General features: G+C 35.1%; 7 protein-coding genes across 23 annotated transcripts in view; 2 read left to right on the top strand and 5 right to left on the bottom strand.

Moving 5' to 3' along the window:
• The window catches only part of Pli (E3 ubiquitin-protein ligase pellino), a 48,483-nt gene extending 5,029 nt beyond the window's left edge, over positions 1-43,454 (bottom strand). Inside the window, exons 1-3 of one of the 2 annotated variants that reach the window (XM_013315540.1) lie at positions 43,166-43,454; positions 30,855-30,959; positions 19,353-19,584 (exon numbers count right to left, since the gene is read on the bottom strand). In XM_013315540.1, the coding sequence (XP_013170994.1) occupies positions 19,353-19,584; positions 30,855-30,959; positions 43,166-43,329 (501 nt within the window). In that variant the 5' untranslated portion in view covers positions 43,330-43,454. Of the gene's footprint in view, positions 1-19,352; positions 19,585-30,854; positions 30,960-42,247; positions 42,653-43,165 lie in introns of those variants that run through there. The other variant, XM_013315541.1, reaches the window with a different exon arrangement.
• A 1,630-nt stretch (positions 43,455-45,084) lies between these two features.
• Positions 45,085-64,298, bottom strand: Brf (Brf RNA polymerase III subunit). 2 transcript variants are annotated; one of them, XM_013315522.1, is made up of 12 exons: positions 64,219-64,298; positions 63,839-64,123; positions 63,412-63,633; positions 62,934-63,038; positions 48,745-48,894; positions 48,393-48,619; positions 47,949-48,078; positions 47,310-47,450; positions 46,782-47,006; positions 46,088-46,388; positions 45,764-45,912; positions 45,085-45,474 (listed from the first exon to the last, which is right to left on the bottom strand). In XM_013315522.1, exons 2-12 carry the CDS (start codon positions 64,050-64,052, stop codon positions 45,350-45,352), a joined length of 1,989 nt encoding a protein of 662 aa, XP_013170976.1. In that variant the 5' UTR covers positions 64,053-64,123; positions 64,219-64,298; the 3' UTR covers positions 45,085-45,349. The 2 variants fall into 2 exon arrangements, with proteins under 2 accessions (XP_013170976.1, XP_013170975.1); XM_013315521.1 differs by having other exon boundaries at positions 63,839-64,297.
• lute (BTB/POZ domain containing protein 3 lute) lies at positions 53,532-62,532 on the top strand. 4 transcript variants are annotated; one of them, XM_013315524.1, is made up of 7 exons: positions 53,532-53,767; positions 58,461-58,618; positions 59,919-60,197; positions 60,274-60,421; positions 60,563-60,779; positions 61,304-61,669; positions 61,747-62,532. In XM_013315524.1, exons 1-7 carry the CDS (start codon positions 53,661-53,663, stop codon positions 62,239-62,241), a joined length of 1,770 nt encoding a protein of 589 aa, XP_013170978.1. In that variant the 5' UTR covers positions 53,532-53,660; the 3' UTR covers positions 62,242-62,532. The 4 variants fall into 4 exon arrangements, with proteins under 4 accessions (XP_013170978.1, XP_013170977.1, XP_013170980.1 ...); XM_013315523.1 differs by having other exon boundaries at positions 59,916-60,197; XM_013315526.1 differs by lacking the exons at positions 53,532-53,767; positions 58,461-58,618 and adding an exon at positions 59,455-59,680.
• Positions 64,299-64,806: 508 nt separating the features above from the next.
• On the top strand, positions 64,807-101,381 carry kay (transcription factor kayak). Of its 3 annotated transcripts, none has more exons than XM_013315368.1 (5): positions 64,807-65,233; positions 98,336-98,510; positions 98,765-99,320; positions 99,465-99,591; positions 99,802-101,381. In XM_013315368.1, exons 1-5 carry the CDS (start codon positions 65,099-65,101, stop codon positions 100,006-100,008), a joined length of 1,200 nt encoding a protein of 399 aa, XP_013170822.1. In that variant the 5' UTR covers positions 64,807-65,098; the 3' UTR covers positions 100,009-101,381. The 3 variants fall into 3 exon arrangements, with proteins under 3 accessions (XP_013170822.1, XP_013170823.1, XP_013170824.1); XM_013315369.1 differs by lacking the exon at positions 64,807-65,233 and adding an exon at positions 70,821-71,089; XM_013315370.1 differs by lacking the exon at positions 64,807-65,233 and adding an exon at positions 96,269-96,680.
• Positions 101,382-102,869: 1,488 nt separating this feature from the next.
• On the bottom strand, positions 102,870-107,486 carry LOC106120058 (sodium channel protein Nach). The gene is made up of 10 exons (XM_013315235.1): positions 107,403-107,486; positions 107,017-107,226; positions 106,632-106,761; positions 106,165-106,331; positions 105,789-105,921; positions 105,361-105,497; positions 104,721-104,911; positions 104,162-104,291; positions 103,543-103,652; positions 102,870-103,146 (listed from the first exon to the last, which is right to left on the bottom strand). Exons 2-10 carry the CDS (start codon positions 107,190-107,192, stop codon positions 103,001-103,003), a joined length of 1,320 nt encoding a protein of 439 aa, XP_013170689.1. The 5' UTR covers positions 107,193-107,226; positions 107,403-107,486; the 3' UTR covers positions 102,870-103,000.
• A 4,596-nt stretch (positions 107,487-112,082) lies between these two features.
• Syt14 (Synaptotagmin 14) lies at positions 112,083-116,878 on the bottom strand. Its single transcript, XM_013315221.1, has 11 exons — positions 116,708-116,878; positions 116,458-116,640; positions 116,033-116,124; positions 115,414-115,605; positions 114,989-115,162; positions 114,640-114,748; positions 114,237-114,403; positions 113,607-113,843; positions 113,252-113,416; positions 112,874-113,038; positions 112,083-112,444 (listed from the first exon to the last, which is right to left on the bottom strand). The coding sequence occupies exons 1-11, from the start codon at positions 116,742-116,744 to the stop codon at positions 112,412-112,414; spliced, it is 1,554 nt and encodes a 517-aa protein (XP_013170675.1). The 5' UTR covers positions 116,745-116,878; the 3' UTR covers positions 112,083-112,411.
• Positions 116,879-120,210: 3,332 nt separating this feature from the next.
• The window catches only part of Atpalpha (sodium/potassium-transporting ATPase subunit alpha), a 45,468-nt gene continuing 21,499 nt past the window's right edge, over positions 120,211-144,179 (bottom strand). The window contains exons 1-17 of one of the 10 annotated variants that reach the window (XM_013315258.1): positions 142,636-142,736; positions 131,748-131,828; positions 131,012-131,143; positions 130,663-130,833; positions 130,248-130,469; positions 129,837-130,055; positions 129,373-129,553; positions 128,892-129,149; positions 128,457-128,806; positions 128,119-128,370; positions 127,764-127,975; positions 127,459-127,642; positions 126,952-127,167; positions 126,318-126,412; positions 121,950-122,124; positions 121,348-121,580; positions 120,211-121,264 (exon numbers count right to left, since the gene is read on the bottom strand). In XM_013315258.1, coding sequence (XP_013170712.1) covers positions 121,144-121,264; positions 121,348-121,580; positions 121,950-122,124; positions 126,318-126,412; positions 126,952-127,167; positions 127,459-127,642; positions 127,764-127,975; positions 128,119-128,370; positions 128,457-128,806; positions 128,892-129,149; positions 129,373-129,553; positions 129,837-130,055; positions 130,248-130,469; positions 130,663-130,833; positions 131,012-131,143; positions 131,748-131,828; positions 142,636-142,665 — 3,132 coding nt within the window. In that variant the 5' untranslated portion in view covers positions 142,666-142,736 and the 3' untranslated portion in view covers positions 120,211-121,143. Of the gene's footprint in view, positions 121,265-121,347; positions 121,581-121,949; positions 122,125-123,895; positions 123,991-125,099; positions 125,195-126,317; positions 126,413-126,951; positions 127,168-127,458; positions 127,643-127,763; positions 127,976-128,118; positions 128,371-128,456; positions 128,807-128,891; positions 129,150-129,372; positions 129,554-129,836; positions 130,056-130,247; positions 130,470-130,662; positions 130,834-131,011; positions 131,144-131,747; positions 131,829-135,290; positions 135,609-142,635; positions 142,737-144,179 lie in introns of those variants that run through there. The other 9 variants (XM_013315257.1, XM_013315255.1, XM_013315261.1 and 6 more) reach the window with 9 other exon arrangements.

Genomic DNA, 144,179 nt, shown 5'->3' with positions numbered 1-144,179 from the left:
CTTCAAATAACCGGGATTATAAACAAAAAAGGAAAATATAGAGTGAACGTCAAAACAAATAAAATACAAAAGCAAAAAGCGTCTCTTGTAAATGTTTTTTTAAACGTTTTTGCAAAATGCATTCAACAAGTGCAGACTCAGACGGGATTTTAAAACGGTATCGCGGAAAGCTGAATGTAAAGAATAATTTGGGACTTTAAAAATACCCCATTCACAATTTTATGATAAGTAGGAGTTTCATGGTAATTATAGGGAACGTATTTACTAAAAAAAAACGCTATTTTTAAATTTACGCTAAAGAAACATTCAAAGTATTTGTCCTCTCTTTCTTATTATGAAAATATGAATGGTCTCTCTCTAATCTACTAAAGTGAGGTCTTTTGGTCAATGTAATTATTCCATTTGCAAATCGCGTCCGCGAATGCGCTTCACCTCGCAAGCAGAACGCAGAACCCTTGAAGGCCGTTCTTATCGCAGACCTGTGCCAGTTGCTAATAGTTACCAAATTCATTAACAACCTTGTCAAACACAATTAATACTCGATACTCACAGTTGAAACAATCCCTTTCACATACTAAATCCATCCTTTAACGATTACACGACTGGCCGTAACGATTTATCCATAGGTCGGAAACATATTAATTATTTCAAATAATCCTAACATGTGTTAATATTATAGAATAATACGAAGATATGATAGATATCCTCTTGAAAACCGACGTCCACATTATTAGGGTTTTGCGACAATAAAAACCAAACGAATATAACTTTAAATACCTTATTTTTTGCATAATTGAAAGCTTAAATTAGTACCGCTTGATTGCGAAGCCTTTGAAAGTCTTGACGTCAATGCTGGAAGTAATCCTAAAATTGCGGAAATTCAACTTACGAAACTTGAAACGGTCTTTACGATTGAAACACAAGTTTTCAACGAACCATTTCACAGAGGGATTTTATTACCGCAATTGTTGTTTTGATATTATGCGCTATTTTGTTCTGCGCTTAGTATGTAATATGTATAAGGAAGTTATGTTAAAGGGCTTTTCTAATACCTTTAAAAACGTAATTATGTTTGTTTAAATATTAGTAGATTATTGAAAATAGCTTAAACATTTGCTATGACTATTGCATATAACATGAAGAACAAATTAAAATTAAAATTTAAATGTTTTGTTCGTGTTAATTTATGTTTACTAAATACTATCTTATATACATTCCGTTTTTCTATATAAATTCAACCAGCGGTGCGTATTTTTGCCGTGACTTCATCGGGATTACCGGAGCAAATACAAGTTCAAAATAAACAGGTCTACAACAACGATGTGCGACTGATTGATTTGTAGGAAGCTGTACCAGCAACTATGTAACCACATTGTGATAACGCAGTTCAAAGAGCAAACATACTACAAGACTTATTGACGATAAAATCGTTTTCTTCTCGATTATCATTTACATTCCCTTGTAATCAAACTAATTCTTAGTTTTTCTGTCTTTGAAAGTATCTACATTTGGACTATATTTGCTGAGTTATATTATACTAGATGTCGCCCGCGACTCCGTCCGCGCGGGATTTAAAAATAGATGTTTACCGATTCTCAGAACTAATCAATATGCTCACAAAATTTCATGAGAATCGGTCAAACCGTTTCGGAGGTGTATGGGAACGAAAATTGTGACACGAGAATTTTATATATAAGATTAGGACAATTGAGAAGTATTATTATAAAAAATGTATTTATACTGTAGTACAAAAGTTCATCAGTCCATCCCAATAGAATAAGATTCTAAATAATCTCGTTTTCTACGATGCAATGGTTTAAGAAATAGAAAAGCATAGAGTAACACAAGAACAATAACCCTGCGTAACAGTAGACAGTATTAGGTACCCATAGCCGCATAATGAACCTTTTGAAACCGACACCCGACCGCAGAGAAGTCTATAGGCCACAATTACGAAAGAAATGAATGAAAAACTATTTGTAATTATAATTATCAAAAACTTCTAAAAGTTTTATATTAATTATTTTATAAAAGCTGTCGCCCGCGACTCCGTCCGCGCGTAATAAGAATAAACCTAATTAGTAGTCAATGTGTTCTTCCAAACTATGTTTTACATCTAGGTATACTAAATTTCTGGAGATACCTTCTACCAAACATGCATTCTAAACTTTCGCATATATAATATTAGTAAGATTTCATAGCTTTTGGCATTTTTAATACTGGACACCAAACAGAGCAGAATGCAGAAAGGGTTAAAACGGAAAAAAATCAAAATACCTTTACGCCTCCATACCGTCTTGATTTAAAAAGATAATTTTTTGGATTTGTAACAATAGAAACGGTAAGTGCTGGCTCTTTCCATTCCTATTCAACTCGGTTCCACTTTTATGAATACGTGATCGGCGGCGCGTCTGGACCGCATTTTCCGACCATGGTAACCATAATTTGTGTGGACAATATTTAAAAAATAAGGAATAATGTTAATGCTTATTTTAAAGTTAACAGTTTACAGTTAGAATAATGCATTAGTTACATTATTGTACCAAATAATTAGTTCTTTTCATTTATAGAATTTCTTCTTAATTTATCCTATTGATAAATTAAAAATGAATGATGTTTCGTTCGCCAAGACAACAGTACATTGTCCGTTTTCCATATTAATTTATGGCAACCCTATCTACCTGCATTGTCCATTTTTGTAATTTAAACTCTTATAAAAAAAACACCATACAAGCCATCTTGGTGTTCGAATGACTGAATCCTCGGAAATTTGTAAGAGCACAGTTAACAGCGCAACTTCCTTGTGCCGAGACCAGTTCTGTCTGAGCTGCCATTGGTCTTACCATTCTTTTGTTGGTGAACATGCGGGCAACGTCCCGTAACGTACAGGAAGATCGACTTACAACTGCTTTGAATATACAAAAAATACAAATAGATTTGTTAAAATATATTACTAATATTATAAATGCGAATATTTAGATGGATGTTTGTTTGAAGGTATCTCAGGAACGGCAGAACGGATTTTGATAAACGTAGAACATAGTCAGGAAGAACACATAGGTTACTAATTAAGTTTTTTTTTTAATTTAGCGTGGACAGAGTCGCGGGCGACAGCTATTTATTAATAAAAATATATAAATCACTATAAAATAACTAACAAATGTGAAGAAGCTTAATTCTTCGTTTGTACAGGGAAACATAGCAATGTTAAATCTATCCAACAGCTTGTATTGTCATTGTCTTATTCTAATTTAAAGAGGAAAAAAACATATTTTTTACAAATTTTGTATTGGAGAAAACTAAATGTTGTTGATTTCGATGTTTTTGCTTTAAAATGCGTCATTATATTATAATTAAATATTTAATGTAAATATGCATACGTCAAGAATTATTAAAGTTGCACAATATGCGTCGTTACTTATTGGTAACGTGGATTTCCACTGCCGATAAAGTAATACAAAAACATATCGTCATCCCTTTCATTCTCTGTGAAGAAACAGTGATAACAATAATATGTTTCTGTACAGGTATTTCACAGTTTGTTGACAGTGGAAACCGACGTTTTAGTTACGTCGACATCCATTCATCAGGTAATGTGATACGCATTCGATGAACAACAGGAAAAACGAGATAGTGTGACAACACTCTAATCGGTCGACTGACAACACTGTCCTTAATTATATTTTTTCTTTAAGGAAACAGTTAACAATTTAAAAGCAAACAAAAAACAAAGATTTATGTATTACTAATTCGGCACTACAGTTCTATTTTTTACACTATTTTTCTACATTTTCTATTCTTTTATTATAATAGAAGCAAAGAAAATGTTTCGAGTTCCTCTAGTGATTATAAATAGTAAATAATTTCAATACATTGCTTCAAAAGCATTATTTGCAAGGACATAAAAAACAAAAAAAAAATACAATAAGCTCTATCACATACACATTTTTGTTGACTAATATTTATAGACCTTAAAATCACAAATTTCAAAAATAATCAAAGAGAAAAAAATAGAAATAATCGCCGGGCTACTATGGATAAATGTAATTTTTGTGTAACAAAAAACTTATGTTATTACTTGGCGTTGAAACGCGAAAATCGCGTGTAACATAGCCTTAATTCTATACACAGGAATAATTTATATCAGCGTTACTTAATTTAAATATGGACATCGTCACAGGGGAGCGCACGCCTCATTTCCACCTTTCCTACAGTTTATTTAATAATACATAATTCTCACCGAGAAGAGCGAACAAAATATTAGGCTATGAAAAAATATTACAAGGGGTGGAGACGGCTAATAAAGGTAGAGCATCATGCCAAGGAATATTGACGTGCCTTATGATATTTACCTATTTTATCTCAAATTCATATAATATTGAAACAAAATCCTTGATAAATTATTAAGTAAAATTAAAAGTTATATAATGAAACTATAAAAAAGGGTCTTGTCAAACAGACGGTCTGACAACAAAGTGATCCTATGGGTTCCGTTTTTTTCCTATGAGGTACGGAACCCTAAAAAAGTCGGAGATGTTGTGTGATATTCAAATATATATGTGGTTTCATATACGCTAATGAGCTCAACGCCCCTGTGTCTTCGGTGTACGTAGCTACGATCTGTGCCAGTATAGTGTGACACGGTCGATAGGCCTCTTTCCAGTATGGTTACCATATAACAAAAAGGATAAAATGTTTTGAACGACATGCAGGAACTAGCAAAAAGATAAATTTCTTGATATTTTTAATATATTGTAAATTTTGTTTTATGCAACTCAAATTTTGTGTTATTTAATATGTTTTTTATCCTATAAAGTGGAAGATCAACGGGTGTTACCCAGTTACACATCACAAGGTTGATAAAATAGTCCGCCAAAGTGTACTTTGCTATAAATTTGCACTTGTGAGAAAATTATTAGATGCTTAACATAATTAAGACTAGAATAAACATATTGGATGATATGAGAAATGAGAAAAATAATACAATATAAAGACTTGTGGTTACCCTATTACCGACAGTTGGCGGAGCGTAGGCGCTATAATAGCGAGGCAGCTGAATCTGTTCCAAATGTTATTTAACTAGTTGGTGTCTGTGATTTCGTTTATTAAAAATTAATTTTTTTTTTTATTAAAAACGACTTGCTAATGTTTAAATATTATCGATGCCAGGCGTGAAAAATTTCAACATAACTAAAATGAAATAGCAGCTACGGCCTGACTTAATTACTTAAAAAACAATAGCTATTTTTAGCTTACCTCTGTGTTGATTAACACGAAGACATCTTATCCAAATGTATTCTATCCTATTTTATAATTGACATCTATTTGTAACTATAATAAAAACATATGCAATTTATTCATATACAAACTAACAAACGAATTTATGTTGTTTTAGTATATCGAATGTAACGACACAAATGACATCGACCTCAGTAGGCGTAATAATGTCGTACAAAAAATCTTATTAAACGAATGATCCAATAACTAAGCAGTTTTTTTTTATTTAAAATTAAATTAAAATAGTCACAAGTGTAAAAGTAGTTTAAAAATGCATAACCATACACTCGGTTAATCTAATTAGTCAATAATCAGTGGTAGTAATCCTCATAAGAATTTAACCTAGATATTTCAAAATACTAAGAAGGTAATACTTGGTATCTTTACCTTGGTTTTTTTTTTAAGAGAAGGGGGCAAACGAGCGGTGGGAACACCGAGGTGATCAACGACATCCATGGACATCTGCAACACCAGAGGAACTGTAGATGCGTTGCCGGCCTTTAAGGAAATGGTATGCTCGCTTCTTGAAGGTCCCTAAGTCGTATTGGTTTGGAAATACCAATGGTTACAACTTCTTTAAAATTTAATAGGAGTTGACAGATGGTACTTAAATAGCCACTTGTTCCCAACTTTTGGTTATGCATTTCATAAATAATTACTATTTTGCATTGAAAAGAGACAAACCGTTTAAGATTTTCAATTAAAAACATAACTTGAATAGAGAGATACGAGTATGTATGCGGGGATATTGTGCCTCTATTTCTGTCACCACGCCAACAATGTCACACGTCTTCCTTTCCGGGGGATGTTTCAAACAGGATTGCGAACACGGAGAAATTGAAAAGGTTAAAATCACATACAGTTGGAGACGTTTATTTCCTATCCATTTTGTTGAATGACATTTGACGTTCACAATCCAATTAGGTCAAAAAATAGTCATAGCAACAAACATATGCAAGTAATAGTTTACTGTAGGATATTCTATTTTATGTGGGAAGCGAATTTAATTCTTTGACTACGTCCGAATGAAATTCTTATTTATGTCCATATTTAAATCGATTTATTATTATCTGTGGTCAATCATAATGGTAATTTAATGTTAATAAATTCAATTTTTTTTATCGTATCCGATTTTGTAAGCAAATTTTATATGCGCATTCTGAAATACTGTTAAAAAAACTATTGTAATATAAAATAAGATCTCTGGAACGTAATAGGCTTCGGATGTAGTAGGTATGATATTATATTTATAAATATTTATTTATTCCAAGTGACATTCAGAAGGCTATAATCGAATCTGATGTGTAAAAGTCACAGATAATATAACAAGGTGTTGATAAGCAAAATGATTAATCGTGGGTTTCCGAGACCAAACACCGAGTTTCCGTGATAAAACTGGCACTGTGATGTTAAAACACGCTGCTTTTACTATCAAAAATGATAGGGGTGTCGAAAGAGTTGTATTACAAATATTTCTATTTATTCCTCAGCAGTAATGTTCAAATGCGAGCAGAGGAAACAATGTACATATTTCGTATACAGTATCACGGTTCGCGTGCAGCCTGCACACAATGCATTTGGCCCACGCAACCGGCCATCTGTAAATGGGACATCCTTTACATTGGGTTTTAGCCACACGATAGCCGTGTGCTGTTTAAATTGCGAAGGCCGTTTTAAATCAGTTGATTATTGGAACAATCAGTTCATCTAAAGACGTAAAAGAGTTACTCTTGAGTTTAAGACAAATAAATCTACGCAATAACATAAGTGGTTAAGAACATAAGGCAAATGCAACTTAATAAAACATTTCTGAACTTATTCTAGAAGAATAGGTACATTACACTAGATAGCTGTCAAAAATAAAAATCAAATGCGCAACCAATCGTTCGATTGTATCCAAAAAAACAGGGATAAACATTTTAATAATGAATTATGTATTTGAAAAGGGGACCAGCGGTTTTGAGGCTATTTAAATGCAACACGTTAAAGTTTTCTCGTATCTTTGTCAGTATAATCGTCTGTCAGAGTACAAAATGGCTTACGTGATACCTTGCAGGTATCGCCAGTTACATTCAGATTTATTCCGATTACCGAGAACTGAACGGTCAAAGAATTGATTTTCATTTGTCAAATAGACTCTCCAGTTTATTTATTTGATTGTTCGCGTAAACTATGGTTTAAGTTGATGTTATATTTTACACTATTTTCAACTAAATTTTGTAACTTTCATATTCCGAAAGTGAAAAGAAAATTGTGAAGTTATGTAAAGTCATATAATTGTTACGATTTCTTAGATTTTGATTTTGAACCCTTTAAATGTGTAAAAAAACTCTTAGCTGTGTATAAAATACATATAAACGAGACCAGCGCGCTAAAGACACAAAGGGTTAATAATCCTTGTTGATTAAGTGTAATTAAAGATTGACTTACACCGACACTTGGCTACTAAATTTAGAATTTGTTTAGCTTATTTCTTAATTTTAAGGATTTTTTTTAAATAGATGATTATGTCAGAGTTGAAGATACATAAGAGATATACAAGAATGTTTTTCCCCAATAACTTATCTGTTCCATTTAATAAAGCGGCGCAATGGAAATACCAAAAAAAACTTTCTATTGAAATGTAACAGGATAAATTAAGTGCGATTTAACATCAAACTTTTAAACTTGGAATGTCAGTTTATTCTGTAAATACCCAGTTTTTATCGATAATGACTCGTCAAGTACAAACATCACTTGCTGTCATATTGAAGATTCTCACGATATATCAGCACAAGTGACTAGGAAAGAGGTCATTCACCTCTTGCAGACTATGTTTATCATCTAAATAACAATGTGGTGACTTTGAAACAAAGAAATTCCCTTACAGTTCGTGTTGTTGTCTTGTTTATAAACTAGTTATTATAGAAAACTATTAACACACAGTACACAGTATTTTTTTCTTTTTTTGTTTGTTTTTAAATACTTAGTAGCTGTATAATATTTAAAACCAGTGTTGTACCGAGTTGTGTTATATTTGAATAATAATGTTCCAAAAAAACAAACAAAAGAAAAAAGGTTTGCCAAATAAACATGGCTAAGATTTCGGTATTAACCTGTTTAACATCCGGACCCCGAAAAGTACATTTGTGTTTACTGAACGAGTTTTTTTTGGCAAGGTTAGCCGAGGTTAGGTGCTAACTCAGATGTGGAACATGAAGCAATGAGATCATTGCTCCAACCACTGACCATGCTTAAACTGGCGCAATCCGCTAAGGTAAAGACATAATTAAGAAACTGACTGACTGACTGTCTGACCATGCTTTAAGTAAAAGTTTACTGTTAATAAATAACAGGACAGTTACACTATACATAAGTCTACTCGTAGTATAAAAAAACTACATGCAAACCGACAACATAAAGATATAAACATAAAGCGATAATATTTTCACGGAATAAGTTTGGATGAGCTTGCATTATGTTGTATTTTACTATTAGAAATAACAATAATCAGCAACATTTCATGTCATTTTTTCAAGTATTGAAGAACAAAAGAGTTAATACAAACTTACAAACTTTGTGGGGAGATCCCGTGAGATTTGAAAAAATCGTTCAACCCTTCCTAGAAACCTTTAGTGGTGATAAATGTTTATTTCTGTTAGCCAACTCAAGACAAAAGACAATTTTACGACTCAAGTAGATGTGTGCTAAGTAATAAACAAATCCATTACACGAACAATGCAAGCAGACATTTAAAGCTTACGTTGGAGACAATTTATTTAAGTGTGTTACACAAAATGTAATTCAATTTATATTCGGAACAACCGAAAAATCCACTGATGTATTCATAACGTGTATAATAGGATAATGGATTTGAGGACCTCAAAAAATGAAGGTTTACTATTCAATCTTACTAAATAAATGCGCATGTTTGGATGAATGAATAGATATTTGTTTGAAGGTTGTATGGATCTCTGAAATTTGGCATTGGTGAAGATCATAGTCCGGAAGAACACATAGGTCGCGGGCGACAGCTAGTATCTGCATAACATTACGACCTACAATTTGAAAGTCATTACCACGCTATTTAATTTTCATTCAAGACAGCATCTTTTTAATATTTAACTGAACTAAACGCTGTTCAATTGTTTTGTCTTGAAATGAAAATGCATTATGTGAAATAACACGTTAATATTCACACGATAATTTTTGAATGAAGTTCATGAACATATGTACTATAATGCATTGTGTAAGGCAAAAGAACTGGTAGTAATAAGGTCACGTCGCTAAAAACTTGAGTCCTTGTCTGCGGACGGTAAATTGTCAATTGTTATCTAACGGATAACTTCTTAGCCTCAAGAATGAAAAACTTAATGGCCTATCCCAATTCCCGTGGCCATCATTGTGTTAACAATGACTGGCCAAGGTAGTGGAGGAGAATAAGTATTGTAGGGTTTCCATATTCATATGTTTAGAAGCGAAACTATGGGTTGAATTTTAAATTAAAAAGTTAAACCCCGCTCGGAAGTCATGTCACACGATTTACATTTTGTTGTATTACTGGACTCTTCTAGCACAGTAATTATTATACTCTAATCTATCAATGTTTTAAATTATATTATAGCTGTACGAAACGAAATATAAAGCTAGGAATTTATATATTTTACAGCCTCTCCATTGATTTTTTCCGCGTATCGAAAGCCAACGCGTGGTTGGTAAAGAGACAATGATATGAATATATTTGTAGTTTTATATAAATAGCTACAAATATGTATGTAACCGTTTTTGTCAACCCTAATGACCATCTACGCGTGACGTCATGAGGCCATCAAGTTTCTGCTCACGAGTAATAAAATAGGAATGTCAAAAATCATTAAATGTTCACCCTCGCCATTAACTGGACTTTCCTATTCGTAGAACAGCAAAAAAAAAGATTCAAAATGACCGCTCGTCGATGTCTGAATGCGACCCAATTTAGGTAGTTTTCTGAGACGCCGAATCGCACCATTACTATGCCCTTTTCTCGTGTCACTGCGATGACTGAGGACGATAATATGCTACAGAACGTTCATTTGGGTACTGAAGTATTTTATGATCACACAAGGGTCAAATAAATATTTATTTTACATGTTAACTACAGTGTTTCGTTCGGTAAGAATCATGGACATATATTTTATATGCTGACACACATTATTCATTGTAATGTTAGTATCCATACATTGATACAAGAGATATTTTTAGCCGTGGGCCTTCAGATTGTAAGACGCCTATCCATTCCAACCTCGTTCCATTCTTACTGATATAAATGCGAATGCGATGTTTATTAGAAGGTATTACGCCTCGACGTATATTGATAAAATTTGGCATATATTTAGAACACAGTCTGGAAGAACACATAGGTTACTTACTAAGTTTTTTTAACACCGCACAGACGACATCAAGTAATTTATAAAAGAAACATAAAATACGTTTAATTATCAACAATCCGATAAGCGTACAATCAGCATGATGTATTCACGCGGTGGGGCCTGTAATAGCCGAACCGTTAGACAGATGCATTTGACCTCCTTATTACTTTACTAAATTTACCACTCCGTAGTCGAGTCGTTCTCCATCACGTTGATAAGAAATACGTTTCCAATACTGATTTCTACTATGAAAACTAATTGTAGTCAATTAATTACAAAGTTAATAAATGGACAACTATTCTTATTTTAACACTTAAATTCAGCTTTTAGTTTTTTATAGTCTACTAGCTGTCGCCCGTGGCTCTGTCCGCGCGGAATAAAAAATAAACAAAATTAGTAGCCTATGTGTTCTTCCTAACTGCGTTCAACACATATTCCAAATTTAAGCAAAATCCGTGCAGCCGTTCCAAAGATACTTTCAAACATCCATCCATATAAACATTCACATTTATAATATTAATAAGAAGTAAGATTTTATACGTTGAATTAGAGAAAAAAAGATATTAATTTAAGCTTCTTGGTTAACACAATCCTACAATTATAATCCAAGTATGATACTATTTTGTGATTAATTACAAATGTTTTAATACTAATACATATAAACGTCAACGTTTATGTAAGGCTGTGATAAAATTCTTGCTGGTCGTGAGGAGAAATTGATTTGTCTTTAGTTCCAGCTGATAACTCTCCATGGGGCAATTATAGACGCCGGCTTTACCCAACAAACTATGTAATGCTACAAATAACTCGCTCATAAATGTTCTTCCTTATTACTGCGTCGTTATTGTTAAACGTTGTTTATTTATGCTTTTAAATCAGCTCTGAGCTTTAAACGTCGATGAAGTTTCTAACGCGGATTTAGGCTAAAAGGCTTCCTAATGGAAATTGTAATTAAATAACCCATCATAAGACGTTATATTAAAGTGAAATATGAAAATGTATAAATTAAATCTTCATCAATTTGCTAAAATTATTTATTACAAAAATTAATCGTAATCTTACTAACATTATAAAAGCGAATGTTTAGATACATGGATGTTTGTTTGATGGTATCTCCGCAACAGCTCAACGTATCTTGTTGAAATTTGGCATAGATGTAGAACATTGCCTGGAAGGACACATAGACTTCTTATTATATTATAATATTTATTTAATTTTATACAGAGAGTCGCGGGCAACAGCTAGAAATTTTATAATACAAACTACTGATACGTAATATTTTAGTGAAACTAACACATCTAGAAAATAGTAAACATTTGCAACAAATACAATCACAACAAAGCAATAACAGTTACTGTGTAAATAAGCAAATATGTGTGCGTGTATTCCGAGACACTATCTGTCTAGACGCCAAATAACAAGCTCGATAAAACATCTCCCTCGGAATTTCAAGGTCCGATGAACCGACACCTCACACCCCTATCTTATTGCCGAGCCATGCTGTAGTCCAAACCAATAAAACACGTTAATAACGAATTATTACTAGAAACATTAATGAAGCTTATATTTTTCACAAAGTAAATAAAAGAGTCAATTTTAGTAATGGCCGATAAGTACAAAGTTTTACGTTCCCCTGTTTACTTAATTTTGTATAAAGTTAACTTAGGAACAAACTGAAATGAAATCCAACTCAGCATAACTTAATACAAATGTAGATGGGGTTCAAGAGGTTCACAGGAAAGTGCAAAATCCTCTAAATGCGCACTAACAACGTTTAGGAACGTGCTAAAAATATGCAAGGGAGAATATAAAATTTCATTTTAACTTCATTTTTATTGAGTTAACTTAGGAATATTATTATATTTTACGAGAATTCTTAGGGAAGATTGGAATTGTGATAGATATTTGATAATAAATATCAAGTTAGCATTAAAAACATTGATATAGGCAGAATTTACTATAAGAACTCATATTAACTTCGAAGTTATGTGGCCTATAGTAACCTCTCATAGTGTCATATATAATAAAAGTGGTTTTTCGTACATTAAATATTAAAATCTATCTATTAAATTGTCTATCGTATATATATTCATTTTTTTATATTATAAGGTGGCAAGCAGCCACCTGAATTTTCTAAAATAGCGAAACGAACACTATCCATAGACATGGGTTATTAAAGACGCGCGTACTTTTAATAAAGGTAACAAAGGGAACACACTTCTCCTTCACTTCCTTTACTTATAAGAAAACGGTGGGAAGTGAAAAAGGGCTGAAATGAGCCATCCGACACGCACGCTCATCAGGCGAAACGCGGAATTGCTTCCACTTAAAGTCCGTCTTCTGACAGGTCATGGTATTGCACGAAGCGAGCCGGCCAATTTGTGCAACAGATGTTATTGCTAGTGTCGTACCATTGTTAAATTCTCCATATTCCTAATTCGTCAAAATTCGATAAAGTTAATGACAAAAGTTTAGTCGTTAGTACGATACTTGTGTTCGTTATAATTAAGTTCTAAACAAGTATTGTGTTACAAAAAGCGGCGACGCTGTATGGCGAGGTTATGGCGCAGAAGCTCGGCTAACTCGTTTAGCGTTCAACCTCGAAAGTACTTTCACCGGTTTCAGACTATTGGGTCAACGCCAATACCGCAGTCCCTACTACGGACATTTATTTATAGAATTCTACCTTTTTCATCAGCTGAAAAGTTTTGGCAAAATCAATAATTCCTACAACACATTATTAGATTACCAGGAGAACATGACATGCGCTGCAATTTGATAGTCAATATTTGAAAAATTCTAAAAAAAAAACAAATTGAACAAAATTAAAATTTTATAACATTTTTTCTAAACACAAGCAAAAACTTTCCTTTAAAACAAAAAAAGCATCTTCTGAATATCCTATGAAAGGTTCATCAAATTCTGTCCGTTGATTATTTAAACACGCGGACAGCGTCGGGAAATACAACACTTGTAAATTTGCTTTAAGATTAGATAATACGTTCTGCTTTTGTATAATAATCGTGAGTTTTCACTGCTTAATAACACGTGGAAAAAGATATTCTTATATCTGTTCTTTTAAATGGAATAAGAGTAATGAGAATATGTTTATTTGAACCAATAAAACCCAGGCTAGTATTTTCTATGGCATAGAATGAAATGAAAAGGACTACGCAATTGCATTTCTCCAATAAGGTTAAGGCCCATAAAATTGATCATGATGATATGTTGTAAACGAAGATTTTGGTCCCAAAAACTTTAGGTTAATGAACAGGATTAAAAGTAGAAGTTAAAACAAATTAAAACTGGTTCTAATCAAAATAATACTTCAAATTACGTGTATACGAATTTTCGATAACTGAAGAGGTATTAATGTTACTTCTACGGCAATAACTTTGAAGCAACACGAGCTTTAAGCGATGTTCGTTCATGTAATAAAGGTTACATAACGAACGGCAATAAAAGATTCGATACAAATTCGTTTTCCATAAAAATGTTTTGGAGAGACGTGATTGGTGTTCGTGCTCGTTGCTCGTTACGCTACGGAAGTCGAAGATGTAATCTATATGGAACAAACGATACGGATTACATCTTTACATTGGTTTCCAAAGTTCGATGGGCATGGTCTGGAGATGTGTAATAAAATTGCCAATATTGGATCCCACCTCTTCGCATCTTTGATAGTGCTATTCAAACATTATGGCGGTATGTAATTTCGAACGGGACGTAGAACGCAAAAAAATTTTAGATGTCGAATGGATGTAAGGGAATCCCCAACCGCAGTAGTTGACATGCGTTCTCAGATATTAAGGAGCCGCAACAAAGTTTGAATATAATAATACTGGAGTTTTTTTCCAATGCAGATGTAATGAAGAGGAAGGTATTGATTGTGGTGGTGTTGAGCGGCGGTCGGCCAGGCGACGGCCTTGGCCCCACCACACCGTCTAGCCATCCCCCACACCAACTATCAAGGTTATCACAGTACAAACAATCTATTGTTCCTAGGATTAGCATTAAAGATAACATAACAACTAGACTGTAATGTATATACTCTATTAGGTTATATAAGCGCAATAACATAGATTATATGTACTATAATATGGATTAAAGGTAATTAAAATGCTATAGTATTATACGAACAGGGATCAGATTACGCGGTATAATATACCGAACAACATATTCTCAAAAGAATATGTTCTTCGTAGTTATGGTAGCTCTCGTCTTTTGACAACCCTAAACATGGTGACGTCATACATCACCCTTGTTGACATGCGGACCGCAGTGTATGACGTCAGGGGCTTCAATAACGGCGCAACATGCACGCTGGCGCATCCGCCTCACTAACGGGCATAGAACGTGACAGGAAATATGTAACTTGAATATTAAAAAAAAACTTCCAAAATACTTGATTCGATTAATTTTGTGTAATCTTATGCCTCAATTACTATTAATTTTATGTAAATAATATTCCATTTGCAATTTGTAATATTTACATATCCACTATAAGTGGGACAGTTTCTATGGCCTTGGATGTTTGCCAAAGATACACCAAGCCATTTTCTTTTGGTGTTTTTTTATCTTTCTTTTTCGCTCACACATAACTTTTACAGTTTTTTTATTACTTTGGAAGCTTTATTACTACACTAGCGGCCGTCCGCCATTCCGTCCGCACGGAATTAAAAAAAAACCATAATTAGTAGCCTAAGTTCGGTATGTATGTCAAATTTAATTGAGATGCGTTCAGCAGTTCTAGAGGTACATTCAAACAAACATCCGTCCATCCATGTTAGTAAGAAGTCAGATTTGTCTAACATTTATTAGACACGTTTATAATACTTATATTCCTATGTGTATATAAGTAACAAAATACATAAGCGTAGCCACAATCTGTCACCTAGAGCACAGTGACTTAAATTTAAGATTACAAATGAAGACTCGTACTCGTAAATTCTGCGACCGAGAAGTGAAAACATTAAATTCTTATCGTGTTTTCAATTGTTTACAGCGTTAGTGCAAATATTTATATTTTATTTATACTATCCATCCGTTCATTTTGAATATGTAATAACTGCACATATCAAATATAAGAAAGTTAATGAAAATATTAGTTTGATACGTTTTGGCAGATAAATATAAAAATCTTTCAGTCAGGAGATTTGATCTTCCCTTTATTTACAGCAAATTTTTACATTCTGATAAATCTGTCAAGTACACACTTCATTTCCATAGATTAAGGATTAAGGTAAACTAGTTAACATTCGCCTCACATAAGAGTTATGTTTGTAACACAATAGCTCTACGTTTGTTATCACTAGGGATGCCACCTCTCCGAGTTCGACTAGGAATATTGCGATTCAGGCTGATTTTAGCTTGGTTTAATGTTGGCAGCCCTTAACGTAGATACGAATGTGAAGTGACCGCGAACGACTGCACAATGTTTGCATATCTATGTTTCTACAGACAATGTAAACACGAATATAAGCAAGTCGCAAACGTGTCTGAACATGTTCCTAGTAACCACGCTAACTACCTGCTTACTACCAAACACACGAAACATTTGCATACAAACATGATGCTTTCTTCCTCACTCTCTTAAAATATACTGAGACCACAATATGTATTTATGTGCACACTCCTTTATAATCCCGTTAATACAAAAGCAGAAACCAACGAAGATAAAATGATAAAAGATAAACAGACATTAATGGTTAAAGATCGTAAAATAGCAAGAGCGATTACATTACGGAAACTATAAATTGCAGTTTCGAACTGTGGAGAAAGTGTACCAACAATTACTCCGCTCTGTGATTTACTAAAATCAATAGAAAGTGAAACTTTTAAACCGTGGCTTATAATATTGAAAAAAAAAACTATTCATCTTTATGCAACATCAAAGACAAATCCTTTTTTTTATTTTTAACCAGTAACAGTATTAACGTTCGTGATACTTCATTTGTTTTCCGGAAACTTATTCACTGGTCTGAATGTTTTCTCTCGCCTGTCTGTAAAATTTTACAAGGCAATGTTGCTTCCGAGTTGCGATGGCGCCATATCACGTAAACTGTTCACTAACGTAAACTTTAAATTACATAATCTGTAGCGGGATTATTTCAAATAGATGCGGAATACACCAGCTGCCGCACTTCAGCGTCCGACGGCCAATAAAAAAAAAACTTATTCTATGTTTTACGGGCGCGTATTTGTACCTTTATAGCTGCGTACATACAAATACTGAAAGACCACCTGCGTAGACCGTCACTAAGGGTGTTCTTTAGTGTAGTTTCATCATATTAAATCTACACTTAGGTACAGATAAGAAACAGTTAATTTTATATTTGATATACAAAGTGAAAGAAGTATTCAAATTGCATACCAGGGCGCCAAGCATATTTTGCGATGCTCGATTAACGTAACGCCCAATCAAATAATTCAATTAGTATGGAATGCGATCTAGAATGTCACGATTCTGAGAATATTCTAACCAATGAAATAACTTGGTTGGTTAATAGAATTTGAAGGCATTGTTCTTGCTACAAAATAGTTGCGATTTTTTGCCTCTGCTTACACAAAAAAATCGATGTTCTGGAAAAATATATTATACTACAGCTGTCTAAAAAAAAAACAAACAAACATATCAGTCGTTTACCAGCAATGTTTACAACAATATCGGATCAGGCTGACAGGATGCGATAGTTCGACGACCCGTGCCAATTGAACGACAGTCCAGCGGCAAACATTTGGGCACTAAATATAATTTAAGTACTTAATTCCAACTGCAATAAACATCTTTCGAGGATGATTATTGAAGATTACTTCATATTTACCCCCTAATCCTAGTGATAACAATAAAACATTTCAGGACAAAATATATGCGACATTAAAAACAATTCAACAAGATATCCACGCGCTTCTGTATTTAATCTTCTATTTCCACTGGCGCGGCAGTAATCGCACTGCTTGTCGTTCAGTGGAAACAGGCACCAAGATGTTATTGATAAGGGTCGTTGTGCGGCGTGCGGCTGGCGGGACCAACGCATTGTCCTCGCCCCGGGGGGCAGTAACCCATGTGCGCCGATTAGATACCGCCGTCGGGTAAACACGCACCAAACGACTTGAAAGTAAATTAACTCGTCGCATCGCTTGTTTGCAATTTGTTGCAAGTATACTTCTAGTTAATATAAAAAAATGTGTACTAAAACTGTATATCTGATGTTCCCAGAGTTTTAAATTACAGAGAGAGAATTACAAACAGAATTAATTCGAAATAAAACACAAGCACGATAATTTAGTTTTACTTGTGGCAAGCCTTCAAATGTTTAATTTGTGTGTGATAGTCGTAATATCATTATCAAATGATACCAACTTATATTAATTTCGATAAAGAAAACATAACAGGTTCAAGTGACCTACTTTAGAAAAAAAATAGTTGTATTGTTAAAGAACAAAGCCTTATCATGGCACTTGGTCTGAAAGCACACACGTGCGCTTGTGAAATGTTTTCTTTATCACAACGATGTTTCTGTGGTTGTTTCGAAAGCGCGTAGTGTTGTCGACGGCGTCTTGGGACTGCTTATCGGGCGAGACTTGTTAACACCAAGTGTTTGCACTGCAAGCGTTGTGTGGACATGTATAAGATGATGAAATTGCTCAAGCATTTGTTTTCACAAAGCTTTACCTTTAATGAGTAGTATTTGCATTAAATTTTTTGTTTGTACGCGTGGCATAAATTAAATTCCAGGCTTATTTTACACTTCTTTAACTATAGCTTTCTACTGTTTTCCTTGTTTTGACACATATTGTCATCCCTTTCATTCTATTTGCAAAAAAAAACAATATGTTTTGTTTCATGTGTTAAGACACATTTTCTTCATATTCTTCAATTTTCACGATAAATTCATTTAATACCGATTGTATTTATCGATATATTTTAACAAATTTATACGCAGTTACATATTTGGTAAAAGAAACTTTCATATTCAAATACAAAGCAAAAACATGCCATCATCGTAGCATTTCAACTATCAGTTTTAAGTCAACACAGACTAATTTTTATCGCAAATAGCACAAAGCATTGAAAGTGTGAATATAGAAGGCGTAATATAGTAAAACAGTTCCGTTTACAATGGCCTTTGTCGCTGCGGGCTTTATTAAAATAAAACAGGAAATGTTAATTACTAAGCTAGGGAAATCCGATATGCATACAGCGTATTGTATTTAATACATTCCATTTGCTTTTCATTAGAATTAAATCTATACATTTGATAGTAAGTAAAGTATAAAACTCTGCAATTCTTTTTGAGTTATTTCTCTTTAGGATTGATTACTGCAGTTATAAAAATTCGTTGAGTACTTGAAGAAAGTATTGCAATTTGACCAACGGATGCCTCTCGAAGGGGTCTGAGCGGATGTGGGTTTCCCCGGAATGGCGCTTCGCGTCAATTTATAACACTAAAATAGTTAGCGGATCAGTTTAACTAAATTTGTAAAGGATAATTCATATGAAGATTAACGCAATTTTTTATTAACAATTAAACTGTAAGGAAATCGCGCATTATATCTTTTATTATGATCTCAACTATAGTAGAAATTGCTTAATATAACATTGGTTATCGGACCACAATCTTAGAACACGACTGCACCTTTTTATTTTTTACTTACTTATTATAGTATTGTAGATGTATGTCTTACCTGAAACATATCAGTGTCGGGGTCTTCTGTATACTCGACGATGACCGCCTGACTGCGGCTGAGTGTGTACGAGATGGAATGCTGGCTGGCATCGAGGATAGCTTTACTGCTGTGCGGCGTCTTCACTACGTAGTGTTTGGAACGGCGCACACCGTTTGCTGCCGGCCGGCGGTACAATACGAACTTGCTGCGCCGCCGGCCGCGCTCGCCCGCTGGCAAGTAACCGTTGTACCTGCAAGTATACATATATGTTAGTAACGAACTCAGAGACATTTAGTGGAGACTTAATCCGTTGCTTAGTTGTCGAAAGCTACTCTGAATGGGAGTATTGCCATACTTATTATAACAACGATTAATTGATAGTGTGGAACACTTTTAGTGTAGATTTAGTATGAGCAATCTACACTAAGAGATAATTAGTTATATCTTAATGTGTTAGTTAAGTTTTAGCTTTAAATCGGAGGGTTTTATAACAATCAATATCATCTAAGTTAGAGCATTTGCAAACTAGGCACACTATAAAATTTTATATTAAAATATTTTATTTTACTTAAACAAAAAACCAAAATGTCTCGATAATCACTTCAAAGTCATCAAATTAAAGGCAGTGGAAAACCGCAAACCATTATTTGAGACTAAATAGCTAAGTTGAGAATTAGGTCAAGATAAATTAGGTAGTATGCAGCTATTTACAATTCTTGTATTTTAAAGAAAAAAAATCATGCATTTCCTAAAAGCAATTCGTATTGCAGTACTTTTGATCGTAAAATGATTTAAATTATAATAACTTCAATTAAATTTAAACTGTATTAGAAAGTTTATTATTTGGAGAAAATTAACAACTGAATTATACGTAGTTTTGGGACACATTTGTCAAAGTTTCAAGAAGTTATTAAAAATAATCTAATAGCATCAGTCGTAAATTTTTAATTAAAACAAAACATATATTTGTGCAATGCTAATATAATAAACAATGCGTAAAACACTTGATATTCAGGTCATCAGAAACCAATAAATACAATCGTACGTGTACAATTTGCATACAATACGTTGATAACGAGACTTTGTCCTTTTTTTTAATTAACACAAAAACCCGACTAGCTGTACAAAAGACTATGAGAAAGGTTAAACTTCCGTGAGAAAAACCATGGAGGATTGTAGCGTTGTGATGTAACGATACGAATACGTACAACGCGTGGAATCCGCGACAGAGATAAACAACTTTTGCCAAAACAAAGCTTTTTATACATTTTCATGGTCCATCAGAACGTTTAGTTTCTGATGCCAAACCATGCGGTGTGCATTTTATTTTAAAAATAAAACAATAGAATTTTTAAAAGGCTGATAGATTAATGTTCTTTTGTCTTTTTGTTCATTAAAAAACATTTGATTTAAAAAAAAACTTTATCGTAACGTGTGATTACTGGCCAGTAAGCGTTGATTCACAGAGATCGCTAGAACGAACGACATATGGTCACTCTTTACTCGTGTTATTCACGCAATGAACGCGCATTACGCGCAATACGGCAACAATGCAAAAGAAATTGGATAATATCAAGTGGATGCATCGTGCATGTGAAGCTTAACAACTGCAACCTTTGTTGTGTAAAGTGACGTAAAGCAATTTACAGAACATAGTGCGTGCGAATAATTTTGCAAGTAAACGTAAGATTCTTCGTCAGTTATGCACGTCCCCATCTAGGTACATCGTAACTAGGTCTTAGTGAACCATGCTGATTGAGGGCGGATTGGGTGACTTCGGACGGAATGAGACGCTATAAGAATTCCACGGTCACATGTCCTTTTGACCCTTTCAAGTGAGGGCGCCATAAAAATCTTGCCCAAAGCGTTAGCAGCGCTATAACTGGCCCTGCGTTCTTATTAATTTAATGCGGGCCATTCAAAGTAAACTCCTTAGTTGCTTGTTTGCTTGATATCTTGCTCCACAAAAGACAGAAAAGCAGAGTATGTTTGTTATAATTTTGCATAACAACTCTTGTTTTTCTCGTAACATTAGCTAATATAGGGGTAATAATAAACAAAATCCAATTTATGATAAAATGGCTTCATATTGTATAAAGTACCAACGTTATGCAATGCTGGACAGTAAACAAGTACAACGACAGATATAAATTAAAGAAAAAATTGACCGAAGGAAAACTTTATTGAATTTCAACACGCTTTTTTTCTATGACATAAAATTATTATTGTAATAAAACATATTTTTGTCTGGCGATTTTCAAACATTATAATTATTTTTTGTTTTTAATAACATCAATAAAATACAAGCAAGCTAATAAGCAGACTAACAAATAAAACACAGAAGGTAAAGAAGCCCATACAGAATTTTATGATAGACCAACTTTTTATGTAATCAAACAGCGGGAGACTGGATAGGCCTGTAGCCGCCATCTAATTTAAGGAAGTATTGTTAATAAGAGAAGTTTATGGAAGGTCATAAAATAAAAGCAGAATCAACAGGGGGCTTTTTATTTGTATTGATTTTATTATATCATTATCATTGATTTTCTATTCATTAAAATAGAAAATGGAGTGCACAACATGGCGACAGCGTCAGGGGACTTTTCTTTGTGATCAAAGGAAACAAACTCTATATTAAACTAGACTATATGTTTCAACAGCGATATTTTTATAATACGTCTAATATTTAATTAAACTTGTCTATATCCAAAATGATTAGGATTAATAGTTCATTCATAAATATTACGTAAAAGGATAATAGTAAATAACATAGCTACGAACGTGCGAAAGGTCGAATACCATCGTCTAGTCAGAAGCAGATGAGTTTGGCGTTCATCCAAAGGTCAGAGTGCACTGCTGAAACCATGCCAATGTTTCAACACCCCTTTTCTAATGAAAGATTTCAATAAAAGTTTCAAAGAAGAGCAGTCTACTAAAAAAAACAACCAGAAATTCAAATGACACTCGATGCCAGAATTTAGAATCCGCAATTTGTGAAGATCGTCTCAAGAGTCGATAATATCCGCATTATCTTTTCAAATTTCGAATAAGATTTTACCATCAAATTTAGTTTAATTCTTTCATAGATCGCTTACGTTTTAAGTAAAATTGAGTCGATGTTTACTGACTCGTAAATTATCTCACTCACTCACTTACTCATTCACTCACTCACTCACTCATGATACTCATAGAAACTCTAAAAGGAATAAAAAATCATTTTAGTACGTAATAGTATAAGATACAGAAATAATAAATCGTCATCAAATTCAGGTATATCCACAGAGCAATAAATTAGAGTACAAAAACATTGAATCGGAATTCAACAGAAGTATGGACATCTAGGAAAAATGGCCTTTAAAATGTCTTTTCAAAGAAAGATAAAATTACAGTCCACGCAAACGTCTGTAAGGCAAGTAATAGGATTACCTGTCTATTACCATGACGCGCCAGGCTTCAAGGAAGCTTAACGTTCTTAAGGGTATTTTACATGACTTATTTCTTCTGCACTTTATGTCATAAACGTACGTGACGTAGATTTAAAAAAAACTAGAAGAGGTAATTTTTATTTTTTATTGTCATCGATACTTGTATTTAGAATCTAAGCCTATTCATCATTTGATAGGTCGTGTAATAGGACCAGTATACTAGCTGTGTGAACGCTCAACGTAATATGAGTGTGCCAACCCTCAAGGGCAACGGATCGATAGTGACAGAGAAACTGCAAAACAAACAATTAAGTGAATGCGGATTATTGAAACAATTAAGGAAATATCTTTAAACATTTACGTATTTTTATCGGATAAAACGGCACTACTGAAAAGACAGAATATTTTAGAAAGTATGAAAAATATTGGTAAAATAAAAAAAAAAGTTGTCACACGCGAGTCCGTCCGCACGGAATTAAATAAAATCTTTATTAGTAGCCTATGTATTCTTTCATACTATGTTTTACTTTCATGCCAGATTTCAAGGAGATCCGTTAAGTGGTTCTGGTGACAATTTCTAACAAACATCCAACCAAACATTCGCATTTACAATATTAGTAAGTAAGTATTTTTCAACACTTGGGGCGATTAATTTGAGTAAGAAATAGTCGAATCGGACTTTTAACGTTTTCCAAAGCAATTTAATATTTTTAAATTTTACATCATAATTCGTTTTACATACTATTTTCGTTTTACTACATTTTATATACTAAAAACTATTTACCTATCTATCTATACTTTAGCTTTTGGATCGTATTCCCGTAATCCTTTCCTTATATGTGCATCAAAAGACCCTGCGACTTGTTACTGTAATACTCAAGACTTTAATACCATCTTACAATAAGCTTCTTACGTCACAAAAGATAATGTTCTATGAATTTCTACGCTCGGTATTCATAACTTTCAGAATTAATATTTCTTACGTCACATCTCGAATATATTGCTAATAGAAACCAAATAAACTTAAAAAGCAATTAATTAAAAACGTGAGGTCTTTTGTAACAAAGAAGTTCGAATAATAGTAGAGGCCTGTGGTCTCTGCCTACTCCTTTGGGTGTCGAACGTGAGTTATGTTGTATTATTTCAAGGCTAAAGTTATTCAGTTAAAGAAGTAAACTAATTCTTAATTATATGACTGATCAATACTAGAAGATTAGTCGAACTGTCAACTCAACACATGAAAGTACCGTGGCTTTCTGAGACGAAAAGCCCTGTTTAAAACATATTCCTTTTTTATATCATAAGGTGGCAATCGAGCGAGCGGTCACCTGAAATCGCTGAAATAGCGTAGTGACCGTTGCCCATAGACATATGCAATTGCATATGCGTTGCCTACCTTAAATCGACGGAGGAGAGGATGCACAGAAAGAAAATATTTTCTCTTTCCATGTATCCTCTCATCCGGGAAGTCCACTTCCACTTCCCAACCCTTCCTCATAAGAAAAAGGATAGGAAGGGAAAGAGGACTAAATTAGGCCTCCGGGACGCGTACTCATCAGACGAAACGCGGAATTGCTTCCACTTCACGCCTGTCTTCTGTGTGGTCGTGGTATTTCACCGGGCGAGGCCAAGGGCCAATTCGTGTGAAGATGTTTAATCGGGCTCTACCACTGTTATAACGATATGTTTTAACGAGATTTTGTTTTAACTAGCGGTTAGCGTGATGTCTTACAGGCCGATGAGCTACGCGTCTAGTATAACAAAGACCGTATTACAAGATCAAGGAAGTCATCGCACTAATAAAAAGAATGTACTTAAGCCTCTTAAGGAACAAGGTTGGCGGTGTCTTTCCTTGATCGCTAAGTATAGCAATAGTAATAAATATAATTATTACTGTTATCTTGCAAAACCTTCTAGACTAACGGTCATAGTAACAATCTGTTTTATTGCATAATACTTTCTATATTGAATAGGCAGCGCAAAAAATAAATGCGGTATTTATAATAATCTGTGGTTTGCTCAATACTGCCATATTTAAGAGTTAATAAACTAAAGTGTAAACTAGATTAAAGGCTTGCAACTATAGTAATATTTTACCATTGGACCAGTACATTAGATTAAGTTCTTAAAATAAAAATAATTGCAACCATTGATTCGATTGATTTTATGGTTTCAATGGGCCGATTGATCGATAAGACGATTGGCCCAACGGGTAACACCCATGTATCTCGATTCACTAAAGGAATAGATATCATTAGAGAATATTAAAAACAATATACTTAAATGAGGACGTTTTCAAAATAATAATTTTCTAATTAAAGAAAGTGACGTAAGCTTAGCCTGGCAACCTTTCTACACATCATTGCCTATGAACTAAGAAGATTGCTATTATAACTAGATATATCTAGATCTTGACCTTTGCGTTGACGTTAGACCGTGATGAGACCGGTTGCGGAATTAATGCACTTTAACGTAAGCAATAAAAAACTGCATTACTTCATTGGTTTGTTACTATTAAATAACACGCAGATGCAAGTTCCGTCTACTATAAAAACGGCCATACACATAATTCTTCATTTGGACAGGTAGATTTTTTTTAATGCAAGGTGTAAAGGAATTTATTAACCGTTGGATTAGAAATTTCTTAAATGCAACCGTTCTACAACCAAGATATCTTTACAAAAACAGCTGTCTCTGTTTTTTTTAAAGAGAATAAGAGTGAAAACCATATATATTTTGGCAATTAAAACTGAGATTTAAGCACAAATGAAGTGAGTATATCGTCGTGTGTAGCACTGTAAAGGTTAAAGCCCATTCATCCACTCTTCGTCCGGCTTTGTCTAAACGAGAATGACGTATCGTTTTTCTTATCGACTTTGTACATTTTTTCTCGCTCAATCGGCGACGTCGAGGCGGTGCCTGGTGGGCGAGGAGTTTAGTAATGCGTGTTAACCACAAGCCACGTTATGAAGCTTAAAACATTATTGAGAAATGTTAAATTGCAGTTTGAACACGAGTATGCTTTAACAATATTGATTTATATTAACAAGTTCTCGTATAAAATACATACATAATTAAAAAACATTATAATTTAACCTATTTTTAGTGCTTATGTGATGTTTCTCTTTACAGGTTTCATTTTATCAGCCCTTATAAAATACAGAAAGGAATACAATCGCAAAAGACAAAAATGAGTAGACCTTAACATTTGGACGTTTATAACTTTAGTATAGAACATTAGTTAAGGTGATACACACAAGGAGCAACGCTTTCAACTTTTCAACATCGCACAACGCAATGTATTTAAAACTTTCATTTTGTTATTAAATACGGTGCAAGTGAAATTTGTTTATAAATGGGAAACAATTCATATTAATAAAACAATGACTTCGTAACATCGACAAACGACATATATACGAGTACCTATATAAATCTTACAAATGCGAAAGTTTGGATGTTTGTTAGAAGGTATCTCCAGAACGGTTCAACGCATCTCTCTGAAATTCATCATCGATGTAGAATATAGTCTGGAAAAAGACATAGGGTACTTAGTTTCTTTTCAATACGGGAGCCTCTCCGATACACAATACATTGAATCCGATATAGTAGAGGATATTAACACGTTCAATGCCACCAAGTTCACTTTCATAAGTTGAAATAGTAACGGCATTGAATGTGTTAATTTATTAAGGAAATATTTCGATCTTTACAATACCGTTTCGAGCAATCGCCAGTAGCCAGTACTTACAAGTCAAATAACGGTCCACGGTCAACAATAATGATTACAAAGATTCACGCTCCGTGATTATCTAGGACAATCGTTTAGACGCGACTAAATATAATTTTGCAGTTATTTCCGTAAACCGTAAAGAATATCTCATTTGATCGCAAGATCAAACCTCGATTTGAACAATAAGATATAACGAAAAATTAATTAAAACCCTGAAAAATATTCCCTTAATTTCTACTTAGTGAAGCCAGAGTCACTAAGAGTGTTATGGCGAGTAATCCCGAAGGTCGTCGAAGTCGAGGGAGACCAAAGCTCCGATGGATAGACGGCGTAAATAAGGACGCAAAAAAGTGGGCATAGCAAATTGGAAGTCCGTGGCCAGAGATAGACCGAGGTGGAAAATGTTGCTGGACCAAGCCAAGGCCCACAAAGGGCTGTAGAGCTAGAAGAAGTAGAAGAAGAAGAAGAAGAAGCATATCACACGTTGCAAAATGGTATACAATTCATTATTATGATATAAAATTAAATAATATGAATAACGAATATACAATATAATATGCTAATTGGTGAAAAAGTTTCCTCAAAATTTTATTATTCACAAACTTTAGCGTAAATTGTCCCGCGTCATATGTGACCTTTTGTTTATAAAATCATATTGTTTATTCAGAACGGCAGGTATAAGAAATTTTACGACTGGTATTATCACCCGAGGCGTACGCGATCATATCAATATTGTAAACTTAGTCTAAACGGCTGAAGAGATTCTGACGAAGGAGATGACATTCGATTCGTAATTTTCCTCAGAGAATAGTAGGTTTTATTCTAACTCTCTCTCTCTAGATGGCTCTCATCTCATCATTTATTGGAGGTTGGCCGTCAACTCTTGTTGTCTATGACATCATGATTAGTTAGAACTTCGTATTTCTCGGTTGTATTGATTATTTTAACATCAAATTGTTAATCTTAGAACAATATTGGCTTAATTTCAAGATCACGCAGCGAATCCCAACCAACAACGTTGTCAGGTGCATCTGCATCTTGATACACGTTCATTGCCAATGCAACACGTAATGGTATTACACGCGCCAACAATCTGTCGATCTATAATGATTTATTCAAAGCATTTATTACAAGGGCCGATAAAATTTTATGTTTTTACGTAACACAACATTGCTACTATTTACAACGCAATTGATTTTCAAACTTATGTATAGAAATAAAACTGACGATGTAAGGAATCATACACTTCACACATTGACTATTTTGTAAATGAGAACAGAAAAATCAATGCTATATCAGCTGCGAGGTTTTGATTAAATTTTTATTCTTTTCCATCACCTTTTTGTACTTTCAAAGTTGCAACATAAGTTTTCAACTGTCTTATCAGACGTACAGTCAGCTTTATGACGCTGTGCCTGCTACTATATTTATATGCACCTTGCATATACTCATATATTTGACACTGTGTATGTACCGATGTATTTGAGCAGTGTGAATGTATCTATTACTTTAAGGACTTTTGTTGTACTTATATAATTGATTACTTTTGGATTACCTATATATTTGCATATCTGGTCTGCTACGGTATTTATGAAGCTAACTGTACATCACATAGAAAGAAGCTGTAATAAAAGTATAATTAATCTAACATCAAGATTTTTAAACTATGTATTAAACTTACGAGTAAATTTTTTCTAAAGTTTAAAAGAAATGTACTTAAAAATGAGTATGTATTAAAATTTTCTTCAAAGAGATCTTACACAAAGACTTCGCTCCGCGAAAACAATAATGCAAGCCACACACGTTAGTTATTGCATTGCGGTATGTCGGAACTGTTACTTTTCATAATTTAGTTTGAATTATAGCCACCGGGTCAGATAACTTTGTCAGCCTATACTATGAAACTCAATTATGCCTGTCAGTTATATCTGTAAGATTCAAAACGTAATGCAAAACCTAACGTGTGTAGCGATAAAGATGCAGATCGTTATGCGAAAATCATAGAAGTGGAAGGAATGCGCAATAACGCTTGCCTTTGTGCGTTAACCCGGTCGCGTTTGTGACCTTGATCGGGTCCAATGACATCGGCCTCTAGAAATATAGATTAATTGGTGTAGGAAAATCATACGTAGCAAATATACAACGATCTAGTAAATCCTAACTAGGTTATTCATGTTTCCAACATTAATTGCCGTACTCATATTCTATAACACCATTAATATAGACCCTTAGTGTAGATTTCTTATTCTAAATTTACACTAAGGCGAACCACTAGAGCGTCTCGCTTTTTTTGAGTCGTATAAATTAACGTATCAGACCTCTTTATACACATGAAATAATATTATTCAGACTTTGGAAGACCAAAAACCGGCTTTCAATCACATTAGAGCAGTAAAAAGTTATTCACCTGATCCCATTCACTTAAACCGGGTAACCTAATTTGGTAACGATTTCTTTGGATAATATAATTTAAATTGTAAATAATCAAATTATTCACACAAAAAAATTAACTACCACTAAATAATTTACCTAACCACGAAAAGTAGATATACATATCATCGGATTTCATAAAATAAATCTCTTACAATAAGTTTTGTAAAATAAGTGTTTAAATCAATAACGGCAAAAGTAAAATAAGTAAAGGTATAGTGTGCTTTACTGGCGGTATTCGAGGTTTAGGCTAAGTGCCATCTGCGCACGGCCACCTCAAGCCCGGTGAAGCTGTAAATGCCTCCTCAAGGCAAACAGTGGCAATTCAGTCACAAAAAAAAACTGGTGGTATAGTTAACCTATTCCTCACTATACAATGATCAGTGCATATATGTTATCAAAACATGTATAACACCCCAATTTAAAAAAAATCCAAGACAATTTTTTCTGTAAGTTGCATACCGCGAAAGAAGTTAACTGTACAAACATAAGAAACACCATGACTAATCATGTCCAAAAGAGTCAGCGTGATGATTCAGACACCCTCCGTACAAGTTTTAACATGCAAGCGCATATGAGGTGGCAATGGTACATGTGTTTTGGGACATACGTCGAAGAACATGAGTAACGGGCTAAAAAAAAATACACGGAATAGTACGTAAGTTACCTGCTTGGAAACTTTATAGTATCAAAATATCTAATTTATTACCCATCTTAAATTCACTGGAATTTTGTTTAATGTCATGTCATTATGCCTCGAAAATAATCATAAAGGAATCCGTCACACGCTATTACAATTCCTCTTAATTTAGTCTGAGGTAAAAAATCTAATATTTATCCGTAAGTAACATAAATTCAGCTTAAAGTTACATACAAATAAAATAATTCATATTTACGTTGATACAAAGTTATATGTCATATATCATTTAATGAAAAGAATCTTTATTAGAATGCAAGTTTGTCGTTAGAATTGACATTTGCGTGTCCGGTTCGTACGGTGCACCAACAAGGGTAGATGCAATCATCGTTGACTCACTGGTCAAGGAAAATCCACACACAGTCATAAAAAAATCTCTGCCATTCAAAAATTAAATAAAAAAAAACAAAAACTACATTAGCAATGGGAAATGGTAAAAATAATTAGTATCAAAATATCTTCAACATTAACAGTGGTAGAGTCCGCTTTAAAATCTTCGCACGAATTAGCCCGGTTCGCCCGATGCAATACCACGACCGCACAAAAGACAGGCGTGAAGTGGATGAAATTCCGCGTTTCGTATGATGATTGTGGTATTGGGGGCATAATTTTAGTCCTCTTTCACTTCCTACCCTTTTTCTTAGAAGGAAATGATGGGAAGTGAAGTGGATGAGGGGATGCATGGGAAGGAAAAATATTTTCACACGGTGCATCCCCTCCTCCGTAGATTATAGATAGGCACCGCATCTGCAATTGTGGATCTCTATCGGGTGGCCGCTCGCTCGTTTGCCTATACTACATTATAATATTTAAAAAAAAATAACTGTACCTACCACAGCCTCGGTTGGGATTTCAGCTTTCCAAGATATAATATTACGAAACGATAATATATTGAAAACGTTTTAAAACCAAAACATCTTTCCTTAATACCAATTTTTTTAGGGTAACACATGTATGGGGAATAACCATACGATGAATCATATTCTAGGAACATTTCTATGATAATTCCAATGTTTTAACGTTCACAGTCTAAACATAAACAACTAGGGCTGCCACTTATCCAGATTTGGACGGTGTAGAAGTTAAACATCTTCGAGTCAGCTTGCAGTATGAATTACATGGATGTCGTTTTTGTCACTAACGAACAAGGATGGTTGAAGTATTTTTTTTAGCTGTCAGTGTGGAAGTTTTAAATCTAAGTTTATTGTTTGTAGCCCTATATACAATAATCCACTTACCCAAGTATAACAAGTTCGCCATATTTGACAAGCGGCTTTGGCTTCTGTTCGGAGCCGCTCTCACCGGCCTCCTCCAGAATAGGTGAGTCCGCACTGTCCGCAGCACTGAAAATAAAGAAAACAACACAATTAAACACAATATTAAAGTACTGTTACTCCAAAACTACAACAAACTCCGGTTATAGAAACCGTCGGAAACAAAAGTACTCATCTGCCCTACGTGCCAAGTCTATCCAGTCGTCGTCATCGACTCAAACTTGATTTGTTTCTTAAAATGAGACATCATTTGATCGATGCTTTAGGTTTCAAAATAAATGCTACTCATCAATGGTACATTTTTCTTAATTTCGATTACGAATAAAGAAAAATACATAGTAATAAAATATTAAAGGCAATCATTTTAGTCAGTGGGAGAAAGGTACTTTTGGGGTTGCACCCTTCAGTTGTCTCCCTGAGGCAGTGGTCATAAATTCACTCCTACATTGTACAGATACCGGGGTTCACATCGCAATAACTTTAATTTATTATAAACGGAATGCCATAGTGGATTATACCTTAATTTGATTAAAATTAATGATTTTTATCACCCTGTATCACATTTTTTACTATACGTGAGTAAATTGAATTAAGAGGAACCGATAATAACCATGAACGTCGTCAAAAAAAACATGCAGTGAAGTCCATTATGCGTAGAAAGTACCAAAAAGTTGTTATTATTGGTCCTACAGCAGAATCAGAAATATAAAATGTTACTAAGGATATATTAAATCCCTAATAAAATTTGTATACAACTACAATTATGTCGTGATGTAATAAAAAAAATTCTATACGTGATTTAATTTCAAAGGGCCCTTAAAAAAAGTACAAGGTAATAGACAATAGTAGAGTAAGATTTCATGATACCGCCCACGAACACCCACCAATTTCCGGAGATAGAATCCAATCTTCACATCTACGGTCAAAACTGAGAAAGGAAAACGTGTATAGTGGCGGACAGCTGTGGGTCAAGATTACCGGAGTAAATTATGAACAGTCGACGAAACCGGTTTGAGGCCGATGCACCGACACTTACGTAAGCCCACTGAAACGATGCGGTCAATTTCTTGCAACCTTAATGTATTACAGTCCTTCAAATTTTCAATATCTCCTTTGCTTTGTAGTTTTGATATTAAAAGTTAATTTCTTCTTGGTCAAACTTGTCTCGCTAATCCTTTCTCGCATTTCAAAATCGCTACACAATAAAAGTAACGATAACAAAGTTTTGCATATCTATTCTATTTAAGAAAATCCCACAAAAAATCTAATCCGGTTCAAAGGTTCGGTTAATGAGAAACATTTCCGTACCAGACGTCAAAAGTATAACAAAAAAAGCAGATCGCGTTTAAATGAAATAATAAATTGAACATTATTTTTGAACATTTATTTATAACTACAATACATCATAATTAACCAATTTACACAATGGAGCAATTAATAATAAAAAAAATTGAACATATGACTATTTGTAGAAGTATTATAATTTGTGTGACCTAATTAGATCTCCAAGTTTTCCCATATTTAAGTTAAAAAAAATGCGCTTACTTTTCTAATACAAACTTAAAGAAACTGATGCAGTCAGAAATGAATTTGATATTTGGCGTAGGAAATAATTTCGTCAGTTTGTTTGGCCCTTTAGACCCACTGTTGGTAAACATTGGATTCGAACAAATATTTTGTAACTTATTAATAAAATTTGAACAATCTACAACAAAACAGGGAAAATAGATAGTACTTTTGTGGCCACAATTGGTACAGTTTGTTTAGCACGATATCGATCACAATGGCGATAGCTTATCATTAGCTATAACTGCACTCCGGCCACAAAGGGGTAAGTAGGTCAGTTAAGTTCTAAACACACAATGCGAGCCTCATATCAGCTCGGCCTTAAGTGCCCAGGGCCTGACACGAATTGCTTCACCTCGATTTGCCCAATCCAAAACAGAATTACTCCACTACAAATCAAGCTGTGCACCTAAAATTAGCGTAAAGCAATACTTCATCATGGTTACCAAAGAACTATGCTTACACTGGACGAGAACAAATGCATAATTTAATTTATTCTGAAAACGATAAATCCCGTGTTCTATATAAAATGATTCACTGTTCGGTTTAAAAAATAATTGCGTTAGATCAATGTAATCCTCGTAGTAACTAATTCTTGGATTATCAAATTTGACATTTGGTGTAGTGTGTATGTGTGTCACTCCTAACTTAGGATAGGCTCCGAGCCCCTCGGTGGGGACGTTTAGTGAGCCGATGATGATGATGATGAGTAGTATGTAAGCTTAATAAAGTCCCAGGCTTAAAACCAAGGAAATAACCATTGTAGATACCTAATTTATCATTAAAATACTTATAATTACCAACTAAGAAAGTGTTTAGCCTATGGCTATCTTTTATTGCTTTGAAAATAACCTTATCTTTTAACGGCAATCACATTTATGTTGGGGCTTATGTTACGAATGATATAGGGGCATCACGGTTAGGGGGAAAGAGACAAATAAACGAATACCTCGAATCTCAAATTATAACTTTTACTGTGTTTGGTAGAGGAAAACATCGTGTGAATCTGAGAACCGAATGAGAAATGATAATATTTCACGACTTGTAAATCCGCCAATCCTCTTATATCTCACACTATGGGAAACCTTGTGCTCACGTGGTAAAATAACACCGTTTAATAAACATGCTTCAAAATATGAAAAGAAAATTCTTTATGAAGAAAAAATGGAGGAATTTTCTAACACTTGTACGCAGAACGCAATTTATGGTATGATGACGTTAGGTTCAACAATCTATGTCCTATTTGTTGACCAGGTTATAATATCAATACTTACAAAACCTTATATAAGTGCCATTGGTCCTGTTAAATTGTTTGTAAAATTTTAAATTGATAAGATCATAAAACTGAATATTGTTTTTAGTTAATACATATTATTTATTAATGTGAGTGTGCGATTATTACATCTAAGCATCTTAAGCTTCGTCATGTAATTATATTTTTTTTCTTTTTATGATCGACTGAACTAATAGTCGCGATCGACCGGTTGACCACCCCGGGTATAGGAGAATCTATAGCTACACCCAACAATGGTGCGTCCACTTGAGGTTTTATCAATGATTAATCTCTATTCTAGTAAATTAAAGAATGCAAAACACTCTTGAATTACATAAGTTCTATTCCGTGTACGTAAAAGTTAGCATGTCTACATGCAATTATTCATTGTTCCCAGTCCAGGCACCGTCTACCGGTAAATTTTAATTTCGCTGAGATTGCTTCACAAGATACCAATATGAATCGACTCGAACTCGTTTTACCCGATCGTCGGTTCCGCGAATTACTACGGATAGGTGAATCAACCATTCGTATCAAGTGCCGGCAAGACGTAAGACATGACGACGATAAAAGGCTACCCCGTGTCCGGTCCACTGACGCCGACGACGGAAGTTTAAGGAATCACACCTACGCGGACAGAATTCTATTGACTCATATCTGCGAGGCGACAGGTATAATATTGCTCAGTGTTTTACAGTTAAAATTGATAAGAGTACATTTTTTTGTACACTAAAGCAGCGATGAGATCGCCATCATATTATATAAAGCCGATATCATACCATACCAAATCTTTTCGAACGTTTTCTGCCTTTTGGGTGTACATCAACAAAAAAGTCAAGGTTGTTTTATTGGGCAACTTATTCCAACATCAGAACATGTACTTCTAATTTTAATATATGGCATGATCAAACCTTTATCAACTGTTGTTAAAATTTTATGCCACAGTCCTTGAATCGATATCATCTTAAAACGTGACCAAATTTAAAACTAAAGTCATTATTTTTCTACATCTATCTACTATTGTTGGGGAAGGCGAACAACGGAAATTTTACATTCATTTCTAAAAGCCTTATACTTCATTCAAACACATACTAAAGTGGATCAACGTAAACCTTAACAAAGTAAGACTAACATATCGTAAGGTTTTCTTTGTTTCAACATAACAGCTAAATAAATAGATAAACAGCTGAGTTTTTGTATTTGTTATTTCTGGTTTTGTATTTCGTAACACACATCACTTGAACAATAGATGAACGTAGCATAATGCTTGAGAGTCATTGTATAATGTTAATGCTCGTTTACTATAACGTGGTTGTACACAAGGGCAGAATTACATGACAGATTAGTAGACAGTACAACACAAAGTTGAGTTGTCAGGAAAGTGCTGTTTTGGTACTGCACTGTCTACTGCTCTCCTTTACCATTCTGTCCTCGTGTGAAAACTTAATATAATTACGAAATGAGTACATAAATAACAATAAAAGATAATACATATAATAGTACAATTTAACCCCCTCCCACACCCTTCTCCTCGTGTTTGTTCACTTTCGCCGGTCGCACGGTCACGATCTTGTTACAAGCAGTATTCAGATCCACGCGGTTACTTTCTATCAGCCCGTATATATTTCTATTTCATGTCGGATACATACAGATCTCACGATTTAACCCAATTGAGGTAGATTTTCACTGACCTTTAAATGCCTTTTGCAATATACCAGGCAATATCTTAAGTTCTCTTTTGTGCATCATTTAACTTCACAAAACAGGTCGAATGTCATAAAATTGAGTTAAAAATATAAATTCAACACTTAGGTAATACGAATTTTTATCTTACTAAAATGTAATTAAAGTGATATTATCTCAAGGTCATGATCGACTATCGAATCTTACCAAGTTACTCTTAGTTACAATTTTAAAAATATTTAATTATGTTTCGTACACAAAAATCTCGACGTACAAAACCAAACCTAACACATAGTTATAATAATATATATATGTAATAATAACTATTATTACATACGCTATGAACATAACATTACCCACGGTGAGACATTAGCCATTGTTTTGCGCGGAACAGCGATTTTAAAAACAAAAACATCAATTTTGAGTTTTACTTTTGAGAATTAAAAAAAGATCAGTAAAAACTATACATTTTAAATAACTACATAATATACGTATCACTTAAATGCATGTCATATGACTGGAAGTGATTCTTATTGTTATGTAAATGTATTAAACAAAAGCAAAGAAGAAAATATAAAGAATTCATATTAAAGCTCGCAACCATCTCTCTCTCCCTCTCTCTCTCTCGATCATTCCATTTATTGAACTTTTCGCCGGCGTTTAGTCAATGGCTGCCGGCTCTGATTTTTTCGTACAACCGGAAATTAAGACGGAATCAACGTCGAGTCTCAAAACGTAGCGATTAACAGAATGGAGCTTTTTTGTACATCTTTTGAAATGAGATTTTAGATCATTGTCAATTATATCATTTTATAAGTTAAATTCTGATAAAATTCACGAGATCTTTTGAACGAAGTAATAAATGCGCTGTAAGAACCTTCTTAAAACCATTGAATCCCAGAGTAATCTAGATGAACATCCTGGGATCCAAAGCAAACCCTGTGGGGGTTAACTATAACGGAATTTAAACTTAAGGGTTCATAAATTGGAAAATAAATACAGCAAGAGCTGTTCATCGAAATAAGTATAATTTTGCTATATTTACACATATTATTAATGAAACTGGTGTATTTTTATGTAATATCTCAAAATATATAATTCTTACACATAATATGTTTGCGTTGATGATAACGTAAAACCAATTTTTAAATTGTTGATCTCTTTGTCGAACCTCCGGAATGACTGGACCAATTTTGATGAAACTTGGACGAGAAGGTAGCTGATGTAGGCGGGCATATTATACTACTACATTTTTTAAATTCCGCTTTAAAATATACAGAAAATAACCCCTTTTTAATATGAATCGTACCTTCGATGTTATAATGGTTAAATAGGGAAGCCGTAGTAGAAGTTAAATCACCTTATGGACGATTTACAATCACGGTAAAGGTGACGGAACTCATACGATTAAGTAGATTATGTATCTATTTACATAAAACTATAGTATATAATGTAATTATTATATCGAAGGATGTCTTTGTTACTTTCACGTCATACAACCCTGACGAGGACAGATTAACATCAACAGTTAATAATTATTTCTGTGTCATAAATAAAAAAAATAAGTCTACATCTTTCTAACGGTAAAGGAACACATCGTAATGCAACCTGCAAATATCTGCGAAGAAATTCAAAGATATGTGTGATAAGTGAAATTAACCTGGACTGGACCAGCGTGGTTGACTATGGCTTAGTAACCCCCTAACTCCATTAGGATAGCATAGGCTCCGAGCTCCTCAGTGAGGACGTATAGTGAGTTCATGATTATTTATAACTTTTACAAATCAAATAGTATAAATTAACATTGATAAACATATGACGAATTAATATTATTACAAGCATATAAATAGCATAAAGTTGATTTGCGCAGTAAAATGAAGTGTCTTGCTTATGCGCAGATTGTTGGCGTAACCTTGCCCCTATGGTATCTCACTAAGGTTAAGTTTAAAAGTAATATTCGTACCTACTTATAAATAATATTATATTAAAATAATGTAAAGGATATATAGTAAAGTAATAAAGGACGTATAATCTGCATTGTTAAGAAAACTAATTATATTTGTCATTGTGGAAACCTAATCGGGTTCATATTATTTCACATTACCACCATGCTTCCCGATTGTTAATTTATAAAATTCTGACATGTAATTAATAGTAGTCCCTCGGTGGATATTTAATAATTCCGACTGAGCAGTTAATTTGTACCAGTGTTTTTTATAGCTAGACTTATAAAAATTGGGTTTTTATCACGTTAAAACCAAATAAAATTTAAAATAATAATATTTATTATTAAAACCCGAAATATTTTTATACAAAATTATTAAGGTTGAGTGGGTTAAGTACCTTTATACGTGTAAAAAACCCAACTGCTGCAAATTACATACTAGCAGGATTTTCCAAATAACCGATTTGATAAGATGAAGATGAATTATTCTTTCAGTTATTATTAAAACTAATAGAATGAAATGACATCAAAAGCGATCGTGCGTTCCCAGTTTTATCTTATATCGATTTTACACATAAAAATAAAAAGTATACACATATAATTAGGTTTTAAATATTTTACAATTTAATAATTTATACACACATCATCATCTGCTCACTATACGTCCCCACCGAGGGGCTCGGAGCCTACTCTAAGTTAAGGGTGATTAGACCATAGTCAACCACGCTGGCCAAGTGCGGGTTGGTTGACTTTACACATATCTTTGAATTTCTTCTCAGATATGTGCAGGTTGCATCACGATGTTTTCCTTCACCGTACGAACGACGGATAAATGTACATATGTAAATCGGAAATCGAAAAACACATTGGTACATGGCAGGATTCGACCCCAGGACCTGCAGATTGCAAGTCAAGTGCTTGACCACTGAGCCACCGACGTTATAATACACAATATACAAAATAAAAATACACACATACATTACAGTAATGTTGAGTCTTTTAAAAAAAAACTTCGGTTCGAATACTAAAGTTAATTTATCTTTGATTATTAAATAATTGAACATTGTGTTTTGGGAATCGAACACGGAACCTGCCTTTCGTAGTCTGACTCTTAAATTACAAAACACACAGTCTAGAGAACAGTGTCAACTGTCACGTAGCCAACTGATCGATAAAATGAGTAAACAACTTTAGTGACGTCAGCTACTTATCACGGAATCTTTATTCGCACATCTAAACACATGATAAAATTTAACAGGTAGACTAGGGATCAAGTGGACGTTATTGGGTGTGATTTACAACCGCGTATCGTCTTCGGAGATTTTGGCCAAGTGCGAAGTACACCGAACAAGGCCGAACTGAACCACGAAGGGTCAACGACCTCGATGCCAACACACGCATAAACAGGGCTGCCAAACTTGCATGTAGGTTCTAAAGGGCGAACGTGAATAAAATATAATCAGCTACCAAGTATTCATGACTTTGTGTATTTATAAGATCAATTGATTGAAAAACAAATGAAAAATACTATTCTGTCAATAAGTATTCCACGAAGGTTTCCAACACGATAAAAAATATATTTGTCTATGAAATTATTTAGACGATGTATAACAATGTGACAATAATCGAGCTGTCGTGAAGTATATTTCGCACACGACTAATGACCTGAGAGGAAGGAACTCCGGACATTCGAACATCAAGCATTTCGGTTCATTGATTCGATAAATACGAAAAATCCTATTTCCTTCGCCTGTACTTTTTGCTAAAGAATTAAATTATTTCCTTACTTATTTTAACAAAGACAATGGATTCTTATAGGATATAGTATATCCGTTGATTGACTTACATGACTATATATACAAAACGATTTTTAGCTTGAATTAATTCTTTAAAAAAATTACGACCGTATGTATCCTACAGTATAATTATGAAAAGGATTAATAATTTATTTAATTTAAAACTAATTATATGGTTCATCAAAACATCGAAAACAAACTCTTAGTCAAAGACGGTGAGTAAAAATAATTCAAAAAAGTTTTTGTTGCTATCAATGGACACAATTCTTGTGGTCAAAAATATTTCACAATGCAATTTTAACTTAATGATATTAAATGGTAAAATAAACACATCCCTACATAAAGCACCCTTTTACTATATAGAGCAATTTAATTCGATTGCTTCCATACGAATCGAGTTAGCCTGAATATTAAGAGTGCGTAGTGGCGCGTGCCTAGAGGTTGATAGGGGAACTTACTAATAGGATTAAAGAATTACAAGCTTTATTTAACAATTTGTTTTACAAGAAAATTTCATTTGTTTACAGTACCCAGCGCTTAAGTTGGCACATCGGGCAAAAGATTACACTCCTTTCCGACGTGCCAAATCCAAAGCGTAAACAGTGGCAGTTGAATTCCTTAAAGGAGTCTCTTGATTCGTCATTTATATTTCATTGAAACCTACTGTCGAACAAAGCTAGCACATTTAATTAAACTCATTGGTCGGGGTCACCGCAGCGCTGGCAACGCTGACAGTTGAAATTAAACTCGTTAAACAAAGAAAAGAGACTGTTTTATGCACCCGCTTCAATTTCTTCTGGTCAACTAAAATATATGTAAACTAATTAATTATATTTACGATATATCACCGAAATACACAAGTTCACCAAGGTTTAGTCTAAGACTAACCGAAGTCGCAACATCGGCAACTTTTTTTTTAAGTAGTAATTAAAAAAATACGAATACGCAATATTGAAAGTACATAGACGTGAAAAATGACACGTGTCCGTTTGAGGTAATAGCCTTAGAAGTTCTAAGATCGGTCCCCTATGAGTTTTTGTATGGGGAGCGAAACATCTGTCAGGCAGGTGCGCGCCCCCCACTTCGGCAGGTGGCCCAATATGTTCGCGGCGGATGTTAACACTCCACGTGCTTCCTACACAATTGTACACGATAAAAACATAATAACCTTTGTAGAAAGTATAATAAAAAGTTGGAATTAAAAAAATCAATTGGAGTCACTTAAAACTACACTTATTATATTGTTTAATCTTTCAGGAGTAATATTAATTAATATACGTCTAACATGTCAGTGCACGATGTGACATGACCACTAAGGAAGCCAACAGAACACTCAACTTGCAATCTTGAATCTCCAATAGGTCCAACCAGAAGATTATACATGAGTGTTAACTATATGTATATTTATTGGTTTATAATATGTAATCGCAAAAGTAATAAAACCTGAATCACATCAAATAATTAAATGATTGATGATATATATAACTTGAAGATATTTTCAAGCAAGTATCAGGATAAAACTCCTTGTATTGAACAGCGGAAACTATTAAAGTATTGATATCTACTTAAAAAACTAAATAAGCCAGACTATTTTCATTCTTATATCAGTGTGGGTAAAAATGCAAATCCAATACTGCTCTTATTATAATTTCAACATTTTTAGCTCATCTTGAGCTGGAATTATATACAAATTAACTGAGTAATTTGCACTTGATATGTGAACAGTGTTACTCTCTTGTCAGTTTCGCTTTCTATAATCTTAAGAAACCTAAGCAATCTTTTATGATTTTCTTTCTAATTTTAATCTATATATAATAAGTATTTAGTGTGAAGTTTTTCTGTTACATTACTCTGTCTGAAGAGCATAAGACCTCAGATGAAATGTGGAGTAACTTCTACTTCACACCTTCTTCTTTATGGTTGTGGTATAACACTGGTAGAGCAGACCCATTTTTTTTTTATAGGAGAAGGGGGCAAATGAGCAACGAATCGCTTTGTGCAAGATTTATTATTGCAGACTCTACCATTGTTGCCACTCTATTACCATGAACACTATGATGCAGGAAGTATAAGGATTCTGTGTTATATGATAACACCTGAATATAAATGTAAAACTCCTATGGCTGAACCCAATAACCAATCATCATCAGCTCAATATACTTTATTACAGAGGGACTCAGAGCCTTGCCTAAGTAAGGGATAACTAGGCCATAGTCAACCATGCTGTATAAGTGCCATTTGGTTGACTTTACACATATCATTAAATTTCTTCGCACATATATGCAGGTTGCATCATGCCATTTTCCTTCATAGTCAGATAGAGACAATAATCAATGGTCAGATCCAAAAAATTCAAGTATTATGTATGGGTGGTAGTATAAAATGATTCTATCAACCTGTAAATGACGGATATGCGATTTTAATATTGGAATTTAAAAAAAATGGATTAAAAACCTTAATAATCAAAACACAAAATATCATTGGAGTGTTTTCTTATATAATATAAAAATGAAAAGACAATCTAACTACATTGTTAATTTAACCTCCTAACTATCATATCTAATTTTGTATTAAAGACCTTTGGTGTACTTGGTTAAAAAAACTATATAATTATCTACTATGCTTAAATAAATAAGTTAAGTATGCTGTATGTTCCTTTTACTTCGAATTTTAGACGTTCACTAATCGAGTAATCATTAGTTTGACGCATAGAAACGTAATTGTTTTCATAAAATTAAACCTTGTCAACCAAAACAATAGACTAGCAACTTGCTATTTAGTAAATCAATGGACACTGCGGTAAACAAAGAAATTTCATTTAGCCTAGAAATGTAATAGTAACGAAAAAATTCAAGTCTGTACGAATGCAAGATGTAGTTTAGCTGAAGTAAACAAACAAGGCTAAACATACAAAGCATTTTGACTAAATTATGAGTGAGTCGCTATGAACAAATATCACGAATTTAAGATATTTCACAGAAAAATTGTGGAAACAATGTATTTTAGAGTTAATTAAGGTTGGATAAACGAGTTTGGCAACGATTTCATGTTAACAATCTTTACATACAAGGACCACGTTGTAAAAAAAACTCACCGTTTTACGACCATGATAGAATCCGTCTGCTCCTTTATGGACCCTATGATTCGAACTATGCTTTGCGAATGACACTAATATTTTCTGTAACACCATGAATTAAATTAAATCACTATCAATTCAAATTACTGAATTCACACATCGCTACAAAGCGATAAATGCACTGCTTTTCATTATTCCACAATCCCCGGAGGATTTACACTTCACTTTCAGATACATGAATTATTACGATGGTCGTAAACTTATTCCAATCACGTATTTAAAAAATAGCACGATTTTTAAACTAGATACTTGAGAATTTGATATACCGCTCAAGGTGTAACAAATCGCATATTCATAAACACAAACTAAAATGTAATCGTGTTTTTAGATTGAGTTATGCTAACTTCGCGTTGGTCTTATTCTATAGACAAGATCAAGATAGACAAGTTCACGCCACACTCTGGCCAACATTGACAATCGAAAAGTTAATTTTCCATAAAGAAATTGTGAACAATAATCAATTCAACGTGAATTAAAAAGAATATTAACACACTTAATTTCAGTAAGTACTGATTTCTATACCTACAAAATAAAAATATAAGAGTAATGAAATCTTTTTTTAGAACAATCCAAACCCAAACATTGCCAACGGCGGCCAAAGGGCTGCAGGCAAATCATTTTTATGGCAACCCTGCATCGAGTACATAGCTGCATAACGCAAGCGGGAAATTCAAAATAATTTATTCAATAATACGGACTTTTTATTATTAGGCAATGAAAACCAAGTGTTGGAATAATTTTGTCGTTGAACAATTGTAAAAATTAAAGACCAGCGTAATTTTTAATGAAAAAAGAAAAAAGTTGGATATTTTCTAAGACATTCAAATGGTATGTATAGTAAGACAATGAATAATAATAGTTTAATTATATACTTACGATTTTATCACAAGTACCGTTGAGTCGTTAAGAAATTGTATAAAATTCATTCGAAATGTAATTTGACCGCTTTTTGTCCTTAAGTAATTTTGAATCTTCGACGTCATAACAAAATTATTACGCACAATTTTAGATCTTTTTCTAGGACGACATAAAAACCCCATAATATTTAATCACTAGATTTGGGTAGTATCTGCTTAAATTTTCACTTTTAATAACTACTACTGATTATGCTGAATATGGTGTACGGGCGCTTGTTTACAATCTTTTTGTACAAGTTCACACGTATCACTGAACCTCGCTGCAGCGGGGTCGCGTAAGCAAATCGCGCGTTCATGTAGCGACAAGTTCCGTCTGAACCGTGTTGCGCTTGCGCATAGTTGTCCATGATATATGTAGTTGTTTATTATTTTAAAGAACACATATTTACATTAACTATTGATATATATGTCTCAAGTCTTGATTTTATATCTATCTTATTCAGTTACAAAAGGCTCAAAGGTTAGTTCATTGTCTGTCTGCCGCAATAATTAGTCATCGTATAATAAGTAACTCATCAGTCGGAGAGTGGTATGATAAATATCTTATTATAAAGAAATATATAAAATCACTACATGTCAAAACATGTACATGTCTATCATCCCTCTTTTTTTGCCTTGCTTGCTTATAGTTTAACTATTAAATTTGTGTGTGGGACACAGCTGAAAGTAATTTGAAACTATACTTAATTATAGGTAAAATTTTAATACTATTGATGGCGGATTAAGTTATAAAAACAAAATTGAAATGTATAGTAAAAAAACAAGAGAAATTTCTTTAATAAAGTATTGCTAATATTACATAGAATGCCTTCTTAATCCACATTAACTTAAAATCTGCTTAAAAACTTAGATAAAATACATAGTAAAGATGCCTAATTGTTACTTTTACAGGTAAAAATCTATTAAGAACATTTGTTCTTAACATAGTATTTACTATGGTAATAAAAGTATGAAAATATATTTAAATTATTAAATTACATTAAAAAAGTAATAGTAAGAGCTAATCGAGATCATTAAATCGTTTTCTAATCGATTTTTTCTATATGACAAAAGACAACCAATTCACAAATCAGTTCCCAATATAGTAATTTTACGCATTTTTTTAATGTAATACTTTCATCAACTGTGAATTAATACATCAAATTAATAATAAAAATAACTTAAGTTAATCTATATCTATTTATACTAATGTAATAAAGCGTAGACATATACTTCTTTGTTATGTGGCTAACAAGCAATCACAGTTTATTTTTTTTTTAATAAAAAGGCCTACACTTACTACACGCTATAATTTTTCACGCTATTAAACTTAGGTGCTAACTAAATTGGAAAAAAATGTTTTGCTAGAATGGGACAAAAACTACAATGCTGCCAACAGCAGCAAACAAGGTTACCATGGTAACGATAATTATTAGCCAATGGCAAATGCCTTAGAACATTTCCAGTTTGACATTTGCTATTAAAAACTTTACGTAATGTCTAAAAATTAAAATAAAGTTTTTCTGTATAGCAAAAATGAGTAAAAACAATCAGATATTAGCTAAATTATTAGAAAGATACTCGGTCTGTAATGGTTGTATCATATTATTGAAAAATGTGTGAATTAATTGAATATGTATTTAACATTTTATCTCCCATCTTACAAAGTTAATAAAAAAAATACTTAAATATTCACATACAGCACAATATAATACATTTAAACTCTATTTTCTTCCATAATTAATATTAAAATACAAGTTTACTTTAAAATTCAAAACGTTTATCATTACAATTCAACTACATATATGAATTAAAAACTACGTACATTTTTTAAAACAAAAATACATCTTAGAGATTAAAATATTGCTTATATCATTTAAGTTATATATAAAATACACTATTTAATTCTAAAAATGTATACCAACAGGAATATTCTTACAATATAGCCCATTTACGGGGTATTGGAGTAAAAAATTATGTCCTGGCGACGAATTTTACACGAAATATTGAAGGTGGGATACCATTACTAGCTTTACCTGTCCCGATGTTTATCTGATGTTTATCTTGCAAATTAAATTTGGTCCTTTTCCCGATTATTTTTTGAGCTGAAGTTTTACATAAGTGTGTAATTACTTTACCAACTTAATGAACGATAGTTGATATTTCAATATTCGTCATAACCATAATAATCATCGTCGTCGCCATTTTGCAACATGGCGGCGAGTGACATCTCATTGTTGACCTCGGGCACCTCCGGCTCTAGATCCTCATCATAGTCATCCGCTATTTCTGAAAAATAACACATTGTAGGTAAGTTTAGGACTGCAGAAGGAAAGCAAGGACGATGTAAATATTTCTATTTCGTTACATGAAAGAGAAGAAAGATATAACAACAATCACTTAGGTACTAGTTTTTGTGTAATCTGTTACGATTTATTACTGCATTTTCAGCATTTGGCTGCCCTTTTAGGTTTTAAGATACAAAACTTAGAAACGCAAACAATTATTGTGAACATTATTTAATCCATACTGTAAAATATATTTAGGTAAGTACTTATAGAATACAATATAATGTTACCAGTTTCAGGCGCGGGTTTGGGTGTGGGCGGGGCGGGCTTGGGGCTGGGCGGGGGCGGGGCGGAGGGCGTGGCTGCTTTATCCTTCTTCTTGCGTTTGCGAGGCACAGGCGACGGGGCAACTGTCTCCTTTGGCGTCGCTAGCTTGGATCTTAAAACAAGTACACCATCAATAAATCAATTGGAATATATTATTAAAAACCACATTTCTGTCTACAAAAATAAAATCAAACGTCCAACGTATTGTTTCTATTAACATGAAATAAAAAAACTATTGAAAAAATTCGTACAAATTTAGCTTCATGGAACTTTAGATTGTTACTTACTCGTCTACATTAACAATCCTCGCGGGTGTAGTGGGCACAGTGGGCGTGGTCGGCACTGTGGGCGTGTCCGGTGCAGAGGGCGTGGTGGGGACCGTGGTGCTGGCAGTAATTAGCGAGCCGGGCTGATCGAGGCTCTTCAGTATATCGTAATTGATCTTGGAACTCATCTTCTTTTCCGCCAACATCTTCTCAATAGCCTCCCCCGCGGTCGCCGCGTTCAATGCTACTTTCTTCTTGTAAGATCCACGGACTTTCTTCTTCTTGCCTTCCTCCTTTTCTTTGGCTCGTATTTCGTCTTTTACTGAGAAATTGAAAATTTTAATATATTTACTGTGATACGGTTGAAGACAGAATTCTTCAAGTAAACTCGTTAAAAGACTACTCGGAAAGATCTTCTCAGGTATCCTAAGTACGACAAGTATGTGCAATCTTACTAATGTTGTAAATACGAAATTTTGGATGTATGGATGTACTAGACAAATCCTAGAACAGTCTGGAAGAATGCATGGGCTACATATTTTTTTCTTAATATCGAGCGGCCCGGGTCGCTGGTAAAAGCTAGTTATTTATAAGATACAAAAAACACATGACGTGTGTAACTGAAACAACAAATAATACTTGCACCGATTTATGATTTGGCACGTCGAGAACAAGAATACTATTTTGGAACATGTGCCAACTTAAGTATACATACTTTTTTGTTCCTTCAAGTATCCAGCATTCAAGTTGTTCCACAGCCTGGTCTTGAGACGCGCCTCCTCCTCGCTCATGATGAGTGAGCTGACGTACTCCTCGTCGCGCTCGCTCAGCTGCAGCTCCTCCGCCTGCAGATCCTTGCTGAACTGGGACTTAGGCTCTGGCTTTACGAATTTGTCTTTCTCCTCAGGTTGACCTAACCCGATCAGCGCTAAATCTGGACCTGTAGTTGATGTATATATTTTAACTGTTGTGCAACGGTGAGAGAGATGACAACGGGAGGGAAAGAGAGAAAAGATTTAACAGACAAAAGTCAAATTTCATACTTGGAAGCCATTACGAGTTATATTCTTGAATACTACGAGGTAAAGAGAAGGGAGTAAAATGAACCTACATAATTAATAGGTACCTAATGTTATATATTTGCATGAGAAACGGTTTTAACGGAAATTATTTGAATATCAACTTTTAGCGTATGTGAGAATTGTCTATTTTATCAATAAGTCTTTTTTGTGTATGAACTTACCGAGTCCTTTTTCAAATCTGATCTTGTTCTGTGTGCGGTCTCCCGTGGCTCCGTCTGTCTCCCGAGCAAGTTCGCCGAGCAAGTCCAGCGTGTCCTCCGCCGCGAACCTGGAGGCTTCTACGTCCTCAGTTGAAACTTCGTCTGAAAATAATGGTCATAACTTTTTGTAATACTTTATGAATCTTAATATGATGCGTTGTAAAAAATCAATAGCAAATAATTTCTCTAAATATATTTAAGTTTGTTTCATGTAAAAGTAAAGACATGAATGTTGAAATATAAATTTATCAATTGTAAAGATGATTTCATTGTAGATTTCCACTGTCAAAACACTTGTATAAAACATATTATCTTCACTCTTTTTATCATAAGATGGCAAACAAGCGAGCGGTCACCTGAAATCGCTGAAATAGCGAAGTGACCGTTTCCCAGAGACATACGCAATTGTCATAGGAGAGGATGCACAGAAAGAAAGTATTTTCCCTTTCCATTCATCCTCTCATCCGGAAAGTCCACTTCCACTCTTGTTTTCTTTAAACATACAAAGATATCAATATGTTTCAATATACATGTTTTGTTAGTGGAATTACACGCTAACTTATCTTTTATACGGGCATTGTTTGTTCAGATATACCGTACCGATGCTTACTGGCGATATAGTGGTGGCGGTGGCAGCCTTCCTTCGCCTAGAATTGTCTCTGTCTAATTGTAATTCTATCTCTTTCTGCAACTCAGTAAGTTCCCTCTCACCGTCCTCTTCTTCCATTAACTGTAAGATAATAGATTTCATTTCTATAGTGTTCCGTATTAAAGTACTAGCTGACGCCCGCAACTCCGTCGTGGCGGTATAAAAAAAACATAATTCGTAGCCTATGTGTTCTTCCCGGCTATGTTCTACATCTTTACCAAATTTTAGCGAGATTCCTACAGCCGTTCTGAAGATACCTTCAAACAAACATCCATCCATTCATACATCCATCCATCTATTCATCCATCCATCAATCCTGCCATCTAAACATTCGCATTTATAATATTAATAAGAAGTAAGATTATCAACGGGAAAACGTTTTTATAGAATCATACCTTTTGTAGTCTTTCCTTATCCTTTTTCCTCGCAGCTCTGAATGCTGGTGGGTCTTGTTCCTCTTCCAAGTCAACGGTCATAAACTCGTCTAGTGTGAGGGCACTAGAGGGCGTCTCACCAAACTCTAGTAACCGCTTCCTAAGCGTCGATTCATGCACTTTGACTATCCGTACCACATCTGCTGGTGTTCTTGAGAAGTCATGTAGACGAGCTGCTATTAGTAGCGCTGAAAATAACGTCATATTTCCATCTTCAAGCCTACCTATGTAGCCTATTACTTCTCCTTATAAATTTCCAACAAGGATTTCACTTGGTAAAGTGAAAGTTGATGGAATTTCGTGAAACTCTTACCTGCACCACAAATCCCCGATGGTCGTCGACCGGAATGTATGGAATCTCTCTTCATCCTCTGCACCAATCGCAATGCTGTCATGCTCACGTCATGCTGCTTTACATCGAACTGCAGCTGCGACGCGAACCGTAATATGTATAGACAGGGATCTGCAAGAAAATACAATCTCTATTTAAAATGTTGAATCTCATACGAAGAGAAATGCCACATGGGCGGTGCGTTGGCGTTGCGGTACCGATGTGTGGTACTACAATAAAATTTACTGCCACACACAAATGTTCGTTTCTAATTAATTCTGAGTTTTCTGTCGACAAAACCTTATGAAAACATATTGACATCTCTATCGTTCTCTTTGAAAAAATTGAGATAACAATTTGTTATGTAGACGTACATATTTCGGCAATAATATGAATTTATTTGATGATGATAATATATTCTCAATATTAGCACAAAACACCTCGGTCGTATATCGAACTTGAGATTGGTAAACAATTTCGAGGTTCAATGGTTGTTGAGGTCAAGTGTGAAATGTTTTTAATCCTATAGACTCAATTGGCGAACCAATACAATCCAATAATTCCAATTACTAATAATTTGCATACTTCTCTTCACACCAAAGCAGTCTAACTTAAGTTTTTTGTGCATTGCATACTATATTCGGTGGAGCGATGTTCTTCGCAGGGCAGCTGGCAAGAGCTGGATGAGAGTGGCCGAGGATCATGCTCAGTGGCGTGCCATGGGAGAGGCCTATGTCCATCAGTGAACTAGTATAGGCTGATGATGATGATGATACTATATTCTCGTATTAAAGTAACTACAATTGTGCAGAGTAATTAACTGACCGTGGGAAAAACAAATCCACAATTCATTGTTTGTAAAATCTAATTTTAGAGATGCATAATAAAATATACTCTAAAAGGAAGACGAGTTTACGATTTTTATTTTTCACTTTAGCGTTCTTTGAAATATACACCTAACCCAGATATAAAACATTTGCATAGCAGCTAATTGTATGCTAATTATTTTCAACATTTTTACACAAACACTTTGGGTTTATATACGCCTACATCTATTGCAAAGGAAAGATATTTATTATTTGGTAAGTTGTGTTTGACTTTACGGCTGTCAAAATGACCACACTACAGATATAAACGGGTAGATACACATCCTGTAATAGAGATAAATTGACTTAAATAGTCCAGGGATAAATATGAATCGAGTGACGTCACATTTTTGAAAATCAGTTAAGCCGATTAAGTTACAGACGGTAACATACCCACAACAATCTTTAGTCTTGTGTTAGGCAAAAATTTAACGAGCAGCAGCAATTCATGCGATCTCAATTCGACCGCAAACATAAAATACACATAAACACAGATAACGTAAAGTTGTTGAGCCTGTGTCGTTTCAATTTCACAAGGATTGCGTTCAGAATATCTCGCCTTGCTTTGCGCATACAAATAACTTGAATAAACAAAATTGCGAGACCGGTATGTGCCATTTAAATGAACACGGCCAAATATTACTGGACACACGACTTACGAAAAGAAATTATTAAAAGTTGACAAACATTATTATGCTACTAATTCGCTAGTTTTAATTAATTGAATTGCTAACTTATTCTAGCCTTTTCATTGATAATAAAATAACAGAAATTTATTTGTAACTTTTGTAATTTGAATAAGATGCCTTGCCAACTTTTCTAGGCAGCCAAGGATGGACAAGTACGCGCACTGATAGTCTACGTTCTAGATTTTTCTGCATCGATTATTAGAAACCCAGATAAAACAGAACCTAATAATATCGTCAGATCACACATTACTCAAAATGTAATGACAGGATACTATTGTCTTTGTTTTTGTCAAAGACAATGAAAGAGATGGCAGTATTCGTCCGATTATTTTCTTCTCCAATACCAGTGGTGTAGACTGAGTGTGTTCGGCTCTGAGCACATTTAAGTTAACCTTCTGTTTTTCAATTTCACTCCGAGTTGAGCTAATCTTTTATAATATAAACGATTCAATTGGACTTATTCGTATTACTTTCAGTTCAAGGTTCAGCATCTTTGAGGACATATTTAAAAGTTGTTTCCTCGAGTGTGTCGCAAATTTCGGTCAGTGATTGTGGGTCGCGCCGTTATTTAAGAATTTAGGTGAATATAAAGCGCCATATTTGTATTGTATTTTTTTTTTGTAAAATGACCTGTTTTTATAATGCAATTTTATAATTTATGTGAATATTTTTTTATGTTACCTATTGTTCTGACAGGGCCGTCAGAAATGGTTCTTGTTATTTTAACACCCCTTTATTTCTCTTAATAGTCACTACACTTCATAGTTTGTAACCTACATTAAAAAAGGGTTAATTCTAACCCTAAGAGCCCAGAGTTATAAGCTATATAGGATTAATAACATAACATATAATATGTTTTAAGGGTTCCGTACCTCATAGGAAAAAAACGGAACCGTTATAGGATCACTTTATTGTCCGTCCGTCTGTCTGTCAAGACCCTTTTTCTCAAAAACGTGTGAAGGTATCAAGCTGGAATTTATATAAAATATTCAGGTCTGCGGTCGCTAGGTGCTGTGAAAAAATAAAACTTCTAAGCCAACCCAATCAAAAGATACAACCCGTTTATGTCGTAAATTTACTCAATTTTTTTTTATTTCTATAATTTAAAGAAGCAAGGACTTTAAAATTATACATTAGTGTATAATGCCATTGTAAAATACAACTAAAATATACATGAATGCGGAAATGTTTTCGTCATTCCAAAGAATTATGTCGATAAATTATTTTTTTATAATAATTTTTGCGGACCTAATTTAATTACAAAACGAAATCGATTGAGTTAGGCACCAACAGCTCAAGACAAAAATATTAGTTTAGTTTTGTCAATTATAAAGGCGAAAGTAACGCTTGTATAATTCAAGCACTTGAGAACCACATTTATTTTAATTAATAATTTAATTTACATTTAGAGATGTAATCATAAGTCATATTATTTTGACTTTCAAATGCAATAAGAGTTAATTAGTAACGCCATAATGTAATTTAAAAATAAAATCAGTTTAATTGCTTCATTAAAATATAATTAACAAACAAGTTAAAAGTCTCTCTCTCTCTCTCTCTGCCTAGCTTGCATCCCACATCGTGGTGGGGTCAGCTTACCCAATCCGTCTCTTCCACTTCGCTCTGTCTATGACATCTTCTTGAGACTTAGCACAAGTTAAAATTCTCTATAGGGTTTAAATAAAATTAATTAACTAAAACCCGGAGGCCTAATTTAGTCCTCTTTCCCTTCCCACCCTTTATCTTATAAGGAAAGGATGGGAAGTGGGAGTGGACTTTCCGGATGAGAGGATGCATGGAAAGGGAAGATATTTTCTTTCTGTGCATCCTCTCCTCCGTCGATTTAAGGTAGGCAACGCATATGAAATTGCGAATGTCTATGGGCAACGGTCACTTCGATATTTCAGCGATTTCAGGTGGCCACTCGCTCGTTTACCACCTTATGATATAAAAAATTTAAAAGTTTCAAAATATACGATATTGGATACTTGTAAGTTTCTAATCAAACGACACCTCACATTTCAATATTAGCGAAGTCCAGACTACTGGACATCACAAACAACTAACATTGATCACAACAGTGAGTCCTAACCTAACTAGTTGCCTATGTGTTCTTCCAGACTATGTTCTACACCTCAGCGAGATCCATACAGCCGTTCTAGAGATATCTTCAAACAAACATCCATCTATCCATCCAAACATTCGCATTTATATTAGTAAGATAGTCATTCTCTTTGAAACAAAGTGATCCTGTAAGGGTTCCGTGTTTTTCCTATGAGGTACGAAACCCTAAAAAAATATGAAAATCACAATATGTGGTGTGACAAATGTTGAAATTCAAAGAAAGAATCATCTGATATATCCTCAACTAATAGGAAGAGACCATAGAGGTCTATTAGAGGAAAATGAATATATGAAACAACCTGTACGCTTTATGTCTGTTTGTATGGTAAGCATATTCTCTGTACGGTACGAGCATGCTAATGTCATCTGAGATCGTGATCTGGCCGGTCGATGGACCGTAAGCAAACGGATGGAATGAAAAAAAAACGTGATTAATATTAAATCGAGGACATACGAGCACCGTCTTTGTTACTCCGAGCTGTTGTTAAGCATTGTTTAGAAAGGAATAGTATTGGTTAACACCGACTAATTTGGATCAATGAATCACCATGCGTAATGATAAAGATACAAAATGTTAAGAAAACTAATAGATTTTTTTTATTTGAACATAAACTTGGCAAAGACTAACTAGAAAAATCTAACAGAAAACTAGCTATATCTAATAAATATAGTAGAGGGAAAGAGATCCTATCTTTTTATCAGAAAAATGAAGCAATGAAAAATAAGTATTACAAAAAAATTTCATCAAAAATTCAAATGCGCCAATCTTAAAAAATCTGTGGAAAAATAATTTAAAATTGATTTTAAAGCTTCAAGTTTCAATTGCATTTTAAACCGAATATGAAATAAAAATTTTATACGAAAACTATAATAAAACTGGGTCACATCAAACAATACGATCTGAAGGGGAGATCTGGCATAATAACTGTTTACACTAAGAAGATAAATATTTCATGGATCAATTGATAAATGATTACAAAGAGTTGTGTTGGTCTTGTTAAGATAGTGACATCATGCACTTTCTCGATCGCGGTCTCATTGGTGACAGGTGTCCCTAGGCGTTTGCGTAACAGATTTGGTTTGCCGGCTTGCGCGTGCGCAGTCTGTCGAGCGCATTCGAGCGCGCACCTTTGCTTTTAAACTTAAAAAAAAAAACTATTGTGTGAGTGAGTGAGTGATACATGAATGTGTCCGTGAATTCTTCCAGCTACAGGATGAAATGAAGGGTAGACCCCCGTTCCGACCAAGAAAATTCCCAGTGATATTGGGCAGATTGTTGCTACGTTGGATATTCACGAAAGCAGACCACGTATTTTTCTTATACCGGTTGGTTATTTACAAATAAGGAAATATAAATATCATATGTCAAAAAAAATACAAAAGATATACAAATAATTTACATGTTATTTGTTTTTTATAAGAAATTTAATGTCAATCGTTATTGTTTAAAAGGCAAAGAATTTTCATACATTTGGTAGAAAGTTTTGCTTATAAAGATACTTGTATATACATTTATCTAGTTCAAGAGCTAATAGTGTTATTCTTAGAAACAATTATAATGTTACTTTGATCTTAGTCTTATTAGTCCAGTTATTATTATTTCGAGACGATTAACAAATGATAACATCTAATTATAACTGTTATTAGTTGAATATAAAAATCAATTGCTGTTCGTTAGTCTCGCTAAAACTGGAGAACTGCTGAACGGATAAATCTTATCTTTATCTTGAAATGTTCGCAGAGGTCTAGACCTCTAGGGAAGTTTTAAACGGTGAGAAAAATTCGAATAATTGCCGGGAACTGATTCATTTATTTCATTCCACACGGACGGAGTCGCGGGCTACAGCTAGTCTATTTATAAATTGAAAACCTAGCCCAAAACAACTTAAAACATAGTGCATACTTCTAATAAAAACTCAATCTTTTTAAAAAAGAAAAAGGCATAATATAATAATGAATTTATTCAGCGGGTCTAGACAAAGTGCATTCGTTATGAAGCGATTTCATAGCGAACTTCAAAAATGTATAGAACTGACAATAAATCGATAAGTCACTTGATCGCGCGTCAGTTCTATACATATTTGAAGTCCGCTATGAAATCGCTTCGTAACGAATGCACTTTGTCTAGACCCGCAGTGACCTATTGTAAGGCAAGACATTAAATTAACATTTACGATATCACAAATATATAAAAGAATATTACATAACACCTGATTTATATTTTAAACAAAATAGTATCTTAAAGCAATCAATCGAGAATTTGTAAATGCATCTATATTACGATAAAATAATATTATCATAATTCTTATCCAGTATTCCAGCCAGTTATAATATTATAAAATACTAGCGGTCGGCCGCGAATCCGCGCGGTATTAAAATGTCTTTTTCCATACTATGTTTTGCATCTAAGCCAAATTTCAACGAGTTGTTTTCGAGATACCTTATAACATACATCCAAACATTCGCATTTATAATAATAGTAAGAAGTAAGATATATAAAAAATAGTTCCATACTACCATAACTGGCAATGTATTTAGTAACATAACCATGGAATTTCACTACGATATAAGGATACGTATGTCCTTCTCACACTCTTCGAGAAAAAAAGAGATAACAATATCTTCGACTGTAGAAACTAATAACACTTTTATATCACATTCACAATTCAAACGTTTGATTATTTTGTAAACATTTCGCAACAGGTCAATTTAATTCTCACAGAAAAGACAATAAGAATTAATTAACTGCTGTGTTAATTAACCTCAATCTGCTTTCAACACTAACGTAGTTGAGGCCTTGGTACTTATATATTTCTATGAGTATTTTCCAAGTCAGTCAGTTCAGTCAAGGAGCAGATTATTCCAAAGGCCTAGGGCGCATAGAGTGATCGCGGAGGAGAGCGAAAGCGAGCCCGTCCCGATGCGTTGGAGGAACAGAGAGGTTTAGTGGGTATGCCTCCGCTATGGAGGAGAGTCCCACATAACTACCGCGTCCCCCCCCCCCCGGGGCGCGGAGTATGCATAAAGCATTCCTCTCTGGAAAAAAAGGGCGCATAGAGTAGGACGCGTAGAGGGGACGCAAAAGTGTCATTCCCGCTCAAAAAAAACTACTCTAAAATGATAAGACGGACTTTCTTTTGTTTTTCCAAATGATTTGCAATCAATCCTTTAGTGATGACTAAGAATTCTTAATTCGTATATAGGTTTAATAGAACATATTTATACGAATAATACGCATAAGTAACTGTTCAATAAGTGAGTATGATTATTATTAGGGTTGTAACGAAACCTCGACTCCGCCTCTAAAAGTGCGGAACTTCGGCATTAAATAATACCCCCGCATCCGCCTCCGTATGTTTTTGCAAAGTTGTAAAAGGAGGTTAATTTACGTTGAATTATAATGCGAAAGATATGGAAAACGTTACTTTTTTGTTATCCAGTTAAATATGTAAATACCTAATTTTTCTAACAAAGTATATTTTTCAACTCCACCCGCGTCCGTCGTCCACCTCCGCAACCGTTTACCCTAGGCACTTCGCTTTAACCACTTCAACTCCGTTACAGCCCTAATAATTATCAAATATTATATGCATTAACTAATAGAACTTTGAGATGATTCTCGAACATCAAAAATTGATTTTTTTTTTTAAATCAAAACGTATGTTTTTTTTCTAGATAAAACTATGTGGTAACATTAAGACTTTACGGAAATATTGTTGATTGATGACCAATTGACAAAAAAAAAATACACGACCGCGCTTATAAATATTACGTTTTAAAATATTACAATGAATGTCGAAATTTATTGTACAAATGATACCAGAAATATGAACTCGCACAAACCTTTTTAATTAAAATTATAAAGGTTAATATTATATTTGTAAAGTACAAGAATAAAGGGAAATAAATAATGTTAAGAAGGTTGACACAAACCCTCCACTCTAATTAAACTTCCGCTTCCCTTAATGTGAAGTAGTAAAAATTATATTAGACCTTGTGGAGGATATTTACATTAAAACTAGTGGTTTCCCGCAGACTTCTTCAGTACAGAAAAATAAGCAGCTTATGCTCACATGCATCGGCTAACTTCCTCTTAAAGTCCCGTTAAAATCGGTCAAGTTAATATTACCTAGAACCCAGCCTTGATATACAGACAGACAGACGAAAATATTAGTTTTCTTTCTCAGTAAACGCAAATACATCATGTTTACGAAATATTTTTCGATAATACATAGAGACCCTACAATTTTATTAACATGTATAGATTACTAGCTGTCGCCCGCGACTCCGTCCTCGTGTTTGTCTAAAAAATAAATATATATTTAGAGGTGGACTACCCTTAACATTTAGGGGGATGAAAAATAGATGTTGGCCGATCCTCAGACCTACTCAATATGCTCACAAAATTTCATGAGAATCGGTCAAGCCTTTTCGGAGAAGTATGGGAACGAAAATTGTGACACGAGAATTTTATATATAAGATAAGATAAAATAGAATTGAGATAAAACGACATCATCTAAACGTTACCGTGCCGTCATCTCAGTTATTTCAAGGTAAATAAAAGGGATGACAATATATTTTATACAAGTACATATTACGATTGTGAAATCCTATCCCCAACCGTAGGGTTACTCGTCGATATTTAGTTAATAAAATCCAATCAATTTTTTTTACTGAATTTCACACAAATTGATTTTACCCATAAAAAATCAATACGGAAAAGTATCAGACTTTTATTTCGAGGTTTAGCTTTAAATATTTTATTCAATAAGAACTGGTTTCACTTAAGGATTACGTAATTTTTTATACACTAAAATATATTTAAATTCTTTTTACGTTTTGTATAACAACGTTTACGAAAATACAATCTTTCATTTTGTTCATTAAGTTAATAATTGTCACTGTAAAAACGTAGCATTTTATTTTCGATCCCATACATTGTTCTTCAATGTTTCGAGCTAAAAATTAGGTTTTATATTATTTTAAGCGAGTTAAGTATAAGACACTATTATTTAAAACTGTAGGGTCGCAAAACACGTAAAGTTGCTATGCTTAAAAAAAGAATAAATATAAATATTTGTTATTTGTTTATTTCATGTAATTATGAGTAATGAAATTTTTCAGGCGTCTAAATAAATAATGTGATTTTAGTAATGTATAAATCTATATATATATATATATATATATATATATATAAAAGAAAGTCGTGTTAGTGACACTATTTATAACTTAAGAACGGCTTTACCGATATGACTGAAAATTGGCGAGCGAGAAATTTATTCATTTTACGTTTAGATGGATGTGATGTGTATGGATGCATGGGTGTTTGAAGATATCTCTAGAACGGCTGAACGGATCTCGATTAAATTTGGCATAAGTATAGGACATAGTCTGAAAGAACACATAGGCTATACTAATTAAGTTTTATTTATATATCCACGGGGACGGAGTCGCGGGCTACAGCTAGTATAACTTAAATCTACACATATTGTATGTATTTGTCTTTGACCCTGTTAATGTCAATAGCCTATTAGTTCAATAGTACTAGTGCTAAAGTTATTTGTTAAACTTAACCACTAAGCACCATACAAATGTGTTTACTTGACTACGAAAAAGGGTACTAAATAAAATTATACAACACTGTCTGTTGCTTGCAACTCCGGAGTTATGAAAAAAAAAATAGTAGCCTATGGCTTATAGGTTATGTTTTACATCTGTTGCAAATTTCATCTTGATCCGTTGAACCGTTCTGGAGATACCTTCTAACAAACATTCATCCATCCATTATTCCAAACTTTCACATTAATAATACTAGTAAAATGTGTGTCATGGCAAATCGTTCAAGTACACATGGTTTACTACTGAAATATATTTATTTCATAAATCTACATACAATAGTATGTTTATAAACCAAACATGAATAGAAATTCACGATAAAGTTGTCTTTATAATATGCATGCAATTTGGGGAGATGTCTGCTATCGGTCACTAATTAATTCCAATATCATTATTTTTCAGGCTTTTTTGGTATGCATTTCAAACCCGGTCATCAATGAATAGCAGCGTGGATTTCTTTGAAAGTCTAATAGACGAGGATGGTCGCTTTGCTGAACTGAATTGTCAGGAACCTAGTCACCGTGAACATCAAAGCACTCGTAGTAGACCGCTGGTTCAAGGTAAAGTAAGTCTTTTTAATATGATAAACAGATTGAGAATTACACACGAAACAAAACGTGCGATAAATTTTAATTAATTACTGCTACATTTTAATAAAAGCAGATCAATCCTTTTGATCAGTTTTTAAGTGGATTATAATGAAATAGAAATTGCTTTCCTCTCACACCAGTATCCTAATTATATTAAAAAATACCTCTCACGTTATCGAAACATCAGAATGCTGTGAAATGTTAATAACTCTGTAAAATTATTAGCCTCGCATTTCATTTGATTTCACGCCTAGCTTGTATTTACTTTATTTTTTTATTAATTTAAAATATATCTTAATAGGTTCCAAGAAACAAAATTCACAAAAAAGTTTGTTTTTCGTTACCATATTTTTTTTAAACCGTTTCATAATAAAAATATTTCCGAACGCAACGTCAAATGACAATCCGCCCGCTTCGCCATCGCCCAGTGTTGCCAATGCTACGGTAATTACCGTGTCCTACGGCTTTCTAGCCAACAACTTTAAAAATCTACGAAATTCGAATAGGCTTTACGTAATTGTTTTTTTAAATAATTCACTTTACGCTTCGGAAAATAACTTTAAAATTTAAAGATAAAGTAATAATTATTAATAAATTGTACCGGAAATGATAAAATTTATAGAATACGATAATGCTTAAAAGTTTTTTAGTTATAAAATTAAGAACAAAACGTTGAACACGTTAAACTAGAGCCATTTTGCGCATGTTAAAAAATGTCTCCTTTTTGTAAGTAGTTCTTCCAATCAAACAGCTTTGTCACACAATAAACACGGCCAGGTAAAAAATTTCATTGGCAACACTACCTTCGCTCGGTTTCGTTTGGCACTCTCCGCGACCACAACCGCGCAAACAAGATGGCTGACTTACGTCATTGAGATACGTCCCGTGTTCAGATGTTTAAATTAAAATATTGAATTATACGTTTATACACTATGTCCAATTTGTGTTCTAGAATTGTTTCAAAACCTCCAAAAAGGTTACAAGACAATAGGGATAGTATGTCTGTCGCACAAACAAATACTTGGATGAACGGTGAGCTTTTTGTCTTTGTAAATATTGATTTATTCAGGTGAACGAATTTGTTTGCGTTGTTTATAGGCAATATTGAATATTACTAACAATTGTTTTTAACACTTCCAGCACCTTGTTGTAACACCATAAATAACACGTAATAATAAAGATGAGAAATGACATTTGAATACATAACATTATCGCGTCCTTAACCTTTGTGATTTATAACATAAAAAAAATATTACTTAATCCACAGCAGAAAACATTAACAATGGTGGTGGAATTTCGTTGTCCCCGCCGCATACAGTATCCCAGCGAGAAACGGGAACACAGGTTTCACAATGCTATAGCGGACCACCTTCCCCTTGCGGCTCTTCGAGCTCTGCGACTTCGCCCACAGTGTCACCAGCGCCGCCCCCCGGCACCGCCACACTAGACCCCAACTGGCAAGCCACCAAACCCACCGTTAGAGAGAGGAATGCTGCCATGTTTAACAACCAACTAATGGCTGATATCACATTTATAGTTGGGAGTCCAGGTAAATACATAACAAATTTCCATGTATCAAAATCAGAGTTATGCAGTATATTTTTCATTTTTATAAATACTTTTAGGTCACACACAGATAATCCCGGCACACAAATATGTATTGGCTACAGGCAGCTCAGTATTTTATGCAATGTTTTATGGAGGATTAGCTGAGTGCAAGCCGGAAATTGAAGTGCCAGATGTTGAACCATCAGCTTTCCTTACATTATTAAAGTGAGTGAATAAATATTCAATGTCATTTTGTTATGGATCCAAAAAATTAAGAATATTTTTTTAAATGCAAGATGTAATTCTTGCACTATAACAGTATAGTGTTTATTTTAGTAACTTGTACTTATCATGTTTCTTTTTCAGATATTTATATTGTGATGAAATCCAATTGGAAGCTGATACAGTACTCTCTACATTGTATGTAGCAAAGAAATATTTTGTCCCCCATTTGGCTCGGGCTTGTGTTAACTATTTGGAAACTAGTCTTACGGCAAAGAATGCATGCCTTCTGTTAAGTCAGTCTCGATTTTTCGAAGAGCCAGAACTTATGCAGAGGTGCTGGGAAGTAATTGATGCTCAGGTATGTGAGTCAACTGAAAATTTAGGAACCATCTGTCTCAATTCATCCTCATCCTATAGTAGTCTAACAATGGAGCTCTCTGAATCATCTAGTCGAAACTTCTCAAGTCCCGAATGTAAAGATATATCTTCAGATAATCTTCATAGTTTTTGTAATTAATTTTTTTTTTTGCTTTAAATGTAAGTTGTTGAAAAATGGAATACTCAAATTTGGTTGTGACTTATAAAATTAATAATTTGTTATTCAAATTGAAAGTCTTGTAACATTCCAATTAATATTAATTATTTATTTTGAGGTGTTCAGCTCCCATGTAATAATATTTACTTAATATATTAACTGCAATACATTTTGTAAGTGGTTGTTGTCTGCATGATAAGTGTCAAGTATGTAATTGATGTTAGTGTCAAATGTGACCTTGTATCATTTGAATCTTTATAAAGATCTTAATAAACTATTGACCAAATTGTATTGCAGTTTTAATGTACCTGTCACCTGAAATAACCTCAGTTATAATTTCATTGTAGGCGGAGATTGCCCTGACATCTGAAGGGTTTGTCGATATTGATGTCTCAACTCTGGAGTCAGTTTTAGCCAGAGAAACACTAAACTCTAAAGAAATTAACCTGTTTGAAGCTGCTTTGGCATGGGCCCAGGCGGAATGTGTTCGCCGAGAAATAGAGGCCACTCCAGCCAATAAGCGAGCTATGCTGGGAAGTGCCATATATTTGATTCGCTTCCCTACTATGTCATTAGAGGAATTTGCAAACAGTGCTGCACAACTCGGTATCTTGACTCCACAAGAAACAATTGATATATTTTTACATTTCACTGCATCAAATAAGCCACAACTCTCATATCCTGTCAAGCAAAGAGCGGGACTTAAAGCTCAGGTAACAAATCACATTCTTAACAGTTATAAATGTCATTGGTTTTTTCCAAAGACTACAATATTTAATTGGTTTTTCAGATCTGCCATAGATTCCAGTCATGTGCATACCGTAGCAATCAATGGAGGTACCGTGGCCGTTGTGATTCAATACAATTTTGTGTGGACAAGAGAATATTTGTTGTTGGATTTGGATTATATGGATCTTCCAATGGTGCAGCAGATTATAATGTCAAAATTGAGTTGAAACGTTTAGGCAGAGTACTCGCTGAAAACAATACGAAATTCTTCTCTGATGGATCAAGTAACACTTTCCATGTTTACTTTGAAAATCCAATACAAATTGAACCAGAATGTTTTTATACAGCATCTGCAATTCTTGATGGCAGTGAATTAAGTTATTTTGGACAAGAAGGTCTAAGTGAAGTTTATATGGGGACAGTGACTTTTCAATTCCATTGTTCATCGGAAAGTACTAATGGGACAGGAGTGCAAGGAGGACAAATACCAGAACTCATCTACTATGGACCTACAATGAACACTTCCCTTCCAAATCCCAATGCAAGTGATGACTGACGATTGAATAGAAGAAGACATCTCATAACTCAATATAGTTAAGTAGATTTACATTTCACCATGATTCAAAGAGAAAATTTGAATATTTATATTATGTATCATTCCCAAATGTTAAATTATTTTGTTGGATATAAAAATCTTGTGTATATTGTTGATCTTGGATAGAAAATAAGTACCTAAAAATGTGATATGGGTGTTGTAATAGCTCTCTATAAATTCATAGGTGTAAGGCAGCTGCATCATTATTCATACAAAATTTTCATTGCAATAAATTAATAGCTTGATTTTGTATTTCGTGTTTTATTCATGAACCTAATAATCTATTACGTTCATACCTATCATATATGTTTAACTATATACTAATATCATTTCTATTTCATAAATCAACCTTTAATTATATACTTCAATGTCACACTATAAAAATTAGATTTAAATCTATGTACCACTTCATTTTGAATTAAAGAACACTAGTAAGTACTGGTATTATTTTAATACTAAATATGAATTTATAAATAAATATTTATAAATAGAACTTCGTGTATTTGTGAATGTATGTCAGGGATAAACTCCGAATCTAGCAATCTGATTGTAAAGCTATTGTATTATATAATGTAACATAAAAGATTTCTTACATCACTTATTGACTTTGTTAAGCTAAGTCAGGATATGAAACTAGTTAAATAAACACTTACCTGTAGGAGGTATGTTGATGCAAAGTTTGCGGGACAACTTGAAGTAGATACGTCCAAGTTGGTAGCAGCATATTTGAAGTGCATCACTTATGTCAATCAAGAGATCTGGGTTAATTTGCTAAAGAAATATTAAATGTGTTGTTATACATTACAACTTTTTCAATATGAAAATTAACTTGCCAGATTACTTTACAATAAACATTGTACTTAAGTAGCTAAAACACGTGTTTAGTTGTGTTAAAAAAAAATCATAGATGTAGAACATAGTCTGAAAGATGACATAGGCTATTAATTATGTTTTTTTTATTCCAATTGGGTTGCAAGTAAAAAGGAGTTACTAAATAAAACTCGGATTTTCCTTTTAAAATAATGGAAGTATCTGTTTTGAGTAAAAAATAGTGTAGTTCAGATTACCAAATATAATGCTAACATCAAAAAATTTAAAATCTTTTTTAATTAGGATGTTAAAAAAGGATACGTGCAGTGCCTTCTGTTCTGCAGGTCATGTACACACAAGCTGCTTGTGTAAGGTTAGCTGGTCTTCCAATTGTTAAGTGACGAGACAATGCCATCTTAAAAAAATTGCAGGCAATATCAATGCATTGCTGATTAAGACGAAGTTGTTGACAAAGAGCTGTGATGCCTTCTCTCGCTTTTCTCAATGTAACCTCTCGGGACTCTTGTCCTATGCCTACACAAGCTGAAAATAAAAAAATATATTTTAACCACAACCACATTTTACATAATTAAAAAGAAATAACCAGGCAATAGTTGGTGATCAGCTCTTTAGGACTAATTGATGATTGCAGGGGATAATAGATCAGGTAAGTAATATTTTTAAAAGAAGATTTGAAGTAGAAGGTAATAAGCAAAACATTATTTTTTTTTAGTCTTGAACTAATTACCTCTTCCGAATCCCGAAGCTCCACCTTTTGACTCAGCGGATACGAATTGACCAATAGCTGAAGAGCCACCATGTGCGTTTTCTTGAAATTCAACTTCTGAAACTATTATGTTATCCTCAAGCACTGAACCACAGTTCGTGCACACAGCATCACCTCGCGCCGGGTCTACTTCTATCTCAGAGGAACCGCAATGCTTGCACTTTTTACCAGACATCGTGTTTTATGGTGAGGCTACCGAAAGATATATTACTATTTGAATCCGCTTTACTTTATGATTTTTATGAGCTAAAAGAAGTGACAAAAGTTATATTTCCAGCATCCCTCGCAGTAATTTATTCAAAAATAAAAGCACTATCTTCTGCAATCAGTATAGTAAGTACCAGTAGCAAATTAGAGTTGTTTGGTTTGATAATTTGATATGCTGAATAAGTTTAGTTTATCAGACTGTCAGTGTCACTCAAAAAGCGTATGAAGCTGTCACTGCCAAAATATTTTCGCGGTTTCATTTTGCAAAATAGATAATTTTACGTTGTTATGATATTTTTCATTTAATAAATAATTTTCGGAATCAAATTAAATTGTGTAAATTAATAGATAATTTAAGTGCTTATAGTTTATCTTATCGATGCTTTTAATTGAATTTTATATGCTGCCGATTTTTATTCTATAAATAATGATTTAAATTGATTTGTGAAAAGCTCCAAAATGTTATACTTTCAATTTATCTTTCGTTTTCTCCCTTTATGAAACTTGTCTTTTATCAACTTTTTTCCTCCTTCCCTTCACCGACAATCCGGCATTCTTCGCATTCATAAAAAATGACGTCACAGATAAGATACGCCATGATTGGCTGAGTATCACGGCATGTAGTTAAAAATAGCCGATGAGATCACCCTTCAAATTGTTGCGACCAAACTAAAAAGTCATATCTGAAAAGTATGTTCTAGTAACGCAAAAGTGGGCGGTTAGGACATTTCGTAACACCAATGTAAGAAATTCTTAGGAGAAGGGCATCCCCAAAGCGAAGACGACGTCACCGTGCAAACTGCACTGATGACTCATCAATGTTGTGTTCTCGTTCGTGTATAATTTCTTTGACGCGTTTTATTTTGTTGTTGTTACTGTCATAATTAGAACTGTCAAATTTGTGAAACGTCGTTGAATGTTCTATAGTTATCACGATTTCATGTTAATGCGATAACGTTAAAAACAATTACGTAAATCATCTTCCGTGTTTTACTTTGAAAAGAACTTGAACTAATGACGATGAAGCTGGAAGTTAGTGATAGTCAATCGAACCACTCAGACTTTTCGTGTGATAGTCAGTCCTCACAGGGCTCCTCTACGAATGATTTCACACCAGCCGTCCCGACCTCCAGGTCCCTCACGCTCACGGTAAGTGACCTTTGGAGTCTGTTGAAATAACGACGTCATTAAACATGTTATTTATAAATAGAAGAAAGATAAAATTCGTAGTATGCCTTAACTACTAAGCTTTTCTTTAATTTATTTGACAATGTCTTCAAATACAATATTAATACTGAAATCATAGAGATATAACCTATAGATACCTAATCAGGACTACTAAAATGTTGTTAAAAGAAGTCCTCCGGAGGCTTTTCATAAGGGTAAATTCTCTCAGTATTGACAAACTTTCATAAAATATTATGTTTTTATGACTGGTATTAATATATTGTATTTAACATTCATTGATCAAGAAAAATGTTAACTTGGAAACAAAACTTGTATAATGAAAGGGAAATGAAAAGAACTTAGTGTGTATCATATTGATAAATGTAACAGTGATAATTTTTCAAGATTTTCAATAATTTATGAAGTAATAGAAAATAATATCAAGAATAGTTTCCTGCCACTATTTACCGTATTTAAAAAAATCTGAAAGTATTAATGTTTGATATCTGATAAAATCTGCACTTTGTTCATGGTCATTATTTTCTAATGGTGTCCAATACATAAATATTTTAAACTTTTAGAAACTAAGACATTCAGTGCTACTGAATCACTTTTCTGCGTTCATTTTCATGTAAAAAAAAGTACCATGGAACATGTTATTGACAGCACCTGTTATCTTTTCTTATGAGGATTGTAGATAGGTTTCTTGTGAATTGTGATAATATTCAGATAAGATTCAGTTTTAATACACTTGTAAATATGTGTATTAGTCATTGTTATTTTTATACTTATATCTTATGTCATGGATGTTGAAGTAATTTGGTTCAATTCTTATGTTGCATTTTCAATGTTACCTGATTTATTTTTAAATCTGTTTAGGTATTTCGAAAAACTATCTAATGTTTTCAGTATTCTTTTTGTTCAGATATGTGAACTACTAAATTCTTTTCTTGCAATGAAGAGTTCTAATTTCAAATGGAAATCGCTATTTTACATTTGGAACCTGTGATTTTGCATGGCATATTGATATAAAAAAATTATAAACTATTATGGTTTATGGGAACTGTTATGGTTTATGGGAACCTTATTGTGTTTTCTCCTGTTAAATAAATAAAAATAACAGTATGTTTGACAATTTACATTGAACTTTTTAAACTGCGGAGGATTAATTTTTTTTAATTTAATTCTAGAGGGTATCCCCGAGGTCCGAGGTATATACTCTCAGATAATTAGATGTTATTTTGACCGGAATTATATGAAAGAATAAAAGTAATATGTTATTAAGTTTATTTAAAGGTAGTTTATTAACATTTTTGACCCCATGCAGTACTGGCTCGTATTCTGGTACATGTATGCAAATTATAAAGACAATAAAACCACACCACAAAGATTTATACGTACATCTGTTTTTTCTGAATATTTTAACCACAACCAAGAATGGTGCCAAAACTATGAAATTTCTACTAAAATTTACTATGTATGTAAACTGTCAATTGAGTTTTTATTAATTGTGCCTTTTGATTGAAAAATAAGGAAAATGTTCTCTTCGAAAGGAAGGCGATGACCGACTCGATGACGTCATTGATTCTCGGAAAAACTCAGACCGCGCGTCTTGCTGCCAACATTGCTAGCCAATTATCTCTTAATGGTATAGCGTTTCAACAAAATTGTTACATAAAAAATTATAGCATAATTGATACATGTAGAAATCTATAATATAAGGAAAGACATGACTTTTACGTTGTAAATAAAAATTAAAAGACGTTATAAAAAAATCTATTTTTACATTAACAAAAAAAAAATGTTTAACAAAATATGTAACTTAAAAAAAGTAAAATATTGTTTTTCCTTTTAAAATATTGCGATTTATTTATCAAGTTGTTTAAAATTTACTGCGAAAAGGACTGCATTACGATGTTTGTTAAAAAAATTGATTGCTTCGGTTATTCCGCGAACGAGTTTCAATTATTTTTCAACGACGACCTTGACAATCACTACAGTGAATTGATGGTGTTAATGTCAACAAATAAATTCGATAAAAGTGAATTTTCTTTGTTGCAAAATATGTATATGATTTTCTTAAATAGTTCTATAAAATTTATATTACTACCCAAGACTGTATACGAATCAAATTCGATATAGCCCTTACAATAGCATAATTTAATAGACTTTGAAGCTTAACCTTGTTTAACCTGTACCAAATCTGTACAAAAATAAATTTTACAACAGTAGGAACACACGTGTAGGAATATAATTGTCAAATATATTTATGTAACTCGAAACTTGTTTAGTCAAAATCCTTAGTAAGTTAAAAACTACGCTGTTCCCTTCCACTGCACTCTCAGACAATCGGTATCTCTAATTATTTGGACTTTGTAACTTGAAATGAATGTTCCCTGTGTACGCATTTTTATACTCGATAACTCGTATTTAAAAAATCAGACACTACGTCGTCGAAATGAGTAAAATATAATGACGTATTATTAGGAATTCCCTGTCAAATATTTCATGTCTTGAAGTTCCTGTTAAATCGATGTATTTGCATTTTCATAATGCCAAGCATTAGAGATATCAAAATTCTCCCGCACTAATATTCCTACAGTCAAAGCATTTTATATAAAAGGTCGATTCTTGTCATTATTAGAACCATAACTGTATTTTAACCATATCGAAATTTTGTGAATCATTTGGTCGTTAGGCAAATGAGTTTTACTTAATGACATCAAAAATCAAGGTTTAAACATTAAAACGGTTGCAGCAAGTAGGTCTTTTATTGCGTCATTAAAATGGGAAAACTGTAAAAAGGTGACTTGCACATTTTATCGGAAAAGTTCAGTATTTTTTTCATTACTGTCCTGTTAGAATCATTATTGTGGTCACGTAAGTTTCTACCCTTAAGGTTACCCTTTTAATATAGGGAAAGAATGAAAAAAATATGGAATAGGTATAGTCTACAATACGTGCATTTATCATTGGTTTCTGAGACCTAAATCTGTATAAATGTGTCCTCATCGTCATTACATTTAACAAAACAGAGGTAACAATATCTTTTAAACGAAGATTTTGGTATTAGAAACCCAAGGTTAATGTTGCTTTTTCGTAAACACTGTAACTATGGTTCGTTTTATTTACGTTCGTGATCACAACGATTCTGCGAACTGGGTGCTTTCTGTTGCTCGCGTGTTTTCACTGTCCACCCTTGAACTAGAGCTATATGATTCATTGTTTCAAGTATAAGGTCATATCAAATTATAATCTGTTTTCTAATACTTTTTAATTTGTTTACATCTTTCTACGTATCATAGACAAATTAAAATTATTAATAGCTGTCATCCCTGACTCCGTTGCGCGAAATTGAAAAACTTTGTAGCCTGTGTGTTCTTTCAGGCTATGCCAAATTTCAGTGGCACCTATGTCGCTGTTGTGGAGATGGAGAGAGAGAGTGGATTTATAATATTAGTAAGATTATTTACGTTTGTTATATTTATTATAATACTTTATTTTTAATTTATTTGTACTCTTGTTTAAATATCGATTACTATAATAATAAAAAATCCATTTTTACACATAACAGTGTAATTTTATAGCGTGATGATAGGTAATTGTATGTGACAATTTTTTTTTTTATGTTTAATAAACCAGTGCTTGACCACAAAACCACCTGATACTAATCGTCGTGAATTTCCAAAAATCGATTAGTTTATCACACACTGGTATAACCAATGTCCTACAATTTTAATAAGGAAAGTACAGTAAGATATTATCAATGATTTCCAAGATTCGATTGATATGGTTACCGGTAAAAATGTACCATCGAATGACGTAATTCATTGTAGTTTACTGGAATAGGCATCACCTGATCGTACTATCAGACAGCTTGGGACCCGAGCGTGAGGAAGTGGCCACTTCTAGTGATATAACATTTCTTTATATCTATGTCATCGATTATGTTACCATATGGAAACACACAATATTTCAAAGAGTACTTTTATTTGTAATAAGAAGTACTTGATATTATTGTTTCTTTGCGTGAAATGTTTTGAATGCCAAAATATTTGTTATCTCTGTTTTTTAAAAAAGACTGAAAGAGATGACAGTATTTTTCTAAACGAGTATATTAGCAGGGGGAAAAACAATTGATACATTTTTTGTTTCTTTAATAGTGTCCAAGGAAATCCGCGTTGAATTTTCTCAGTTTACGCTCCGATAATTTACATGTTAAACCTATTTAGATTTTTGTCTCTTTTTATTTATGAACTAACTTGCTTGACCTTAGCCTTTTACATTATCGTCCTGTCGACCTTTAAAATAGTAGCGCAGTATACCTAGTTTTTTTTGGGACTGTTGGTTTTCTGTTTGACTTAGAAGTGATATTTTTTACTTAATTTAAACACCGAGGAAAAAAACTAATATTCACTAATGGAACAATATTTATCATATCACATATTTTTTTTTCTTAAATATAAAAGAAATCTTTGATGTAATTTAATTATGCGAAGTAAATTATTTTATAAATTATAGCAATTTTATCTATTTCATCAAAACCTACTTCATTAATTATGTTAATACTGTATTGCGTCGCCATTTTATTTGTTTTTTTTTGAGTCAAGGTTTCCGGATTTGATTCTTCGCCTTAATAGTAAGCTCGCCTTAAAATAATACGTTTCGAATTACGCCTTTGTTCTTTAAAACATTAAACATCAGTTTGTGCATAGTTTAATTTTTATGTTCGTCTAACGTTCTTTTGACAACTATTTTCTATATTTTTTTTCGTCATTTGGAACTGTCTATTAATATTTAAAATTAATTATAATCTAATATGACAGTTATGAGAAATACTTGTTAAGCGACCTTCAACGAATTCAAATTTTTGGCATAATTCCGAGTGTACGGAGAAACGGCTTTTGATTCTGCCATTAAGATCGCATTTGCCTACGCCTCTGCTTTGTACACAATAAATGTGTTGTGATTGTGTCAATGAATATTTTCGAACGTTGTTCTTGGTATTGTGTAGACGTTTAATTGAAAAGTTACAGTAACAACTATCAAACTGTCAGTTGGTACACTTGACTTGCAGTTGTTTCAATTAGTGACTGATTAGTATTTTTAACCAATATTTTGTTGCTTACTGTTTGAAATGCTTACTAATTGTGCAATTTTTGGATTCAGTTGTGTAGTGATAAATTAGAGTTTTACCTCTCTTATGAAACTTATATTCTATGGTATGCATTATTGTTACTTTTTTACGTCTATTTTTATGTTTAAATTTTTATAGTATTTTTTTTTTGGTGATTAAGCGAAAAGGAATTTCATATTTATGTCAGTTTACGTCCATTTGTATTGAATGTTATCATATATTTTGCCAAAATACACTTCACGTGTTTGTCACGAGGAAAATATTTATTGAATCATTCTAAGAGATGCTGAAAAATTGTTTTTGGCGCCATAGCTGAATTGTTCGAATAATGGTCACTTGTAACGTTTTGGTAGTGTGTTGAAAATTTGCGCGTGCGCGGAACGTAGCCCGCCGTCGTACAAAACCAACGGCGGCCGCGCGAACTCGCTCAGTTTGATACCAAACATTGTACAAGCGTGTGCGTTTACATTCACAAATAATCGTATGACTCATACGTCTTATCACAAGTGATTTGCCTCAAGTTTTTCGGTCAATTAAATCGTTTTTAAACCTTCAGTGTTACGGTTGTTGGACGTTTGTGGAAGCACTGAACACCGATGTCTCAGTTGGTGCCATATCACCTTCTCAGCAGCGAGCAGGACGACAGTCTTATGTTCGCAACCATGTTCGACTATCAAACAGACGAATACAATAAGCCAGTGGTGAGTTCATTGCCGTTTTAAACTTTGACAACTTATTTAGGTCACCAAATAATCGTGACCCTTGTTTAAAACAACTTTCAAAACTTTTTCTTTTGCACAATTTCATAACGTATATCTGTGCAATATGTTTTCTGTTTTTTTTTTAATTATAAAATTAATTTGTTTTTTTATTTTCTCATAATTCGACGTTAACGTAATGCGGGTAACATATGCTTCCAATAAGCTTTGTGGAACATTGCTTGTCGCAAAATTTTATTATTTCTATTAACTATGACATCACATATCAGGTTTTGAGAAAATCTCAAGGTTATTTGAGTCCCAATTTACTATTACTATTAAAATTTTTATTATGAAATATATTTCAATACTAAACTGGTAGTTTTAAGATATACCATGTTAGCAATTTTAAGAAGTTTTAGCTTTGATACATAGATGGCGTTACTGGTACCATGAAACATTTTTTTAATAAATGCGTAATTTCAAATGACGTACGTACCAATGATTGATTATTTTTATTATCTAAACAACTAAAATATTTGAAACATAACTGATAACGAAAATACGTCTTTTTCAGCTTTATTTTTTGTAGTACTCCATTTGTACTCAGAAGCGTAATCATGACGTCATAAGTCACGTCACTATCCGTACAAATTGACTGTTCCAATTAAATGTTAGGCAGACTACTAGAATACTAGGAAAGATCCATCTTCTAGTTGTGTTTAAGAACTTATATACTATAGTTTTTAAGCTATATGATATTCCAGTATTCTAGAAACTTCGACCGTTACTTGTTTCGCTGCGTTTTCTATATTTTGAATGACCTTGTAAATAATTACGTTCTTGTTTTTGTTTTGAGACTTAGGTCACGTAGTCATTTATACTTTTATTATATTAGATTATATTATTATTGTCTATATAATATTTGTAATTATATTTATATATCTGTTTGCGTGAAGGTCAATTATTTTCATGTATCGAGTATAAGGTAAATATGTTAAATCATTGGTTAAAACGTGATTCTCGGAACAAAGCGAACTGTAGCAATAATCCGTATTAGTAACGTCATCGACCACAAACTTGTTTACTTTCAAAACATGTCTCGTAGGTATTATAGTTTTTAGTACAGCGCATGAATGAAATCCTTGGGTAATCCCAGTGTGGTGCAAACCCTTTTATAAATTTTAAAGTATAATTAAAATGATGTTTGCACCAAGGATTTTAATAGTAATGCGCGTATTAACGTCTTCCATACAACAAAATATGTACGTTTATCACTTTTTTTCTTAATTGTGTGTTTCTGAGACCTATATATCAGTTTAAAACATATTGTGATCTCGGTGTTGTAAAGATAATGGCAGGGGTGACGATATGTTTTACACAGAGAATTTGCTTTCGGAAACTCACGGTAAGACCATTGTTTAAATGGAAAATAATAAAAAAAAATGACTATCGATTTATCAAGGCGATAGAAGCGATGTTAACTTAGAGATTCGCACGTAGATTCTGTCTGATGTAATCTTAGCAAATCTAATATAATCTCTTATGGTCTATAGATTTTTAATGCATTGTTATAACACAACAATTGATATTTTAAGATCTTATAAACGAGTCTATAAATTGCGCAAGTACACAACCGGACTCGGAGCGACGCGGTAACCTTTGCGAGGCGAAAACTTCAAGTCCGGCTGGCTTGACCTACATCGAACTTGTGAAATTTCACCTCAACACACCATTTCCAAGAATGCACGTCCGTGCGGTATTCCCCAAACGTGGTCATGCCATTGTACGATTGTTTTGCAACGCAATTTACCTGCTTTTACGTATTTTGCAGCTTTTTAAGCCCCGATAGCATGATTAAGGTACGATATAGGATCACGTAGTCCTAGATTCGAATCCATTCCGTAATTGTGAGGCCTATCCTAGTATAGATTAAAGCTTGTTGGAATAATTTAATCTGATGTTTTAAATTAAATAAAATGTTTGTCCCCATTTTTATTGGAAAATAAATGATCTAGTAATTGGAAACTTTGTTAATGATAATAGTCATTATGGACGTTGGTTTTTTTTTGTTTATGAAGACGCAAACGAGTTAACGAATTACCGGATGTTGGGTGACCTTTTAAATTATTATGAAATTTGTATTACTTTTCTTGTATATAAAATATTATTAACATTAGTCTTCAATACGATAAAAGACATTTGATTTTAATTTTGACTTGTTTTTTTATTTACAATGATTGTTGGTAATCGATTTCAACGGTTGAATGATCGTTGCTAATTATTGAATCCTACGAATCGAGCAGATGGACGGGTTAGATTGACGGACACCTTTTAAATAGTACCAGCCAATAGAGGCCGGATGTAGGCAATTTGCTTTAATTGTCGTGGAGTGGAGAGGACAGGAGCGCTGGGAAGACACTAAATGCGTTGTGATATTGGCCAAGCAATTGGTACAAACATTGGATAAGTTGGCGCAAACGTTTGGTGCGTTTTATTATTTTAGCTTTAGTAATCTCGTAACAAGCGTATTTTTTCTAGGAATATTATGAGTCATCGACGTCGCGTATCCAATATAGCGGAAAATCGGAAGTAAACATTTTAACTGTGCATAATAGAAACATAATTATGTAAACAATTTTTATTAAAATCAGCGTTAAATGTAGCCAGAAATATCTGAATAAATGATGTGATATCAATTTCTTAAGACATTAAGTAGACGTTTGGGTATATACCGTTCGTTGCTCAATTAGCTACTTCATATGTTTGACCTTTAATGACCTTCATAAAGAAATAATAAAGAAAAGAGACGAACAGTAAACGACATTAGTGCCAGCGACTGTTGTAAAGTTAATCGTTCGTGTAAGTAGCGCAAGCCGCCGCAACAAAGGTCCAAAGTGAGTTCTTTATTGGCCCCGTAACAGATAGCCACGGCACTGTTATCCATTTTCCTCCATTACACAAAGTGATGCTATTGTCCGCGCCTTTACAAATTTTTCAAATTTCAAACGGCCCTTTACAAATTGCTGATCGTAAAAGTTATTGACGTTTAAAGTGCGTTTAAAAGCTTGTGTGTTTTGTTTTTTCTGTTTTTTTTTTGCTTCTGGTTTTTTTTATATATTAGAAAAAATTTAATATCAGTAGTCATCCTTTATAGCGATATTGTTAAATTAAGGTTTCTAATTTCAGTAACAATTTAGGGCACCACTGCAAGAAAAACAGCTATAAGGAAGTGATGATAATAATTCAACCAATATCTCTACTAATATAAAACGGAAGAGTTTGTTTAATTTGTTGGATAGTCCATTTATAGAGGTTTTAGGCTATATAACATTACGCTGCTACCAATCGTTTTTTTTTTTATTCCGGAGGACGGGGTCGTGGGCGACACCTAGTTTTGTATATATAATACTATTAAGATGAAATGTATGAATCTTTGTTTCAATTACTTTACTAGTATAATATTTCTAATTGGATTTTAGTGTAATGTAACTTCAAGAAAAATATTTTTCATATTTTTTTTTGCTAATTTTATATCAATTAACACGTTTAATGCCACGGAACTGCTTCTATTTTATTGTCATAAGAAAAATAATAGTAGCATAAAACATGAGGCAATAACTGGGGTTACCTGCCACCGGAGGCGGTCCGTCATCCCGAGCTCCATAAATCCCACCACCCAAGTAGCTGTCACCGAAACGTTTAGATACGACCGTTTGTCGTGTGACATTTGATGGCATACCAAAACATCCTGATTGAAATGTTGTCTATTTTTTTATAGGTTGTTTAACAAATTCCTGATGAATTGGTTAAAGGTCGTGAAAATTAATTTTTTTTTACTACAAAATTGTATATTTGTTGAATAATAATTAAACATTTAAATCATAAAATTTTAACCTAAATTATTAAATAATTGTGAGTAGTTAATATAGTAGCTGTAAATATTTTAAATTTCCTGTTGTTTTAATAAATCGTGTATTAGTTTACTTAACAAATGTTTTGAATAATTCAAACTAAAGTCTCTGTGATTAATGTGTTTTTGCTCATGTTTTACATAGAGAAGGTCGATTTGTCGTTGATGGATTAGTCCGCCTCGTTCCTTTCGCTACGCTCTTTATCCGATAAACACATTCTTTTAAAAGCACAAAGAATTGCTTCCAACCTCTTCTGTGGCTATTAAAACTCTATGTGTGAGTTATAAAGGACTCATTGACTGGAATGCATTGGCATTGTGTTTTATTCCTTTTATTTTTTTTTAATAATGAGAAGTGATTAAAGCAGCCAGCATGTCGTTTTTTATTCATAAGTAATAGCCATAGTTCTATGATTAACAATTAAAATATTGATTATGGTAAGATCTTTTACTTTTTTATAAAAGTTCCTTTGGGCTTCCATTGCGGAAACAAAATTAAATAGTAATATTAGTGAGAAAATGTTTTTAAAATTAATCATTTCACTTGTAAAATTTTGATGTCATCTCTATGTCGGCATGATGGTCTGTAACCTTATTTTATCTTTAGCATACAAAAACTAGACAATACCAATTGTTTCGTCAACCGGTACATCTCAATATCACCAGCAGCGGCACTTAGTTTATTGATGTTTACACAAAACATTGTCCACTCAAGTCGACATTATCTTTTAAAACTAAAGTTATAACACAACAAAAGAGGTTGTAAACCTCTTTGCTGTCAAAATTCCGCAAGCGGTATTCGAAGACAGATTTTTTTCTCGTAAGCTTTTAAAATCACCGGCCAGTAGTGTGCGGTGCGCGTGTAAGGGTGTAAAGGCACAGTTAAGGTGATAGTTAGGGCCATGTAAAGTGCGGTGAGTCATACGTAAGGCATGTTCGGCATTCCGCCGACAGGACACACGCAAGGCATGTGTATACCTACTGCTATGATCTTTCGATTATTAACCGGCCGACATTCGAATTAACATAAAATCGCAATTTGTTTACAAATATTTAGACGTTGTACAGTCGTAAGGGCTTAGAAGTAAACTATTTGTATTTCAGTTCCATCGTAACCTAAGTCGAGGTAAAACGACTACTCTTAGATTTGCCCCTTACTTATTGCTTTTTATTTTATAGTTGTTAGCACATCTTCGACTTTGACCAAGTTAGAAGAAATCTAGTTAAGTTAGTAGAATTTAGACAACGAATATTAACCCAGTCATATAAACCGCATTGTCATATACCGCGGGTACGGCACTGTGATTATTCTATTCATATAAAATTATAAGTTATCTGTGAAGAGCTGATAGAACATTATTACAAAACAAAGGAGGAGCGATAGTTCGCGCGCATTTTCTTTGTTCAAAACAGCAATAGCAATGACGTCACAATGCTGAATGCTGATATCCAAGCCAGCTGCAAAGTCCTTGTACCGATTATGGTCAAGAATCGTGCTCGCTGTTCTATACATTACCGACATTTTCCACGTTTCCGCCTCTAATGCCATATCTAAAGATGTCATAGTTACGCACGTGCATTACTGTTATTAAAACACTACGCAACCTATATTACGCGATTGAACTAAACCGCTAAGGCACGCATTGGTCCGTGAGAAATAGGATACGTTCATTCAAAAGGCATTCAAACGTTGTAAGTTTATAAACAATATCACGGAAAAAACTTAGTCATCATTTAAATAGGTTAACGCAATATAATTGGAGTTAATACTGCTCATATATTTGGTTCCAAAGAATCGATCAAAATTTAGAAAGATATAATTTATGATGTTACTAGCTGTCGCCCGCGATTCCGAATTTAAAAACAAACTTAATAAGTAGCCTATGTGTCAAATTTCAGCGAGATCCATTGAGCCGTTTCGGGGATACCTTCAAAAAAACATCCATCCATTGATCTGAACATTCGCATTTATAAGATTAGTAAGATTAGTCAGATTGTCTACTAAATCCTTTTTAATAAAATCCTTCTTGGATAACTGCTTAATAGGGTGACTACTGATGAATAAATACTTAAAAGAGAAAAAATAATTTAATACAAAGTTTGATATTTGACGGATGACCGCGTATGAATGACAATAGCATTAAGATCGGAATGGTTTATCTGATGCTATTGAAATGGTCCCCCCAAAGGTTTGGTAGGAGCTCGGTCCGTGCCCCAGCTCGCACGAGAATTGATAGACGGCACAATAACATCACTCCAATACCCATGCCATTATTTAATGAACCCTCGTCACTTGGAAAGGTCAAATTATTTGAAGAGATTAATCTCGTTATTTATGTAAGCTTAATTCTGACCGTCAGATATGTTTGATTCAACTTGTGTTGAATTTTTATTATTGTACATCTTACTTTATGTTTGGATGGATGGATGGATGGATATTTGAAGGTATCTACAGAACGGCTGTGTGGATCTCGCTTAAATTTGGCATAGATGTTGAACATAGTCTGAAAGAACACGTAGGCTACTTATAACGTTTTTATTAATTCCGCGCGGACGGGGTCGCGGGTGACAGCCAGTGTTTTAATATTTTGTTTAATTCATTTCTAAAATTTGAATTGATATTGTGTGTATGGTTACACTCTTAACCGCTAAGCTATTTCATACTGAATGGAATTCTCTAATACAGGACATGGTCTGTCATCCGTTGGTCTACCATTGCGGTTTTTCGAACAATGCAAACTGTCATGCGTATTTCTTTCATCGCAAATGTTACTATGACCACATCGATTGTCTCTTGTGGTTATAGATATTAGTGTTTTGTGGACACTTACTCCTACCAATAAAGAAAATTTATACACTTGGATAATTTGGACTCAGCTGGATTTAAAAGGATCACACTTTTACCTTTCCTCCGGTGTTTTAAGAGGTTATATTTATATCTTTATCATTTGATGTTTGAATTGGTGATAATTATTGTTATCTCTATTTTTACTAACCGTCTGACAGGGATGAATATATGATTTTATGAGCGTTTGGGCAATGGAAACTTAAGTCAACGAGTCGATGTTTAATTTAAAGGGGCGTGCCATATCGAGAGAGTAACGTACTCGTAAACATTTACGAGTTCGGCTGCGTTTTCACCGCCCGGTGCATTTTAAATCATCGTCTTTTAAGGCGACACCATGCAACGATTCCAAGGAGGTTCACAATGTCCGACGATCGTAAATTTTGAGTTATAAATGAACGCATTTATTTTGCATGGCGCGAAATTAACGAGTGATTGTGACGAAACTGGCGCACCTCTGTTATTGCGCGGGAAATTTTCGAGGATATAAAACTTTTTTGTTATTGTATTGTGCAGTTATTAAATAAGTTATGTATATATATAAAAAGGGTAAATAAGTACATAGACTTCTGAAATGATAAGTAAAAATGATGACATTAAAAATTGGCTCTTTTGAAATGATTTATTTACCTGCTTCTTCATGAAGCATTTTTTTAACTGACTTCAAAAAGGATGAGGTTCTCATTTCGTCCGTATGTTTTTTTTTGTCGAATTTAGTTATTCATTTGTTTTATAATTTGTGTAGCGGTTTCCGTACTTGGTATTTGAAGATATATCAACAATCAGCGATCTGATGATAAACACACTTGCGTTAAAAGATCGTAAGATATATATTAACAAAGGTTGCTGCTTGTATTCGGAATTAATGTGTTTCGACCGACTGGTCGTTCGGCGCAATTCGCCGAAACCAATTTTGTATTTAGCTACTCCCACGCACTTTGTAATTTCTGATTCGTTTTAAAAAGGTCATATTTTATTGTACTTTTGTTTGGTCTGTTCAAACTGTTCTTAACCTGCCTTTACCTTTTGTCTTATACAAAGAACATAAATATGAAGAGATATGATTTTTTGAAAAGAACTAAGCTATGTAAATTTCATCTGAATTATTTTTCATCAAGTGATTACTTGAAAAATAATTGAATACAAGATTTTGTAGTTACTAAGAAAGTGTACAAATATTAAAATACGTTAAATCCTTTTACTAAATTTTCACGCAGTTAAATTTGCATAGGCTCTATTTAATTTGGGTTTTGGCGTGTTTGTAATTACTAAGCGTAAGGTCACGTCACTTGCATTAAGGTCGTTGAACTTCGCACGCCAGATATAAGGACGCAAACGTATTCGCAGTTCATATTGTGATTAGTTACATTTATATAACGCCCTACTATGTCCTATCAGTAGATTTGGCGGGCGTTTAATGATCACTTAACCAAACCTTAGCGTAATTTTTATTTATTTGTTTGTTTATTCAACCTTGTTGTGATATTTTGAGTATCGACACTGAACCTATCCTTAGTGTTATAGTTTTCCTCAATGCCTCTCCCTCTTGTTGTTCTTGTTCAGTTTGATTCGATTCTTCACAATGGTAGACTTTTAAAGGACGTGCGTTTATTTAAAAGACAATTTTCTGAATAAATAGAAATTGATAAAACATTTCTTTTTGGATGATTTTAGAAAAGTCTTTCAAAAGATTTGTGTAAGGTGAGTTATATGATAATTGTTCCGTTATTAAAATCTAATTTTCCATGCTATTTATAACTCTAAACAGAGTCAACAAAAGTTAATATAAACACGAATTATTTACATCTTTTCATCTTAATACCCCTCGTGATTAATGACTAAAATCTTTTTAATTATAACAACATACAAGAGTTTATACCAATAATAGAGTTTTGTGGTTAAATATTTGTTTATACGCTAACTAAAGACTAAAAGGGGATAAAGTTATTTCAAGCTTGACGCAATTACAACATTTGATAGACTGTCATGTAGAGTTTAAATTTTATTGTCTATAAAATATTCATTCTATAGTTGTAGCTTAGAACTTTATTATCCATTTACAAACTAACTAGCTATATATTGGCTCAAGTAACTTTAAGTTAAAGTAAAATTAAGTTGGCACTTAATTTAATACAAAGTAAGCAAAGCTCGAAGTTGTGTACTTGACAAATAACAGATTTATGAGGGAATTTCTACTTCAAAGAGCATTTGATGTTTCAGTAGAGTGCTTGTAAAGCGGTAGTGCAATAGGTGTACCTCGGTCGTTATAGGTTTGGTGAGTGCAGCGTCATAGGTGGGCTTGCGGCCGGTCGTGCTCGACGCGCTCGCACTAATTCAATTATTCTGTTTATGCAGCCAGCAGATCGCGTTGCATATTGAGTTTCAGACGTACTTCGCGCGCCCCAATTAGGCGCCCGCTAAAAAGGCCACACTCCGCCCCATTGTGTATCTGTGCCGGTTTCGTTTTGTAATAAAATTTCCTCGTCTTTTAAGGACACTTCGAAAGTCGATTCCGGTGCATTGTGAAATTGCGTAGGTGCGGTGCATAATGCGGGCCGTCTGGCGTCGGGTGCCGGGGTGTCGGGCTGCACCGGCGCCGGGTGGGGGCGTAGGCGTCGCCGGGGGGCGTCGCGCCAGGCTTATCAGCCGGCGGCGGGGCCGCGCGCGAGCCTCACTCCACACTCCGCCGCCGGCCGCGCGCTCGCTCCGCACGCACCGGCTCCACGACCGAAACCTTTGTCCGGCCGCGCCATAATATTTACATACGTCCTCCGCACCGAGAGCTCTAGGGGTTTTCCAGATATCAGGCCGATTGTTTTTGCCGCGCGCACGCGTCCCGTGCGCCGTAACAAGTTTCGACAAGTTCGTTTTTTATTAAAGTTCAAAGAGGATTGTTTGTGTTGTGTGCTAAAAATTGGATTGCCACTTGCTGTGATCGCAGGGAGCAGTCGGTAAGTAAGATACATAACTTATACCAAACAGTTTCTTTGTGATTTAAGCTTTTAAGTTTTGATAAGTCATACAGTAGGGTGATGTTATTTGATGCGATGGTATTGTGATGTGATGAGAGTGGGGTTCGGGCGCCGCGACGGCGACGCTGCGCGCGCGCCGTGTCATCGCTCGCGGTCAGTTGAACGAACCCCGGCGGCCGGCGTCAACCTTGCCATAATCGCGATTATTTGCATCGCCATTGTGCCCGCCGCGGGCCTCAAGCGTGCCTCTAATTGCCGCGCTCAGCCGACGGATGAGCTCTCAGCTCGACACGCACCCACTTCCAATACAGATCGGGACAATCGCCGATCACCGGTCGCTTGTCGAACCTTGTCCGCGCTTTACCTTTTATACCGATTCTCTTAAAGAGCCCTTGCCAATTTATTTCTTTGTTTACACTAGGTAATTTAAACACATTAAAAGTAACATATTAATGTAGTTAAGACACCTGAATAATATTTCATATTCCCAAATACCTACCATACATTACTATTGGTTTCTGGTGTACCATAGTATCCAAAATATTTGTTAATCTATCATTGTCGTTTAAGGTACAGTCACTGATTTACACTAAACAGGTCCAATTATCCTCTAATAAGATGACCTGCATAGTTCTTTCGAAAAATCTCAGTCACTTAATCAGTCATAGATGTAATGTCTACAACCCGCGCTGAGCTGGTCCGTTATCTACGCTCGGCTATTTCTGGCCTACTCTAAAATTCTATATCTAAGAATAGTCTCGCTAAATTTAACCACCGTAACTTGGCCTGTGTATATTAAACTAGCCACTGAGATCTGTAACACCTGGGATGTCTAATAATAATGGCATAGAAGATAAATAGCATGGCCAAAAGACTAAGATCGGTCAGGTCGCGTTAAGTGACCAGTGTAGAAATTAAAAAGAAATAAGTTATAAAAATAAATGTTCGTTTTAAAATGTTTACGCGTAGATAGTCCTTGCCCACTATCGGGTGATAATCACAGCGATAAGATTAAAAGCAAAACGCGGCGCGACCGGACCTGTACAATAAACAATTGCTTTCAAGTGCGCTAATGGTCTGTGTGCACAACGATAACGTCCATTTCGTAAATTCCCGGTAAGGGCACTTCCAGTTATATGCCACCACGCTATCTATGTAAACTGGAATCTTTCTTTAGATAATGTGTCTATTTTTAATGACGTCATTCGAATACTTTACAAGCTTAACACATATTTCGCTGCGGTCAGGGATGAGGTTCTGCCACCATACCCTATAAACTTCGAAACCACTGAACCAATTTTTATCAAATTTTGTAAGCATGTGCAATTCAGTCCAAATTGGGAGATATGGTAGTTTTTATCTCAATTATTATATCAATATTTGTTATTGCAAATAAATTAATTAAATTCCGCGCGGACGGAGGCGCGGGCAACAGCTAGCTTTATAGATTTTTTGAATTGGATAGAATTTCTTTTGGTTTTATGTTAGTTATATTTTGAGTTCAATATTCAATTTTGTTAAAAAAAATCATAGTTTGTCAACCACAAAATCTTTTGACATAAATTTAATGAATATTGAATTGCTGCCAAAAGTCTGGTAGTTGTCGGTAGTACATTTATGTATAACAATTGAATATATTATTAACCTATCGTACGCATAAATCTTTATATTGTTTTCTTTTTTATTTTGATTCAAATGGCTAGACGCTGTGTCCTGTTAACAATTCCATAAAAATGCATATAAATTGTGTATGAAGGTTTTATTATTCAAGGTACGTCTTAAACGCGCTGTGGCTCTTCATGAAACCAGTAAAAAGAAACAAGTTTAAACTTTATGGACGCAATCTCGCCTATCCAATGTAATTTTCGCGAAATTACCCGCACGCGTTGCGGCAATATACGAAAAATATATTTTGTCTTTATAACTCAAGTTTTAAACCCATATTAAAAAAAATCGAACAGCGATCATCTTTTTTACATTCACATGAATGATGAGCTATTGTGGACAATTTTTTATTATTTTTGCAAAAACAATGGCGCTTTGAACTTTACTAATGAATTTGACGTACTACAAATCATGGATTAATTTGAAAGATATGTATAAAACCCACAGATTGATTAGGTTATTTGTACCTTTTTTCATAAATACGTAAAAACAGTTAGTGATATACGCGTCTCGTACGCTCCACGATCCTTGGGCTTCATGCCAAATTGACGCCAATTATTCCGTACTAGGTAGTCTTCGACGCACTACGTCGTTCATGATTTAATGCTGCCACCTGGTAAATAATTGTTCTTATTCTTAAATATATTTTTTATATAATACAATAAACGATTACTGTAATACTAAAATTACTATTGCTAATTAGACCATTTTTAGATAAGCGCTGTGTTTTAACCCTTTGGCCGCCGGTGTAGTAGTAAAATTATGTACATTATTGTTTTATCTTTGTTGTAATTTAATCTTACGAATTATATTATATTCTTATAGATTAATACAATTTAACTAGGAAATAGATAATAGAAAGTAGATAGTAGGTAAATGATTAAAAGGTTGGTTCGGCTCGCCCTGTGAAATACCACGAACACACAGAAGACAGGCGTGAAGTGGAAGCAATATCGCGTTTCGTCTGATGAGTGTTCGTCCCGGAGGCCTAATTTAGTCCTCTATCCCTTCTCCTTTTTCTTATATGGAAAGGATGGGAAGTGGACTTTCCGGATGAGACGATGCATGGAAAGGGAAAATATTTTTTCTTTCTGTGCATCCTCTCCTCCGTCGATTAAAGGTAGGCAACGCATATGCAATTGAGTATGTTTATGGGCAACGGTCACTTCTCTATTTCAGTGATTTCAGATGGTCGCTCGCTCGTTTGCCACCTCATGATATAAAAAAAAGGTAAAAGTTTGTTAACGATACAAGAAGGTTAGTGTAGAGCATAGTTAAGAGCTGTGATTGTGAAACGTTTCGCGATAAGTGCACGTGTTTGTTGAGGAGTTCGTGGAAGGGCGATAGCGCGACATGGTCGGGCAATTCGGATACCTTTATCAGTTCACGATAAGCCGTCGCCCGGTCTCCGCCCTCGCGGAATTTGAAAAGTTTCTTATCAACTCTCGTACGCCTTTTACTACGATTGTATTGATATTTTATTTACATTGGTAATAATAATTATTTTATTAATTATTTACAAATGCCATGGAGCTTAAAGTTTAAGATAATAATTGTCATAAACTAAGGCAGGTCCTTAGGGTGTATTTCAAATAATAAAAATAATCTAAGGGTAACTATAAAACGACTCTTACTCTGTTAATTAAATTATATGATGCGTGATATATAAATAAATGAAGATTACTACTGTTTGTGTAATGTCAAAGGGAAAAACTCGATTTATCCTTGATGTAGTCGCCATGTGACGTCACGCGATGGAATTATCTGGTGGTGCTTGTCGGTGCCAGGGTCGTTGGGGGACGGCCTCTCGCGCGCACGATAAATCGGTACTTTAAGCCGCGCCCGCGCAGCTACGTAGTTAAGGGCATTTCACAATCCACCAAAATAAAAAAAAACTAAGAAAAAGCATATTGAAATTTGAATTATAAACGTCAGAAATAATTAATGCAATAATCCATATTTAATGTAATACTATTAAGAGGAAAGATAAGTTTATTTGTGATGAGTAAACTTGGAAAATACAGACCCGAATTTGATACTTTTGTTGGTCTGTGAAATGTACCTAATTTTTGTTATTGTAATGCAAATAACGTTATCTATCTATCATGTCATCTAATTATTTATTAACTTAAGAAAAAAAAATTAAAATGTGTATCTCTTAATGTTCAAGACATTATGCATTCGCGAGGTAATTGCTCTCGAAGCGAGTCGTAAAACTGACATCGTCATATTACGAAGGCATTCGGCGGTCGACTTGATTGTGTTCGCTCGAAAAAATATTACAAGTAATAAAATAGACGGCCCGCTATGGAAGCCCGTGGCGTACCTCAAAAGAAATTTGCATAAGCACGGCCGAGCACAAAGCCTTTGTCTGTTCGACGCTCGTCTGCGTCGCACTTAGTTTCACACGAGGACAACAGCAGACAGTGCTGCTATTTGAAGTCATACTCAGCGTCATAACAGTACTCATCTGTCTCGGCATCACTGTCGTACTGCACTTTCAATGTTCTGTCCTCGTGTGATATTAGCATAAAACTATACTGTACGAATACTGCGTAATTTACGCACTTGTTTGTGCTGGCACGTAAATGGCAACTATGTTTGGCAGGTCAATGCAAGTGTAGGTAAAGTCCCGTGTTAGTGTTGGAATTGCGATCTAATTATTCCGATATTTACTTAGTAAATCGAATTAAAAACTTAAGAGCTCGATAATTCGTTAGTAATTGCGAGAGATGTACCAAAATTCAATACGACGTAAAGGATGTAAATAGATTCGTTGTATCCTGATAACTTGATAACAATTAATTCAAATTAATGTTTTCCAAAAATTCTAAACGTTTTTGTTTACTCGTTTAATAACGTTACCGTTCTGACCTCGAGATATCAATAGTTCGGCGGAAACGGCATTCATATTTATTTCATCTTTTGCATTATTTATTTATACAGATAACAGGAAAGTGGAAGTATATAGGTATTATGTATTATTAAGTGTATATTAAAATCAACTAGAGCACAGTTCAGTTACCCCTTAGTTTACCTTGACCTTGACCTCGACTTGTCATATACGTTGCCTTGGTGAAAATTGAATAAACTATATTACGTTTAAAAAGAATGTATAGTTCTGTTTTCTACGATTAATAAAGACTAACTGTCGCCCGCGACTTCCTGTGTATATGTGTTCCTCCAGACTGTGTTCTACATCTATGCCAATTTTCAGCGAGATTCATACAGCTGTTCTAGAGATACCTTAAAACAAACATCCATACATCTAATCATTCGCATTTATAATATTAGTAAGATTAGAGAGCTTTAATTGCCTAGGAATTTCTCAATGCAATGGAAACATTGGTGTAATACTAAATGTTTTCGTTTACCCTATGTCATAACTAACGTGACCATTATTTTTGACTCAAAACAGGACATTGCTTTTTTCGAGTAATTAATATGTAATCAATGAAAAATAAAACTTTTGTTAAGTTCTTTCTTCAAATAAAATCAGTAAGCTTAAGTTACAAATTAAGAAATACATATAGCCGAAACATTTAGTTATATGTGTTTATATTTATCAGAGGCTTCGCTTAAAAAAACGGACAATTTGGCGTCGCGGCATTCATGTCGGGGACACCTACTCGTAACTAAAGAGGGACAGTCCCGTTTAAAACGGGACGTCTGGTCACTTTAGTTATAACCCGCTGTTAGGTATCCAAAGCAGGGAACATTGTTTTCCTTGCTTTATTTTAAAAACGGAACAATCGAATGAGCTGATATAAGTAGCGTTCAATTACAGTGTATTGTTAACCTTGTTAATATGATAAAGTATGAAATAATGTTTTGTATTAATATGTAATATTATCGGGTAACGTAATAAAGTTTATTGTTTTTTTTTTCATTAACAACTTATTTGTTTCATAATTATTTTATTACAAAAGAGTTTCTATATGTATGATTAGAATTATGAAGTCGTCTTTGACGTTTTCTAGTTAATTTATTTTATTTTGTTTTTATATCAATTTAACAACTTAAGATAGTAGTTCTATTGACTTAAATAACTCCTCAACACACACATACAAACTCACCGTGGGTTTCCGAAACCAAAATCTCCGTTTAAAACATATTGTTATCTCTGTTTTGTCAATTATAATGACAGGGATGACTATTTGTTTTAAATGGACCTAGGCCTCAGAAACCCACGGTAAGTAAATAAATATTAATTGTACAAAGTAATTTTATGATTATGATAAAAGTTTAAGTGGCCGTAAGAAGGGAGCACGCTTTTGCCTGGTTATGTGGGCGACGCAATTAAAAAATTAAATAAAACAAGACAGCGCGTGGGTACTGTACAGATCACAAGTGTCTTTGCCCCGACCACGATCTGTTTGAAAAACGATAAAAGGCGATAAAATTAAAAACATATTGCATGAAAGTTATTTTTTTTGCAGCATTTACATTTACCGCTATTGATTTAGCACAGAATCGAACTCGACTGATTTGTAGTTTGTTCTTTTCTTACTAAACCCATCACTTTTATTATAAAATTACTGGCTGATTTGATTAAAATAAGTCTTAGTTACTTTTGTCTGTAAACAAAGAAAAGTAAATAGTCATATATGTATATCTTTGTGCTGTTTTTGCTATAAAGTTGACAAAGCGTTTTGTGTATTTTCATAAGAACGTGCTATTATCGTTTAGGTATATGGCGATTTTTCAATTGCAACACCGACTTCCATTTAATTATATCGAGATAATGCGCATACGCAAGCTATAACCGTGTCGCGTTAGAGAGCATGCTATTTATTGGCACTCTAATGTAATTCGCGTAACATTATAATGTGTTAGGATTATACGGTCTTTGTTCACGATCGCGCAGCTGTCGCTTATCGTCGTGGAACAATAATATGCCGATTTAAAACACTTCTCGGAAACAGATAACCTGTTATGTCCTTAATTTATACATTAAATCTTTATATAAAGTAGTTTTAGTAATTAATGCCAAACATTTTCTCAATTAGATTTTACTTATCTACTAAAATTAATGCTAATATTATCTCTGCGATAAATTTCAATATTTAAATTAAAAATTAACCTGAATATAAACATTATTGTTGACTAGGTCGTTGCTAAAACATTTTTTGTTTACAAGTTATGTTCCTTATAATATCTTTTACGAGACAAGCGTGTAATGTGTTATTTATGCGAGTCAATATAAAAATGTATAGAATTAAATCATGCAAGAGTGTTGGTATATCTCATTATTACCGCACTAAAATATTCAATTCATCCGGCCTGAGGTTGTCAAGGAAACCACTTAGTGTGCCTACATTGCGATACGTAAGTCGTTTGAATGCTAAGAACTATATTACTATTCATTGGACATAATTGTGCTGCAACTGGCTGGATGTAAAAAACTGTAGAAATAAAAAAAACGCGTTATACTTTTTTATTTCGGCGAAGTTTGCGGTCGCTGGCGCCGCGCGGAATGCCCGCCATTTCCGGACCATATCCGGTCCTCCGAATGGCGCCAAAGCATCCCGCAAAGATAACCTACTTGTAGCATAAATACGCAAACAAACACAAAGCGTAATAATTATAAAGTGTCTAGAATTATAGATCAGTGTTCGTAATATTGTCCCAAATCGACTTTTTGTCTGCTTTCCGTGTTCGTGCCAGTTTTTCCAGTTTTCTTGTTTCACTTCCTTGTTGTTAGCCTTCAGACGTCTAGTTATCTTGTCCATTTAACATGATATTTTATGTTAACAAAGACGTTTATACGTTTAAAAACTTTGATTAATATATTTATTTTAGAATTTTTTTGCTATTTTAAAATTTAAAAGAATGATAGAAATCTTGTGTAATAAAAACTAAATTAAAATGAATTTTAAAATGTATATTTTTTTCTTTGCTCTTTTGTTACTTAATAAATTTTTTTCATATGTATGCGTACGAAACAGAATATCTTAACTAGTGTCGTACGAGCGACGTTTTCACTCGATGACTCATAGAGGCGTGAATCATTCGCGCAATCGAGTTTTTGAATCGAGTAGGTCGAATGTAATACGCGTAGTGACCCGCGATAGAGCCGGCCGAATGACTCACGCGGGTCTTCCTAGAAATGAGCAGTACGTTTTTCATGAAAACCAAGGTCAGGTTTTACAAATGGATCGAACTTCAGTGTTCTTCAGTAAATTCATTTTTTATTAATGTTTTTGTAATTATCTTTTAAATAATTAAAATATACATTAAAATTTTATCGTGTAAATTAGTGAGTTATGAAATATATTAATATAAACATTTGGTCAATAAATTTAATGAATATTGAATTAGAAATACTGATATCGTATCTTAATTAATAGATTAAAATTAGTATGTCCAATAATTATTATAGTTTGGAAGAACTGGCCACTTTTTAAGTTTTTTTTTCGCATAGACGAAGTTGCGGGCGACAGCTAGTACTCTGTAAAGTTTTACATATGTTAAATATTGATCAAGCGTTTGGTAAAAAATGTTCCAACCCTTTCAAAAGACAGGTGAACACAACAAGGGTGCGGGCAATGTGAATGCATCGATCGCGTGCTATTCCACGAAATTTCCTTTTCGTGAATAGCACGCGATCGATTCTGATTTTCACTTTCCTTACAATGGTAAGGCGAAAAGGTATTAACTTTTCGTAGAACTTGGCAATGGTGAAATTTGATACTTTCTTTGAATATTTAACCGAAATTGGGACAGATTTTAGATACGAAATATTTTAATCAATCTTTAGTACTTAATATTTTATAAACATCCAAACAATTTAAGGTTTAAAGTAGTTTGATTGTAGTCTTTTCTTTCACTTATATAATAATAATAGTTGTCAAAATCATCATCATCATCAGCTCACTATACGTCCCCACCGAGGGGCTCGGAGCCTACCCTAAGTTAAGGGTGATTAGGCCATAGTCAACCACGCTGGCCAACTGCAGGTTGGTTGACTTCACACATATCTTTGAATTTCTTCTCAGATATGCGCAGGTTGCATCACGATGTTTTCCTTCACCGTAAGAACGTCGGATAAATGTACATATGTAAATCGGAAATCGAATAACACATTGGTACATGGCGGGATTCGAACCCAGAACCTGCAGATTGCAAGTCAAGTCCTTGACCATTGAGCCACCGACGCTCTTTCAAAGTTGTCAAAATATGTGACTCTATTCTTGTTCAAAGTGGGATTTTATTAATTGAAATTGTTTCTACGTCTCTTTTAATAATTGTAAAATTGACATTATAAGGTTAAGGGAATGGTTGTTGGACGTGTGCCAAGCGTCGATTTGTTTTATTATTCGCCAGGCGACGGTCACTGTCGCGCCAACCTACCGCCGACCCGCCGTCGACCCGCCGCCGCGTCGTCGTCGCATATGTTGCACCAACACTAAATCATTTACATTTTATTTTCAATTATAATCGAATTGCCAGTTATGTATTCATGCATGTTATTGCTTTAAAATTGAGATGTTTAACATGCCAACAATTTATATATCAAAGATGACAGGGAAAAGAGCTTAAAATACTTTCTTATACTAAGGGACCGACTAGTGACCTCGAGTCTGGCAATTTTACTTCTTATTAATATTATAAATGCAAATGTTTAGATGGAAGGATTGATGTTTGTTAGAAGTTATCTCCAGAACGACTGCATAGATCTTGTTGAAATTTGGCACAGATGTAGATCGGTGTCTGGAAGACTGCTAATTGACATTTTCAATTCCGCACAGACGAAGATGCGGGCGACAGCTAGTAATATAAACAGATAATTCGTTTGTTCCTAAGCATAACATACAGTTTGTTTTTCTTATTTAGTATCTGTGCATACTTTATGGACTGATATCTGTGCGCGCGGCTCATTAACTGAACGCTAATTGCAAACACTAACAGCGTTGCTTCAGTTTAAAGGATTCCTTGAACCGATTCTATGCAGCCTCTGTTTTAAGATCTGTTTTATCTCACATCGATAAGTGTTACTAAAGTTAGCTGTAAATAAGATTTTAATACCGTACAGGATAGACTAATTAAAAATATATAAAATCCTTGCTTGGGTGCGCAAATAAATGAGTTTCATATTTTATCGCAATATTGCAACATTTTTGGCCAGGATATAAATACCGTACTGACCCCCTTTTCAAAGTTTCGTAATTTATAATAGACTAGGAATTAAAAAAATAATTAGCAGTTTATATGTTCTTCCAGACTATGTTCTACATGTGTGCCAAATTTCATCAAAATCCGTTTAGCCGTTCCGTAGATCTCATTAAACAAACATCCATCCAAACATTTGCATTTATAATATTAGTAAAAGTAAAACTCAGAAGTAAGATTTAAAGGTACAAGGAGCTGATCATTTTACGACAATGATCTAGGAGACTTTTAGGATGGGACTGCAAGGGAAAATTATTGTGTTGTGTCAGCGACAGTATCAGGCGTAAAATGACTTCATTAAAACCATTTAAACTTGTACTGTACTGTATTAAATATAAGTTTTGGAATAATAGTAAGATCATTGAGTAATCACTTTTGACATTGTCAAGTGGCATCCATTAAGTTACGTGTTAAAAAGTTTTAAGTTAAGAATTACTTAACATTTCATACATGTCTTTGCAAGTTAACAAGTATTTTCCATTATATCAGAGTGGATACAACATTTTCCTTCTTTGCTATTTAAGATACTCATTATGTGGTAATTACGTGACCAATAAAGATAATTAGAATTTTTTTTTTTTTACGTTTTATAAGCCAGCGCTTGACCACGATCCCACCTGGTGAAGTGGAGACTTGGTCGAAAGATGGTACGCGCTAGCTTAGTAAGTGCCTATTCACTCTACTCATTACTCTTATCATTTGCTATACATTCATTACTGTATCTAGACTTTCAATGCTAAGTTAATTCTAAGCTATCGATTTATGTTACGCTTATATTTCATCGAAGACACAATGAACTTTCTCGCAAATCGTACTAGGCCCCCAGAACTGAATCTATCTATTATATATATCTATACTTGTACTAATATTAAAAATGCGAACGTTTGATTGGATGTTTGTTTATGGTATCTCCAAAACAGCGACGTGGATCTCGCTAAAATTATAGAACATACATAATTAAGTTTTTTTAATTAAACGCTAGTCATTTTATAAACTCACTTAGTTAATATTAAAATTCCCGTTCGCCTACGTTGTTAAGCAGCTGGTTATCGTCTAACTCCGTCAGTAGGCGCCACTCTTCCCTTCATAATATCCTTTGGATGCGCTCAAGTTCGCGCCGGCCATTGGCCTTATTCCACGTGCCCACATACGTCCCGTTCTTTGACTTCAATTTAATTGTTTGAGACCCATATCTTTGTTGTAGTTAAAATAATGCATCAACATTTTATAAGTTCAATTCATTTTATACTTTAAGCATTTGTTATTTAGGTACGTATTAATTACTATTTTTAACTGTAAACTGTCGCTAAATCAAATTAGTCATCAATCATGATTTTTTTTTATTTACCTAATATATTCTTTTATCCTGACTATACCCTTTAACATAAATGTAAACTAAATGATTAAAAAATGTTCTGCTTATTTTATGGTTGTTCTGCATGACAGTTCTGGGGTAGGCGGGGCCCACCTGGTCGGTCACGCGGCCGCCACGTGCGCGTAGTACGCAACACAGAGTTGTGCTTGGGACAGACCTTTCTATCACTCTGTATTTATTCATTTCCAATACACAGAGACCTTAATTCATAGTATCGATGCTATAACAAGACGCTTCGTTGTAATAAATTGACCTTCGTTAAGCAAGATATTATATTAAGACGTAATGTGTGATGATAAAAACTTTCATAATAATACGTAAATCATTTCTCAAGCAATAAAATAATTACTGCACTCAAAAATCTGCTCTGGAGAAATTTAAATAAAATTTTTACAATTAATAAATGCTCTGACACTGTCTGTGAAATAAGTCTTGCGCATGCGCAATACTTGTACTACGTCACATTGTAAACTGACGTTAGATGAAATCTAAGCCGTTTTATATAAGGAAAAAATTTGAACATAATAAGAACACGTCCATATCTTTGTTTTCCAAAGTCATGGTCATTACGAAAAAACAAGTTGGCTTTATAATTTTGTTGATCGTCGCAATTGACCGCGTGCGCAGCAAAAACATATTCTCATGACGTAGATGAATTTAACGAATCGCCGTTGAGTTGTTTTGTTCGAAGATAGGCAGATATAAGAAATTTCCTACATTAAAGTAAACAAAAAGAAATCCAATTTATAGCTTATACTAGTTGTCGCCAGCAACTCCGTCCGCGCGGGATTAAAATTATATGTTGGACGATTCTCAGACCTACTCAATATGCTCACAAAATTTCATGAGAATCGGTCAAGCCGTTTCGGAGGAGTATGGGAACGAAAATGGTGACACGAGAATTTTATATATAAGATTAATAATAATACAATTCTATTTATTTGTGGTTGTTTATTTACAAAGAAAATATTCCGTACTCCTAGTAGGACCAAAATAAACCGTAAAGATAAATTCTCCAAATCAAGCGACAAATTGCACCGGTTTTGAGGAAAACAACACGGTCCGAAGTGCGAACAGATAGCTTCGCAGGCCCGAGAGGAAAATACATCGTGCGATAAACGCTTTGGTACCAAATTAAATATTTTTGTTGTACCTAATACTAGTGGACGGCACTAGTAATACTTTAACGATGTAATAATGACATTCTTATGTTATTCAAAACACGACGACATGGAGTCTAATGATGTCTTTTTTAAAGTAAAGATTGGAAGTCCTAACTATTATATGCTGGGTATGATTTCAAATAATAAGAACTTTGCCCGTCAAAACCTACGTAGTTCCTTTGTTTTATTAAAGATAGCTTTTTCCCGTGACTCGGTCTGTACAAAATTTAATAAAAAAAACTTAGTAGGCTGTGTATTCTTCCAGATTAATAACAGACGTCCATCGATCTAAAATTGCGCATTTATAATATTACTGAGATATGATTTGAAAAAGGAACTGTTTTTATTTTTTATTTCATTTCGAGCAGTTTTCAATTATTCTGTTTATACAATATAGGCAATGTAGTCGAGTCCACTTAGATAACAACACTGGCGATGGCTATAGGTGGGTATGGCCACGTGCGGATAACGGCTATTCTTATCTGTCTGACGTATTTCATACATCATACACAGGCTTGAATATTTATAATATTGTATTTTAAAATAAATATTTTAATGAATATAATTTACGTTTATTACAAAATGGATATGTTTGGCCAAATATTCTAAATTTTATTCACCATCAGCTCACTATACGTCCCCATCGAGGAGTTAAGGGTGATTAGGTTATAGTCAACCACGCTGGCCAAGTGCGGGTTGGTGGACTTCACTCATATCTTTGAAATTCCTTTCAGATATGTGCAGGTTGCATCGCGATGTTTTCCCTTACCGTAAGAACGTCGGATAAATGTACATATGTAAATCGGAAATCGAAAACACATTGGTAGATGGCGGAATTCCAACTCAGTACCTACAAATTACAAGTCAAGTGCTTGACCCCTGAGCCACCGACGCTCTATTAAGTTTCTATTTTATTACGTTTGAATATTAAGCATCTGTTAGAAATAAAGCAATTATAAAATTTCGACATAATATTTGAACTTTTATTGTACATTTTTTTGTATAAATTTGATTTTAAAACATTTGTGTTTTCGTACATACGTGAAGTGCGTTTCCATTACAGCGCCTACCTCAAGCGTTCGACGTCACGACAACATATAGAGATGATCTCATAGATAACTCTTGGAGACCGCGTGTCCATTGTTACAGCATTGTGCCCGCCAGAATGTATTGTGTCACATCGTAAATCATACAGAAAATATATGTAGCTCTGATTACGTACACTGATGTTTACTACTTGAAATATAGTTGTATGTTTTTATTTATATCAAAGACTTTAGGATATATTCTTTCTGTTGCACACAGTCGTATTAACCCTTAATGTGGCAAGATTTTTTTTAAAAAGCAAAAAACAAATTAAAAAAAACAAAGTTAAAAATTATTTTATAGTGATCGTATATTTTTATAAAGTTGTATGTATGGTATATACAAAATAAACATAATGGTTAAGGCTACTTAAACAGTCCCTTAGTGTGGATTTCTTATAATAAATCTATACTAAAATGATTCTATGCCGAGGCTACCTTAATTAGTCTAAATACGAAAGTCAACGACTTATAACAGCTTATTTGTGATTTTTTTTATAGAAAATACATTGTCTTACCTTTAGCGTTGTATTTAGATTTAGTATCAATACTTTTATAGATTAATATCGTTCTTAAACAGTTCAATCCACATTATAATTCAAAGAATAGAAGCACCGTCCCGTTCAATATGTGCGGCCATCGCTATACTCTGGTCACGTAATAGAATACTGAACATCATACATTCTAATTACTACAAAAAATCTTATTCCAAACCTATTAAAGTTCTATATCAAACAAAATTTATTTTACTACCGGCAATCATTAATTGGTTTTAATAATATGAAAGTTAATTTAGAAAAATGTAATCCTCTCTTTGAAACAAATGCAAGAGATACTCTAAAGTAATGATTCTATTTACTTTTAAGAAATTTCGAAATATTCAGTTGCATTTCACCACTGTTGGTCCCCATTAATTAAAGATAATCATAAGGAATGCGTTAATAAATAAGGTTTAGTTAATTGCTAGGTAAGCACCGTGACCAATTAGTGTGTGCGGTGCGGGCAAGCGTCGGTTTGAGACGAATTTCATTTAAGCAATTGTGGTAATTGACCGGCCGGCTTCCGGCGCGCTTTGTCCCACAATGAGCGTAGGAATATGATTGAGCCGGTAATTGCGGCCGGCAAAATCAATCCTTGTCCTGCAATGCATGTGGGAAGCATCAGTATGCACCGATGTTAGTCTGAGTTTGCATTAACGTAACATGCTGTAATGGGTTGTAAGTATGCAGGATAATTAGTTGTAGCAAATTAACTAAACATTTTTTTAATATCTGTTGGTATCGTTATGGTAAGAAGTAATTTAGTTTCTATTTAATTACTCAATGGAATCGCACCTTTCAATTCAACTAAGATTGCAGCTTCGTCGCGTTTCATATAAGGGTTCGTACGTAATATAATTGATGGCTATTAACGTGGTATGCCTCTTGGCCACAATTACACTCTCATTATGGGCCTAGAAGCGTTCAACTGAGAAAAAGCTATATTGGTACTAGTTAAATGTTATATAATAAATGAGTCTCATATATTTTAAGTTATGACAGAATTGAAGAAATTTTTAATAGTCGCTGCCATGTATGGTCGCATTGCAAGGAGCTTCGCCTACATGCGGCGTGCCGCTACGACCTTGCCGCAAGGTCCAGCCGAGCCTCCCGCCCACCGCGCTGCCAAAGGTGCCGTCTGACACCATTTTATCTTTGGGTTATGTAACCAAAAAGGACCAAAATTTACATTTATTACAAAATCAACGTCAACTACTTCGCATCTCACTAGTTGTACGTTTCTTGAAATGCGGAAACTCGCGGGCGTTGAGGCCTCAACGCTGACTGATAAGGCGCCCGGGCGATCGCAGGTTTGTTTCGGGCGTCGGTTTATCTAAGATAACCTGTGGCGTACGATGCAAAATGATGCGAAATATTTCCGGAGTTAGAGGAGCGTTCTATAAATATATGATTCGACGTCGCTCGTGGGCGAACGTTTCGGGCGGCGAGCGGCACGAGGCGAGGCGCGGCAGTAGCGCGCGATCCGTCGCGGCCGGCCGCCGTACGCGCGCGCAACGAACGAACGAACCGCACTCCGCGAAATATCGCGACGATCCCGACCCTACGCAACGCAACGCAAACCCTAATCAACTCTGAATATCGATATCCATTGCGATCAAACGACCATCGAAACTCTAGCGCAGCGCCGGATCGATTCACACCGCGCATCGAAACTTTGCGAGGGCGGCTTATAACGAACAAATCGACTAACTCGAACCGCACGAAGGTGTCGCGTCGCAAAAAGCGCAACACAATAGAGTAAGCGTCTAATTATAAACGTGTCCGTGCGAGCCGACTCCGGGATGCAGAACATCGACCCGCTGGAGTTCGCCAACATCCTGGCCACCGAGCTCTGGTGCCAGCAGGTACGACCCCCGCCGCGCGGCACTACGAGCACCCCTGTGCTACATACTACAACACTACTCGCAATTCCCGTCAAAACTATTCGTACTACCCACAAAAACTAATAACATTCGCAAGCAAAACCCGTAACGTGAGGTAAACTAAAATAGTGCATCAAGGATTGAGACTGTAATAAGGAAGACTGAATTACGTATATAAGTACTTCAGACTGTGGTGTTTATTTGATGCCAATTACCCAATTCTCTCATTAGTAACAATTGTAGAAATAGGCCATGTCACTGTTGTGAGTTGTAACACCTGTTCTCTTGAATTGAAATTTACTTATGCATAATGAAAATGCGTTGAATATTGAGTGTCAAAACATTGGAAATAATTTTCCTATTACGAGCAATATATGCCCAAATGTTGAGCTATATTCTTATATTTATCCAAATTACTATACGTCTTAAAAAATAATAAAAGTAGGTAGAAAAAACTACAGCCATTTGGAAATATTTATTTAAATCTTATTCTACGCATAGGCTAATCTATAAAACACGTGTTTTCTCAGAGATTCACAGCATCCTCTTTGCTTAATTTATTTCAATTGGCATTAGAAATGACGCAGTCATCAAATTACTATTTTCTACCAACGTAGTATACCTACTCGTAATTCAATTCAAGATCTAGATTCGAAATATTTTTAAAATACTGAGGCCCTAACACGAATGTTTGCGACACGCGCTTTTGTAACGTCATCGAAAAAATATGTCAAAATTTGTGTGAGATTTGTTGGTGTAACGCTGACGTTAATAAAACTTTCTAACAAATATTCGTACTAGGACCTTTACGGGTACTTAACAAAAGGTTTAAAAGATCATTACATCGATTGCCCCCCTTTTAAGTAAGGGGAAGTAGAACTTATCTTTACAAGTATAGTAGGTGTTAGTGGCTACTTGTTTGTTTTATCTATTTAAAATGAGACGAGTTGAAAGGTTTATTTGAAAGCTTTTAACATTATTACGTCGCTGGCTGTCGACTGTCTTGTGTTGAGATAACCGTGCCCAGAACCGTGATGTATGGTTATATTTCTTACGTTCCCTTCACTGTAAACATCATTTGTTTTGAAGTTTTAAATATTTTTAATCCTATATTATTACTATCCATATTTATGACACACATTAACGTTCTTAATTTCCTTAACTAAACTAAATATTTTCATTCTTTATGTGAATAGAAATATGTTTGAAAATATACTATATGTATTCTTAAATAGTACTTAATTTCTGATGAATGTCTAAGTTAACAAAATAAAAAATCTTGATTGAGAAATACACTGTTAAAAGTTGAATTCATCTTATAGGTTACCTCTTATTGACAGTCGTGAAGATGCGAAAAATTATTAATATAAAATTGGCGTGTTGTTATTGTTGTTTGTATATAAATAATACGCTGATAAAACTCGAATGGTATGTGGAAGCAAATTAAACAAGATAACAAGTAAACAATGTTGTGCAATACTCTCACATCAAATATAACACGTTATAAGCATATTGTCATTCAAATACATTTATTTTAGCACCAAACAAACATATTAAGTTCTCATTAGGATTACAAATATCTTATAATTTTAAATACCTCATATTCAATTGCTAATAGTTGATATTGTTAATTCCAGTTGGCGAATCTCGAGGGCCTCCAATCGGGGGTCCCGACCCGCACGACGGCGACCATCACGCCCACCCAGCTGCGCAACTTCGAGCAGACATACATCGAGCTGACAAACTTCCGCGGCGATCAGGCCAACCACGCCGGCTTCGTGCCACCATCCGTCACGCACGCCAACAATTACGGTCAGTATGACTATGACAAGAGGATGAAAAATGATAATTTACTTAGGATTAATAGCATCCATATCCATAACTTAATCTGGTAAGGTGGTGGCCATTACATTTGATTCCATGTTTTTTATGGTATGTAATAGCGTGATACTTTTGCAACGGTTTATTTGTTAAGTATGGTTCAAGCTTTTACACCTATAATGTTTCTAAAATACTTTTATATGATGTGTAATATTTTATTAAAAAAGAATGTTTGTGCATTGCAGGCATCCTGAATACGGCGGGGTACTGTGAGTCGGGCCCGACGACCGCGCTGCACGTGTCGCCGGGCCCGCTCTCCGCCAGCGACGGCAGCAGCAGCCCCGGCCTGCCCGCACCCAAGCGCCGCAATATGGGCGGCCGCCGGCCCACCAAGACGCCGCAGGACCTCTCGCCCGAGGAGGAGGAGCGTCGCAAGATCCGCCGCGAGCGCAACAAAATGGCCGCCGCGCGCTGCCGCAAGCGCCGCCTCGACCACACCAACGAGCTGCAGGAGGAGACCGAGAAGCTGGAGGAGAAGAAGAGCATGCTGCAAGACGAGCTGCGCAAGTTGAACGACGACCGCGAGCATCTGCAGGCGCTGCTACAGAACCACCTGCAGTCGTGCAGGCTCGGCAAGCGCGCCCCCAGCCCGCCCGACGTCAAGCCCTTCCAGGACCCCTACGCGTACCCCGAGGCCCCCGAGGACGGCGTGCGCGTCAAGGTCGAGGTCATGGACCCCACCGTGGATCCGGTCCTTGGACTGGATAACGATATCTTCACATCTCCGATGGCGGATAAAAAGTGAGTTGATTTCGCATAGTTAAAATTAACTTAAGTTAGTCATTTCAGGGTCTTGAGTTAGATACCAAAGGTTAATATGTTTTCCAATCTAGTTACTATAAGAATTTAAATGAATGTAGTAATGTAATGTTGTGTTTGTCGCAGGATAATGCTATCGGCGGCGAACCCCGCGGTGGTGACGAGCGGGTCGGGCGGCGCGCTGGACACGCCCCCCGTGCGCCCCTCGCGCCCCAACTTCCTGCACGTGCCCGTCACACTCACGCCCGCACAGGTACGTACATCACAAAATGATAATCGAAAATGTAACACATTAGCATTTGTAAGAATTCAAATTCATCAAATAATACAAGGAATGTGAAAAAGAAGAGGTCATTTTCCATAATTTTTTTACAAGAATCAAAATATATAAAGACCTGTTTAAGTAAAAAAAATTAAGTTAATATTTCTACTTAATTACTTATGATATTCGTTATTCTTCCAGATACATAACAGCAAAGTGGGCAACAACAAGATCCCCGGCATCGAGATCAGCACGCCCAGCAACGGTATCCCGTTCAACTTCGACAGCCTGATGGAGGGGGGCACTGGACTCACGCCAGTGCACCCACACCCGCACCCGTGCGCCCAGCAGCAGCGCGCCGCGCCAGACCTCGCCTCGCCCGACCACGGCAGCCTCGTCAGCCTCTGAGCGGCACCTTCGACCCTACTGCACATATACATAACGACCACAATCCCTTGCAATCAACTGCGACCGCGGTACAACTACCAATCTACTTCTAGAGGCCGAGTTATTGATCACAGCTGTTGTGATTTTTTTCATATATTGAAATGATTTTATTGGTATTTAAGCAATATCTTTGTAATGACATAAGTCAATTATTTTTAAATTTAGAATACATTTTTTTTAAATCAGGAATCGTCTTATGAAAAAAATATCATTTATTTTGTATTTTATTGTAGTTTTAATGCTGTATTTTATTGGTCGATGATGTGAAGTAGACGGATCTTCGGGATGTGGTTATAAATAGCTTTTATATGCAACGTATAACGAGCGTGCCTTAGTGTGCCCTACGTGTGACGTAACGGCCGGCGCACATCGAACTTAGTTCGCGTAATGAGTTCTCATATTTCTATACTCTTCTTTATTTCATATCCTAAGACCATGTTCATATTAAATAGACTATCGGCTAAGGATCATTTTTAATCTGTGACAACGCTGTGTTAGTATATTTAGTGTGAACACTACCTTATTGTGGATCGCGCTACTGTGACACTTGTTGTCTCTGTTTTTTCAAAGCGAATGAAAGAGATGACGATATGTCAATGTGTCAATCCACAGTAACAATCTTTCTGGTGTGCATACACGGAGATGGCTCGAGCCAGAGGGACTCGTGTGACGTCATCGTAGTGGGCGTGGCGTGTATGACGTCATCTCTCAAGACGGTTGTTAATATTGGTAGCATTTTTAATTTAAAAATGTAACAAATTGATTTTTACAAGGTTTTTTCATCGATTGATATGTTCTTGTCGCTTTCTTCGTGTATGCCTTACTTCTAAACTGTTTTCCTGAATATATTTTCTTACTGTTCTATGTTTCAATGTCTTGAAACAATTAGCATCTCATTACGGAACTCCCGTAGTTAAGTAACTTGCTCACTATGTGCTTTTTGTATTTATATTTAATATATAAATTAGCCTTATGTAATAACGGACGTAAATCTGTCAGTCCACAAGTCAATTGATGAGCTCTTTTATATTTCTATACGAAAAAAAAGCAAAATATTTTTTATACAATAGAAATTTATAACAGAAGCAGAAATATTTGTGATGGAAAAAATAAAACCGAGTTTTATTTTTGATGCATTAATTTCGAGTTGTGCTTAATCTAGCTAGGCTAGACTAGGGAATATTTATAAGTCGTGTAAAAGATCTCTTTTACAGAAAAAAAACTACATTTCTGTCAAACGGCACAAATTTGTTTAATGTACTCACACTCTTAGAATCTTGTCATAATAAACTTGGTGCCATTAATCTACTTTCTGGAATACAAATAAAAAAAAATGAACGGCAATATTTCGAAATTTGAAAATGGAATTCGGCTCTATAGCGCATTGTCTCTGTCACACTAACAGTGTGCGAAAGAGACAACACTATATGACTTGTAAAAATCTTTTCAAATTTGGAAGTGATATGTCGTTGATTGTTTAAAGAACTAAAAGCAATATTACTTAATGAATTTGAATATATTGAATGTAAGTTAGCTCAATGTCGATGTAGTGTTACCGTTCCATTGGTTTAGGTTCTGGTAGTGTATCAAATGTTAATTGTAAGTAATATGTGATACGTCCAGTGATTCGCTCACCTGTGTAAGAGAGGGACAGCGATATTATTGTTTGACTCATGCCGTTCATTACTCATTTTAATGTACTTTTTATATGAAAACATAATCTAATAATTTATCTACGCATGATTTATGTCATTTTATTGTTATTTTAAAAATGACTTTTTTCTTTTATTTTTTTAATTATCTGTCCTTCGTCTCTATGGTCTTATTTTTTTTTATTCGTATGGCATGAGTCGTTTAGTTCGTACCAATAATATATTCTGGAATTAAACAATATCTAGGATAAGGCAATAACTAGTTTGTAAGGCACTTAACAATTTTTTTTATAATAATACGCATAACTTAGACCAAATTATTACTCTATGTGCTTTATTGTAGTTTTAATTTAAAATCTAAGCCAAAAATTGATTTTATGTCGTTATATTAGTTAGGTTTAGCCGCCATTACGTTGAAGTATTATTGGGTGAGACGTCGAGAAAAGTATTTATTTAGTAAATAGTATATATCACTGATGAACGAAGCCGCGGGACTTTGCTAGTATGTAACGATCATCACAGCTGCCTACATTCATATATTACGCATAATATGAACATTCTAGATTTTAAGAAATGAGGTAATTTTTTCTAGAAAGTTTTATCTTAAAGCATTGTGATTAGACTAATTTTGTATTTTTCCATGAAAATTAGCAAAGCAATATATTTGATAGAATTATTGGATAATCAAAACTGATTGTAGTCAAATTATTATATGTAAATCAGAAAATATAAATTTGTTAACGTACACCGGAACTTTGTGTTTTTATTTTGACATCCGACCACATATAACAGTTTTACTTCTTACTATAATAACATTATAAATGAATGCGAATGTTTAGATGGATGGATGGATAGCGTTTGTTTGAAGAGGTATCTCTAGAACGGCTGCATGGATCTCTTTAATATTTGGCATAGATGTAGAACAGTCTGGAATATATAAGCTACTTAGTTTTTTTTAAGTCCGCGCGGACGAAGTCGCGGGCGAAAGCTAGTATAATAAAATCATAATCAACAAACATGAAATTATAAATACATAGTAGATTTGGGTAAATCAGTTATGTAATAAAAATCCACATTTCTGTTTAATTTTTTATAACGATCTTATTTTTAAAAACTAAAGTTATTTGAGAATAGAATATTCTAGAATTGCATTACATTATTGTGCTAGAATAAATAAGAAAATGTGTTTTGTGTTGAAACTGTGATTAACCATTGCTGTTCTTTAAAGAGAATTAATTCTGAGAGTACTTAAAAAAAAGAATAAAATTGTCGCGTTCCTACAGTGGAAACCGGCTTTTATACTAATTGTAGTACCCGATTCTCCGTCGTCGTCTCGTCGTCCGGCGCCTTATGTGGTTTTTTATGGCGGTGTAAATGTAGAAACAGATCTCAAACAAGCTAATGAAGCTGCAGCCGAGACACAGACCGAACACGCCGCCTAAGTTAGCTGCAACAGTATTAAATTTTTTTATTCATAATCAATTTCTTCTGGCAATGTATGGGGAAAATTTGGTTCAAATAACATATCTTTGGAAGTCAAATAACAGTAAAAATTGAAAGTTTGCATATGGCAAAATAGAGGTGGCGTTAGCGCCCTCAATATTGCCACACGCAGGACCAAACTTAAAATAATTGACCCTTGTCTATACATGTTTGTTGAATTGCTTGTTCAAATTAATTTGCCAAATCATGTTTGATCGATTATTGGACAATCTCTTTAGTCTCAAAAAGGGTTGCCATTGTCCATAATTTTTAGGGTTGCCATCTTATAAACTATGAGGAATTATCGTGGATTGAATGAGCAATATTATATAATTTTGTGATAATTCTATCTTTTACTTACATACGAAATTGGTCAAAGACATCACAGTCTCCTGTTTTTGCCTGACAAATGAAGTCTTGGGAAAGAAGAAATGCATCACCGTCGTGCTTTCGTTTAGAACAACTCCCGAGCTATAAAAGAAATCAATATTCTCTTAATTTACAAAACCAAGAATCTCAGGTGCACATTAAGACTCAGCAGAATGAATAGATTAAAACATTACTTTTATCCTGTACTCCCGCTTTCCCGTCCTTCTTCGCTGGGGAGAAGAACTGCCTTTTGCTCCCTATAGATGCCAGTATGTTCAAGAGTGAAATTAGCTTTAAATAACTTTACTACAGATATGCAGAAACTCTACGGACTTCCATCAAATTTTACCCAAGAAATTCAATAACTGTATTTTAAGGTAGCGCATAAATTAATAAGAATAAATAAATTTTATTAAATCTCTAGAATTACTACAAAAATTGTGGCAGACTGCCTTGACTAATTTTCTTGACGCTAGCGCCACCTACTACTTACTACTACTTGCTACTTAGTTTTTCTTCCCATTGTTACGTAAGTAGTCACTTAGGGTAGATTCCGCATCCTCAATCTGTATGAAAAACCTGGTTTACTGGCGATAATAAAGTATACTTACTATCTATCATCCAGCCTGACATGTTGGACAGCTTGCAAATTGCCGTTGAAGTGTTCGACGGAATAGCGGCGAGACACGCAGTCTCTCTGGCAGCCGCACCAGCTTGCAGACGATTCTTCAGTCATTTGATCTGAAATAATGGATATCAGACCACGCACAGCACAATAGCACTAATTCCTTTTTTATTTATACTTTGTTGTGTCTTACAATGAGGTTCCACTGGAAAACGTCATTATTATTCTCTTCCAAAAAAAGACGATATGTTTACTACAACTGGTACGGCAATGGAATCACTATTATAATACAACCAAACTTTACAGGGCCAACGTGTTTGACTATGGCCTAATCACCCTTGTTTTAGGGTAAGCTCCGAGCCTCTCAGTGGGGACCTATAGTGGGCTGCTGATGAAAACAATAACGTACTTTTGTTTGTTTAAGTTGAGTTTTTTAATTAATGAAATACATATAAATATACAGAAAACGTATACGAAGCGTCAGCGTCAAATTATGTCAGTATTAAATTACTTATCGATCTATTACTTTTAAAAGATAACCTTACATTTAACGTCCGTAATACATGGAATCTTAGTAAAGTTGCAGACTTGATGTGGGCTGACGTTGGGCACGTAGAAGACCACGCAATGACATTCAGACTCCACCTTGCTTACGAGACAGTTTAGTTCGCAGTCAGTGTGGTGGTACTTCCAGAAATGAGGCAGGATTACCTCGTCTTCGAAGACGCATTTCCTACTGCGGAGACGAACAATGTTAGTTTTATGTTATAAATTAGAAAGTTTAAAACCTGGCCATAAATTCCAAGATTATCAAGACAAACATTTCATATAGTGTTTTAGAATTTTATGCAGATCAAGTCCTCAGTTTTGCTCAACAATTACAGTCATTTATAAATGTAATTTGTTGTTTATTTGTCTTTCTTACCGTTGATTTCTGAGACCAACATTTTCGACGAAATCAAAGATAACAATATGTTTTAGATGGAGATTTTGGTCTCAGAAATCCACGGTTAGAGACTCGTTACTATCCTTCATAATTATTGTCATGTCTATTATTTATTCAGAAGAAAAAAGATTGAATGCATTGGTGTTATTAAACTGGTGTAACGACAATGGAAACAGCCGTTCCCACCATTTTTATCATTCTTATATTTTTTAATTAAAATTAATGTTTAGAATAGATACCTGTCGATTGGCAGTGTTGCTACCTCTTCGGAGCAGTATGTGTATGTGGCAGAGATGAGCAGGAAAGCTTCAATACCAGGGTGCGCTAGAACCGACTCTACCTCCAAAGGGAATTCGGACCAATCCGTGAACACAATCTGACGGAAAAATTCAATGCATGAAAATAAGAATCTTTATAATTCAAATTAAGAGATTGATACTCGATTATTAAAAGAAAAATGGTGGCTCGTCTACGCGTTGTGTTAAAAGATTAAAACTTTACAACGGCTCGCTAACTCCGATTGTTTACCCAGGACCACTGTGAGCTAAAAAAAAACACATAGGAAGATGTGGTCAGCCCCGCATTGCTATGTGCTTCCGACACATTAAATTATATACAGCGTCTCGTGGTAAATTGCGAGCTATGTAAAGTTTGTACAGCATTATACCCGAGTTGCGCCCGCGTGTTGAACTGTGCCATCGACAGCGTTATAGGGGTCATGATCCACAATCACGGTAAGTCCGTGTTTTAAACGATTTATTTTAGATTTATGTTTTATGAAGTTTGGTTTCTTCTCATTTCTGAAAAATAAAATTATCTATTAATCTTCTTAAAAATCGGTAAATTTATCGATATAACTAGGGTAGGAGTGACTTCATAGTATAACAGGATTTAAAGTTTATGGCAGCATTGCAAGTAGAGGAAAGCGCCGGCACTCTATTACCTTGCCTCTGAATCTCTGTACATTACGCCGATGCTTAAACTGTTCTATGCAGTGTGTCATGTATAATACGAACGGCAATAAAGTGTGGATTATACTATACCTCTTGTTATTAACAAACTTGTATATGCTATTGAAAGCACAACAGACGCCCAGTTTGGTGAGCACCGGCTCGAAGAGTTCCTCACAAGGATACAGTTTGTTTTGAAAAAAACATCGCTTGAGGAAAGTGTTGCAGTTTTGCGCCAACAAGCTCATCACGCTTACCACCTACGACAAACATGTATTTTGAAAAACTAATCATTTTTTTATTATTCTTGTATTGTTAAAATTATTTAAACCTCATTCACTTAAAGTACGAATTTATTTATTAACATTGACAAAGTAACTTATATTTAATTTTATATATTACTAGCTATCGCCCGCGACTCCGTCGGCGTGGTTTATAAAAAAAACTTTAATAGTAGCCTATGTGTTCTCGCAGACTATGTTCTACATCTATGCCAAACCTTTAAACAAACATCCATCTAAACATTCGCATTTAAAATATTAGTAAGATAAAATACTTGCCGAGTAACGATTGCTTGTGATAATGTCTTGAAATTGTTGTAATTTCTCTAAATTGATGCTCTGTAGCAGTTCATTGAAACCTAGCGCTTGTGCAACAAGATCATCAAAATTAGATGTTAAATTTCCATTTCTGAAACGAATAAAATTATTAGAATGCTATAATTTTTGTCCTGATAGATGAAAGTTTGTTAAACCTAAAGCAAGGCACACGGATGATTAGCTTGGAACAACAGATAGGTTACATTTCTCCGAAAATATGTACTATTGCCGGGGAATAGTCTTGATTTGGCTTTTGTCATTATATATCAGCAATAAAGTACAGAGATTTTTTTTTAAATTAATTACGAAGGAAGTCGCGGGCAACAGCTAGAAAGATATAAAATACACTAATGTCTGTTTGAAGTGTTCCACAGCGCTGGCAGTTATCTGATTGGGCGAACAGAGCGTGATGGCGGGATACGGCAGATTGTAAATCGGTTCGAACTGGTTTTCAATGGTGATGTGAGTCGGCGTCTCCATGAAGCGCCGATTCAGGAGCAGCGTCAGCAGACATGCCCCCATCCCGCAGAGTAATAAAGTTATCCCCCAGAAACATCTGTATAACATACAACTTGTATTGAATGCGGCATTTGATTTGGCACATCGCGAACAAGTATTTACTTCTTCTCTATGTGCCAACTCAACGATTAACTTCGAATGTTTTTACAAATATTCTATAAATTTATATTTGTCTTCAATCATAGAAACATGACAAGAAAGTAAACTTCTTACCTTGACACTGGGTCTGGATACAAATAGAAATATTTCAGACCTAAAACACTACCCTCTAAACAGAACCGTCGTAGCAGAGTTTTGAAATTACCCTTCATTGTCTATGGTTTAAAGTACAGATAAAAAAAGATTATTTTCAATACAAATTGAATGTAAAAAAGCTACTTCTAATTTCAATATAACACTAATTTTTCAACAACGTTTTCAAACTAAGTATTATACGTATTTTCATGTTGGTATTGTAACGGTGAATATTTTAAATTAATAATTATTTAGCGTGACACAGAACACTGTAATTAAAATGAATATGAACGATAGCTAAATTATAGTACGATATAGTATATTGTTATATTTTTTCAGCATTTGCTGGATAAAATGAAGGCTATTCTGAATACGCTATGACATTGCTATACTTTCCCTCAAACCTATGTACAGTTTTTAAATTACTAAAATTACTTTTGTAGGTACTTATTAAAAAAAAACATATAAAAGTGACGTCAAAGAAATTTTTGTGTTTGTTTGTTACATTTATACTTAGTTTAAAAGGAATGTCAGTTAACGTGGATTTCTAAGACCAAAATCTCTGTACGATTAATATCGTCATGTCTTACCAAAACAGAGATAAAAATACATTTTAAACGGGGATTTTGGTCTCAAAAAACCACGGTAACTGAAAAAATCTACATATTTAATATTAATTAAAAATAAATACAACTTTTAGGAAAATGTATAAAGTGATTTATTTGGAAAATTTTAAAAGTTAACAATTTGATTAAGAAACATTAAATTTAGCGAAAGTATAGAATTTTGGCTACGCCACAACAATTGCGTAAACAATACAGACTATAAATATAATACAACTAATGTCATATATTACATTGAAATCAATATGACTCAATTTACTGGTCACTGAAAAAAACTATATTAAAGAGAATTACAATAATTACTACAGTGCCACGAACTTATCTGACCCGGTGAGCAAAAGTGAAAGTAACATACTATAACTCAATATTAAAAATGTGTTACAAAATCCTCATCATACTGTGTCTTATATCATCAGCTCACTATACGTCCCCACCGAGGGGCTCGGAGCCTACCCTAAATTAGGGGTGACTAGGCCATAGTCAACCACGCTGGCCAAGTGCGGGTTGGTTGACTTCACACATATATTTGAATTTCTTCTCAGATATGTGCAGTTAGCATCACGATGTTTTCCTCCACCGTAAGAACGTCGGATAAAAAAATGTATTTTATATAATACGTATTCTGATGGAACTAACAGCGGTCAATGGTCACTGGGTCAGATAGGTTTGTGGGACTATAATATCACGTTTCAACTGAGCGCCATTTTGTTTTTTTCAGTAATTATTTGTGACATGCAGCTAAACTATTGAATTGATTTCAAGTAAAGTTCTTCTACAACACGCTGCTCTAGTTATTGTAAAATAAATTATAGGTTATTTATTATTTATTAGCAATCGAAAGAATTAAAGAAAAAAAAAGTTTGTGTATTGAAAATTTGAAAATTTATTTAGTCCCGAGAATTTTTTTTATATAGGAGAAGGGGGCAACGAATCGCCTAAGATTATTTGATCCGTGGACATCCGCAACGCCAGAGGAAACACAGATGCGTTGCCGGGCTTTAAGTATTTAATTGGATGTCCAATAAATTCTTATAAGTGGCCGTAAAACTGGAAAATATTACTAAAATGCTACGCAAATTACGTATAAAACATAATATATATTTTAATTGCCAATAATCTTTCATTTTCTATATTAATGAAAAGTTTTATACATGATTAATAATTCTGCAAAATAATGGTCGTAATGGCATAAGATATAATATGTTATTTATCCGATATTTATCAAAGAAACAATTAATAGAAATGTTATGCTGACATATAAGACATAAGACTCTACAATTTATGATTTGAATAAATCCAAAGACAAAAAGATTATCCTCATTTCTACATACGAATGTTTTATTACTTTCAACCCTTTACAGCAGTCTTTCCCAAAGTGGGAGATAACGCCCCCTTAAGATAAGAGACCACATGTACTGACGTATTTTGTTTTAATTGCCATTTTTATCGAAATCTAATACTGTAGATCAGTCGTTCCCAAAGTGGACGATAACGCCCTCTTGTGGGCGCTGCAGGTTTCAAGTTGCGGGTTATAGTAAAAGTTTAGTTTAGAATTCTCTGTTAATATACATATATAGGTCACAGTAATTAATTCATTTAATTTGAAGTTATAGTGGTTTTTAAATATGTGAAAATATGAGGGGCGCTAAAAAATATTTATTCTCAAAGTAGGCAGTAGACAAAATAAGTTTGGGAACCACTGCTTTACAGTAACAAAGCTTTGAGTAACTTAACAAAGAGATATTTCAAGACATTATAAATTGTTTTTAGAATTTCTAAAAACAGTTTGGTATAAGACATAAATATATTTTTAAATCGCACGAATTTTAAATTCACAAAATGAAATATAAATGCACTTACTAAAATAAAATTAAATAGGATCAAGTATAATATTATACAATATGATTTTATGCTTTGAATAGCGACTCTATCTTTACACGAATACCATACACAATGCAACAAGCGGTAGAATTCACAAACCATGTGTAGCAAAGACAACATAAGTAACTTTTTCGCTTAACACATTCACTGCTTAAGATATAATATAATTAGCCAGGAGCCAACATTTTTAAGGCGTATTTTGATTATGTATATATGTATGTTTAAAAATATGGATGAAAATACATATTAGTTTAAAAAATAACCTTTTTCCGATCCTAGTGTTCAGCACATAGCTCACACGCCGGCGGCTTACAGAAAACTACAAAATGCACGGCCCGCTATTATGCCCTACCCCGCTCGGATCCGAGTGGTGAGCACTGAATGTGTTAAAAATATCTTTCACTTCTTCCTCACATTAACTTCAACGTTGTCAAATTTTACGTTCATTTAGAAATTGGTTACAAAGTTTGTTTCTTCATATATTATATGAATAAGGATAACTTACTATAATACCAACACATATAACAAACATTAGCAATCTTACTTAGAGATTGTAATAACTATGGTGCCAGCTGAAAACCAGTAACGGAACAGTTCAGTTTGTCCCTGCTTCGCTGAGCTTCCTTTTGCCACACTTTTATATCAAGTTTGTGCCTTGTGTGTGTTTTATGTTAGCTGTTTTACAAAGATAAATGATGTTATTTTGTTCGAGTATTTAACATTAGAAAGACGGGAATAACGCTCTACCTAAAAAGACAGCTGACGGTCATTTGACCCGTTAGCGTCGCGTAAGCTCTAATTTTTCATGATTGTACTAAAATTAAAGAAAACCCATAGCTAATAGAAAATCTTGTCTCGAACTTTATTTACAACTCATTTTCAAGAGCAGTTGAAGTTTACAATGGTAATATGAGTTTTAAATTTATGATTATTAAATGAAATATAAAGGAATAATTAACTAATATATTATTAAAAGGAGTTCCCTTAGGCAAGATTCCGAAGATACTGGCAGCGTCATTTTAATTTAATTCGCAGATAATAGAAAAAAAATAATCATTGAAAATTCAAAATTAGATTTTATAGTCTATCATTTTTATGGTTTGACATTTTTTAATTTCGAGATCTTTTAAACTCAATACTATATTAAAATGATACATATATCATATATAACATACATAAATATTATGTTTGTATTTAGAACAATAGTTTAATTTTTTCTACTATAAGCACCAAAATATATGGGAATAGATATTTTTAGTCCTGTTCGATAAATTGATGCAGGTATCTTTATTACTAAAATTCGCATAAAATATCTATCTAACTGTATGTAAATATATATTGTGTCCTTTAAATATACAACAACATATGTTATATATTTAATCATTGTTGGATTATATATATATATATATATAGTAAGTGTAAATAAATTCTTAATAAAGTCTATAATTATGTAAATAAAATATCTATTGTGAAATTATTCATAATGTAATATAGCAGTAAAATTTGTTTATAATATTAAAGTAAAAAAATACTATTAAATTTATTTTTAACAGCAGAAAAATATTTTTAATTAATTTAACAAACTTGATCCATTCAATTTCATATTTTGGTAAGATATTAAAATTTGCTCATTTATTACGTTGGTTGGTATTTGGAGGTGATTATTTTTAATATAATGTAAATATAATACTAAATACGATGATTAGAATATTTAAACTGAAACTGAAGTCACGTAGCGTTTCAGATTTGATAATTTTCTAAGCTTTGTGCTAAGGAAATTACGCTATTATTACTAAATGTATGAAAAGATAGTGTAAAAGGCATTATTCATTTAGCGATAGTAAAAATATTATTTTTCGTATAATTTTGGAATCCATTACATCGTTTGTATATAATATTTATTTTCAATAAATACATTTCTAATAAATCCTATCTCACATGTATTGTGCGTAAGTCTTCATCATTTTAAAAATGCTACAAAACCTTATATTTAATATACATAATAATAAAAGACGTATTTCGTCCAGATAAGTAAATTGAATTGGCGTTTCTTTTCACATAAATATTTAAATCAATTTAAAATGGTATTATACATACATACGTATGAATTTTATATTTCATAATTTCCACTTTTGATAAGTCAAAAGCGTGCTTACTCAAGAAGAAAATTGATAAATATTAACATTAACACACGTAAGTATCTGAAAGACAATTAAACATTAATAAAATACCACATCCGTTTGTGCTGAAACAATCAAAGCAACACCTTTGTGTAACGTTTAATATCTAGTAAATCGACAAAAGACCTGGAATAGGTCTGGAAAGCGACAGTATGTCGAATAACGCTTCGTCGTCTGGGGGTAGTGAGTGGTGGCGAGCGAGGGGATCGCAACGCAAAAGCACCGGGTGTCGGTGCGGCCACACTCAAGCCATTTCTGTGTCCAATGCCAGGCGCGCTGCTGAGGCACGCTACGTCGGAGGCCGTCAGGAGTCCAACAATACGTGCCACCGTTGTACCTTCAAAGAAATATTTATTTAAAAAAAAATTACGCAAAAAAATAAATATAATTGCAATTTTATACGATGATAAAATTGAGGACAATAGCAATACTAATAAAATCGTGTGATCGCTACGTATATTTGCGTACCAATACTACAGGCTACGTACGTAGCACAAGTACTCGTAGACTATCTACGTGAGAAATGTTAAATATTTAAATCTACATAATAAGTATGTTAAAATATCATATTTCAACGTAACGTACGAAACATAACATTCATCAAATGCGACTGCTGAAGACTATCTTAAGACCCTTTTTCACTAATCTATGAATATAGAAATAGCAATGTTTCTATCTGCAATAATTATCAATTCCTTGAACGCAATAGTTGATTATTGAAAAAAGGAGTTTAAAGTTCACAAAGTTTCGATGACGGTTACGTTACCTGTTCGCCCTGTCGCTGGCAGAGGTCATCCCAATGGCGTTGCTCGTCGCGGCCGGAGGAGCTATGCCCCAGCGAGAACCAGCCTACCATCTCGTTGCGCTTCACGCTGCGCCGCCACCACACCGACACCATCAGAGTCACTTCCGTTAGTTGGAACAGCGCCACCTGATGAATAATAGTATTGTGAACATTTAGAACAGCACACAACCCTCTTTAGTCCCCTTATTCCTTAGGTCACCAACCTACCTTTCTCTCGGGATAAAATTACAGCTTATTTTGAAAATGATTTAAGAATTTTTTAAATTAATTTTGCTTTTGAATTTATCCAGGACAAACAATCGATTCTTTTTACTGGAAACAGTATGTTTATACATATACCTGGAATATAAACAGCTCCTTGTACAGTGGGTTGGATTGTGCGCGGCGCGTGGTGGACTTGCAGCGGCCCATCTCCATGCCCAGCGAGCTGATGAGGCACAGCTTTACGTACGTGTCCGGCGCCTTGTGTGGCGACAGCTTGCGGAAGTGCGTGCCCTTTATTATCTGTCATACATTAACAGCCATAAGTATGCTTTGATAGAATCATTGTACCATGAAGATTATGTTAATTTTTCATGTATGCGGATGTTCGCATTTCATCTGTGAGTGTGAGAAATCTACCCTAAGTTTTTGCCTTAGTGATCAAATAATGACATACAAGTGTGACAGTAAGTGTGTTTAAATAAATGCAGACCTCAACAGACAAGTGTCCCGTAGTGGGGCTGTACTGCAGGCCGAGGAGCAGCTCGGGGGCGGAGCGCGCGCTGCAGCACGAGGAGGCGGAGTCAGAGCGTGCCAAGCTGCACGCCTCGCCCCCGGACACGAACCCATTGCCGGCAGACACGCCAGACATTCCCGAGACACCCGCACTCAGTGACGACGGACTCGCCAGCACGCCCGTCACTGACCCGTCCAGCTCTAGTTTCGGTAGCTGCACACAGGCGCACAATTATAATAACAAAATCATCATCAACATCTTGTCTTTTCACTTCTTGAAATAGACTTTCCCCAATATATTCCACTAGATAAGGTACTTCTCATTTCGGGCAAAATGCCGTCTGACATATCGTAATGTTGCAGTGTAACTGACTCATATAGACTTTACAAAAAGTAGAACTACTGAACAGTTATGAGTTCGATTCTTAAGTCATTTTATTATTCACTCCGTTAGTCAATTGAATGGTGTTATAAGATAAATTTTTAACTATGTACAAAGTTTTGACTACGGCATATAACTGTTGCGTGAAGGGAACCATCTGCTTGATATTCGGTTGGATTCCCCGTTCTTTTTGTTGCTGAAAACAAGAACGAAAACGTGTGTAACCTGCATAGCGGGCTGGTGTTGCCGAGGCGTCAGCTGCAGCCACAAGTTGTTCTCGAGCTCGAGGTTGAGCGCGGCGAAGCTGACGGCCGCCTCACCCAGCAGCCGCTGCCGGCGCATGCGCTCACATCCGTAGATGCGGATCCTAAGACCCAGCCCGTGCACGTCCTCTGACAAGGAAATACAGCAGTATGAAGCGTTACATGTTCTAATAATTTTAATTAACTCGTATTCCTGAAGACGAGAATTTTATCGCCATCCGATCAATAAGGATAGATTTTACTTAATATACAAATTTCTCATAGTAACCATACATTAAGGTTGGCCACATAAAGACTGAAAACTGAAATAAGCATGCCACTGATTTGTCGGAAATTCAAATACTAGAAAAAGAGTTAGTACGTACCAGGATTTATCTTGTGTAGGACGAAGCTCTCCATATATTGTGGGTTCTCCCCGTTGCGTATCTTCGATTTAAACTTTTGCTTTTTCAGTGGCAACAGTACAATTCTCGCCTGTATAAGTCGTTAAATAAAGTAAAAAAAAAAGTAGGACATCATCATCACTTTTAGAGGCTGATCCATTTTACTTCCAGTAAAGGAAAGAATAAAATAGACATATAGATGTTATCGTATATATTGGCAGTACGAAACATCGTGTGACTCGCTACGCAGAATACAAAAACGTAGCGGTGCGTAAAGGGATTCATACAGATTACATTCAATCATCTAAATATTTAAAATGATATATAGGACCTGGCTTTGCAGCAGTTGAGGGGGCGGGCGCTGCGGCAGACCGCGTGCTTGCAATACATGCACTGTCATGCTGCGCACGGGCGCGTCGTACAACAGCGTCAGCTCCACTGCGCCCCGACTCCCGGCGCCAGCACCGCCCCCGCTACCGCTCTCCCCGCAGAGTAGCGAAGTGTCCTGAAAACGAGTTATATCTATCTAACGATTGTCTATTATTTGTCAAGAATGTGTGATAAATACGAATGAATAAGAAAGAGATAGACTATAAGAGACTATAGTCTATCTCTGGTGGTGATTTGTTGTACCCTTACAACACTCGGTGGAATAAAATGAAGGCTATCTTTAAAATTGATTTAGCTGTCTTGGTTATAATAGAATACCATTGATACAGTCTATTAAATGATATGCATAAATATTGAAATATTCACATTATGAGCAAGGACGTCGCTGTCAACGCTGCTCTGTGCCTCCAGGGTGTGGATGTAGTCCGCTTTCTTGGGGACAACCTCGTCGATCCTTGTCTCCCTCAGCGCAGTCTCCACTAACTGCACCTCCACCTTGACCGGTGCTGATACATTCTCATTTTTCTCCTCATAATGACACTCTACCTCTTCTTTATCCTGGAATAAGAACAATTTGTCATTGAACTTATAGAGAAGATAGATTGGGCTAAAATACAATACGGTTGTAAATATGGAGAATGAATGTTCTATTTAAAAATATAGTTATTATAGCTGTGATATTATGTAGGTAAGATTTTATCTTTTAACATTGTTGAAAAGATAAATAAATAAAGTATAAACAAAGAGGTAAGGCAAATACTAGTTAATTATAACTAATTAAAAACAAGACAATACAGTAAATACATTTCTATGTACAATTAATAAAATTATAATAAGAACTAGGGTGATTGTTAAAAAAGTATATTACAAAATCTTAAGAACTTCGGTTCTCATTGTTAAATGTTTTTAAACATTTGCAAATCATCGAACGAGTTACTTAACTATTATAATAATTTAAGGAACAATCCTAAATTTAAATACCTACCTGTTGTATGCGCAAACGCAGCTCCTCGTCCGAGTCGGAGGTTTCGAACGCGAATATACGTTCGGGATAATGGTTCGGTTTCGACAAAGCATCTATAACAACACAGACGAACAAACAAATTCAATCAATCTCACATTTAACACTACTGAACTATTCGTTTAACTAGCAATACTATTGCAGCTCAACTAAATAACGTAAAAGTAATAAAATACAAGTTATTTTAACATTAGACCTTGACAAGTGGTCGCCTTGGTATGCTAACTACAAACATACCTCGTTAATTTATTATTCAAAAGCATACTTTTTTAATTAACCAACGAACATTAAACTTCTACACCTATACGTTATTATTATTTAAAAAGGCTTATTTAAATTAGTTTATTAAACATCTATTTATGTTTTATTTACTAATATTACTAAGTTACCGAATTGAGCATCGTCGAGAGTTGAGCAGGGATCCGCGATGTGAGCGTTGACAGCGAGGATGTCATCGCAGCATTTGCGAGTGAAGACCGCGGCGTAGCACCAACGTCGGCCGAGGAAGAGAAGCACCACCAGGACCACAGCCGCAAAACCCGCTACCGCACTGATGTACGCCGTCGCTTCCACTACACCAACGAACAACAATCACAATCTATCCACACAAAGGAAACAACAAGAACAATGTTTATATACCATTGGTAGAGTTTATGCCGCCGATGTTGGCCACCATTCTGAACTAGCGCGTAGCCATTTCAGTGACACCTCTCATATCACGTGCACTCACACTAAACATTTAAGACATATCGCTCATTTATTTGTGGAATTAATATCGGAAGCTCGGGTGGAAAATAATTGGGACGTGTTGGCAGGGTCGGAGTGTCATTGCGGCGCATGCGCGGCTCGGGGGCACGGCGGGGGCACGACGGGGGTGTGTGGGGCTGCACACGCAACGCCTCAGCTAGGTACACATGGACGGGACTTCGTCAAGGCCGAGGGCAACCCCTAGCCATTCTTCCAGACCTTATGAATAAATATGAAATATTTTTCATAGTTCTATAGACGAATAATATTTCAATGATATCTTGTCTAACATTAAATTAAAATCAATGAAACAATGTTTTTTTTGTAAATATATAATTAAAAGACAAATAATGTTTTTTATTATAATGAAATTCTTTGAGAGGCGATAAGAATGAAAAATTCGTTTATAAAATATAAATTCACTATGTTTTTTAATCGAAAAAACAGTATGAAAAAATGTCTAAGTTACCAGATATTGGTCGTTATACAAACAGTAAGTTAAATGTACTTTGTGTCTTTACAAAATAGCACAAAGGAGAGGCGTGACCTTTGTATTAATTATGTAGTACATATTAATTGTCTTTACTATCTTTTATCAAAGTAACGTTATGTGTAACTATCACGTCAGTGACTTCGTCCGCACGGAATTGGAAAAAGTCCACTAATAAATATAGCCTACTAGGTGTGCCCGTGACTTCGTCCGCGTGAAATACTGGCTGTGAGCTGCGTGCGGTACTGGACAGTACCTGGATTACAACATTACTTTTTTTTCTAAGATAAAGTAAATTTCCTAAAAATAAACGTAGCCTAAGTTTCTCCTTATCACATCAGCTATCTGCCAGTAAAAGTCCCGTCGAAATCGGCCCAGCCATTTCAGAGATTAGCCGTAACAAACACACAGACAAAAATTGTAAAAAATATTATTTTCGTAGATGAATAAATAGCTCACTCAAAACATTTCTTTAAATTAAAAAAAAAAAACATTGTTTAGTTTTTCTGCCAATATTTGTATTATATATTAATATTATGCAACTTCTGAAAGTGCCAGGATCGAAGGCTTAGCGTACGGATAGAATCCTAAGTAATGCAAGAATTATTTACTCGTAAAAACAGTTTTTATTAGGTGCGCCGAAACGAGGCACGTGTATTAACAGATTTGGTTGAAGCTTAATTTAGAAAACTTATGAAATTTCTCATTGTTTCGACTAAACTTTCAACTTTACGAGTTTTTAATTTGCAATGAAGTTTTGCTTCGTTTCAAAGGTTTGCAACTAATTTCTAACATGATGAAATCTCCGATTTTTTTTAACTCATGATAGCAGTTGCCCGTGACTTCGGGCGGAATTAAAAAACTTATTTATAAATATATTTAGCTTCTGTTACCCGGATATAGTGTAGCTTTTCATTATAAATCTTTGAATATCGGCGATATTAGTGAGTAACCAATCTACGCAATGCAATGTCATAGGGATTCGTAGATAGGCAATGCCGATTTTTGTGCTACGAGACTTCTACGGCGCCTATTTTTATCATGTCTTTGGGGATTCACAGACTTACGTAAAAATGTATAATATGTAGATCTGCGTTCCTTTCTGACCAGCTGCCTGCGGCGTCGCCAAACCACGCTCTACCTTACCGCCGGTACTGTATACAGGCCGACATTTTATTGTTTCGTAACCCAAGCCAGTCTTTGGCTACCTCTTTGTTGAAATCAATAGACAAGAAACCCATTTCGACTTTCACAGAAGACATTAATTTTTCTATGAGCAATGTAGGTTATGTACCATTTCCACTGGAGTAGTGGCGGATGAAAATAGCAGAGTGTAGGTTAGTGAAAAGGGATCTTACGTCACAGGTAATCAAACTGGTAGATTCTTCTACGGCCGCATATTTTGCATTTCCTATTATTAGTTCACAGCTTGAATAATTTGAAATATATTTTGTTTCTCGATTCTACTTCAAATATTTTTTTAACAATTTATAGTTAATGACACTTAATTTTATCAATTTTTCTCGTACTAAAAATAACTAAAGTATAAGTTTTCTTCACTTACTCGACTTCAGTTTAATTGTTTGTTAAATTTTTCTTCAAGAATCAGATGTAGGTACTTTTGAAAAGTTGAATAAATCTATAAATAACTTAAGGTAACCTAATATTAGGTGACAATATATTTCTTTTTTATTCACCACTACACACAAATTGAAGAAATTACACTGATTACTGCACTCAGAGTCTATAATTAGTTAATACGTAAGTGTCAAAGAACTGACTGCTTAGCACGAATATTTGCGACACGTGCCGTCTTAGCGTTACCGACAGAGTATGTCAAAATACGATTTGCTAGTGTACTTCACGTCCGGTAGGGGCGCTGCACAAATTTTGCCGATAACGTTACAATAAAGTTTTACAATAATTCGTTATAAGTCTTCTGTTTATCCCTGAGATATAAGTTATTGGCAGATTTTGGCAGTGTAGCAGACAGTGTATTCTTATCCATATTTATAAGCTTGTAAGGAAGACGCCTGCTATGGCAGTTAGAAAAAATTCGATAAGATTATGATTTTGTACAGGATCGCAGAACGGTGGACTAACGCTCTAGTTCACAATCTATTTTACTATACTCACGAAACCAAATAGATCTTACTTAAAATACTAAAGGGTATGGTGTTGATGTGAAATAAAACATCGTGTTGATATTTTGAAAAGTTTTTTTTATTAACACTTACATTTTTACAGCGCTCCTAGCCAACAGAGTAATACTATAAAATGAACCGGTGTAAAGAACAGTCGAACGCAAAACAATGTTAGTCCTACGGTGTACAAACAAACAGACAAACAAACAAACAGCATACAATACAGTATCCCATCGCCTCGGCAACATCACGACCAACTATTGTCAATGAGATGGACGACGCGTCATGACACAAGCGCAGGAGGTCACCCTAAACAAACGAACATCATTTAAATCTATAAACATTTCATATAATTTAGATTTTATTAGTTACTATAATGTTATATTTTACTTTTGTAACCATTATTATAATGTTATATGTATTTGTTACGAAAAATTGAAAATCGTCTCGCCGGGCTCCCCAGCGTTGCGCAGGCGCAGGCCGCGCGTAGGTGCGCAGGAGAACCGGGCGGGATCGCAACGAGTCGCCTCACACTATCATAACGGTATAATTTTAAAAATCTCTAATTACGCATCCCTACAATTTGTTTATTATCATTTAATTAAGAAATCAAATCTTACGCGGCTACCGATGAGGAGCCTATTTTATAAGTTTGACAAAATCTAATATTGTGATTATTTTAGAAAAGTAAAAGCGTCGCGCGACGGCGCGAGGACGCAAGGACGCGCGGGCGCAGGTGGAGCCGGGGGCCGGGGGCCGGGGGCCGGAGGGCCGAGGGGCCTGGGTCCGGGGCCAGAGTCCTGGGGGCCGGGAGCCGTGGGGCCGGGGCGCCGCGGCGTCTTGCGCTTCACTTTATTCTACATTTACGATTCAAAATACGGCATCAAAATTTCAACTACCTACCTAACAGTAAGCGGTAGTACACTAAGAGTCAGGCACTCCACATCGACCTTTCACACGCCATGCACCCCACCGAATCTTCAACTAAACGAATATCCACTCGAAAAATCCAACTTAATCTAAAGTCCACTTAAATAATAATAATGGCTTCTTAATTGTAACATTACAACAAATGCTTTCGTTGTCCGCCGGGCACGGGCGCGGCGCGGCGCGGCACCTGCGCACGCGCGAGGCGAACCTTCCCTCCCCTAAATGCCTAGACGATATTTTTTATTACTTATTATATAAGTATGTGAAAAAAAATTAGTTCTTAACTATCTTATACGATTAGTGAGGGCGAACCGAACGATGGGTACGAGTCGGCCGCTCTCCGCGCCACGCCGCGCCGCGCCGCTCCCGCCGGCGCTCTGAGATTCCTATGCGATTGAGATTACAAACGATCACAATACAAAAATAACATGATTCACAACTTTCAAATTATACGTGTTCTCATTTTGAAATAACATCACAAACATCAAACTCTCCACGGTGCATATATACATATAAGTTCGTGAGACGACGGCAGCATACGAGGTGCGGGCGAGGGCGAGGGCGTGGGCGGGGCGAGGGCGGCCAGGGCGGACCAGGGCGGGGCGAGGGCGAGGGCGACGGGGCGACGGGGCGGCGGGGCGGGCGGTCGGCGGCGGTACAAGCGGTGAGAAGCGCGCGAAGTGCTACGGCCGCGGCCCCGTCGCTCTGTCACGGTGACAATGACAAGACAGACGAGGCGCGGGCGCGGGCGCAGGCGCGGCCGCTTAGTAGTACGTCTCCTGCTCCAGCCAGCCGCCGGGGTTGCGGCGCAGGTAGAAGCGCCGGATCTCGTCGTAGATGAAGATCGACAGCATGAACGGAATGGCGGGCAGCCACCACACGAACCTGACAAGATAACAACAAATATGAATAATAACGTATTATATCTTAAGCAAAAGGCTCCAATTAGCAAGTGTGCAGTGACTCACTTGAGTGGGTACATCCGCAGACCCTTGTCCATGCCGGGGGTGTAGGAGAGGAAGGCGGCGAGGGCGGTTTCGAAGATGAGACCGAAGTTGAGGGCCCAGTTGCGCATGCCTTGGTGCACGATGGAGTTGCGCCGGGTCTTGCAGATGATCAGATCGGCCCACTGCACCACTACGATGGACACGAAGAAAGCGGTGTGGCAGGTAAACTCAAGCGCTTTGCGGTCACGGTAGGTCTGCAAAAAAGTACACAGTTGAGACGTAATACAAGAAAACATAACATTTGTAAATATCCCAGACTTATTTACTGTAGACATATCATATTTAAATAATAAATTATTTCCTCTAAAGAGAATGCATAGATCAGTCTTGCATTATTTATGAAGATGTTTGGCCTGTGATGTTTTCTCTAAAGCTATAAAATAAAATTAATCATTTAAAAAATACCGGTAAATTCTTGTTTGCTACCAGTAATAGAAAGAAAGAACATAACTTGGACTATGTGGTTTAAGTATTTCACTTTAAGAGATTTTACTAGAGAAAAGCATTATCGAATAACACACGCTATATTTTATTCTATCTTTTAATATAAATAGATGACGTACCCATTCCTGTCCGTAGGAGTCGGTGAGATCGTTGATAGCCTTGGAGTCCCACTGTTTCCTGATGCCGAACAGTTTGAGAGGCAGGAATCCGTTCTCAGCCATGATCACGAAGTATACAAAGAAACCAGCAGCGGCCTGGATCATTCCAATCTGACCGTACGCCATCGAGATCAGCCTGATAACATGCGAACAACGTATCAAACTGTGCACTGTTGAGCTTCGCGTGTCACTTTTTTTACTTCTAAGTGTACATTTAGCACAACTGAGTTTATGTTATCCTAATCTTTAGTTATATTGTGGCATTTTTTTTTAAATAATTGATTTTTAATTACTTATAAGACTTTTTTACTTTACTTTTCTATAGATTAGGATGAAGTCAAGCATTGTTTTTTAAATAAATAATGTGATATAATATTGTGCTTAAAATTTCTTTATGAATATTATAAATCGCCGTAATAGAAAAGTCTGCTCAGTACTTATACGAAACCAGATTAGATTTTTTAATCATTGACGTCACAAGCTAGTTTTGTTTATTTAAACATTTTTTTTAAAAAAACAATGCTTTTAATAATTAAAAAGCTTTCAAATAAGGCAGTATTTTATCTTTATCTTGAATCAGATATATTAAGTTAAAAGGCAAAGGGAACTTTAAGTTAAGCATCAATTAAAAAGCATTTTGTTGGAAACAACGTTGGTATCTTCAAAGCATTCCAATTAAATTTAATGTATCCATTTTTTAAACATTATTTAAATAAATTTATAAATCAATACCATCGATATTTCCTCATTATTAACAGTAATAATACTTACAAGTTCACACGACATGCAAAAATATTAATATTGAAAGCGTAAGCGAAGTAAGGAAGCTAAACTCACCAGACATAAAGACTAAAGCAAAAGTAAATTTAGTGTGGCGTGAGAGGGCATTGAAAGCCTGTGACGTTTGGACTGCGTGCCGTAATACATTAGTAAATATATAGATTATATAATATTATTATGGATATATATATCATATAAATATATAATTGAAGACGCTTTATATCCCCAACTTCATTCCTTTACATTTTATCTATCATCTACGTTTCTAATCAAACAATTCCACTAGTACGCCTTAATGACGTACATCTAAAAACAATTCACTAATATTTTTCTAACGTGCATTTTCCGAAATTGCATTTCGTATTTATTTTTTTTATCTGCTAATTATTATCAAATATGGAAGAGTGAAGACTGTGCGATAGATAGAGATTCTAATTGCAGTAAATCTATGGATAGTTACTATAAAGTTTCAAAGATCTATCTGTGTGTTAGACACTGGATTTATGTGTCGTGTTACACGGAGGTTCTGCAGTGTTGATGGAATGTTCCCGTATTGGCCGTGGAACTAATTGCTTAGTGCTTCTCCTAGGATTAGTATTTGATAATCACTCTTCCACATCTCATTTTCAATGCTCGATCACAAGTCGCCTAACCGTACAAAATGCATTTTTTCTTTAATTTATCTATTGCCAATTTAATGAGGGAAATTCATCAACTGACCATTGGCAATTATGTTTTTTTTTATTCCAATTATGAGAATTTTGAATACCTGCCTGTATGGAATGTCCATGCTACGAAATTTTTTTCATGCGTGTTGACTTACCTAGTATTAAATGCGCCCTGTTCAATGTCCAATTAAAAATAAATGAATTTGTAAAAGTGCTATTAAATTTCACCCAATTGATTGTTTTTTTTTATACTTCAATGGCCAGTTAATGAAAAAACCCATTACGACCCGTTCGAAACATCTACAAAGCAACACTATTTGTTGATAAAGTATTTGAACTTTCTAAAACATTTTTGATGGCAGTTTTCGAACGGATCGTTCGAAATTTGAAATGTGGGCTATAGATTGCGTTAACACCCATAATGAGTATCTAGAAAGCTTTGGGCGGCGCCTGGCGGACCTTCTGTTGACGAGGTTGTCGCGGTAAGGGTCCCGCGGCTGCCGCTTCATGATATCTGACTCGGGGGCTTCGTACGCCAAAGATATAGCAGGCACCTTCGGTAACACCAAGCAATCAGCACAAGTCATAAAACCGATCGCAAATCCGCACCGCGAACACCAACATTCGTTATCGATAATCGACGTTCGGACCGAATACACACAAATACACACCTCTCCGCTACGAACGCTTAAAATCACATACTCTACGACTAGCAACCCTGTTCAAAATATATTAATAGTAACACTAACTCTTACTTAAAACTAAACATTGTGATCTATAATACAGAAAATAGGAAAATTATTAGCGTGTTGTATCCGAAGGAATGTTATATTTCGTAAAAAGAGCATAATACGAGTTCAAGTACTAAGCTAGTGATAAAATTACAGGTAAGCCCTAGTAATAATCGATTAAAATATTCAACGGGTAATAAATATAAGTGTAGTTGTACCTAAGAATATATAAAATACAATAATAGAGGTCTGTTTGTGATGTGGAACAAGATACATAGTGTAAATGAGAACCTGGAGCGGACGTGAAGTTACAACGCAAAATAGCGTACCGTGTCGTCAGACATATCGTGTCGTATGATGTGCGTGGAAGTCATGAGGTATAAAATAAGTATAAAAAAAGTAGAGAAAGAATATAATAATAAGATAATAAAAATATTTTCAATAAAAGATGTAGAGATGTGTCCATAAATGCATGCACGGAAGACGAAAGATGGCAGAGAGAGAGAGACAGATACACATCGAAAACTTACCTTGCGAAATACCAACACATACACACACCAAAGATAAGATATAAAAAGAGACGAATAGCGATGGAACAATGTGTTTGGAGGCGGGTCGGTCGAGAGCCTGGAGGAAACACGTTGTTCCATACCAACAACAATCTACGAAGGTTAAAGGAAACAGAGGGATCGTTAGTAGAGAGAGAGAATACAAGACAACGCAAGGCGGAAGTCGGGGTCGGTGCGATTGTCGCCTTCAGTGCTACACGGATACGGGGTACGGGGTGTGAGGTGGGTACAAGCACCGCCGCAGACCGCAGGCAACAACCAAACATCGGGGGACGAAGGCTAACTTACACGTGGTAATAGCAAGCGAGTAGCGGATAGAAATAATATGTTTGCACGAGTGTGGGAGCACTCGCGATGTTTTACCTCTCGTTAACGAGTTTATCAGTGAAAGGGTTACGCGGCTGTCGCTTCATAATGTCAGATTCGGCCTCCTCGTAAGCCAGGGAAATTGCGGGCACCTATACAAACACTAGCTATGAGAGCGGTCGGCGAGCAGCGCGGCGCGCCGCATCGCAAGCGCGGTGCCAACTCACATCATTACAACATCGAACACACAGCAGATGCTTTACATTGCAAGCGCATACCGTGCTCAGATCTAAATGTAACTCCACCAATAGTCTCATTAATTACGGAGCATATACAAAGAAAACTAGCCATCGGATTTATCTTGGTAATCACATTAATACAAGTTAAATAGCTTTAAAATTGAATTTTATTCCTTAGGAATAAACTTTTGGAATATATTTTTGAAAGTAAGTAATGTTTGCATTAGAATTGTATGTAAATTTATAAATTTTGAAATTGCGTCATTGGACAGACGTATTTCAACGTCACCATTCTATAATTAAAGGTATAGCAAACTTGCCAACGCAAGATTGACGTAATATAATAGACGTAAATTTCTATTACGGTCAATGACGTCACGCACCCAGTGACGTCATTGTGCATAATTATTTAGCTATACAATATGCTCTGTTAAAAGTGTTCACGGTATACGCTTGCAATAAATTCAATCAATTATCACAAAAATAAAAATCAACACATAAAAAATGTAAACCATGAAATGATTATTTCCTTTGCAAGTACTGAAATCGTTATACAAAACTTAACGAGAAATTAACAAATTCGTGGACTCTAATAATTTAGGTCACCTGGAAATTTTGAAAAAAAATAAATAAATAAAACGTGCCTGAATGATGATGATGAATATGATTGACTGTTGTTGATTATAGTGTAACGTGTGTACTTACATTAAACAAATTTTTATCTAACTTATATTTATGAACACTAGCGCCCCCCACGCAGGGGGAAGTAAGCAAAAGCCTGCCTAAAACTTGTCACATGCGTTACTTTTTTTTTAGTTCAGTAACACGATGACTACACATCAAACCATTTAATACTTGCAGCATATAATTTTAGTTGTGTTAAGTATAACTAATTCTTAAAAATTTGACATTGAACATTTTTGTTCAATTGTAAAATTATTAATAAACATCAACTGTTCACAATAACGATACAACAACGATGTTATTTCTGCAGCAATCAATATGTTATTTGTCACATCACAACACGCATAGAGACCTCTCATTGACTAGTTTGTCGCAAAATGGATTCCTAGGAGGTCGTTTCATTATGTCCGCCTCCGCTGCTTCATATGCAAGGGCAATCGCTGGCACCTAATATCAAGCATTTATAACAATAATATTTTACTTCGTATTAACCAAACTATAATTTGAAATACACATAAATAAAACTTTAAAATAAACAATTTTAAAAGATATTTTTCATAGTTTCAGAAGTAAAATACGTTATTGTTTATTCAACGTTGGCTGAAATACTTATAGAAAATAACATAAGATTATTTTTTTACATATAAATATGTAATAACTTATAATATTCATGTAAACATAATTATATATTATCATGTTATATACGTTTCGTTATTATATTATTTTTCTTACGAAACATAATAAAACACTTCAATACGTAATAATGGATTCTGCTAAAATTATGTTTTCAAGATTTGTAAACAAATAAATAAAGTCGATTTATTGACTATAGTATTATCAACACGTTTTCTCTAGTATTTAATTTTATTGCTATTCAAATTAAAATCAACATAAACCTATCAGCCGGGTTGACAGTTATAATTTAAATTTATATATTGTTTATAGAAATATGAACTATATTCTGTACAAATTAAGGTCCAACTTACCATGTCAGTTCCGAGATCGATGCAAAGGATGGTAACAGTGCCTAGGGGCAGGGGGATGTCGCACAGGATGAAGGCGAGGAAGGGAGAAATCTCAGGGATGTTGGAGGTCAGGGTGTAAGCGATGGATTTTTTGAGATTGTCAAAGATGAGACGGCCTTCTTCCACACCAGTCACGATCGAGGCGAAGTTGTCGTCAAGGAGGATCATGTCAGCGGCCTGGGGAATATAAAATTGATTAATAAATCGATCATTTACTATCGATTTTGATTTGTAATATCGATTATTTATTATCGGCAGTATCTTAGTAGTCTTTTTGTATTTGTCTGCCTGACTGGGGAGTATTATTTTCGCGAGTGTTTTCATTGCTATTAATTCTTTTGCCCACTGTTGACTAATTTAAGGTCTTATTTTGTTCTTTCCTTACATCCTATTAAAAATGAAATGCTTGCATCTTTCCGTTTCTTTCTTTCTTGTATCTATCGTTCTCTGTTACTCTATATAACTTACTTGTTTGGAGACATCAGATCCGGCGATACCCATAGCAACACCGATATCAGCTTTCTTCAAGGCGGGGGAGTCATTGACACCATCGCCGGTGACAGCCACGATGGCACCCAGACGTTGACAACCTTCCACGATGATCAGCTTCTGTTGCGGGGACGTACGGGCGAACACAATCTCCGTGTGGAACCTGACAATTAACTCATGGATTTTAGCTAAAATTAACACACGTTTTAGTAAAAAAAATGCAACAATCAAACCATATTTTTGTACTATAAGATTTAATTTTTTATGTAGTTAGTTATACTAACTTGAGGATCTCATCAAGTTGGTCAGAGTTAAGTTCCCTGAGTTCAGTTCCGTGCACGACGGCAGCCTTGGCTTCACGCGGGTTGACTTCTGACACGGGGATGTTCAGCCTGGCAGCGATGTCTTCCACGGTCTCGTTGCCTTCAGAGATGATGCCTACTGACTTAGCGATGGCCTTGGCAGTGATGGGGTGATCACCAGTCACCATGATAACCTGGTGCATTTTCAAATAATGTTACGGTAAGTTTACACTGTAATAATAATATCATGGAGGTTATTTAAAAGTACGGTTTAATGATGACTTTTTTACTTAAATGGAAATCAGTCTTAGTACCATATTAATAGAGTCGAATTTACCTTGATACCAGCGGAGCGGCACTTGGCGACGGCGTCAGGCACGGCGGCGCGCGGAGGGTCAATCATGCTCATGAGGCCGACGAAGCGCAGGTTGTCCAGAGGGAAGTTGGGGTCGTCAGTGTTGAACTTGTAGCCGATGGGGTACTTGTCCGAGGGTAGCTGCAGGTCGCAGAAGCCCAGCACTCGTTCACCCAGACCGCCCAGTTCCAAGTACGCGTTGTTGAATGCCTCCTTCATTTCCTCGTCCAGAACCTGATGGAAACGAAACAAACAACATTTATTATTTGCCTTTTCAATGTATGATAATGAGTCTCAAAAATTGTTTGTAAAATTTATACCTTTTCCTTGCCACCGATGAAGATAGTGCTGCAACGTTCCAGAATCCTTTCGGGGGCGCCCTTCATCACCAGCAGATGACGAGGATCGCTGGGGTCATCGCTCTCATGGATAGAAACCTGGTACTTGTTGGTCGAGTTGAAGGGAATCTCACAGACTTTCTTGTTACGTTTCCTGATAGACATGACGTCACCGAGGGCCAGTTCCATACACTTGAGAAGGGCAGCTTCTGAAGCGTCACCGGCGACTTCCTTCTTGAGGATGGGTACTCCGTCCTGACCACCTTTGAACTCGGCGCGGTTGCACAGGGTAGCGATCTTAGCGAGGGCCTTGAATCCGGGGCTAGTGCGGTCTGAGAAAAAAAAATGTTTAGACTAAGGAAAATTCTGCAACGAAATAAGGGGTCTAATTTTCTATGCAATTGTGTTTTTTCTAACCATATTGTACTCCAGATTGATCCTCAGTGGTGTCAGCTTCGATGATCTGGTTGTCAAACCACATGTGGGCGACGGTCATCCTGTTCTGAGTGAGGGTGCCGGTCTTGTCGGAGCAGATGGTGGAGGTGGAGCCCAGGGTCTCGACGGCCTCCAAGTTCTTGACGAGGCAGTTCTTGGACGCCATCCTCTTGGCGGTGAGAGTCAGACAGACAGTTACCGTGGCCAGTAAACCTTCAGGTACGTTGGCTACAATGATACCTGTGGGGATTGGGAGAAGTTAACGTAATGTTCCATTGATAATGTTTTCTTCTTTCAGTGTCGTGTTTTACCATGGGAAGGCAATTTGCCTTTTATAATAAGACAAATTAAAGATATTCTTATACCAATGCTTCTGTATGCCATTACAGTTTTTTTAGGTATGAAAGTAATAGCTATGATAGTAGGTGGAGCGTGTTAATATGTATTTCTTGTTACTTCTTACCGATAAGGAAGATAACAGCGTCGAGCCAGTGGTAGCCGAGGATGAAGGCGATGATGAAGAAAGTGACACCGAGGAATACAGCCACGCCGGTAATCAGATGGATGAAGTGGTGGATTTCCTTGGCGATGGGCGTCTCTCCTGTGTCCAGACCGGACGCCAGACCAGCGATACGTCCCATCACCTATACACCGTACTCACGAGTTAGAATTGTACCTTAATGACCACTAAGGTATTGCCTTAGTGACAATTTAATATGACATACTCTATGATAAAAATCTTCATATCTTGTCGTAGTAAGTAAATATTAATAATAAGCGAATTACCAAGTTAATAAAGACAAAATTATCATGTTATGAAATTTATAAAACAATTGCATTTTAATATGTGTACTGTGATATTGTTTATCAATTAATGTATAAATAAGGGGTCATTGATTCATAATAAATATAATCAAAATAACAAACCGTGTTATCTCCGCAGCAAATGACGATGCCTTTAGCGGTGCCCTCTACAGCGTTGGTGGAGAAGAAAGCCAAGTTCTTGGTCTCGAGGGGGTTCTCGTTGGTGAACTCTGCGCCACGGGACTGAGGTTCGGATTCACCGGTCAAACTCGAGTTGTCCACTTTGAAGCCGCGAGCCTCGATGATACGGATATCAGCGGGAATTCGGTCGCCGAATTTAACCTACGGTTTCATTACCATTTGAATATCATTGCTATGTCGTGTAAACAAAAATAAAGTCTTGAATTTCATTTAAAACCTTTTCCGAGGAATATATGTTAAGATTTTTTTTTAATTGAAAATATAAATTACCAAAATAGTGATAACATTTCGAAAGTTGTTGAATTTCAAAACAAATATGAAACTTTTTCTTACTTCAACAATATCACCAAGCACCAGGTCTTCAGCGCGGAGCGTCAGTTTTTCACCTTCACGAATGACCGTAGCGAACTGTGGCACCATGTTCTTGAAGGATTCCATGATCTTGGAGGACTTGCTTTCTTGGTAGTAAGAGAATATGCCAGTTACGATGACGACAGCCGCCAACACGATGCCAAGGTACAAATTATCATCCGCGGGTTCTTCAACGGTACTCGCCTACCAGAAATAACTAATTAATATACTTCTCAAGTATATTAAAAATTAACTATTTATATTTGATTCAAAAATGCAGAACATTGTTGAAGATAACTAAATCTAGGAAGCACAAGACACAAAGACAAGTGCCGAAGTGTCCACATCTACCTCCATGAGGCCGGCTTGATAGTATTAGATGATAAGAAACACTGACCTGAATTCCGTATGCAATGAAGCATAGAATCGCACCAATCCACAGTAGTAACGCAAAACCACCGAATAGATTTTTACAAAACTTCACCCACTCGGGCGTCTGTTTGGGTGGAGTGAGTGCGTTTGGACCGTCCCTTTCCAGGTTCTCTTTCGCTTTCGCATGGCTAAGGCCCTATAGTAAAAAAAGGTATTAAACTCAAAAACTAAATTAATAGTTTAAGTAATTCAAGAGTCTTCAAGACCAGTTCCAGATTTATAAAGTCTTCAAAAGTTTAAAGTAAGTTATAAGTTTTTTGTACATACATTTGAATTGAAGACATAAAAATTTGTACGAGTATAAAGTAACTCACATTTTCTGGGTGTGTTTGAAATCTTTGGTAAAGTTCCTCGGGTGTTACTTTGTGATAGTCGATGTCTAATTCCTGTTTTAGGTCGTCTAAATCTCCTGGTTTCCGTTTTTTCGCGGGGGGTTTCCGGCGTGTCTGTCAACATATAAGAACAATCAAGCATTAACATAAGATACAAACAGATTATGAACAAATACTTTTAATATGTAGAAAAAATTAAAAAAAATCACATAACAATGATTAAAAATGATCAAGGCATTGAATATGGCATGCAATGATACGAAACGATTGAGACGATCATAAAATGCTATCTCTACTAAAACATAAGAATTCAATTGTAAAAAAACAAAGTCTCCAAGTTTGAAAACTTGAAATTTTACACAAAATTTTAAATTGGAATGTTCCAACTACTGGAATCGAAGATTTTCTCACATTTTTCTTGAAGTATATAAACTCACCTCTGAGGCGGGCATCTTGCTGAAGCTCCGGCGAGCGACTGATGCCGTTGCAACCGAAAGCTTCTTTAGCTAGACTTAATCTAGGTCAACAGAGGGCAGTCGCGTCACCAGCGCCACTGCTGCGTCTGACACCCTAATCGATTCCAGGTCGGATTTTGCGCATATGCCTTAATAGCACTGCAAAACTGACATCGTATGCAGAACTACGAACGAGTAGCATTGTATAAAACGTCTCATATCGATCGTGGAATTGAAAATAAACGAATGATGTAAATAAAAACCTTGTACTGTCCGTCTGCGGTTCTATTATCGTCCTTAACGGGTGCGACGGTGGCGACACGGTATGAGTCGGAGCGGCCATGCTGGAAACACAACTAGGGGCTAGACACATTCTACTAGGCGGCCCCTACGGACCATGCAACCTTCCACTAAGTGAAGTGAACAATGACAATGGTAATAGTGACATCGCGTGACTCTTATTCTCATTACTTTGTACTTTATTTTTCAAATTAATCAATGATAGTATTATGTTACTCAGAATCACGCGATGTCAATAAAAAATAACATAGACAATCGAAACGTTCTCTGTGATGTAATGCAGATTAATGACGTAATAATTCAGGGCAAGACATTATTACACAGTGAATTTTCGATATTTCTGTTAAATATGAAAATGGTTTGAGCGTAGGCCAATACAAATAAAAACATTCAATGACGCTACGAATAAAGTACATAGGATTTTCAATGTAGTAATAACATATAGTTTGATCTAAAGATGTAATATATGTATTAAATGAGGCATATTGTGTAAAACATAATACATTGATACAATGGTCGTACAGGCATTGTACAGACGGCAACAGGGGCGTGACCTTGAGTAGCGCGGTCCTGGGCCTAGCCGCTCAATGACGCTCAATTGCTCTGAACTAGTTGCGTGTGAATCTAGCCGCAGTAGAGGAAATGTATCGTCACATTATTCTCCCATGGTCACTACGTCACTATTTAATTGCACTAACATCAGCCGTATGCACTTTAATAGGAAGATTTGCGCAAGTTTCAATCGTATGTTTTGTAATATTAACTCATTCAGATTTGCATGTTACTACGAAAGCTAAAATCATACAAAAATATAAAAATATGATTTTATTTTGTAATTCCTCCTGTGAGGTTTTTTAACGAGAAATTTTTGTATTATCCGATGGATTCTAAGAAATACTGTGTCTGTTTTTTTTTTTTAATTTAGCCTAGTTACAGTTATTTTGAATTTGCATTGCAGTCGGGAGACGCGATCACTATCACATGTTAGTGCAATAGCGATGTGATTGTTCGCGCCGCGGCTGTAATGTCACTGCGGCTAAATGCGTCCGCGGTGCCGTAAACAGCGGACCGCCGCGCCGGTCGCCCTCGATAATTGATGAACGTTTCCATGGCGGACCTCATTAAAACCGCGCCCTGAATTCTCATGAAGGTTACAGCTATAGGATGCGCAAATTTCATCAAATTTAACCACCGCACTTTAATAAAAGGCCCTTGATAGCATTTAATTATCCATTCTGGGTCAACGTGACACCAATCGTATTCAGTTAGAAATTATGAGAGGTGCAAACAGATAAAGGAATGAAATATTCATCAAATGAAAAGGGTGCTTCACACGAGCGGCGAAGGAGAGGGATGAATAGAGGGCGCTGCGTACTCGGCCGAGTTACATAAGCGGGCCGGAGCACGCTTGCGCAGTGCGGCCCAACCCCCGAGCTACCCTCGACATAAATAGCTAAACGACAAGGTTGCCACCCCGGGGCCCGGCGACCGCATTCTGTAATCTCTCCAAAGGTTAAACCGGAATAAATGTTGGAGAATCGAAACCGGTCCGAATGAGAAAAGTTCTCATATAAAGCAACGCCCAGTTTGGCCGGAATAAAGAGATGTCGAAATGTGTACAATAAGGTTTTGATTATTTTATCCCCAACTACCCGTCTGTTTCTCGAAGACATTACGATTAGAATATTATTACCATTGCAAAATACAAATAATAGAGCCGCTTAAATGTTCTAAATTCACATACTGCCAATTAAAATAGTCTTTCGAATATATGTCGGTGATCGAAGATTCATTGCCACGGTCACTATACCGCTTTATACCGAAAATTTGTCGTTACTATCGTAGTGGTCGGTGAATGAGACAATTATTTTTGTCCGACCAACAGATGACGTCACTCAGATGAGATATACTAAAGCTGTGCCAAAATCTGAAGTGAAATCTCACGTGTGTTTGTTATTGCCACTCGGCGACTATCTTGTCCTATTTGGCTTCACTAACTATGTGATGAAGAATTTTGTTCTTTTGCTTTTCAACATTATATAATAAGCAAAGCTTTGTTGTGAATTAACTAATGCAAAGGAATGCCATTTGAAGATTTTTCTTTCTAGAATTTTGATATGCAAACTTTTTGCTCAAATATTATTAAGTGATATTATATTAAATTAACTGATAAGAGGTTGCAACATAAAACTATTATTGTTTTTATATTCAATAATAAATGTAGATAATTGGTAATAATTACCTTAAATTATGCGATAAACTTAATAATCAAGAGTAATAAAAAAAATTCGTATCAAATTTGACATTTACAACAATTAATTAAGGGCAACTTGCATTTTAAAATGTACAAGTTTTTAGTAATAATAATATTTATAAGGCCTTATTAAATCTGCCTCCAGATAATGGCAGTATCAAATAAAAACTAACAATTTTAATTACGTAATTTATAATGTAAGTTGAAATTGCTAGTTGGGTGATTGAAAATTTTCGGAGAAGAAACATTAGGAAACTGCCCAAGGAGCCGCGGGCCGCGTCTAGCAACATAATTGGTGCGTGTGCGCTATCGTCATAAAGGATAAAGGAAATACTCCAATAGAGCGACGGCACTCTATGCGATTTAAATGACATAATGACGAGGCAATTTTCTAATAAACCTTCAGTACTCTTATAGTTCTCGGGCGAGGCACGGCGACGCTCCCGCTAGCCGCGACCCGTTAGCGCTTCCTTCGGGACACCTTGTGGCCGCGACACCCCACCTCATCTGACCTATTTGTATCACCGACGCCTATGTCCCACAATATCAAAACTCAAACCCATTTCGACTACTCGATTACTATTTCTAATAGTTGGTTATTTAATTTTTATTGGATATTACTAAATTTAAAAGTAAAAACTCTTGGCAAAAACAAATGGATACTGAAAAATTACAAGTATTCCCTATTGATGAGGTTATTTGTTGGAAAACTTTGTGTAAATCTAGTAGTTTAAAACTTGAAGGCATTTAAAATTGTATTCAATACTAAGAAGGAATCGCTAACGTTGTATGAGAGGGCCATATATAGGATTGTCCCTCTCGCCGCAAAATCGATACGGACAGTTACGCAACCAGGTCGGCGCCGTCTGCCGAAAAGCCTTTTTCCAATTTTTCTTAAACGTATAACAATTAAACTAAAACTATTGCTACTACGCCTTTAATCGCTTTGTACACGCTACATAAATGATATGGATCGTAATGGAAAATATTGATTCGTGCTAATGAGTTTCATGAAAGAAAAGAACAAAGGAAATCGTGCAATTGGACGGCTACGAGGCAATCACAATGGCCATGCTTCAGGTTCGCAAGCCCTGTGTCCGGCAGCGGACAGCGGGTGCCGCAGCGGCGCAGATTCGCAAGTCCGGTTCTCACTCACTGTCAGCATGCACGCACACCACGGACTCACTGGGCTGCCGCAGCCGCTTTGCTATAAAGGCATACAAGCACTACTTTAAGCAACACTTGCACTCACCTCGCCCATTTTCTTAAGTCTTTATACAAAAGGCGGATAAAAAGAGCGAGTCGCCTCTCCGAGTCGTGTACGTTGGTCGGCGGTGCGGGATGGACTGGTCCTAGTTCTGCAACAACGGGGGGGACTTTACGACTTCCTTCTTCCGACGGAAAAACTTAAAAGGTGTGCGCTTTCACGTCGCCTTGTCGCACGGCACCGAGACTATGTCATCGTGGTACGGAACTCGAACCCGGTGTAAGATAGCACGGGTGTTTAGGGCGCGACGTTCTGCGGCCTGCTCCGGGCGGCGACTGACGAAGGGGCCTGAGCGTATCGAGCCGACGGTTCGCTGACGTCACACTGCGTCACGACGCCAGCGCCGCCACCGGCGACGCGCGCAGCCGCGCCAGCGCCCTCTGCCCGCCCGCCCTGCGCACCCCTCTCTCGCCGCGCGCAACCTGCCACAACCACCACGGCGACGACCACCTATCGCAAACTGCCTAACACAAGATGGTATCTACTAAACGATTACCTTTCAAAGTACTTGGTAATATTAACCCTATTCTTGAACACAACATTTATATAATTTTTACGTAGATGTAATAACTCCAAGTGCGTCAAGTAGACTTTTTATGAGAAATATGTCTTTCACGGGTGAAGAGCCATCTCGGCGACGCGCCCTGCCCTATTATTGTACTGTATATCTGCAGACGTTTGCAGATAGGCCTAATGCGTTTACCTGCTCACTGTAATCGTGGCATTATCATAAAATATGCATTAGATTCCAGTTTGAAGCTGAAATCGGCACAGTTATGTTAATATTAGATTCAGTTTCAATTTAGCTACCCAAACACCACGTAAAGATTTTATGTTGAGTGAATACATTTCGCTTCAATTTGATTGGTAATTCTATTACAGTATTGCGAAAACTAAAAGTGTTAGCGAAAATTGCTGAACATTCCAATAGCTATCAAACGTCAATATGCGTAAAAACGTAACAACGTTAATTTATCTCGAAATTATATTTAGTAACACGTAGTAATCAAACTTAACTAATCATAATCAACATACATACAAACTAAAGTATATTATATATTACATCTTTATATATTTTACAAGTAACTTAAAATAGTCGCCCCGAATGATAATCACATGTTTATTACAGAGCACTCGCTCCATTGCGTGCCGATCTATTTTTATAAAACCGCTAAAGTTAATTACTGTCGATGTATGCCGTTCATTAGGTTGTTTACGAGTAATGGCTCAATATAATTTAGTGCATGAGTGAAATAAACGACACACACGAACCATCAGATATTAAATACAATTTACTTTTGGCAAGAAGAACCATTACATCTATTAACTGTAAAAAGTAAATAAAAAATCCTTTTTATCAATATTTAGAAAACTTTTTTTTTTTTTTAAATGGGGATAAACTTGCGGCGGGAATACCGAGATGATCGATGACACCCATGGAAATCCGCGTTATCAGATATCATGGTATGCTCGCTTCTTGAAGGACCCTAGGTCGGTTTTGCGGCAGTGCGAGGAAACAAAATACGCGACAATCGCAACGTTGTGGAATACCAGCCATCTATTTATTCCACAAAATTTGTTAATTAAAGCATATCCCGTAAAGATGTGACCAGTACCTGACACAATCCTTTTTTTCTTCTATTAGCAAAAACAAAGCACACACCGATACAATTCAAGTAAATCAAAATAGCGTGATTTTATTACTCTAGCAAATTAGGTAATCATTTGAATGTTATACGACGTAATTCACGGACGTAGGACGAAGCGGAATTTCCGAAAGACCGAGCTCAAACTGCTAGATATTAATTTCCGGCACTAGACGTCGTCCACCATGCTTCAATTAAGTCGCAGTGGCTGTTTATACCATGTAAACTTAACTGCTTGAAAGTTTATTCACAGAGTAGAACATAATTTAAGTGACATTTCAGATATCTAAATTAATTATATCAACCAGGAGCATTGTGAAAAAATGAATTCAGTAATTAGACTGACTTTAATTTTCCTTGATAGAGGTTTTTCGTTTCGATAATTTATCAAAATACAATTGCGTTGTACATAATTTCATGAAATATTGTATTATAAAATTTAACAACACGCAAATAAAATAACGTATAAAAGTAGCGGTGGACATTTGATTCGCAATTTCCTCTGGCAAACCCTGAGGGTTGCAGAACGCAATAAAACTCAAAGGTGCATACTTTTCAATTTGCAACGTCAGCCGAGCTTCGCAAAACGAACGTTTATTTTCCATTTAGCTTTCTCGACACGCTGGTGTTTTTCTCAGCCATTGCAATGCTTGATTTATCACTGGAGTCTCGACTTATTATAAATGAGTTTGTAAGATGGGGCGATTTATTAAACTTTTTGCTTACGAAAAATTTACGGTTAAGTTTCACGTATCAAAAGTAAAGTAATTAGCACGAGTTGTGACATATTATTCTGGGTTTGAATTATTTTTAAATGATTTATTAACACGTTCAGTAGCTAGCGTTTCCAACCAATAACCATTCCGCTAGCGAGATCACATATAATTTTTTTTAAATGTGAAATACTTTAGCCTCCACGTTATGTAATCGAGTGATCCAAGTTGCTCGTATATAAAAGTAATTTCTGTCAACTACAGAATGGATCACCGCATAAGTGTATTGTTGGCTGACAGCGTATGACATAGGTATGAATAATGACAAAAAAGTTCTTAGTTTTATTCCATTTATCAGCCATGTTATTTTTGCCATCATTCTCATTACCAATTGTATTATAACTTTTGCCATAAAGTTATTTAAGTAAAAAGAAGCTTAAAAATTACTCTTTAATAACTACTAAATAAATATAAATAGGGTATAGAATGTTCCGAAAAATAAAACTGTTAATTTCCATAAATATACCATAAGCGTTAATAGGTTCATTTACCATATAATGTTCAAAATATGTTAAATTTAACAGCATAAATACTTTACTAACAAATTGCGTATGAATTTAAGGCTGGAAGCTACAATTCCCGGGGAAATATGGCAATCAATATCATTGCAATATGTCAGCGGGGGCGGAAAACTATAGAGTACGCATGCACCGACACTGGGGTGTTTCCCTTGCGCATAGGTCAGTAACTACGCCGCCAACCATCTTACCCTACTTTACAAACCAACTCGCACTCAATTTAAAGTGCTATTATTTTAAAATAAAAAAATATTGAATGAAAAACTATTTTTAATACTATTTATGAAAGAATTTTATTTTTATTTTATTTAACATGTTATTCGGAACATGAATTACTGACTGTTAACCACTGTTCTTAATACATGCTGAAATGTGACAATTTTGTCATTTTATGCAAACATTTTGCCCACTTTACCTCACGGACAACGTTCCTGACCTAGTGGGGCCGGAGGGCCATTACGAGTGTCATTCGGGACATGACCTGAAAACAGAGAGGCGCCATCCCATCCAGACCCTCAACAGTTTGAGTCCGTGCTCAAGTTACAAACGGACAGATACTACTGCCAACATTATGTAATCGAAATTGCAAACAGCACCTATCGAAAAACAATAATTTTTTAATTGTTTTGGAAGTCAAAATTATATAATAGTATCAGTGTGACAGTATCAATAGAATTTAGGTATTGATCGACATGTCTTCTATATGTGCCATCGAATGACTAGATCCGAAATCCAAAAATTACACATCAACTTTCTGTATCGAATCTATGGAACCTGCGAACATTTTCTCTGTTTTTTAAAGTACGCGTAAATTCAATTAGAGATTTAAGGACGCAATTTGAGTTGAAGTCGTTTTCAATTTCATTGTTACGTTCAATTTACGTCAAGACTGTGAATAACTCACTTCAAATTCTCATCATGGCGTCGGTAAAAGCAGGGAGTGGCGACAAAACTTTCCGATCAGATGTCAAAGTTCACCACCCCTATGCGATACTACGTAATGCCTGTGTTTCTCGTTATTGAGGATGATAATAGAATGTAGTCGTCAGTGTTGTATAATATAAGTCATTAGTACAAGAGATGGAGCAACGTTTCTATAAAGGATCGGCTGATATGAAAATTCGTCGTAGCGAACTTTGTGCGGCGGAGGTTGGGAGGGTGTGCTGTCGGTTCGGGGAAGGGGTGGGGGAGTACGGAGCCTCTATTTGGGTCACCCCGGGCGTCATTCCCCGCGATCGATAGCAGTGCCGGCGCGCGCCGTTGTATGCTCCACCGTCGCCGCGCCGCGCCGCCCGCCTTGTTACCTAACGTGTCTAGCGCACTGCCCCATCGCTATTAAATATTTTGTGACCAAAAGTAAAGAATTATTGACACGTATTTGGACGTACCCTGCATTATAAGAACGTCTAGGAGAAACATGTGTAAGCCGTTTTGAAATAGAAACGGCACAGACGGCTTGGGACGATGCCCATTGTCTGATTGTTACCTAATCTTATCGCAGTTACGCAATACAGAACAAAACGTGCCCCTTGCTGTAATCATTTCCGCTGCTGTATATTGTAAATTAGGAAAGACTAACAGAAGAGAACAGATATTAATTCCTAAAAGAATTACATTTATTTTAGCGACACATGGATTTACATGCAATAGACGATCTTTTTCGCAGATTTTCTTGATATAAGTATCAAGTGGAATAAATTCCGCTGAAAAAGTACTCAAACTAGCGCTGTTCGAAAGTATAAGGGGCCCATAATGAGGCTTAACGGACCAAGAGCCCTGAAGTGGGAAAATAAATATTATGAGGCGGTCGGGGTGGGAATGCTAAACAGCCGGCCCTCATGCCGGACTAAATTGGGTCCGCGTGCGGAATGAGTGATTACGTCACGTATCTAGGTGCTTTGTACAATCCGTCACTAGGGTTCAGTAAGTACCAAGTATATTTCGTTCCGGATTTTTGTTCACAAGACAAACTGCACAGTTGCCGCTAATTTTTTTTAAGTGCACGAGGATACTAGATTACTATAATGTTTCATTTAAAAGTTAAAACCTTTTTTTTTAAATTTAAAAATCACAGCTTTTGTAACAATATTATTATTAGTAATTAGTAATTTTTTAATTAGCTGACTATATTTGCATAATTGACAAGAATGACCCACATTTCTGCACGAATATATAACAAAGGAGATTTCTTGAGAATCTTAAGACTAGAGTAAAGGAGTGCCCCGGACACTGCGTTGCCTCATTAGAAAAAGAATAAACATTTTTTTTACGTCACGTATAGAATAGGTTATTAAACAATATAATTTATATTAATTTTTGTATTTTATAATAAAAGTTAATGATCCTTTTTCTAATTTAACAGTGGTAGAGCCCGCTTTAACATCTTCGCACGAATTGGCCCGGCTCGCCCGGTGAAATACCACGACCACAGAGAAGACAGGCGTGAAGTGGAAGCAATTCCGCGTTTCGTCTGATGAGTGTGCGTCCCGGAGGCCTAATTTAGTCCTCTTTCCCTTCCCACCCTTTTTCTTATAAGGAAAGGACAGGAAGTGGAAGCGGACTTTCCGGGTGAGAGGATGCATGGGAAGGGAAGATATTTTCTTTCTGTGCATCCTCTCCTCCGTCGATTAAAGGTAGGCAACGCATATGCAATTGCGTATGTCTATGGGCAACGGTCACTTCGCTATTTAAGCGATTTCAGGTGGCCGCTCGCTCGTTTGCTACCTTATGATATAAAAAAAATAATAATAAGATATTTGAATTTAAAAGAAATATTAACTATATGTGTACACGTTAAACAAAACTTGTCTCATATCTTAGAATATAGTTTTCCTGACTACAATTCAGATATGAAGATATATTTTTTTCATACATACTTCATACATATTTACGAGAAAGGAAATTGTTAAAGAAGTCCCGCACAGAATACGGTATATTTGCATTCAAACTGGACCCAGTTTGGATAACTTTGTACTGAACAGGAGGACAATGGGAAAGTTTCTGGATAGAGAATAATTGAATATTTTATTAATATTTAATTTTTTATTGCGTAAAATAAAGCTACCATTTATTACAATCTAATTTAAGGAAATAAGACTTATTCCAAAATGCTCAAATCTATAGTCCACCGTTACATATTTTGTTAAGTTGCCAACGTATCACTTTTTGCAAGGTTTCCACAGTTGATATTCATGTACATAATCATTCTAGTCCTTGTTATTCTAATTAAGATTAAGATAACATTATGTTGATGTGACTCCGCAAACATGTTACAAAAACACCAGTATTCTTGGTATAATACACGGTAACATGTTACAAACTCATCACATTTAGAATTTGTAGTACACCATTCAACAATTTCTGCCACATCGTAGACGTTGTTTATTCTTAGTAAGCACACTTCAGAGGCGTTGTAAATCATCTATTGTTAGTTATAAAACCTAGACCGCAATACTCTTACATATAACAGTCTATAGCAGAAATAACCCGGCGCGAAATAGAAGCTAAACGTATAAGGTGACGCGAAACGCTCAACTATCGTTGCCAAAACGTGCCTATAAAATATCTAAGCATATTGAAATTATAATACAGCTATAAATCGTAACGTTTGAAACTAGATCGGGTAAGATCTATTTTATATAATGTACAACTGCGAAAGATGTTAAAAAGAAGAGAAGAATTTGTTACAAATGACAAACTTTACTTAAAATCTTCATCATCAGCTCACTATACGTCCCCACCGAGGGGCTTGGGGCCTTACCCTAGGGTAAGGGTGATAAGGCCATAGTCAACCAGCGGGTCGGTTGACTTCACACATATCTTTGAATTTCTTCTCAGATATGTGCAGGTAACATCACGATGTTTTCCTTCACCGTCAGAACGTCGGATAAATGTACATATGTAAATCGGAAATCGAAAAACACATTACTACATGGCGGGATTCGAACCCAGGACCTGCAGATTGCAAGTCCACTTGACTTGCCCCCTTGACTGGACCCCTGAGCCACCGACGCTCCAAAATCTTCTTACTAATATTATAATTAATCCATCAAAGATGTATATAGAACAGAGTCCAGAAGAACATAAAGGTTACTAATTAAGTTTTTTCCGCGAGGACGGAATCGCAGGCGGAAACTAGTCCAGTAATAAATTCAAAACGATAAACATTTACCCATACAACAATCACATCGCCACTTTTTAGACATAGAGATAACATAGAAAGCCCAAAAATGGTTATAAATAAAATTAAAAAAAAAATTAACGCCTGTTGTGTTGAAATTGATACAAATAGTATGATATAATAGTGAAGTAATTCAAAAGTGAACGACCTGCAACAAATCGTTACAATGTACTCAGATCAATCTACAACTGACATATGTATGTAATGCCTTACCGTGAATCTCCATTGTCGTAACACCTGCATTATGATTTTATCTCCATCCCTTTCATTCTCTTTCCAAAGACAGTGATAGCATTAGTCTTCATACACAAACGTTACGACAATTATTATTGTTACAAACTACACAACTGAATAAAAAGAAATCTCGTGCCAATATGCACGTGCCGTTCAAACATAAATCATACACACAACTATAAATACGTGTAACGAATTTCCATATGTGAACTTAATCGATTTATTATTTAAATATCAGAAACAATTCACTTAAAAAAACAGATAAATTCACATAAACGAATAATCATTTTAATTTAGAAGTGACTAGGTGTCGCCAGCGTTCCGTCAGCGCGGAATTAAAAAAAAAACTTTAATAAGTATCCTTTGTGTTCTTCCAGAATTTCACCGAGATCCGTTGAGCCGTTGCAAAGATACCTTCGAACGAACATCCATCCATCCATTCAAACATTTGCATTTATAATATTAGCAAGATTATCTCTGATTAAGATTCAATAACATTGATGCTATTAGTAAAGTCATCAACGTGAAAGGCAATTCAAATGTCTTGAATACTTTATTTCCATACATTTGACACATAATTAGAGCAACAGCTTATTTCCATCATAAAGAATTCCATATGTGTTTTGCTAAAACAATGTTCACGAAACGAAATGTTTTCAAAACAAATTTTAGCAATATTAAAAATTTCAGCCGAAATTTGTATGCATTAAATATTCTGGAAAAACTTCAGAGCACAAAAGAGCAAAAAATATGGAACTACATTCAGTATAGAATAGGTTTGCCGAAAACCGTGAGCCATAGATAAATTTGGAACAGGTACCTGCGAAAAGAGGTCGTTGTTGAATTGTCTCTCAGAATTATAACATTTTTATATTCGAAATTTTGCTCAAACAGAACAATTTGGTTAGTATCCAGTTTGTAATTGAAAAAGGGTCTTGTAATTCGTTTTAATTCCTTAGCGACTCAGGTGCCTTTGTTTGCTTATTTATATTTCGGGTCTCTGTAAAATATTTATCTCGTTTTGTTGATAGTTAAACATAATTGAAATTTCGGATCAAAGTCTTTTTAATCTTGGTCGTATTTTTATTTATTTAGGATGCCCTAAGAGAGTTTATATACGTTCCAAATTTCTTAAAAGGTACTTTGAAGAGAAGTCTTAGTAGAGAATTTGAATCTTCCAATTTTTGCTTATTTTGACCCCAAGCTCATAATGTTAACATTTCTGCTTTATATTTGCTGAAAATAGACAAAATATTGCCAAGGCCTTTACGATATGGCCGCATTTCGTTTATAAATATCTACAAAGTTTCAAGAACATTTCTTTTAACGTAGCTATCTGTAAGCGTTATCGTATGTCTCAAGGTTGGTACTCGTCCCTTACATTTACTGGGAAATAGAAGTCGGCTATTAAAGGTCGGAGTTCAGAGAATCTTTCTATAGAACAAAGTTACGGATACGTTGAAATAACAATATATTATAACATATTGATTACACAGCCTTGCTAAAATTAGATTGAAGTACAA

Source organism: Papilio xuthus, unplaced genomic scaffold (genome assembly GCF_000836235.2).
Source record: "Papilio xuthus unplaced genomic scaffold, Pxut_1.1 DF826961.1, whole genome shotgun sequence".
Taxonomy (NCBI): Eukaryota; Metazoa; Arthropoda; class Insecta; order Lepidoptera; family Papilionidae; genus Papilio; species Papilio xuthus.
The sequence above is the reverse complement of the archived record's forward strand: the minus strand, read 5'-3'. Positions and strand labels throughout refer to the sequence as shown.

Coding starts and splice junctions, on each gene's coding strand:
- lute (XM_013315523.1), top strand. CDS start 53,661: ATGAAGGGTAGACCCCCGTTCCGACCAAGAAAATTCCCAGTGATATTG. Junction 60,780..61,303: donor GGGAAGTAATTGATGCTCAG/GTATGTGAGTCA, acceptor ATTTCATTGTAG/GCGGAGATTGCCCTGACATC. Junction 61,670..61,746: donor GAGCGGGACTTAAAGCTCAG/GTAACAAATCAC, acceptor TTGGTTTTTCAG/ATCTGCCATAGATTCCAGTC.
- Brf (XM_013315522.1), bottom strand. CDS start 64,052: ATGTCTGGTAAAAAGTGCAAGCATTGCGGTTCCTCTGAGATAGAAGTA. Junction 47,451..47,948: donor TATATCGCCAGTAAGCATCG/GTACGGTATATC, acceptor CATTATTTTCAG/ACGAAGTTTCAACTGAGGAC. Junction 45,913..46,087: donor AGGATTGTTAATGTAGACGA/GTAAGTAACAAT, acceptor ACTTGTTTTAAG/ATCCAAGCTAGCGACGCCAA.
- kay (XM_013315368.1), top strand. CDS start 65,099: ATGACGATGAAGCTGGAAGTTAGTGATAGTCAATCGAACCACTCAGAC. Junction 98,511..98,764: donor CACGCACGCCAACAATTACG/GTCAGTATGACT, acceptor TGTGCATTGCAG/GCATCCTGAATACGGCGGGG. Junction 99,592..99,801: donor TCACACTCACGCCCGCACAG/GTACGTACATCA, acceptor TTATTCTTCCAG/ATACATAACAGCAAAGTGGG.
- LOC106120058 (XM_013315235.1), bottom strand. CDS start 107,192: ATGGGGGCATGTCTGCTGACGCTGCTCCTGAATCGGCGCTTCATGGAG. Junction 105,498..105,788: donor AACACGCGGGCGCAACTCGG/GTATAATGCTGT, acceptor TTTTTCCGTCAG/ATTGTGTTCACGGATTGGTC. Junction 103,147..103,542: donor GTCTTTGACCAATTTCGTAT/GTAAGTAAAAGA, acceptor ATACTGTTGCAG/CTAACTTAGGCGGCGTGTTC.
- Syt14 (XM_013315221.1), bottom strand. CDS start 116,744: ATGGTGGCCAACATCGGCGGCATAAACTCTACCAATG. Junction 114,749..114,988: donor CTCAACTGCTGCAAAGCCAG/GTCCTATATATC, acceptor CGACTTATACAG/GCGAGAATTGTACTGTTGCC. Junction 113,039..113,251: donor AGGAGCTGTTTATATTCCAG/GTATATGTATAA, acceptor ATTATTCATCAG/GTGGCGCTGTTCCAACTAAC.